Source organism: Myotis nattereri (genome assembly GCF_964212035.1).
Source record: "Myotis nattereri genome assembly, chromosome: 7".
Taxonomy (NCBI): domain Eukaryota; kingdom Metazoa; phylum Chordata; class Mammalia; order Chiroptera; family Vespertilionidae; genus Myotis; species Myotis nattereri.
The window spans coordinates 93,221,634-93,365,812 of record NC_138082.1 but is presented as its reverse complement, the minus strand read 5'-3'; the positions used below and the strand labels follow the sequence as shown (position 1 = coordinate 93,365,812).

The following is a 144,179-nucleotide window of genomic DNA, read 5'->3' as shown; positions in this document are numbered from 1 at the left end:
CACCTCTGAGGGAAGGCTGCCCTCGAGTTCCAAGTTCTGCCTGCTGCCAGACAGTTCAGTTTCTCCCCGTGTGAGTCTGGGTCCTCAGAGACTCGCCCGGAACTGGAGTTCAGGGCAGTCGGGAGCTTGAGACTCCCTCCCGATTGAAAAAGACAACTGTGTCCTCAGTTGCCAGCCCTTTCCACGTGCGCCTCCGTACCTCTGCATTTTACTTCCACAGCTCCTCTGAGTCTCAGTGTGCTTTTCTCTTTCCTTCTAGTTATAGAATTTCCACTCAGCCAGCCTTCCTGTGGTTCTGGATGATGTCTGTTTTGTCTTTTAGTTGTATTTTTGAAGTTGCTGTGCGAGGCAGCAATTTCCGGTGTTTACCTATGCCGCCATCTTGGTTTCCTTCCACAATAAATATTTTTGCAGCCCAGCCAATATAACAGTATGTAAGAAACGTTTTAATAAAAATTTCGTAACTTAATTTTTGCAATATCCTGTTGTACATAATTATTAATGATGAACTACAACTTTCGCTAATGACTGATTTCTATAATTGTGGCGCCTTACGCGCAGGTGCACCATTTCTCTCCACTAATACTAGCAGCGAATATTTCAGCAGCTGATCGCCACGTCATTAGTCTTGGACTGACTTGTTTGGTGTGCACAACAGGAAATATTTCGTATTTGGAGAACAAGAAAAACAGATTTATTTGCGTTACGCTTATTAATTTGTGCAGTTATTCAGTGTCTGGTAAGTTAATGTTCAAGGAAAAATATTAATATTTTTTAAAATGTTCTATTATTTTATGTAAACGATGATTTATTTATTTCAGCCCCTTGTATTCAGCATGTCTCTATCGAAATAAACCTCCGTTTCTATTAAAATTGAAGCTTTTGTTTTTTGCGGCCACACACACTTAACCTTGTTTATTTGGCCCTTTAGCCTGTGAGTCTGACACGCTTGGGCTAGAAGAACCAGGAATTCTGGCAGCTCCTTTTAGAGGAGAGCCTGTCTCAGGACAAGGGGGCTAGCAATCATCTCCTGTCCTTGGACTAAAACAGAACCAAGGACCCTCACTGAAGACTTTTTTGGGATCCTCTCCAGGACCCTGATGGGTTTACCAAGGAATCTGATTTAATAGTTAAAATATATGCTCTTGATATGCTGACCTGCTCCAACTGATACACCGACTGGTTTCTGAAGGCAAAGCAGCAGCATGCCTCGGCAAGGTTGGCTGGAAAACTTCTGCAGAGAACTTTTTAAAACAAAGAGAGACCAGGACATGCATGGAATTAGCCACAGGCTTCACCAAGCCACCCCCAATGTGCTTTCCCTGGAAAATAGACTACAAAAACCCAGCGACGGAGATGAAATCCTCATTGAACTCTACTTGCTTCCATTGAACGTTTTGAGAAAACTTTTAAACAATACTCAGGATCGTCTCTGGACAGTTTTAAGGATCATCACAATTACACAGGCAGTGTTCAGTCGGCATCGATGGAAGGGTTAGGTGAGGAACTTTAAGTCTGTTTGAACAACATGGATTAAACTGTCCGACCACACATGCTGATAAGCTAGAAACTCTGCTGGTCAACTATTTAAAATGATTCAAAATGAAGAAAAGGAATAAGCTACTAACATTATGAATTTTCAGCTCCAGATCTGAGCTATGAGGGCAGCCCTCCCAGAAGCCTGTCCCGTGAGGGAAGGAGGGTCTCTCTTTCTGCAGAAGCAGGTCGTCTTAGGAAAGACTGTAAAACAGAGACAGGACTTAGAAAAAGGAAGGCGGCCAGAGGACATCGGTTCTCCGGCCACGGCGCAGAAAAGCGTTCAGGGACACGCACTGGAAGGGTTTTAAGCGACTGGCGAGGTTACCGCAGGGACAGTGAAGTGCACCCGGGGAGACAGCACTGGCTGCTGGAGGGCAGCCCGGGGTCTTGGTGAAGCTTCCTCATATTTCCTTGGATTTGGGAAAGAGCAGGCTTTCTTTCAAACCATCCGATCTTTTTGCTGGACTTTCCCGGGCTTGTGCCCTGTCCCTGTTTAATCTTTCCTCGGATCTTCCCAGGCCTGTGCCCGCCCGCGTTTATGGTCACCATTATGGTTCCTACTGTGCAGGCCCTTAACACAAGGCGTTCCCTCTCTACAGTCTCTCCCGCCCCGCCCGCTAGTCAGCACACTTCCCGGGTGACCGTGACCGAAAGCCACCCTTCCTGTTTGCTCCCTTTGGCAGAAGGATGTGGGTTATCCCCCGGGGTGCCTGTAAAGCTCTTTTTTCCTACTTAATCAGGTGTCTGGTTCCATTCGCTCCCTCCTCTCTTCTTGATATCTACCTACTGCCTACTCTAGCAAAAAGAGACAGAAAGAGAGAGAGAGAGAGAAAGAGAGAGAGAGAGATAGTAAGAGAGAGAGAGAGAGAGCGCACAGGGCTGCTCCCAGGTGGTGAGGGCATCCTGACCCATACTTTAACAGTGGTTCTCAACCTTCTGGCCCTTTAAATACAGTTCCTCATGTTGTGACCCAACCATAAAATTATTTTCGTTGTTACTTCATAACTGTAATGTTGCTACTGTTATGAATCGTAATGTAAATATCTGATATACAGGATGGTCTTAGGCGACCCCTGTGAAAGGGTCGTTCTACTGCCAAAGGGGTCGCGACCCACAGGTTGAGAACCGCTGCTTTAAGAGAAACTGAAGTTACCATGGAAAGGGAAACTACTAAGGCCCTTGAAGACTCTATCTGTTCTTAATCCTACCCTCTCCCTCAGATTAAAATTTCTATATAAGTGGTAGGGATTGCTAATCAACCAACATCCAGTTTCTAATCAGAACCCATTCATTTTCAACTAGGGAATATTATAGAGCAAGGTCTATTTTTGCTCATCGAATCTGCCCCAATTCACCTGACTGGGAGGGACTTTATTGAAATCCATGATGCCACATATTCTTTTCTTAGAAGGGCAAAATGTATGTAGAACTAAATGAATTGGATGCTGAACTGATTGAAAAAGTAATGATTTTAAAGTAACCTCCAAAAAGGAAACTAATATTGAGACTGAACATTTGCTGCAGCATATTTTTTAAAATACATTTTTATTGATTTCAGAGAGGAAGGGAGAGGGAGAGAGAGACAGAAACATCAGTGATGAGGGAGAGTCATTGATCAGCTGCCTTCTGCACGGCCCCTACTAGGGATGGAGCATGTGCCCTTGACTGGAATCAAACCCGGTACCCTTTAGTCTGCAGGCTGATGCTTTATCCACTAAGCATCACTGGCCAGGGCTGTTGTGTGTTTCTAAAGAGGTCTGGGCCCTTCCCAGGACAGATATTGGAAAGATCGAGTCAGCCACTCCCATTACAATAACTATTAGAAATACTTCACCTCTACCCAATATTTGCCAATATCCTCTAAGATCTGCTGCACTAGCTGGAATGAAGCCCATTACACAAGACTAGTGGCCCAGTGAATGAATTCGTGCACATTGAATGGAAATTAATTAGAAGAAATATTTTAATATCGCTATTCACCCTTTTTCTATAATAGAAGTGTCAGCCAAAATCATGATCGACAATGACAGGTCGAAACACCTGCATGTGAGTGGCACCAGCAAGAGCTTTATACGTATTGTGCATGTGCGAGTCAACTTAGCCTTTTATAGCTATACATTAAACTTGCTTAATTAGACCTGCTTTCTGATTTGGCTAAACTTTTTCCAGCCCAGTGAAGCACCTCAACTTCTCTTTCAGGTAATTGTCAGCAACACAGCAGTAAATATCAACATGAAGCAGTTTATTATTGTAGATCATGCAGGGAGAACAAAGGGTAAAATATTTAACTGCAGCAGTGTTTGATTATATTCTGCGCAGTGAGAAAACCCGAAGTCATTTTCAAGGTCCACCATGTCTTACTTCTTTTTAGTCGGGTCAAGTTTCTAAGCTTCCTAAATCTCCGTTTTCTGACTAATGAAAATAGGATTTCACCCAGGCTCCTACCTACCTACTCTAGGACTTCTGTGAGGATCAAATGAGATGAGGCATGGGAAAACGCCTCACAGACATTTGGTTAAATGTTTCCACCTGGCTATAAAGCAAGTCGTGTTCCTGGGCTAAAGAAACTGCAAGGAGGCTAGTTGCTAGGGAGAGGAAGCCAGGCGTTGCTACGTGACATCGTCACCAGGACGGTCGGACACTTAGCATATTAGCCTTTTATATATATTGATTACTTAAAAGGGGGACTTATAATTCCATGTACAAGCCCCTGTAATTCTCCTATCCTTTCAGTAAAGAAACCAGATGGGAAAGGATGGAGATTTGTACAGGACCTCAGAGTTATAAATAGGATAGTTATTCCCAGACATCCTGTGGTTCCAAATCCACAGAAACTATTATCAGCCATGCCTGTGAACTGTCAATATTTATCAGTGATAGATTTATGCCGTGCCTTTCCCAGCATTCCTATAGAAAAAGACAGTCAATGCATTTTGCTTTCACCTTGGAAGATTGCAAATTTACTTGGACAGTAATGCCCCAAGGATATACAGAGAGCCCACCACCTATTTCTGATACTAAAGGCTGAGTTGAATGATGTTAAAATTTCCCAGCAATTCCACTCTAGTCCAGTATGTGGATGACTTACTTTTATGGTCCAGGGCAGTGGTTCTCCACCTTCCTAACACTGCGACCTTTAGTACAGTTCCTCATGTTGTGGTGACCCCCAATGTCATTGTTACAAATTGAACATAATTAAAGCATAGTGATGAATCACAAAAACAATATGTCATTATATATGTGTTTTCCGATGGTCTTAGGCGACCCCTGTGAAAGGGTCGTTTGAGCCCCAAAGGGGGCGTGACCCACAGGTTGGGAACCGCTGCTCCAGGGCATCATTAGATTCCCAAGGGCACATAATTTACCTATTACAATGGCGAGCTATGAAGGGGTATAAGGTCCCACAGGACACGCTTCAATTCTGTTTGCCTCAAGGAAAACACCTTGGTCATCTTATACCTGCAGATGGGCTACTGACTAACCCTGAAAGGCTCGGAGGAACCCTCTCCTCTCCTCTCCCAGGAACGCAGGGGAAGCTTAGAGGTTCTGTGTGGTTGACTGGATACTGTCACGACTGGGTTCCAAGTTTTCATTGATGGCTCCACCTCTATATGTCCTATTACAACCAGATCAACCTGATCCCAGCCAGTGGAACTCGGAAGGCAAACAAGCTGTGGAGCTCTAACGGAAGAGTATTGAAAGCTCCAACCATGTGGCACCCTAGTTATGGACTTACTTTCTTCCTTTTCATGCATGGGAGGAAAGGAGTTCTAACTCAGAACCATGGAGGCCATCACAGGCCTACGGGATATTATAGTCAGCAACTAGACTCAGTGGCAAAGGGCTCTCTCCCTGCATGCTATAGCCATGATATGCAACCAAACAGACGGGATAGTTGTGGGTTTTTCTTTAACCATTTAGGTTCCTCGTTCTGTTGAATCTTTGATAAAATCCCCCTATGCTCAGCATTACTCAGTCAGTGACTAGTTTCTTATAGAGTACTAGAGGCCCGGTACCCAGAGGGACCTCGGGAGGGCTCCAGGGCGTGTCTGGCCCTCTCGCCCAGTCCTCGTCTGCTGGACCCCAGCAGCAAGCTAACCTACCGGTCGGAGCGTCTGCCCCTGGTGGTCAAGTGTGCGTTGTAGTGAATGGTCGAGTAGCAGACGGATCAGTCAGACACTTAGCATTATTATGCTTTTATTATAGGGTATTCCTGCTTCCTGCACCTAATATTACTTTGACTGGATGTAACAGTCTTAACCTAGCAACTTTGTTCCCTTCTTTACAGGATGAAGACCTTTGATTGCATTTTACTTACTGACCACCTTCTTGCTCCTAGGAATGACTTACAGGAAACCCCTGTTGATAATGCTGACTTACTGTGGTTCCCAGATGGATCTGATCTGAAAGGTGAACAGGGAAATTACCGAGCTGGACATGCAGAAACTTCCATGGCAGACGTAACTGAACGTTCTTAACTACCTGAAGTAAGATCCACCCAGCAAGCTGAACAAACTAACTCAGGCTTGTCAATTGGCCAAAGATCAAGTAGCCAACATTTACACTGATGGTCACTATGCATTTGGTGTAGCTCATGACTTTGGGAGGAAACTGGTTGTAGAATTATTAGACACCACAGTAACTGAGACAATTGGCAGGTATCAAAATTCCAGAATATTCTAAAGCTGCCATCATGGAAGCAAAGGGAAGTCATTTAGTGATGCTGCAGATAAATAGGCAGAATTGAGCAATCAAATTACCCAGATCTGAGAAGGTTCTTTGCCCCTTGCTAGATCAATAGGAGACTCCCTTTACAGTGCCAGCTGCAGAAGAAGAAAAGGAGATATGCCAACAAAAAGGGGGGCCTTCGATTCCAGACAAGCAGATATATGGCTCGGACCCATTGAGAAATCAATCTTACCTATAAGGGTTCAAATGCCTATACGTCAATGTACATAAACTAACACACTGGGGTTCTAAAAAGATGATTTAGTGGAGTAAACATTACAGGAAACCTTCTCCCACTGCAGGTCGTAGAATGTACAGCAGAAGTCCTGTCTGTCCAAAGGATAGCCCTGGAAAACCACTCCCCGGATCCCAGGGACACTTTCCACCCTTTTTAGGTCCATCTGCAGTATGGCCATTGGATTTTATCCACATGCCTCACCTCAAGTATGCAAACATGCGTTAGCTATGGTGTGTCCGTCCTCTCGCTCGGTGAGGCATCCCCTTGCAGGACAGCAGTAGCCTTAATGGCAGGTAGAGTTTTATTAGAAAAAAATAATTGCCCGTTGGGGAATTCCCTGTGATTTAACTTGGGCAAATGGAAATGCAGAACTGGCCTGACCTTGGGGTAGCATGGGGCTGACAGGGCGTTAGGGGGACAAACAGGTTCGGACACTGAGGGAGCCCGAGGGAGCCCATAGGAGTGCTGCGGGGTTGGGACTGTGGAAAGCGAGGTGTCTGTGCAAATAAAAGCATGGGCTCAGGGCAGCAGCGCCTGTGGGCCGCTGGGATCCAGCAGACCTGCCGCGGAGGTATGCCCTGAATTTAGGAGCAAGAAGACGAGTTTTTGTTTTTGTTTGTTTGTGTGTTTTTTTGTAGAAATATTTATTTTTATTATTTTTATTTTTTTCCCATTTCCAAAGTCAAGTATTTTATTTATTTTATTTTTTATTAATAAATCTTTATTGTTCATATTATTACAGATGTTCCTCTTTTTTCCCCCACATGGACGAGCTTTATTTTCTACCTTGCATTAGTACTGCATGATTGTTTAAAGCACACATAGACTCTATTCGTTTTAAAGTAGCACAGATAAGGTCTACTTGTCGATTTTTTCTGTAACAATGTCTACATTTATTGTTTTCTTTTCTCCAACTGATGAACAGGGGCGATGGGGAAGGGCGGCTGTGGTGGGCTCAGCCTACAGGGCCTTGGGGCAGGGTCCGGCCGCACTCCTGAGTGACAGACCCCTCGCGCCCAGAGGGAGAGGCCTCTCCTGCTTGTCACCCGCAGTAAACAATGTGCTTTACAACATGACCTGCCATACAGACACATATTCAACTCAAACTCCACATCACCTTATTCACTCAGTATGTGTGACACATTCTATTTTCCATCCACTGCTGTTGATTTCCCGCTAGTTTGATTTCACAACATACTAACAGGCAGATCAGGACCTGCCGTTTGTAAAACACCCATTTGGGCCCATCTCCTACAAACAGGACACTCATGCGAAGGGAGGGAGTGCTCACAGTGCTGTGGCTTTCAGGATACAGTCACTTCTGACCTTAAATCAAGGCGACATTTTCATAGCGACTGGGAAGAAATGGGTCCGAATAATAAGAGATATTTTTAAGTTTTAAGAGCCGGTAGAAATTAGGCTAAGGGTCTTGAACCAGAGATCTCCTGCCCTTACTCAACAGTCCCAAATGCCTCATATGAGAGGCCTGAATAAAGTGAACCTTCTGCTTTCCCCTGTCCATCATCCACTTACTCAGAAGCACTCTAGGTGCGGCGGGCGGACGCAGGTGGAAGTGAGGTGTGCGGGCCCTGCCTGCGGGCGCTCTCCGTGTCGCCCCCAGAGGACATTGCAGTTAACAGGGCTGGGGGGGGGGGGGGGCGCCTGGGAGTGAGACCTGGGAGAGTCCTCTTCCCGAGCCTGCCAAACCGGGAAGGGCGAGGCCGGCCTCTGAGTCATGTTGCTGGGCAGCACCCAGCACAGCCAGGCAGGGCGGCCCGGGAGCGCCCGGGAGGCCGGGAGAGGGCGTGGGGGAGCGGGAAGGCCGCCAGAAGAGACCCGGGCCTGGGCTGGCGAGCAGGGCGTGATGAGAAGGACACACTCACCCTGTGGCTCCGAGGAGGAGGCCGGTCTCTGCCACCGCTAATCGGTGCCTTGGGAAGTTACCCCGCCCGGCCCTCGCTCCCTGGTCAGGCGGGCGTGTATGTAGGAAGCATGTGCTGCGAGGCTGCCTGGGCCCCGGGAGTCTCTCCCAGGGTGGTCGCATCTGCTCCGTGGCAGACCGGAGGCCGGGCCAGCGAGGGTGAGAGAGCGGCCCCGGCCACGCCGCCCGCGCCCCGGAGCCCAGCGGAGGTCTGACTCCTGCAGCCCGATTCCCCTGGGGGGCTGCCGGCCTCGGCGCCCACACAGCACGGGGAGCGCGGGCGGCACCCGCGACCTCGGGCCGCTCCCAGCCCCGGGGCGGCGCCGCGCGGCACCTACCGCTCCCCGGAGCCCCGCCTGCCCGCCTCCCCCGCCGCGGCGGCGACCCGTTGCCCAGCAACGAGACAAACATCTGCAAACACACGCAGCCCCCTGCGGGCGGGCGGCCTGCTTCTCGGGCCGCCGTTTCCCCCGCGTCTCCCCGCGGCCTCAGCTTCCCAGCTTCTCCTGGCCGCAGGGCTGCTCCTCCTGCGCCCCGAGCTCCAGGCACGGGCGGCGGGCTGGAGCCTGGCGCCCGGGCGCCGGTGCCGCGCTCCGTGGAGGTTTGGGGCCGGGAGGCAGGGCCGGGCGGGAGCTGGAGGCGTGGGGCGGCCGCTCACCGCCTGGACGTCCACCATCGGTGGGCGGGCCTCGGAGACGGAAGGGAGAAAGGCTCTGCGGAGGAGAGGACACATCCGTTCCGGGGACAGGGGGCTCCGCTGCCCGCCGGCGCTGAGGCTGCTCGGAGCCTTCTCCCCCGATGGCCTGGTCCCTCCGTGCAGCCGAGTGCGTCGCGAGGGCGCCCCTGGGTAGCCTCTGGCCTGCACGCCTGCCCTGCTCCTCCAAAGACTGTGCCATGACCACCACTCACTAAGCCAGCGGTTCTCAACCTGTGGGTCGGGACCCCTTTGGGGGTCGCACGACCCTTTCACAGGGGTCGCCTAAGACCATCGGAAAACACATGTATAATTACATATTGTTTTTGTGGTTAATCACTATGCTTTAATTATGTTCAATTTGTAACAATGCAAATACATCCTGCATATCAGATATTTACATGACGATTCATAACAGTAGCAAAATTACAGTTATGAAGTAGCAACGAGAATAATTTTATGGTTGGGGGTCACCACAGCATGAGGAACTGTATTAAAGGGTCGCGGCATTAGGAAGGTTGAGAACCGCTGCACTAAGCTGTTCCTGCAGGACCCTCTTTGTGGGCAGGCGCCGAACTTGGGGCACATGCGTATTATCCCAGTAATTCTCAAAATGACACTGATGTAGGTATCATCTTTTTATCTGCTTCATTAGGCTTAATTTACAGGCAATAAAATCACCAGTTTTAGTTGTACAATTTGATGGGTTTTGACAAAAGTATACAGTCTTCCCCGCACTGTGGGCCCCTGTGGACAGCCCTCCCTCTCCCCTAGACTTCCACACATACCATATGCAGTCATGCTATGGAGACACTCACCTGGCTTTTCAAACTCACTCTGTTATCGTGCATTTGTTACCTTCTTTGAAAACCAGTTGATAGATATTTGCGTTGTTTTCAGTATCGGGTTCTGAGGAAAGAGGCCGCCATGAACACAGGTGGTGAGTCTGTGTGCATGTGTTTTCACTTCTCCTGAGGAAACTTCTAGCAGTGGAACTGCTGCTTCCTGAAGAAGGTGTCACTCTCTCCGTTTCATTGGCGAAGGATTGACGCTTGGAGCGGCTAAGTAGCTTGCCTGAGTTCACACAGCACGGCAGGAAGTCAAAGCCAAGCTGAGCTTTATGCCAGGGGTCGCCCACAGGAGATGGGCCCTTTGGGAGTTAAAAGTCCTCTCTGGTCAGTGATGACGGCAGGGATGCGTCCACGCTGAGCCCAGCGGTGTCCAGGCCGTGGCTGCAGCAGCAGGCGGGCTGGGAGCCCAGGTGGCAGCGGCTGTGCACAGTCACTCCCGGGCAGGCAGGCGGCCGCGGGCAGCGGGTGACTTCTGGAAGCCTCAGCGCAGGCAGGCTGTAGGGTCTGTTTCCCTTTGTGAAGGTGGTGTTTGCCAGGTTTCTCCACTCCAGCAGTTCTCAACCTGTGGGTCGTGACCCCTTTGTGGGTCGAATGACCCTTTCACAGGGGTCGCACAAGACCATCGGAAAACACATATATAATTACATATTGTTTTTGTGATTAATTGCTATGCTTTAATTATGTTCAATTTGTAACAATGAAAATACATCCTGCATATCAGATATTTACATGACGATTCATAACAGGAGCAACATTACAGTTATGAAGTAGCAACGAAAATAATTTTATGGTTGGGGGTCACCACAACATGAGGAACTGTATAAAGCAGTGATGGTGAACCTATGTCACGCGTGCCAGAGGTGACACGCAAACTCATTGTTTTGGTTGATTTTTCTTTTTGTTAAATGGCATCTAAATTACTATGGTTGCAAATATCAAAAAACTTCTATATGTGACACGGCACCAGAGTTGTTAGGGTTTTTCAAAACGCTGACACGCCGAGTTCAAAGGTTCGCCATCCCTGGTATAAAGGGGCGCCGCATTAGGAAGGTTGAGAACCACTGCTCCACTCGAAAGTTTCAGTTTTCCCTTAGTGATTAGTTCTTGAGAGCAGAGACTGTTTGAATATCCGGTTCCCCATCCAGCTTCACCACTGGGCTTCCTGGTGGGGTAAATGTCCTAACCCCACCATTCATTCCTCTACTGGCATTTTCCCACCAGGGAGAGCCTTCTCCTCCTCCTTGTTTAGATCAGTGCCTCGGGGTACTTCTGAAGCACCTGGTCCTTCCTTCCGCTGGAGAGTGGGATTCAGAACCCGATCAGGCCCTCAAAGTACTCCTTGTTCCGGGTGCGTCCTGGCTTCCAGCTCCCTTAACCGACAGGGGTTTAACCCCTCGAGTGCCGGGGAGTGCGATTGCACTCCTCCCGTCTTTCGCCAAAAGTGCCGGGAGCGCTATCAAAGCTTCGAAATGGCGTCCAGTTCTAAATCTGCTTTTATTAGTGATGATGATGTTATGGGTTAGCTAAGCGAGACAGACCACTGACTCCGAATTTAAATTTTAAGAGCCTTTATTAAGCTGGCCAGCTGACTGCTAGCCGTGTGCTTCCCGTAAGAGCCCACAGCTTGCAGTGCAGACCAAGAGTACAGCAAGACCTTTTATCTGCAACACTACAAAGTATTTTTTTAAAAAAAGAAAAAACAAACTGCAAAGCGGTCCATTAGCCGTTCCTGGTACAGGCAGGGTAAAAAGTTTACATAAAATTTACGAGCAGGGTCACACCTGGCTGGGTTCAATCATAGCACATTGCTTTTCTAGCGAGGTAATTAGCAATTTTTCTCTCCCGTGGTCCCTGCCCCTCAGCCTACTCAGTAATTCTTCTTTGTCAGGCCCCTGCCCCTAGCACAATGATAATGCTAAATATGTCAATGTAGTAAAGGTTTCCTTAGGTTTTTGAATATGTAACTTCATTTACTTGCGATTCATAATTTTTTTCCTAAGCTGCTGTAAAGTCAGCAAAAATGCCTTGGCAATTTTACCATAGTTCCTAGGATATTGGTTGGCACTCAAAGGGTTAAGGGAAAGGTAAGTCCAAGACACAGAACTTGTGAGGCTCAGCAAGTGATCTTTGAAGACTGTAGAGAACTTAGAGCAAGTTTGCTGGGTGGGGGTCCTAGGCCAGGCCAACCAGGCAGTGCAGTTTCTCTGCTCAGAAGTCTCTCTACAAATTTCACAAATTCATAAAACTCCTGGGGGGTATCAATGTAAGAAAGTCCAAACCTGTAGATAATTTTAATGAGTTAATTTGAACTAAACTGATAACATATCAGAGAGCAAGATCTCAACTGCTCCAGAGAAAAACCAACCGTTTTGCAGCTTTTCTCATGCACTTGAAATTAGAGAGGACCTTCAAGGAGGTGGAAGACAGGATAGTTAGCAAGATTATGTGCTCTCATTGGGATGGTTTTCCTTTTCGAAGGTGTGTTAAGCTAGATGCACAAGGACAATGGGTAGGACTGGCTTAAAACCGTTCACTAAATAAGTTATAGGCCTGGGGCATGACCACCCACCATGAATGCATGATCAGACCACCCGTGAAGTTACTTTCCGTGGAACTCCTTCCCGTGTTTCATCCACAGGGGCAACATCTCTCAGCTCTTCTTGCTTTGATATGAATCTCTTCCAGAGCGGAGGACGGAGGGAGGCTGGTTCTCATGGACAGCGGTGGAGGGGGGAAGGAGGGGCAGGTATGGCAGGGGAAGGGTGGCCTCAGGGGCTTCAGAAGGGAGAGTGTGTCTCCATAGCAACAGAAAATTGCATGGATTTTTCCTGGCACAGATCCTGCACTGTGTTCAAGGCTGACTGGCCGGCTGGCTAACGGGAGCCTGATCATTGGAAGGAACTCCAGGAATTAAAGGTGTGACTCATAATGTGGGGCCACAATTACAGAGTTGGTTTCCCTGAAAATAACTGCCTTCCGGTCATGCTTGGGCACCTGCATTCTGAAGGGCCAGTCAGCTCTGTGGGCTTCTGGGTGGGGCAGTGCTGGGCCCCCTGCAGGCAGCAGGTGGGGACCAGCGTCATGTGTTCCCACAGGTTTCACATGCTTAGCCCACTGGTGCCCACCACAGTCCCAGGGCAGCAGGCCTTGTCTTCCAGACAAAGATGCTGAGGAGAGCGAGGCCGAGAAGGGCAGGTACCCGTCTCTGCTGACTCTAGTGCTCTCAGTCCAGCCTGGCGAGGGCGCAGGCCTTGCCATAGCAGGGCAGCCACTGTTTGAGGCACAGGCAGTCCCACTCTCTTGTTGCAGATAAGCTGCCAGGTGGCGTGGGAGAATTAATCAGCTGGGCACTCGGAGAATATTCAGAAAAGTAGCCTTTATTACAGATTGCACTAGTGCCCTGACTCAGGGGAGTCAGTCTCCAAATCCTGAGTGATGGATATGGGCAAAGCTTTCCCTTTATACCCGTCAGTTCCTTTGTCCCCCAAATATGGATCAGGCTTCTGGACCCTTAGTAGGCTTTGCAGCACCCCCACCCCCCCAACCCCCAAAACCCCTCGGGAGTTGGGATGGGGGAAGTGAGACCACACCCAGAGGCCTGCCAGCACTGGCACCAGCCCCTCCGGGGGCTGTATATGGTTCATGGTTTATGGCCTCTGTAAAATGGGAGTATTCTGGGAAACAGGTTCTTAAGGCAGGACAGGCATCACAGATAAGAATGGAGTTTATTGGCGAGCAAGGGTGTACGTCAGAAGGCAGGTTACGGGCACAGATTCAGATAGCTAGCCCCCCACATGTCTTATTTTCCCCCTTCACCCTGAGGCTGGCCTGAGCAGCCTGTGGGCTGAGGGCTCCTGGCATTGGTCCCTCACAGGGTACTGAGCCCGGCTCCGCTCACTTCAGCCAGGCTGACCTATGGGGAAGGAAGAACACCAACCCCGTGACTTGACTTCTAGAAACCACAGTAAAAGGTGCCACCTCACATCTGGTGAGGGGTAGGATGAGTCATAAGTATGAGAATGACTTAACTCTTTACTCTTCTCTGCTGGTGCCATCCCCCTGATGGCATATTGAGGGGGTTTAGGGGCTGCAAACCAGCCCTAGAGGGGGATGGGAGGGCTGGGCGTGAAGAAAGCCAGTGGTTTCAAGAAAGGTAAGCAGAGCCTCGAGGGGAGAGGCCCAGGGACTGGGGGCAGCTGGAGGGGGCAGGCAGGGAGTGGGGCCCTGGGGCCTTAGGCAGCCAGTGAGGAGATGTGGGACCTGGCGTTGGGGAGAAACCCTGAGACCTCAGGCACTAGGAGGGCCAGACCAATGGGCCCCTTCGAGGCTGCTCCACTAGGTGTCCCGGGGCCTGGCGACAGCCACCAACCTTTCTCTGCCACTTTTTCCTCTTATGCAAATGAGAATAGTAATTCTGCTGACTCATTTTTCAGGATGTTTGTGAAAACTAATGAAATATGGTAAATTAAAGAGACTGGAGATGAGGCAGAGAGAGAAGAAAAAAGAGGAACAAGAAGAGAATAAACAGACAATATAAACAGGAGAAAGATAAGACACATGACAGAAGCAAAAGGCTGACCAGCAGGGTGATGCTGCATTAGTGGGAACCACCAGGGGCCCCAAGCTAACAGCCAAGTTAAAAATATTAAAAAAATATTAGCAGTTTGATGTTTTAAAAGCATATCTTTTAGTATAAAGTCTTAGAATGCACTACCTTATATAACCCATATGATTTAAGCACCTTTGAGTCCTTTCCCCCAACCGTAATCCATAATACTCCTTCTGCATTGTATCATGAAAGTGAGAAGATCAGCCAACACTGGGACAAGCACTCCGGAAGGTGAAAGGGACTGTCATTCCCTATGTGAGTTTCACTTCTCAGATTTTAGTTAGCTTTGGTGTCTCACATGGTCATTCTAATTTTGCTGCAAACACTAAGGGCAAAAAAAATCTCTCCATTGCATCCCCCAGCACTCAGAAACTGCCATGAACTCTGTATCTGTTTTATTAATACCTTTAATAAAAAATTAGAATAAAGTTAAAATTTTAAGAATATATATAAATATTCAAATTTGTTTATAAGAGAAAATAAAGTAAAACTATTTGTTCTGTGTAAGTGAGAAAGCAGGGTGCAGAATGCATTCACAGGATGATTACAGCTGCCTAAACAAATTAAAATGCATCTAAAAGAAAAATACCAGCACAACCAAGATCTGCTAGTAGGCATACAGCAAAGAGTGGATGGAAACAGAGCTACAGAAGGGGTGAGAAGTTTCTCCACATATTCTGTTATTAATATGTGTAACATAAAGTACAATATGCAACAGACTATTTAAAAATATACATACTGGCAACTGATGAAAAAATTAGAGATGATCAAGATCATAGAAAACTCAAGATTATGAATTCTCTGTTGGAAATCTTATCATAAGGACTCTTCCCACAGGCAGAGTACTTCCTGGGCCATTTCAAACAGCAGAAATCCCAGATGTGACTTTTCTTTGATTGTGGAAGCACTTTTTATCTTTGGTTTTTGAAACAGTAAAGTGAGTTTCTACTCAACTCCCCTGGGAGTAAAAGCATAATAGATTTGCCAAAGATCATTTATACAGCCCTGTCCACCTGAGGGGTCCTGCTCTGGTTCCCCACTTCCTGCTTCTCCATGTGCTTCTCAGGGGGGTCACTCCATCCCCCATCTCCCTTGTCACCTAGCCTCAGTTTCTAGCTAGACATGGCCTGGCAGTGTGCCAACCCGGAGGCAACCTCCTGTAGGCTGAAGCCATCATGGGAACGCTAACTCCTTTTCAGGAACAGCTCCAGCCAATCAGATGCTTAGTAGTAGGTTCAGCTACCAGTAACACAGATCTACTTCTCTCTCATGTGAAAGCAGAGAGCCCTCTGGGCCAGACTAGGAAGGGGGTTGTCCCTTGTCCTCACTTTTCCAACTAGCCCGTAGGTACTTCAGGATGGTGGAAGGGATAAAAACAGAGGGGTAAAAGCAGTGGTCTCTTCAGTAAGGGTCTCTCAGGAAGGTTCCTGGATGGACACTTCTACTGATTCTCCTTTTGCCAGGACTTAGTCACATGGCCATATTTAGCTGCAAGGGAGGCTGGGAAATTAACTCATTGTTTTTTGTGGGGGGTTTTTGTTTGGTTTTGAGAGAAATCAATTTGTTGCTCTACTTATTTATGCATTTGTTGGTTGATTCTTTTATGTGCCCTGACTGGGAATTAAATCTGCAATCTTGGTGTATGGGGTTAACACTCCAATCAAGTGAGCTACCTGGCCAGAGTGGAAAATGGACTCTTTATTATGGGGAGGGGGGCTACGTGCTCAGCTAAAATTTGATTATTATGGGAAGAAGAGAATGGACTCGGGGGCACTATTAGCAGACTCTGCTGCAAAAACAAAAGGGAAGTCTGCTGAGGGCAACTTGAGACTATCCTTAATGAAAGGAGAATCCGAAGCATACCTAACCTGAGATCTTGGTTTCTAATGTCATCTATCTACTACTATATAAAACCCTAATATGCAAATTGACCAAATGGCGGAATGACTGGTGGTGGGGGGGGGGCAGGGCCGGGCCAGCCAGCAGGTGGTGCCAGGCCACCAGCCAAGGTGGGAGCCTGCGGGGGAGGGGGGGGGCCCAATTGCCCCACTCACCAGTTGCCCCACAGATCGGCACTGATCACCGACCAGGTGTAGGAACCTGACCCTATATATTTGGGAACAGTCTTAGATTTAAAAATTAAAACCTGGCAAGGCTACTCTAACACTGAAAAAACAGGATGATGCAGTGATGACATGCATGGACTCTGGCTTGTACATTTTGTGGTCAGTCCTGATTGTGACACTTCTAACTGTGTGACAAAGCCAAAAAATATGTACTACTTTTTATAATCAGGGCAAAAAATGTAGCTGCCCATACAACAGCAAGATGCCTTTCACCTGCATGAAAAGTATGGTCACTGGTGCATGCAGCATCCAGGATGGAAGAGGGATGTCCGACTGCAGGTTTAGGCCTGTAAACTGGCAGTAGGACATCCCCCAAGGGGTCTCAGATTGCGAGAGGGCACAGGCCAGGCTGAGGGACCTCCCCCCATGCAAGAATTTTGTGCACCGGGCCTCTAGTTCTCCAATAAAAGGAAGTAGGGCTCCTTGAAGAAATGGCTGATTCTAGGACTGAGGCAGGAAATATTCAAGATGAGTCTAGCACAGCCGTGGGCAAACTGCGGCCCGCGGGCCGGATCCGGCCCGTTTGAAATGAATAAAACTAAAAAAAAAAAAAAGACCGTACCCTTTTATGTAATGATGTTTACTTTGAATTTATATTAGTTCACACAAACACTCCATCCATGCTTTTGTTCCGGCCCTCCGGTCCAGTTTAAGAACCCATTGTGGCCCTCGAGTCAAAAAGTTTGCCCACCCCTGGTCTAGCACATCTGGTATTGCCAGAAAGAAAGCAAGTGCTCAAAAGTAAAAAAAAAAAAAAAAAAAAATTAATAATAAAAATAAAAAACCCACATGATAGGGTATGCCAAAGGGTCACAGGTATCAATGGAAAGAGTGCCTATGGTCAAACCTGAAAAAATTTGGACAAAAATATTAATAAGGTAGCCTTGGCCAGTGTGGCTCAGTTCATTATGTGTAACCCTGTGCACCAGGAGGTTGCTGATTTGAGTCTCAGTCAAGGGCATGTGCCTGGGTTATGGCCTCAATCCCCAGTAGGGGTTGTACAGGAGTCTGGCCATCAATACTCTGCAATTACACCAATGTTTCTCTCTCTCTCTCCCTTCCTCTCTCTCAAAAAAAATCAATAGTATTTTCTTAAACTATTCATATCCTATATAATAAAAAGCTAATATGCAAATAGACCTAACGGCAGAATGACTGGTCGCTATGACATGCACTGACCACCAGGGGGCAGATGCTCAATGCAGGAGCTCCCCTGGTGGTCAGTGCGCTCCCACAGGGGGAGCACCACTCAGCCAGAAGCTGGGCTCACAGTTGGTATGTGCAGTAGCAGTGGCGGGAGCCTCTCCCACCTCCACAGCAGCACTAAGGATGTCCGACTGACGGCGGCTCCACAGGGAGCGGGCCTAAGCCAGCAGGCAGACATCCCCCGAGGGCTCCTGGACTGTGAGAGGGCACAGGCCAGGCTGAGGGACCCCCCCCCCAAGTGTACAAATTTCATGCACTGGGTATATATATATACATATATACACATACATATACATATATATATATACACATACATATACATATATATATATATATATATATATATATATAGTATTGGATTATAACCCAAAGTATAAAATAAATATATTAATCCATTTTAATTTAAATCAATGATTGCATAATAAGTAAATGAGGGAGCCCAGATGGTGTGGCTCAGTGGTTGAACATTGACCCATGAACCAGGAGGTTGTGGTTTCATTCCTGGTCAGGGCACATGCCCAGGTTTTAGGCTTGATCCCCACTGGGGTCATGCTGGAGGCAGGTAATCAATGATTCTCTCTCATCACTGATGTTTTTATCTCTCTCTCCCTTTCCCTTCCTCTCTCTGAAATCAAGTAAAAAAAATATTAAAATACTTAAATGAGGGAGAAGAGGCAAGTCTCCCATGTAGAAGAATTCTTAGAAATTTATGTGGACATTTCTGCCGGAACCGGTTTGGCTCAGTGGATAGAGCGTCGGCCTGCGGACTGAAAGGTCCCAGGTTCGATTCCGGTCAAGGGCATGTACCTGGGTTGCGGGCACATCCCCAGTAGATGTGCAGGAGGCAGCTGATCGATGTTTCTCTCTCATCGATGTTTCTAACTCTCTATCTCTCTCCCTTCCTCTCTGTAAAAAATCAATAAAATATATTAAAAAAAAAAAGAAATTTATGTGGACATTTTTCATTCAAGAAAGTGAAGCATAACTCCCCACTCCTTAGGTGTGAGCACAGGGAGTTTTTTTGGAAAAAGTATCCTATCTAATAATAGACAAACATGGTAATTAACTGTACCTCTGACACGCTTCCCATTGGCTAATCAGGGCAATATGCAAATTAACTGCCAACCAAGATGGCGGCCGGCAGCCAGACAGCTGAAGCGAACAGGAGGCTTGCTTGTTCCAGTGATGGAGGAAGCCAAGGTTCCCCACCTGCCACTGCTGGGCTCTCAGCTTGCACTCTAAGAAACAATGTTGCAATTATAGAAGCTAAATAAACCCCAGAAACCTGCTTTCAGCCAGCCGGGCTTCAGCCAGCAGGACCGCAACAGTGTTATAATTATAGAACCCAAACAAACCCAGATCCCTGCTTTCAGCAGCCGAGGTCTCAGAGTTGCAGCCAGGTCTCAGAGCTAAAGCCTGCTCTCAGCTCCAGTGACAGCCATAAAAGGTAAATAAATCCCAGAATAGAAAAAAAAAATGAAAAAAAGGAGACGTTGGGAGCTTCAGTCACCCGCCAGCCTGAAAACAGCCCTCAGCCCCTCACCCAGACTGGCCAGGCACCCCAGTGGGGACCCCCAGCCTGAAGCAACAAGATGGTGGCTAATTTGCATATTGAAGGTGGGCAGCAGCGGGCAAGGCTGTCGGCGGTCTGGGACCTGGATCTGTGACCCTGCTGGGCGGGGGGCAGCGCGGGAGGCTGTGCACTGTCCCAGGACCCAGATCTGTGACCCTGTCGGGGGGTGGGCGTGGGAAAGCAGTGCTTGAGGCTGTCCGCGGTCCTGGGACCTGGATCCGTGACCCTTGCCGGTGGGACGGCAGCTTGCACAGGGGCAGATTGGCCGGAGGGCGGCCTGTACTCCCCACATGGCGGTGGTGACAACTGTGAGCGCACCAAGCGGAGCCTGCAGGCTGAGCTGAAGTAGCGCCTGCAGGCCATCAGCGCCCAGGAGTGGCTGCGCAAGATCCGCCTCCTGGCCCAGAAGGTGCAGGATCGCAGGGACAGCCACCATGGCAGGCCAGACTGACGTCCTCTTGGCCACACCACGGGGGTTTGCGGATCTGCAAAGCCAGAGGCCTCCGGTGTGCACATCCCCCCCTGGTGTGCGAACATCCCCCAGCACACTGTCACCCTCCCGCGCCTGCAACAGTTGCAAACCAAGGCGTGCACAAGTTCACCTCGCCTCTCCACTGCACTTCCATCAACCAAGCATGCCTAACACCCCCACAGGATGTGCACACATCCCCTCTGATGCGCTCACGTCCTTTGGAGAGTGTCTGGGTGTTCTGGGTGCTGAGGGTGGGTGTCTGTGCGATGACAGTGAGAGGGCAGAGTGGTGATGCCCTGTTCCCACGGAGGCCAGTGCAGCTACGAGATCACCTCTGGGGGGTTAATACAGGTGCTGAGGCGGGAGCAGATGCAGACAGACACACCTGGTGGGTGCGGGCGGCCATCTCTGAGGTGCCTTCGGTCAGCGTTCAAGATCAAGAACCCAGGACTGCGCCATCTTGGGTGGTTGTTGCCGGCATCCAGAGACCAGCTACTAACCTGGAAACAAGGGATCGCAAGCAGCGTGACTGCGTGAACTCAGACGAGCACTGCTTCTTCTCACGGAAAGCAGAGAGAGAACTACATAACCAAATACCTTGAGAAGAGAAATCATAGTGAAACAAAGAAACAACCCAAAAATGAAAGAAAACAGGCATCATCAGAAAAGGAAGTAAACGAAATGGAGGCAATGGAGGCAAGCAACCTGTCAGAGAAAGAATTCAGAGAAATGGCCATAAGGTGGATGAAAAGAAGACCAATTCAACAATATGAGTAGGAACCTAGAGGAAATGAAGAAGAACCAAGAGGAAATGAAGAGAAACCAAGAAGAAATGAAAAATGACATCACTGCCATAAAGAACTCAATAGAAAGCATCAACAGTAGACTAGAAGAAGCAGAGGACCACATCAGCGAGCTAGAAGACAAGGTAGAAAAAAATACCCAAACAGAACAGCTTTTAGAAAAAAAAATTAAAAAGCAGGAGGAGAGCCTAAGAGAACTCTGGGACAATGCTAAACGAAACAACATCTGAATAATAGGGGTGCCAGAAGGAGAGGAAACTGAGCAAGGAATAGAAAACTGTTTGAAAAAATAGTAACAGAAAATTTCCCTGATATAGGGAGGAAAAAATTCACACAAATCCAAGAAGCTCACAGAGTCCCAAACAAAATGAACCTGAAAAGACCGACACCAAGGCACATAATAATTAAATTGGCAAACACCAACGACAAAGCAAGAATCTTAAAAACAGCCAGAGAGAGACAGAAAGTTACCTACAAAGGATCCCCCATCAGACTAGCGACCGATTTCTCAACAGAAACACATCAGGCAAGTAGGGAATGGAATGAAATATACAAAGTCATGCAAAGGAAGGGTCTGAATCCAAGAATACTGTACCCAGCGAGGCTATCATTCAAAATTGAGGGTCAAATCAGGAGCTTCACAGACAAAAACGGTCTACGGGAGTTTATTACAACCAAACCAGCAATGCAAGCAATGCTAATGGGTCTGCTGTAAATAGAAAAAACAGGAAACAAAGAAGGAACGCAGCGGTAAAGAACAAAAATGGCAACTAACAAGTTTCTATCAATAATAACTTTAAATGTAAATGGATTAAATTCCCCAGTCAAAAGGCATAGGGTAAATGAGTGGATAAGAAAACATGACCCATATATCTGCTGTTTACAGGAAACCCACCTCAGAAAAAAAGACGCACACAGACTGATGGTGAAGGGATGGAAACAGGTTTTTTAGGCCAATGGAAGTGAAAAAAAAGCCGGGGTAGCAATACTTATATCTGACAAATTAGATCTCAAAGTGAAGGACATAAAAAGAGATGAAGAAGGCCACTTCATAATACTAAAGGGAGCAGTCCAACAAGAAGAAATAACTCTGGTAAATATATATGCACCCAATATAGGAGCACCCAAATACGTAAGAAATCTCCTGGAGGAGATCAAGGGAGAGATTGACAGCAATACAATCATAGCAGGGGACCTTAACACCCCATTATCTCCACTGGACAATTCCTCTAAACAGAAACTCAGCAAAGAAACATCAATCCTAAATGACTCACTAGATCAGATGGAATTAATTGACATCTTCAGAACATTTCACCCCAAAGCCACAGAATATACATTCTCCTCAGGTGCACATTTGTCATCTTCAAAGATAGACCATATATTGGGTCACAGACAAAGTCTCTTCAAATTCAAGAAAATTGAAATCATATCAAGCATCTTCTCAGACCACAAAGGCATAAAACTGGAAATCAACTACAACAAAAACAATCCAGAAAAATCAAACACATGGGGACTAAATAGCATGCTATTAAACAATGACTGGGTTACCAATGAGATCAAAGAAGAAATAAAAAACATCATGGCAACAAATGACAATGAAAACACAACAATCCAAAACCTATGGGACACAGCAAAAGCAGTCTTGAGAGGGAAGTTCATAGCTCTACAAGCCTACTGCAAGAAACAAGAAACAATGAGAATAAATGACCTAACTCTACAACTCGAAGAGTTAGAAAGAGAGCAACAAAAAAAGCCCACTGTAAGCAGAAGGAAGGAAATAACAAAGATCAGAGCGGAGATAAATGACATAGAGACCAAAAAAAACAATACAAAAGATCAACAAAACCAAGAGCTGGTTCTTTGAAAGGATAAACAAGATTGATACACCTCTAGCCAGGCTCACCAAGAAACAAAGAGAGAGGACCCAAATAAACAAAATCAGAAATGAAAGAGGAGAAATAACAACAGACCCTATAGAAATACAAAGGACTGTTAGAAAATACTATGAACAACTCTACTCCAACACACTAGACAACCTGGAGGAAATGGACATATTCCTAGAAAAATACAACCTTCCAAAACTTAACCAGGAAGAATCTAAAAATCTCAATAGGCCAATAACTATGGAGGAAATCGAAGCAGTAATCAAAAAGCTTCCAGCAAACAAAAGCCCGGGGCCAGATGGCTTCACAGGGGAGTTTTACCAAACATTCAAGGAAGACCTAAAACCTGTCCTCCTCAGACTATGTCAAAAGATCCAAGAGGAAGGAACACTTCCCAGCTCATTCTATGAAGCCAACATCACCCTAATCCCAAAACCAGATAAAGACAATATAATGAAAGAGAATTATAGGCCAATATCCCTCATGAACATAGATGCCAAAATCCTCAACAAAATCCTAGCAAATTGGATCCAGCAGTACATCAGAAAGATCATACACCATGACCAAGTAGGATTTATCCCAGGGATGCAAGGATGGTACAATATCCGCAAATCAATAAACGTGATACATCACATAAACAAATTGAGAGAAAAAAACCCACATAGGCATATCAATTGATGTGGAAAAAGCATTTGACAAAATCCAACACCCTTTCTTGATAAAAACTCTCAACAAGATAGGAATTGAGGGATCATACCTCAACATAATAAAAGTCATATATGACAAACCCACAGCCAACATCATAATCAATGGGCAAAAACTAAAACCATTCCCCCTAAAAACAGGAACAAGATAGGGATGCCCCCTCTCACCACTCCTGTTCAACATAGTACTGGAAGTACTAGCCGTTGCGATCAGACACAAAGAAGAAATAAAAGGCATCCAGATTGGAAAAGAAGAAGTAAAACTGTCCTTATTTGCAGATGACATGATACTGTATATACAGAACCCTAAAGACTCCATCAAAAATTATTAGACTTAATAAATGAATTCGGCCATGTAGCAGGATACAAAATTAATGCTAAGAAATCCATGGCATTTCTTTACACCAATAGTGAACTTACAGAAAGTGAAACTACAGAAGCAATCCCATTTACCATTGCACCAAAAAAATTAAAATACCTAGGAATAAACTTAACTAAGGAGGTAAAAGACTTATATGCTGAAAACTACAGGACACTGAAAAGAGAGATAGAGGAAGACATAAACAGATGGAAGAATATACCGTGTTCATGGATTGGTAGAATCAACATCATCAAAATGTCCATACTACCCAAAGCAATTTATAGATTCAATGCAATCCCCATTAAATTACCAACGGCATATTTCACAAACCTAGAACGAACGTTACAAAAATTCATCTGGAATAAAAAAAGACCCCGAATAGCTGCAGCAATCCTGAGAAAGAACAAAGTAGGTGGGATCTCAATACCAGATGTCAAACTGTATTACAAAGCCACTGTTCTTAAAACAGCTTGGTACTGGCACAAGAACAGACATATAGATCAATGGAATAGAATAGAGACCCCAGAAATCGACCCAAAACCACTATGCCCTATTAACATTCAACAAAGGAGGCAAGAGCATACAATGGAGTCAAGACAGTCTTTTCAATAAATGGTGTTGGGAAAATTGGACAGATACATGCAAAAGGATGAAACTAGATCACCAACTCACACCATACACAAAAATAAACTCAAAATTGATAAAAGACTTAAACGTAAGACGGGAAACCATAAAAATACTAGAGTAATCCACAGGCAGCGAAATCGCAAACATATGCCAAAGAAATTTCTTCTCTGATAATGCTCCTAGGGCAATGGAAACGAAAGAGAAAATAAACAAATGGGACTACATCAAAATAAAAAGCTTTTGCACAGCAAAGGAAACCATCAACAAAACAACAAGAAGACCCACTACATGGGAGAACATATTTGCCAATGATACCACCGATAAGGGTTTAATTTCCAACATTTACAGGGATCTCATGAAACTTAACAAAAGGAAGATAAACAATTCAATAAAAAAATGGGCAACGGACCTAGATAGACACTTTTCGAAAGAGGACATACAGAAGGCCCAAAGACATATGAAAACCTGCTCAAAGTCACTAATTATACGAGAGATGCAAATCAAAACGACAATGCGTTATCATCTCACACCTGTCAGAATGGCTATCATTAACAAATCAACAAACAACAAGTGTTGGAGAGGATGTGGAGAAAAAGGAACCCTTCTGCACTGCTGGTGGGAATGCAGACGGGTGCAGCCACTGTGGAGAACAGTATGGAGCTACCTCAGAAGACTAAAAGTGGAACTCCCATTTGACCCAGTGATCCCACTACTAGGAATATATCCCAAGAAACCAGAAACGCCAATCAGAAAGGATATATGCACCCCTATGTTCATAGCAGCACAATTCACCATAGCTAAGATTTGGAAACAGCCTAAGTGCCCATCAGCAGATGAGTGGATTAGAAAACTGTGGTACATCTACACAATGGAATACTATGCTGCGGTAAAAAAAAAAAAAGAGAACTCTTGCCTTTTGCAACAGCATGGATGGAACTGGAGAGCATTATGCTAAGTGAAATAAGCCAGTCAGAGAAAGATAAATACCACATGATCTCACTCATTTGTGGATTATAGAGAACAACATAGACTGATGAAAAGGGACAGACCCGAAGACTGAGAAACAGCAATCAGGCTATCAATCCCCAGAAGGAAAGTAGGGGAGGGCGGGGGTAAGGGGAAGAGATCAACCGAAGGACTTGTATACATGTATATAAGCCAAACCAATGGACATGGACAACAGGGGGATGGGAGCATGAGTGTGTGTGTTGGGGGGAGGTTGGGGGTTAATGGGGGGGGATGAGGACACATTTGTAAAACCTTAACTAATAATAATTAAAAAAAAAAAAAGATCAAGAACCCAGAGGCGGAGAGGAATTCCGTCCTCTCAGTGAAACAGTGGGATAGTCGGGGCGACTGTAGAGGAGGAATGTGCACTTTGGGTGCCAGCACCCATGAGCGAAGGCTGCCCTGACTGAGCCTCACTTGCTTGGGGCCTAGCGCACTCCTGCTGGGCAGCGGGTGACAGGACGTGCTTTTCCGAATTAATGAGAGAAAACATTGATTCTCCTGCTGCCCACGAAGGTGGAAAGTGAAGTGGGGAGACATGTGGGGAGTGAGCAAGGTTCCTTGTCTGGGGGTTCCAAATCTGCTGTTGGTTTCTTTCACCGCTGACTAGAGATATACAGGGTGTCCCCCCAAAACGTATACACACTTTGAATACCTACTAATTCCAATGGTTTTAAGCATAAGAAAGAAACAACAATGGAGCTGTTATCTGTTAAAAGTGTGGGCACAGACAGGTAGTTGGACATTCCCTGAGGGGTCTCAGATTGGAGAGGGTGAAGGCCAGACTGAGAAGCCCCATCCCCCTGCCCCAGTGCATGAATTTCATGCACCGGGCTACTAGTAGTACAGAAAAGGGGGGGAAAGACTGGAAAACCCTGAAAAACAATACCTCAAACAGGCAATGAAGGTCAACCTCAACAGTCCTAAACCATGTTGCTAGAATGTACCCTTGAATGGCACTTTACCTCTGTGCTCTTCATCCTCCATACTCATAACTCTAGTCTAATCATGAGAACAACATCAGACAAGCAACAATAGAGGAATATTCTACCAAGCACTTGACTAGTACTCCTCACTGTCAGGTCTCCAATCAAGATGGCAGCATAAATTTGGTACTCAGAACCTCCAACAAACACAGCAAAATCACAGCAAACTACAGAACAACCATCATTCAGAATGTCCTGAAATCTAGCTGAACACAAGTCCTATAGTTTTCTACTGAAGAAGCCACATTGAGACCGAGAGCAGAGGCTGAGATGTGAACTGGCCTGGCCCCACACCCATGAGTGGCAGATAGAAATGGGGAGAAATATCTTGGCTGCAGAGGTCTCTCCTGAGGAGCAAAGAATCCCAGCCCCACACCAGCAACCCCAGCCCAGGGTTCCAGTGCCAGGAAAAGAAGTCCCCATAACTTCTGCAGTAAAGACCAGGGGGATTGTGGCTGAGTGACATGGAGGCTGCTGGAGACCCAGACTTTCCTCTTAAAGGGCCAGTGCACAGTGTCACCAGGGACATATGGGGAGATGAATTGTTTGGCAGCAGGGCAAGAGCTGGAGGGGCAGCTTTCTCACAGACAGAAGTGCTGGTGGAAACCATTGTTCCTTTTCTGAGCTCTCCATCCACAGAGCAGGCAGGCAGGCACCATATCTGAATCTGGCTTACTGTTTGCACCTTCCTTACACTGTTTCAGGCCCATGCAAGCCATTTCCAGTGTTTTTGTGCGGGTTTTTTTTTTCATATAAATTGCCTGTCTTGGCTCATGCTTTTCACTTTTCTAAAATCTTTAAAACAAGCAGCATCCGGCATCTGCATACCCCTACCTCTTGCTAAATGGCCATGGGCCAGCACTAGTGGCATCAGGCCTTTGTTCTAAGCTTGGCCTCTCTCGGGCATTTCCAATCCCAGCACAAGTTGCAGCCATCTGCAGATTACTGTGTAGCTCATGCTGGCTGACCCTGGGCAAAGCACAGGCAGCAGTTGACCTTGGTCTGTACCTCCCAGGAGGCCCCGGAGACAGCGTACTCTTTGGACAGCTACGTACCACACTGAAACACCTCCCAACCACCTCCACAAGTGACACACTCAAGGTGTGGACTTGTCAGGTACATGAGCCATGCTGAAGTGAGTGCTGCTCCATGGGGTCAGCTCCTGATAGAAGATCCTCCACTGTCATCATGGCCAGTCCTCGCAGTTGATTGGCCTGGGATTAAATCTCTCCCATGAATGTGCCAGCATCAACCAAGGCTCAACTAGAACAAGAAGGTGCACACAGCCCACATAGGGGGTGCACCTGGAGTTCCCAGCTGTACCGGGAGGTGATCAGGAGGCTGTACAGGGCACTACTACTTTAGGCCACTCTACCACATCCAGGAGATATAGCAGTTCTGTGTAATACACAGAAACAAACACCAAGAAGGCAGCCAAAATGAGGAGACAAAGAAACAAGTCCCAGAAAAAAGAACAGAACAAAACTCCAGAAAAAGAACTAAACTAAATGGAGATAATCAATCTACCATATGCAGACTTCAAAACACTGGTTATAAGGATGCTCAATGAACTTAGGGGAAGAATATAGAAACAGTGAGAATTTCAACAAAGAAGTAGGAAACAAAAATGGAGATAGAAAACATAAAAAGAACCAGTCAGAAATGAAGAATACAATATCTGAAATGAAGCACACATTACACAGAATCAATAGTAGAATAGGTAAAGCAGAGGTTCAAATGAGCATTTTGGAAGATAAGGAAGTAGAATACACCTAATCAGAACAGCACAAAGAACTCCCCCTCCCAAATGAGGATAGTGTAAGGAGCCTATGGTATAACTTTAAGTGTACCAACTTTCACACCATGGGGGTGCCTGAAGGAGAAGAAAGAGAGCAAGAAATTGGAAACCAATGTGAAAAAATGATGACCAAAAACTTCTCTAACATGGTGAAGTAAATAGACATACAAGTCCAGGAAGCTCAAAGTCTCAAACACAACCAACCCAAAGAGGCCCACACCAAGACACATCCTAATTAAAATACCAAAGGTTAAAGACAAAGAGAAAATCTTTTAGAAGTAGAAAAAGACCAAAACTATGAATTAAAAACGGCAATAAATACATACTAGTATCTGTCAACAATTATTTTAAATGCAAATGGATTAAATGGTCAAATCAAAGGACATATGGTGGCTGAAGGGATGATAAAACAAGATCCTTACATATGCTGTCTATAAGAGACCCACTTCAGATTGAAAGACACGTACAGACTGAAAGTAAAGGAATGGAAAAATATACCTAATGAAAATGAAAAAAATGGAAACAGAAGGCCAACTGGTGTGGCTCAGGGGTTGACTAATATCTCTCTCTCCCTCTCCCTTTCTCTCTGAAATCAATAAAAACATATATTTTAAAAAATGGAGCCTGTTGGGGCATGGCTCAGTGATTGAGCATCAACCTATGAACCAGAAGGTCACTGTTTGATACCCAGTCAGGGCACATACCTGGGTGGTGGATTTGTTCCCTGGTAGGGGACATGCAGGAGGCAGCCATCAATGATTCTCTCTCATCATTGATGTTTCTTATCTCTCCCTCTCCCTTCCTCTCTGAAATCAATTTTAAAAAATGGAAACAGGAAAAAAAAAGGCTGAGATAGTCATACCTCTACCAGACAAAAGAGATTTTAAAACAAAGACTATAACAATGAAGAAGGACCCAGCAACTCCATTTCTGGGTATTTATCCGAAGAAACCCAAAACATTAAATAGAAAAAAACATACATCTAAATGTTTATTACAGCATTATTTACAATAGCCAAGAATGAAAGTAACCTAAGTGTCCATCAATAGATGAATTTATAAAGAAAAAGTGGTGCATATATACAGTGGAATAGGACTCAGACATAAAAAAGAATGAAATCTTGCATCTGTAACAGCATGGATAGACCTAGAGGGTATTGTGCTGAGTGAAAGAAGTCAGACAGAGAAAGACAAATGACAGATGATTTCACTTATATGTGGAATCTATAAAACAAAATACATGAATAAGCAGAACGGAAACACAGAGAACATTTTGACAGTTGCCAGATTGAAGGGGTGTTGAGGGGGGATGGATGAAAAAATTGAAGGGATTAAGTACAAATTGGTAGTTACAAAATAGTCATGGGGATATAAAGTACAGCACAGGGAATATATAGTCTATAATCCTCTATAATAAAAGGCTAATATGCAAATCGACTGAACAGCAGAACAACTGGTCACTATGATGTGTACTGACCACTAGGGGCAGATGCTCAATGCAGGAGCTGCCCCCTGGTGGTCAGTGTGCTCCCACAGGGGGAGCGCCGCTCAGCCAGAAGCCCTGAGCCGGCTCACAGCTGGCTAGTGCAGTGGCGGTGGCAGGAGCCTCTCCCACCTCTGGGGCAGCGCCAAGGATGTCTGACTCCCTTAGGGAGCGGGCCTAAGCAGTCCGTTTGACATCCCCTGAAAGCTCCCGGACTATTAGAGGGCACAGGTAGGGCTGAGGGACGCCCTTCCCTCACCCCCGGGTGCACGAATTTCGTGCACTGGGCCTCTAGTATTGTAATAAATGTATGGTGTCAGATGGTTACTAGATTTATCATGGTGATAACTTAGTAAGTATATAAACGTCTAATAATGGCGTTGTACACCTGAAACTAATATAATATTGCATGTCAACTCTAATTTAAAAATAAAAATATTCTGAAAAAGAACTGTCAAGGTCATCAAAAACAAGGAAAGTCTGCCCTGGAGGGGTTGCTCAGTTAGTTAGAGTGTTACCCTAATGTGCCAAGGTTGTGGGTTCAATCTCTGGTCAGGGCACATACAAGAAGCAACCAATGAATTCATAAATAAGTGGAACAACAAATCTATGTTTTTCTCTCTAAAAATTAATAAGTAAAACAAAACAACAATAATAAGAAACAACAGGGGAATTCACAGCCAAGAGAAGCCTAAGGAGACACGATGACTAAATATAATATGATATCATGGATGGGATTCTGAAACAGAAAAAGGACATTAGGTTAAAATAAGAAAATTTGAATAAGGTATGGACTTTAGTTAATGACTATGAATCAATATTGGTTCCCTAATTATGACAAATGTACCATGCTAATGTAGAATGTTAATAAATAGGGGAAACTAGGTATGAAGTATATAGGAACTTTCTGTACTAGCTTCTCAATTTTTTTAATAAACCTAAAACTCGTCAAAAATTAAAAGTTTGGAAGAGGGAGATGGAGAGGGAGAATGAGAATGAATGAATCCTTCCCCTTTCCTGTGTGGGAGGTCATAATGTTCAGAGCTGAGGTAGCCATCTTCTGACTGCAGAGATAACAATTCACAACCCTTACCAATTTTAAATTCATGTGCTGGATTTTTGTTATTTGTGAAAATAAAGTTCAGTTTAAGCTGTTTGGGGCCAGGGGACTTATTCCTTGCAGCTGAATGCATCTCAACCAACACTCCTTATATACAGTGGGGCCTTGACATACGAGTTTAATTCGTTCCGTGACGGAGTTCGTAACTCAAATTACTCGTATGTCAAATCAATTGTGAACGAGCGAGACATGTGATGCTGGGCTGATGTGGCGTTCACTGTGATGTTTGCTACACCAACTAGCGGTGGGGTATCTGAAGCTGGCTCGTAAACCGAATTTTAGCTCGCACGTCAAGCAAAAAATCAGCTGAGAGACGGCTTGTGTCTCGAAAAACTCGTTAGTCGGGACACTCGTAAGTCAAGGCCCCACTGTATATCAATTTCATGGCCAGTATGGTTGTGTAGACCTTCATTTCTTAACCATGCTCTTTAACCTACTCCAACACTCCCTTCATCCGAATCTGGCTGCTGTCTTCCTTCTCTGGCTTTACCCACTGCCTGCATTTCTCCAGCTACCTGGAGGTCAGCAACTCTTATTACTTCCAGGACAGGGCATGTTCTCTCACACTTCCAAGCTTGTGCATACTTGATTCCCTCTTCTTGGATGTCCACTCCTCTATCCTTATTTCTCTCAGCAAATAACTAGCCCTGAATCAAGTTTCAGCTTACCATGTGTGGTATGCAGGATTCTCATTTCCCTGGAGATCCCTGCCCACTGTTGAACATAGCCTGCATAACTGTAGGTACTGTAAATATAGTAAACTAGAGGCCTCGTGCACTGGTGGGGGGGGGGGGAGCATGGCCTGCAGGGATCAGCCTGTTGTGGGAGCGCACTGATACCAGAGGGCAGCTCCTGCGTTGAGTGTCTGCCCCTGGTGGTCAGTGCATGTCATAGCGACTGGTCAACTGGTTGTTCTGCTGTTGGGTCACTGGGCTTTTATTATATAGGATGGTACTCAATAATTATATTATGTAGCACAACACAGTTGACTTTAAGAACAGATTATCTGTGCAGGCCTGATTTAATCATGTGAACTATTTAAACCTTACGAGGGGTTCTCAACCTGTGGGTCACGACCCCTTTGGGGGTCGAACGACCCTTTCACAGGGGTTGCCCAAGACCATCGGAAAACACATATATAATTACATATTGTTTCTGTGATTAATCTCTATGCTTTAATTATGTTCAATTTGTAACAATGCAAATACATCCTGTATATCAGATATTTACATTACGATTCATAACAGTAGCAAAATTACAGTTATGAAGTAGCAACGAGAATAATTTTATAGTTGGGGGTCACCACCACATGAGGAACTGTATTAAAAGGGTCGTGGCATTAGGAAGGTTGAGAACCACTGCTTTAAAAGCAGAGGGTAGACCTAATTGGTTTGGCTCAGTGAGCGTCAGCCTGTGGACTGAAAGGTCCCAGGTTCGATTCTGGTCAAGGGCATGTACCTTGGTTGCGGGCACATCCCCAGTAGGAGATGTGTAGGAGGCAGCTGATCGATGTTTCTCTCTCATTGATGTTTCTAACTATCTCTCTCCCTTCCTCTCTGTAAAAAAATCAATAAAATATATTAAAAAAAAAAAAAAAGCAGAGGGTAGCCCTGGCTGGTGTGATCAGTGGTTAGAGTGGCGGCCTGTGCAACCAAGGGTCTCGGGTTCGATTCCTGGTTAAGGGCACACACCTGGGTTGCAGGTTTGATCCCCAGCCCCAGTTAAGGCTCATGCAGGAGGTAACCAATCAATGTCTCTCTCTGACATTAGTGTCTCTCTCTCTCTCTCTCTCTCTCTCTCTCTCTCTCTCTAAAAATCAATGGAAAAAAATATCCTCAGGTGAGGATTAACAACAACAAAAAATAATAAAAGTAAAAGCAGAGTATTCTCCAACTGGTAGTAAAAGAGTAAGTCAGAAATTCAGTGTGTGAGAGGGATTTGAAGTAGAAGAAATTATCTGTTGCCGGCTTTGGAGATGGTGGGTCTCGAAGTCAACAGCTGACTGCCCACAAGAAAATGGGCATCTCCACCCAACCACAGAAACTGGATTCTGGCAACAACAAAAATAGGCTGGGAGCAGATCTTTCCTAGGGCCTCCAGGTGAGAACTCAGCCCACTGACACCCTGACTATGAGCTAGCAAGGAGGTGCTGTTTTAGGCACCGAGCCGGTGGCAGTTTGGCGTGCAGCCTGGAAAACGAATGCAGCGGCCTCTCCGAGGTCTCCCCTCTGTCCCCAGGCACGCCTGTGGCATCTCCTCACCCCTTCCACGCACCCGCTGCGCGAGGCATGGCACCCATCCGCTCACCAGCCTCCTGTGCGCTCTGCGCCCCGGGGGCAGCCGCACTACCATGTTGTCACTGCCACGCCAGGCACAGAGCCGGAAGGCAAAACATACCGACTGAGAGTTTCATCAAGAAAAAAGCACCCAAGATCACTAATTTGTAGTCACATATACTAAAATAGCCAAGGACGCTGGGGATTTAATGTCTAACGAAGAGGCAAACTCACCCAAGGAAAAAGGGAATGAAAAGGAGAGGCTATTTTAAATACACACGACGGGAGGGGAGTTTCTCAGGAGCCAGTGGTGGGAGTCCGGGTTGGGGAGGGGGAACCCCTGGAGGTCACTCAGCCAGCAACTGTGGACCCGCCGGCCGGCCGGCGGGGGCGTGGGAGCGGGGGGCTCAGTGGGAACCCCACCCGTTTCGGGCCTAGAATGGTGGGGCCCAGAGGCATCTTCAGGACCTTGATTCTGAGTCCAGAATCTGAACAGGTGGGTTTCTATTGAGCTCTGCAGTTACGAGGCCGCGGGATTGGCACCTGCCCGCCTCTGCGCTGCCGTTTCCGGCGGAGCAGCCCGCCAGCGGGTCCGACAGTCCCGGAGCTGCGCGCGGGCTTTCCCGGCGACGAGCACCGGCCCGCGCCTCCGCCGCTTCCGACGCGAGGCCTGCAACAAACCCAGGAAGGAGGCCCGGCCCGGCCCCGCGAGGCCGCCCCGCCTCCGCCTCCCGTTGGGGCTGCGAGCGGACGGGGCTGGAGCGGGCAGGATGGGGTGGGTCCAAGTGCGCGCTGAGCGAGGGAACCGAGGCCACGGGGAGACGCCGGGGGCGGGGAAGGTGCTTTAGTTTAGGGGTGAGAGGGGATGGGGCGCCGGCACAGAGGCCTCCAGCCGGCGACGGGCGAGCTCCGCCACCAGCCCGGGGGCGCCCCCTCTGGGCCGAGGCCACCCCATCGACCCCTCCCGCCGGCGCCGGGCTCCCCGCGACGCCCGCGCCCCACGCGGAAGCTCCCCGGGACTGGCTGCGAGGCGGGGCGCCGGCCAGGCCGCGGCCCGGCGGACTCCGGCCGAAAAGGCTGCCGGGAGCGGCGGGCGGGCGGGCGCGGCGCGCTCCCCGCGGCCGGTCGTGACGTGGGCCGCGCTACGCCGACGTCACGGGTGCGTGTGTAGCGGCGGCCGGGCTGCCCTCCGCGGCGGCGCCTGGCTGGGCGGTGTGGCCGCGGACTGCGCGTTCGGGGGCGCCCGGCGACCACGAGGACGGGGACCCGGAGGCCCGGCGCCCACGGCCGAGGAGCGGACCCTCCCGCCCCTCTCCGCTTCCGGCGGCGCGCGGCCCGCGGCTTCCTGCTTTCCGGCCCCCTTCCCGCGGGCCGAGGGGCGCCGAGCGGCCCGGATCTCCGCGCGCCCGCCGCCCGGCTCAGCCCGGACTCCATGTGAAGGAGAGACGGCCCGGCCCCCCGGCCCGCGCCCGGCTCCTCGCGCGCCTCTCCTGCCCCGGCCCGCGGCCTCCCCGACGGGGGCGCGGTGACAGGCCGCACGGGGCCGAGGGGCGGGTGCAGAGGCCGGCGGAGCCAGTCTTCGGGCCTGCGGCTCCCCACGTCCCGCGGAGCGGCCGGTACGTGCCTGTGTGTGAGTGTGTACGTGTGTGTGAGTGTGTACGTGTGTGTGTGTGTGTACGTGTGTGTGAGCGCGCGCGCGCCCGCGAGAAGCGGGCTGCTGGTCTGTGCTCTGCGGGGTCCCTGGGAGGAACGGGGAGCGGGGTCCCTGGGAGGAGCCGGGACGTCCCTGCAGTGAGCGAAGGTCCTGTCTTTGCGCCCCACTTTGTGGTCACCCCTAGAGCAGGGTTGAGGCCGCCTTCTCTTTGCGGAGCGTTCAGCCGGCGCCCAGCCTCCCCGGCGCTGGGAGCTGGGAGCTGTCGTGCAGCGTCTCCCCAGTCTTCTCTGCCGGGGAGGTGGGTACGTGTTTCCCGTTTTACAGATAAACAGCTTGAGGCTTAGACCCAGGCATTGGACCGAGGTCATGCAGCTGGTAATCTGGGAAGCCTTGATTGGAATACGATGACTTTTCTGCAGAACTGTATTTATGCGTCTTGCAAAAATAAATATATAGCTGGAGAGTTTCTACCTGGGAGTAAATTCTTAATATATAGGTAGATGTAGCTTATTTGCCCCATCATAGACTGTTTGATGTGTTTTGCTGCAGCCCAGACAAGTCATTTTTCTTGGCTTGGGAAAAAAAAATACTATGTCCGGGCCGGTGTGGCTCAAGTTCATTGGAGCGTCATCCCGTGCACGGTGAGGGTCGCGGGCTCGATTTCAGTCCTGGGCATGTGCCTGGGTTGCGGTTCGCTCTCCATGCAGTAGGCAACCAGTCGATGTCTCTCTCACATCGCTATGTCTCCCCTCTCCCCCCCCTCCCACTTCACTCTCTCTGAATAGCAATGGGGGAAAATCCTATATGAGGATTAACAAAAAGAAAAGTTACAATTGTAGTTGTGCAGTTTATTATTGAAGCATGCAGGGAACTTGCAGATGGGTTATTTGCTTGATATTTCCTTATTGCAAAATTTGTTGCTGGGTTATGTGGCAATGGCGACACACTTGTCATTTGTGTAGTCTTATGCAATATTTCTGAGTTGAGTGTCAAAAATTTACAGTATAGATAGAATATTGAAGAAAGTTACATTTTAATGGCGTGATTTTTTTCTTTCATTTGTGTGTGGCCACCAGTCCGTGTTTATAAACTACCAATTCTCATTTTGGCATTGGCCTGTATTATTTCTTTGATTATGGTTAGTGAAAAAGTAAAGAGCCTTTTCTTTTTATAGAAAAAAGTGTTAATAAATTTCTTTCAGTAATTGAAGCTTTCTGCATAGTTGCAAATGCTTAATCTATGAATGCACAATTATAGTTCTGTATAATTTTCTCTAGTGTATTACCAGATTTGAGAAAATTTGTAGTTGAATGGAATATCAAATTATAAAGTTAACAAGTGGATGGCTCACAGATTAACTTGTTGTTTGATTAAAATATAAACATGTTGAGCCTTGTTAAATTTTGTTGAATATGATACCATTAAAGAATGGTTTTCTGGTCATGCGCTCCATGTGTCTTTTGAGAGAACTAGCAGTTAAAGGTTTATCTCAAATAATTGGATTACATTGTAGACTCAATCTTTTAAGCAATGTTTTAGGTGGAGCTTTCATTCCTTGTTAACCTTATTGCTACCAAAGGGATAAACTGTATTTAACAGATGCTAAAAATGAAGTCATGTTTGGCTCTTCACAGTTCCCACAGCTTTGGTTTCAGGATTTTTCCTTCTTTTTTCCCTTTATAAAATTGGCACTCTTTAGCCTCCCCCTTTTATTATGAAACAATTTCAGGCATACAGAAAATTGGTTACAGTGAACATCCATATATGATGACCCTCTAGATTAAGTATTTTTTGACATCTTGCCATATTTGCTGCATCTATAAAGATGTGTATATTATTTTTGACTGAATTATTTGAAACATTTCTTACATATACAAAATACCATTATGTTAATTTTCTTAGTTAATATTATTGACTAGAGGCCCAATGCATGAAATTCATGCAAGGGGCTTGGCCCTCGCAGCCCCTGCTGCCTTGGGACCCTCCCCCCCACTGGTGGTTCCAGAAGGTCGTTCCAGAAGGTCTAATTAGCATATTAGCTCTTTATTGTATAGGATAGTTAATAGTCTCTTATTGCTAATTCCTTAATGTAATCTAATATTCATCCATATTTAAATCTCCCCATTTGTACTAAAAGGTCTATTATGGCTTTTTACACCCAACCCCACCAAACCAGGATTTGTTAAATCTCTGTTCTCTTCTAATCTAGAATGAATCACATTCTTGATTTGTCTGATTTTTTTTCCTCCTTCATGGTATCACTTAGAGCAGTGGTTCTCAAACTTCCTAATGCCGCGACCCTTTAATACAATTCTTCATGTTGTGGTGACCCCCAACCATAAAATTATTTTCGTTGCTACTTCATAACTGTAATTTTGCTACTGTTATGAATCGTAATGTAAATATCTGATATACAGGATGTATTTGCATTGTTACAAATTGAACATAATTAAAACATAGTGATTAATCACAAAAACAATATGTAATTATATATATGTTTTCCGATGGTCTTGGGCGACCCCTGTGAAAGGGTCATTTGATCCCAAAGGGGTCGCGACCCACAGGTTGAGAACCACTGACTTACAGTGTTCCTCTCTTTCCTTCTTTATTAGCTAACTGTAAGCTAGGTTTAAAGGGTTGATTATTTTCAAATAAAGTATTTTTGGACAAGAATAACTACTAAGTGATGCTGTGTACTTCATATTACTTCCCATCAGGAGACATAAACTATCAAGTCCTATTATTTGTAATGCTGAGTTTGATCACTTGGCTATTGGAGTAAGGTATTTTTTCTTTATTGCAATTAGCACGAAATCTGTGGCATAATAAATTAGCACTGTAGTCTCTTCTCCATTAATCTTTCACCTAATAGTTGTAGCATTTCCTGCTGGTCTTTGTACAGCTAGCTTTTGAATTTCAGTGTTAACAATCATTTGTTGGTCTATAGATAGAAACAAAATGACAGGATTTCGTAAAATATCCAGTGCAGCTATATGTAATAAGAACATCCTGATTTTGTGGATTTTAAATTAGGAATTTAAGGTGTTTCCTGTTATACATAAATTTTTACAAAACTGGCTTGAGAAAAATGGGAAAAATTAAATGCAGTTATTTTCCTCAAGGAGTGTGTTTCTTTTAAGTTTTTCTTAGGCATTATTTGTTGCACAGGAATAGCCAAAAATACAATAAAGGAAGAGTGGATTTACTAAAAAGCATTTTGAGAAAATGCTCCATTTTCTGGTGTAATGGAAGGAGCACAAGATTAAGAGTTAGAAGATCTAAATTGTCCTAATTCTACCACTATGTGAAGTTAAAGATTTATAAGTTCTTTTAAACTTCACTCTGTTCTCATTTCATAATGGTTAAATTAGTAAACATGTCAGAATTATCATTATCAGAATTTCTGATAATGAAATGTGTGGATTACATTAAGAGGTGAATCTCATTTTAATTAAGCCAGATAGAAGTAAATCAAATACATGTAATATAAAGTTGAATTTATTTTCCAACTAATTAACTGACATTTGGTAGGTGATGGTTTTAAAGAAGGGTTTATAATAGGGTTTACTTAACTAACATGTTCTCTCATTAATAATGTGATTTTAAAAAAAATTTTATTAAATTTTATTGTTCAGATTATTACAGTTGTTCCTCTTTTTTCCCCCCATAGCTTCCCTCCACTCGGTTCCCACCCCACCTTTTGCCCTTACCCCTCCCCGACTGTCCTCGTCCATAGGTGTATGATTTTTGTCCAGTCTCTTCCCGCATCCCCCTCACCCCTTTCCCCCACAAGAATAGTCCGTCCACTCCGTTTCTATGCCCCTGATTCTATTATATTCACCAGTTTATTCTGTTCATCAGATTGTTTACTCACTTGATTTTTAGATTCACTTGTTGATGTGTATTTGTTGTTCATAATTTGTATCTTTACCTTTTTCTTCTTCTTCCTCTTCTTAAAGGATACCTTTCAGCATTTCATATAATACTGGTTTGGTGGTGATGAACTCCTTTAGCTTTTTCTTATCTGGGAAGCTCTTTATCTGACCTACAATTCTGAATTATAGCTTTGCTGGGTAAAGTAATCTTGGTTGTAGGTTCTTGGCATTCATCACTTTGAATATTTCTTGCCACTCCCTTCTGCCCTGCAAAGTTTCTGTTGAGAAATCAGCTGACAGTTGTATGGGTACTCCCTTGTAGGTAACTGACTGTTTTTCTCTTGCTGCTTTTAAGATTCTCTCTTTGTCTTTTGCTCTTGGCATTTTAATTATGATGTGTCTTGGTGTGGTCCTCTTTGGATTCCTTTTGTTTGGGGTTCTCTGTGCTTCCTGAACTTGTAAGTCTATTTCTTTCACCAGGTAGAGGAAGTTTTCTGTCATTGTTTCTTCAGATAGGTTTTTAATATCTTGCTCTCTCTCTTCTTTTGGCACCCCCATAATTCGGATGTTGGTATGCTTGAAGTTGTCCCAGAAACTCCCTACACTATCTTCATATTTTTGGATTCTTTTTTCTTTTTCTGGTTGGGTTTTTTTTGCTTCTTCATATTTCAAATCTTTGGCTTGATTCTTGCGATCCTCTAGTCTGCTGTTGGAACTCTGTATAATATTCTTTATTTCAGTCAGTGTATGCTTAATTTCTAATTGGTCCTTTTTCATAACCTTGAGGGTCTCACTAGATTTCTTGAGGGTCTCACTAAATTTATCGACGGTTTCTAGAAAATTCTTGAAAAACCTTATAAGTGTGGTTTTGAACTTTATATCTTGTAGTTTGCTTTCCTCCATTTCTGTCATTTGTGACCTGTTTCTTTGTCTCCGCATTTTTTATGCTTCTCTGTGTTGATAGAGTGGCTTTCTGTACTAGGTGTCCTATAGGGCCCAGTGGCTCAGCCTCCCCAATTACCTGAGGTGGACACTCTTGGTGCACCCCTTTGTGGGCTGTGTGCACAGTCTTGTTGTAGTTAAGCCTTGATTGCTGTTGTAAGCACTGGGGGGGAATTGACCTCCAGACCAATTGGCTGTGAGGACCAGTTGTGTCTACAATGGAAGAACTGCTGTGCTGGAAACACCCTTCTGGGGCAAGACTTGCTTCAGTGGGGCTTTGGTGCTCACTGAGTCTGCCCCCTGAATGTGTCCCTTATGGATATGAGGAGTTGTAATCTGGATGGTCCCACTCTGACCACTGGGTACACTGGCTCTTGGATCTCTAAGGAGGTGCTAATTTAGCCCCTGCCTAAGGCTACCCAGCAGGAGCTACGGAGAGATCTGCAGATTCCTCTTCTTTGTTTGGGGTTTGGAAGTGCCCAGATGAGGCCCAGCTGTGAAGCAATGCATGTTGCTGTGGGGCCTTGGACTTTCTTTTGGAAGTTCTGGGTCTCTCTGACCCAGCTGCAGTTTGTTAGGTAATTTTCAGATTGCAAAGGGCCAGGCCTTTCATATGCAAAAGCCTCTGCACACAGCTTGGGGGGAATGGGGTTCAGGGAATCAATAGGGCAGAGCAAACAGCTATGGCTGATCCTCAGCCCTGCCCTAAGAGGCCCCGGGTCTCAGTGTCCCGGTAATCGCTGCAAGCACCTCTGAGAGAAAGCCACCCTAGAGTTCCGACCGATGCCAGACAGTCCAGTTTCTCCCCGTATGAGTCTTGGTCCCCAGAGACTCGCCTGGAACTGGAGTTCAGAGCAGTCGGGAGCTTAAGACTCCCTCCCAATTGAAAAAGACAACCACATCCTCAGTTGCCAGCCCTTTCCATGTTCACCTCCGTACCTCTGCACTTTACTTCTGCACCTCCTCTGAGTCTCAGTGTGCTTTTCTCTTTCCTTCTAGTTGTAGAATTTCCACTGAGCCAGCCTTCCTGTGGTTCTGGATGATGTCCGTTTTGTCTTTTAGTTGTATTTTTGAAGTGGTTGTGTGAGGCACCAATTTCCGGTGTTTACCTATGCCGCCATCTTGGTTTCTCAAATAATGTGATTTAATTAATGAACCAGTTCACATGAATTTTTCATACATCTTTTTAAATCAGGATGAACTGTCTATTTGGAGATAGAAAACCTTCTTTCTTATCCTGAAGTGTTGTGTGAGGTATATCTCTATATACACCCACACAGTTAGAAGAAATGTGTCTGTATAACTTGATCTTTTGTTTTGGATATTCCTGAGATTTGTTGGGAATATTGGTTGACTTCCTTTCTTGTGGTTGTTAAAATTACATGATTCCTTTATAACATCTTGAATTGTTGCCTTGGTTGTTACTTGACTCTTAGGTTGTTTCTTAATTTTTTGGTTATATTTTGCCTTCCCAATTGACAGGAGGATAGAAATAGAATCTTTGGAGTCCCTCCTATAACTAGCACATTGCCTTTCTTAAACATGCTCAAGAGTGTTTTGTTTGAGATTCATAGGGCCATAAATTTAAAAATCACTGTGTGGTTTGTAAACATTAGAAGTTTCTTCTAAAGGTATTTTTTGTCCTGTTTATGCAGGTAATCACTTGGTGTGGACTTTAATAATGACAAATCAAAAAATAGTTTAAGGCGTGATTTTATTAGTGTTCTTTTGACAATTTCCACATTAGGACCCCTGATGGCCATCACGTCAGGCCAAATGCTCCTGGGGCGCTGACTCTGCCTCTCGGATTGTTCTCACCACATTGCACTCTGTATCATCTTTGTGTCCTCCACGAAGAAGTTGGCTCTTCAAGGACAGAGGCAGTGTTTGGTTAATGCTGGTCCCCCAACACCGAGATCAGTGCTTGGAGCCAAATGTTTATTAAATGGAGTATTGCAAACAGAAGAGATCATCCTTTACAGTGTTTCAAGGTTCTTAAAAGGTACCTAATGAACAAAATAAACTGATGAACAAAAGAGACCCAGAGACATAGAAGCATGGAACAGACTGACGAATCTTAGAGGGAAGGTGGCGGGTTGGGGAGATGAACCAGGGGAATGTATATGCATAGCCTATGGACACAGGTGAAAGTGTAGTGAAGGCCTGGGAGGGGTAGGTGTGGGGTGGGGGGGCCAATGGGGAAATAAAGGGGACATCTGTAGTACTTTCAACAATAAAGATAATTTTTTTAAAAAAGTGATGCCTACCAAATCAACTGATGATTTACAAAAGTTTTTTTTTTTTTTAATTTACTGGTTTTCTTTGTTCTCTCTCAGTAGTATTCATTTTATTTAGCAAACGTAGAACAATTTCTACATTCTAGACACTGTTTTAAGTACTACTTTAAAGATATTCGTTTAATCCTTGTCAGCAACCCAGTGAATTATTACGTCATTGTTGCTGTTACTACACCCATATTACAGAAGAGGGAACTGAGACACTGAGGCAGGAAGTCACTTAGCCATGCTCACACTGCTTGTGTGTGATGGAGCTGCGACTTGAAGGCAAGCAGTCCGGCTCCAGAATCTAGGTTCTGAGCAGTTGTACCATGCTGTATCAAGGCAACCAAAAACTGGATTTGCTTTACCAAAGTAATGATATCATGCATGGAGTACCTACTGTGTACTCAAGTGGAAAGAACACTTTCAGAAGGCCTTGAAGATGAAACTAGAGTTGAACTAAATTAGCAAACATATTAAATGATTGTGATTATAATATTTATTGAAAAAACACACCTTAAATAGAGAAAAGAGAGGGAAGAAAATAAAAGTAATAAGCAGTTAAGAGTATGAACTTGGGATTCAAATCTGAATGTGAGTCCCAGCTCTACTGTTTAACCTCTCTAAGCCTCACTTTCCTTATCTGTAAAATAGAGATAATAGTACCAAACTCATAGACTTCTATGAGTTTTAAATGAGATAATATGGCTGTGGCCAGCAGCTCAGTGGTTAGAGCATCAGCCTGCTCACAGGAGGGTTGAGGATTCAATTTCTGGTGAAGGGCACATTCCTGGACTGCAGCTCAGATTTCTCCCCTCCACCCTCACCCCATCCCTGTCAGGCACATGTGGGAGGCAACCAATTGATGTGTCTGTCACACTGATGTTTCTCTCTCTCTCTCTCCCTCCCTCCCTTCCACTCTCTTTAGAACCAATGGGAAAAATATCTTCAACTTCTCAGGTGAGGATTCAAAAAAAAAAAGAAAGAAAATGAGATATGTTTAATATGTGCCTAGTATATAATAAGAGTTCAACAACCATTATTAGTTATTGTAGAACTCTCCTATAGTTTGTCTACACAGATGTAAACCAAAATTAATTTTAGACTGTAATGAAAATAAGAAGCACTTATTTGAACAAAAGGATCTGCAGCCTGGAATACAATTTGAGGTAGCAACCTGAATTGTGTTCCACCAAGACAAAGGGGAGACCACCTCTTGTAGTGAAAGTTCCTGCCAAGGTTCCCAGATAGGTCTATTTTATGTAAATGAGGCACCAAATTGTGCAGGTCTGATTGGACGGGACAAGTCTCAGTCCCTTGGTAGAAAGATGAAACCAGGGTCTCCCTGCAGTGGTTGTTGACTCAGGTGATAATAAACAAATGGAGCATTTTGTGGGTAGCTGAGGATTTCGTCTGAGGTTCTCCCAGTTATAGAGTATGTGAGAAGCCCGTCAGCAAATGGCTCTTACAAAATGTGGGTCCTCTGTTGACCATGGAGAATTCATCTCAGCAGATCAGTTCCTTCTTGGGATCCACATCAGATGAATCTTCCTGGGATCCATATTCCCCCTTTCTGTAGAAATCCGTTGGCAGATAGTATTGATAGCCTATCATGTTTGTTTGTCTGAGGTGTGTGTTGTGCCATTTTGGTACTGGAATGGTTTGCCTACCTGCTGTTGATTTATCTCCATTGGTGATACTCCCAAGATTGGGCTAGCCCAGGGGTGGGCAAACTTTTTGACTCGAGGGCCACAATGGGTTCTTAAACTGGACCGGAGGGCCAGAACAAAAGCATGGATGGAGTGTTTGTGTGAACTAATATAAATTCAAAGTAAACATCATTACATAAAAGGGTACGGTTTTTTTTTTCAATAGTTTTATTCATTTCAAACGGGCCGGATATGGCCCGCGGGCCGTAGTTTGCCCATGGCTGGGCTAGCCAATTGAGCAACTAGGGCCACCTACCTTTAAGAGGTTCATCAGGTACCTGTTAAACCTGGAAGGTTTTTGAGGCAGATTTTGCCATGAGGTATTGAATTAGTGAGGCTTTAGCCAGACCTTTCATCATTGTCCTGTAATCTCTGGAATCCTATATAATAAAAGAGGAACATGCAAATTAACCATCACTCCATCACTCTGCCACTCCACTACATCCACCAGCCAATCAGAGCGACTATGCAAATTAACCCAACAAAGATGGTGGTTAATTTGCATACGCAGGCGCGGGAGCGAAGACTGAAGACAACTGAAGATGGCGGCGGTCACAGAGCTGGAGCGAGCAGGAGGCTTGGGTTGCTCCTGGCGACGGAGGAAGCCAAGCTTCCCGCAGGCCCTGGGCTCCGCTCAAGGAGTGGCTGGGGGCCTGGGTCGCAGGTGGCAACCTAGGCTTCCAGTCTGTCCTGGCCTCCACTGGAGGAGCTGGGGGAGGGAAAAAAAAGGAGGGGCTGTGAGAAGCTGAAGTGGAGGAGCCAAGTCTCGCTGCTGTGGCCGGACCAAAGGCCTGGGTCCCGGGGGCCGGAGGAAAACTGGTGCCGGCAGCCAGGGGAAGGAAGGCCTATTGCGCGGATCTTCATGCGACGACCACTAGTAAATAGTGTAAGAAGGAGTTGAAAAATAGGTACAGGCATTAATTCTGCAAACATTGGGTAAATCAATTGGCAAAAGACAATTATACTTCTGAGTCTAGTTAGCCTGTATCTTTCTTTTGCCCCCTCACCCAAGTATATGTTTATTGATGAGAGAGAGAGAGAGAGAGAGAGAGAGAGAAGAGGTGAGAGAGAAACATCACTCGGTTGCCTCTTGTACGCTACTTACTGGGGATTGAACCTGCAACCTAGGTATGTGCCTTGACCCGGAATCAAACCCACAACCTTTTTGGTACACAGGATGACACTCCAACCAACTGAGTCACCTGGTCGGGGCTAGCCTGTATCTTCTTGATCCAGATATATATTCAAGCAACTTACTTATAGCAGGAAAAGAGTTCAAACCATTCTAAATTAAAGGAGGTAGTGACTTGGTATATCATTTTTATTCTTAGTGCAACCATCAACTTGAGTCTTTATAGGGGGTTTTATTCACCTGGTGATACAGAACAACAGCTTGACAATGAGGTACATTAAACAAATTGGGACAATGGTGAATAGTACACTTTGCAATCCAGACTTTAAAATAAAGTGGGCTCCCCAATTGCTGTGAGGCTCTGGAGGGATTTTTCAAGCAGGAAAATGCTTTCTTGAGGTTTTATAGTAACTGCTGCAGCTGTGGCCCTTCAACATGGGGATGCTCTACCCAGTGAGAATACATGCAAACCATCACCAGTCCATTGTTCTCCTTGAAAAGGGGGCAATTGGATTAAAACCCACTTTCCAAATCACAAATAAGCCATTAGTTTCATCTTCCCCTTTTGTAAAGAGATTCCCTTACTTTAGTTATCCGTTTAATTGTTCCAGAAATTTAAATGGTTAGAAGCAAAATTTAGCTCTTAAAATTAAGGTTTACCTAAGCAATAAAAGACTGGATGATGCTGAGCAAAGGAAATAATTTTAGTAAGTCATAGCACCTCTTTTTAATAGTTTCTTATTTAGAGCATACTAATAGTACAGGAAAACTGTCATTTTAACACAGAGAGAAAGAACCAAACTCTAAGTTTGCATCAGCTTTTGATATTTTAATTCATTTTAATCATATTTTGCTGACCGCACATGTTAGAAAGAAGACGAGCCCCAAACCAGGGGTCCTGGTAGAATGCAAAGGATACTCGGGAGCCAGACAGCAAGGCAAATATCTTTACTTCTGCAGAGGGTGCATAGCCCCCACAGGGTCTGGGCAAGCATGCACGCACACTGAGTAGGGGTCTGCTTGAGGTTTTATTTCTGACTCTTGATTGGCCAGAGTTTAGGTTCTCATTCTTGTGTGATTGGCTAATTTAAAGGAAAAAGGGAGAGGCTGACCTTTGCAGTTTCAAAATGGCAGTTGCCTAAACTCCCTACTCTGGCAGAAAATATTACTTCGTTTATTTTCACAACACATAAACTTTTTTCTCCAGATTTCTTTTCCTGCCTTGGCCAGTAGCTCAGTTGGTTAGAGTGTTGTCTTAATATACCAAGGTTGCAGGTTTGATCTCTAGTAAGGGCACATAAAAAAATTAAACAATGAATGCATAAATAAGCAGAACAACAAATCTCTCTCTCTCTCTCTCTCTCTCTCTCTCTCTCTCTCTCTCTCTCACACACACACACACACACACACACCACACACACTTTCTCTCCCCCGCTTCTGTCCCCCTACCCCCATTTCTTAAAAAAAAAAAGGAATAAAGAAAAGATTTTTTCCCACAAAACTTACAACTTTTCTTGTCTCTTCCTTTTTTTATAATATATATATTTTTTATTTCAGAGAGGAGGGAGAGGGAGAGAGAGAGAGATATATCAATGATGAGAGAGAATCATTGATCGACTGCCTCCTGCATGCCCCCTACTGATGATCGCGTGCGCAACCCAGGCATGTGCCCTTGACCAGAATCGAACCCAGGACTCTTCAGTCCACAGGCCGACACTCTGAGCCAAACCAGCTAGGGTGACTTTGTCTCTTCTTACTTATTTGGAAATAACCAACTTAATTAGGATAAACCATTTTCTTTGAATTCTTTCAAAAATGCATTTCCGTGCCTTATACCTTCTTTTACTGAAAGCACATATTATTTCCTGCCATATTAATTAGAATATTTAAACCTTAGAAACCTTAATTTCTAATGATAACCAAAAAGCAAGCAGTCATCATTCTTAGATTGACAAATTTATGAATACATTTCATAGCCTCTAGAAATATAGGTTCTTTTACAGGCAAATATATTTATACTTTTTTAGAAACATGCTTTTCCAATAAAGTACAAAATGTTTTCTATAACAGAGCCAAATTTATCTTTCAATTTTTCTGTAAGAAGTCAAAGTAGAACTATTAACAAGTAATGTTTTAGTATTTTACCTTTTTGGAAATAATTTATTCAATGAATTTAACTTGACTCCTTTTTAAAAAAGAATTTATCTTCATTGTTGAAAGTATTACAGATGTCCCCCCCCCCCCATTAATTCCCTACATCCCACTTCTGCCCCCTCCCCAGGCTGTCCCCACCCTATTATCTGTCCATGGACTATGCACATATGCATATAAGTTCATTGGTTAATCTCTTTCTGCCCCCTCCTTCCCCTTCCTCTAAAATACTTGTCTGTTGCATGCTTCAATGTCTCTGGATTTTTTGTTGTTGTTGTTCATCAGTATATTTTGTTCATTAGATTCTACAGATAAATGAGATCATGTGGTACTTGTCTTTTCTCTGACTGGCTTGTTTTGCTTAGTATGATACTCTCCAGGTCCCTCCATGCTGTCTCAAATGGTAAAAGATCCTTCTTTTTTTTTTTTTACTGCTGCATGGTACTCTATGGTATAAATGTACCACAGTTTTTTAATCCATTCACCTACTGATGGGCTCTTGGGTTGTTTCCAGATCTTAGCTATTATAAATAATGTTGCAATGGACACAGGGATGCATATATTCTTTCTGATTGGTGTTTCTAGCTTCTTAGGATGTATTCCTAGAGGTGGGATCCCTGGATCAAATGGCAGTTCCATTTTTAATTTTTTTCAGGAAACTTCACACTTTTCCACAGTGGCTGCACTAGTCTGCATTCCTATCAGCGGTGTACTAGGGTCCCCTTTTCTCCACATCCTCACCAGCACTTGTTTGTTGATTTATTGTTAACTAGACGCCCGGTGCATGAAATTCGTGCACAGAGAGGGGGGTTTCCCTCAGCCCAGCACCCTCTCCAACTGGACATCCCTCTCGCAATCCGGGACTGCTGGCTCCTAACTGCTCACCTGTCTGCCTGCCTGCCTGCCTGATCACCCCTAACTGCCTATGCCTGCCTGCCTGCCTGATCACTCCTAACTGCCCTCCCCTGCCAGCCTGGTTGCCCCCAATGGCCCTCTCCTGCCAGCCTGATCTCGCCTCCAACTGCCCTCCTCTGCTGGCCAATTTGGTTCTGATTGGTCAGTTTCTATCAAAGTGTCATAAGCTCCACCTGCTAGGCAGCCATTGGCTCCCCACAGCACCCACATTTGGTTCTGATTGATCAGTTCCTATGCCAGTCAGTGTCAAAAGCTCCACCTCCTTGCCCTAACCGGTTTGGCTCAGTGGATAGAGCATCAACCTGCGGACTGAAGGGTCCCAGGTTTTATTCTGGTCAGGGGGATGTACCTTGATTGTGGGCACATCCCTAGTAGGGGATGTGCAGGAGGCAGCTGATCAATGTTTCTCTCATCAATGTTTCTAACTTTCTATCCCTCTCCCTTCCTTGCTGTAAAAAATCAATAATATGTATATATATATATATATATATATATATATATATATATATATATATTTTAAAAAGCTCCTCCTCCTAGACAGCCATTGGTTCTTCACAGCACCCACATTTGGTTCTGATTGGTTGGTTCCTATGCCAGTCAGCATCTCCAGGCTTATCTCTGGGCCTGATCAGAGAGGCAGGGCTGAAGAAAGCCACTGCATAGGCCGGGAGAGAAGGAAAGGCCCGGCTGCTGGTGAAGCTCCGTAAGAAAGAGGGAGCGAAAGAAACAGGCAAGTACTGATCAATAGCTGCCACTGAGGCTGTGGATCAGACCCTGCCTCTGTCTCTGGGTCTCAGCCCCCTGGGCAGTCAGTGCTGGGTCGCCAGACTGCAGCAGGGCAGTCAGGGCTGGGTCGCCGCAACCCAGTGCTGACTGAAGGATCTCCGGGTTGGTCAGCCTTTGTTCATGATCGGTTGTTACAACCCTGGCCTTTTATATATTAGGATAGCCATCTGGCAGATGTGAGGTGGTACCTCATTGTCGTTTTAATTTGCAACTCTATGATGATAAGTGATGTTGAGCACTTTTTCATATCTGTCTTGACCATTTGTATGTCCTCTTTGGAGAAGTGGCTATTTAGGTCTTATGCCCATTTTTTAATTGGGTTGTTTGTCTTTCTTTTGTTGAGTTGTATGTGTACTTCGTATATTTTGGAAATCAACCCCTTATCAGATATATCATTGCCAAATATGTTCTCCTCTCTTTTCATTTTCTTGACGGTTTCTTTTGCTGTGCAGAAGCTTTTTATTTTGATATAGTCCTATTTCTTTATTTTTTCCTTTGTTTCTCTTGCTCTTGTATCGGTGACAATTCTGCTCTGTGAGATGTCCAATATTTTGCTGCCTACGTTTTCTTCTAGGATATTATGGTTTCATGACTTACATTTAAGTCTTTTATCCATTTTTAGTTTATTCTTGTGTGTGGCCTAAGTTGGTGGTCTAGTTTCTTTTTTTGCATGTACCTATCCAATTAACATGTTAAGTGCCAAGCCTTTTTGTCTCAGTCACCGGTAACTGACATGGCGCTTAACGTGTTAAACCAACGCATTTATTGAAGAGACTGTCTTTACTCCATTGTATGCTCTTGCCTCCTTTTTCAAATATTAATTGAGCATAATGGCTTGGGTCGATTTCTGGGCTCTCTGTTCTGTTCTTGATCTATATGCCTGTTCTTGTGCGAGTTACCAGGCTGTTTTGAGCACAGTGGCTTTGTAGTATAACTTAATATTTGGTATTGTGGTCCCTCCAACTTTGTTCTTCTTTCTCAAGGTTGCTATTTGGGGACTTTTTATTTTTTTATCCATATAAATTTTTGGAGTATTTGTTCTAGGTCTGTGAAATATGCCATTGGTTTTTTGATAGGGATTGCATTGAATCTATAGATTGCTTTGGGTAGTATGAACATTTTAATTATATTAATACTACCAATCCATGAATACAATATACTCTTCCACTTGTTTATGTCTTCTGTCTCTTTTTTCAATGTCCTGTAGTTTTCAGAGTCCAGGTCTTTTACCTCCTTGGTTAAGTTTATTCCTAAGTATCTTTTTTTAAATATATATTTTATTAATTTTTTACAGAGAGGAAGGGAGAGGGAGGGATAGAGAGCTAGAAACATCGATGAGAGAGAAACATCGATCAGCTGCCTCCTGCACACTCCCCGCTGGGGATGTGCCCGCAACCAAGGTACATGCCCTTGACCGGAATCGAACCTGGGACCCTTGAATCCGCAGGCTGACGCTCTATCCACTGAGCCAAACCGGTTAGGGCTATTCCTAAGTATCTTAATTTGTTTGTTACAATGGTAAATGGAATTGTTTGTTTAGTTTCTCTTTCAGAGAGTTCACTATTGGTATAGGAAAATGCCATGGATTTCTGGGTGTTAATTTTGTATACTGCTACATTGCCAAATTATTAAACCTAGTAGTTTTTTGGTGGAGTCTTTAGGGTTTTCTATGTACAATATCATGTCATCTGTGAATAACAACAGTTTTACTTTCCCCTTTCCAATTTGGATGCCTTTTATTTCTTCTTCTTGTCTGATCGCTGTGGCTAGTACTTCCACTAATATATTGAATAAAAGTGATGAAAGCAGACAACCCTGTCTTGTTCCTGTTTTCAGGGGAAAGGGTATTAGTTTTTGCCCAGTGAGTATGATGTTGACTGTAGGTTGTCATACATGGCCTTCATTATGTTGAGGTCTGATCCCTCTATTCCCATTTTGCTGAGAGATTTTATCAAAAAAGGGTGTTGGATTTTGTCAAATACTTTTTCTGCATCAATTGATATGATCTTATGATTTTTGTCTTTCAATTTGTTTATGTAATGTATCATGTTTATTGATTTGCAAATAATGTACCAACTTTGCATCCCCAGAATAAATCCCACTTGGTCATAGGGATTTGATCTTTTTAATATATTGCTGGATCCGATTGGCTAATATTTTGTTGAGATTTTATCATCTGTTTCATCAGAGATATTGGCCTGTAATTCTTTTTTCTTTGTAGTGTCTTTATCTGGTTTTAGAATTAGGGTAATGCTGGCCTTATGAAAAGAGCTTGGACATGTTCCTTCCTCTTGGGTCTTTTGGAATAGTCTGAGGAGTGTAGGTGTTAGTTCTTTGAATGTTTGATAAAACTCCCATGTGAAGCCATCCAGACCAGGGCTTTTGTTTTCTGGGAGTTTAGTTTTGTTTTGTTTCGTTTTCTGCTTCAGTTTCATCAATTGTTATCGGCCTGTTGAGGTTTTTTTTTTTTTTTTTTTCTGCTTCTTCCTGATTCAGTTTTGGAAGATTGTATTTTTCTAGCTATTTCTCTGTTTTGTCCAGCTTGTCAGCTTAGAGTTGCTCATGGTGTGTGTTTTTTTACAGTCCTTTGTATTTCTGTGCTGTTAGTTGTTATTTCACCTCTATCATTTCTGATTTTGCTTATTTGGATCCTGTTTCTTTATTTCTTGATGAGTCTAGCTAGAGGTTCATCAATCTTGTTTATCTTTTCAGAGAACCAGCTCTTGGTTTCATTGATCTTTTGTATTATTATTATTTTTTTTTAGTCTCTATGCCATTTATTTTTGCTCTGATCTTTATTATTTCCTTCCTTCTGTTTACTCTGGGCTTTTCTTGTTGTTCTCTTTCTAGTTATTTAAATTGTAGGATTAGATTGTTCATTAGAAATTTTTTCTTATTTGTTGAGGTAGGCCTGTAGTGCTGTGAACTTCCCTCTCAGGGCTGCTTTTGCTATGTCCCATAGATTTGGGGTTGTTGTGTGTTCATTTTCATTTGTTTCCAAGATGTTTTTTATTTCTTCCTTGATCTCATTGGTAAACCCATTTATTGTTTAATAACATGCTTTTTAGCCTCCATAGGTTTGTAAGTTCTGGGGCGTTTTTGTGGTTAATTTCTAGTTTTATGCCATTGTGGTTTGAGAAGATGCTTTATATGATTTCAATCTTGATTTTGTAGAGAGTTTGTGTCCTAACATGTGGTCTGTGTGTGAGACTATCCCATGTGCACTTGAGAGGAATGTATATTTTGCAGCTTTGGGGTGAAATATTCTGTGAATGTCAATTAAATCCATTTGTTGTTTAGTATTGCAATTTCCTTGTTGATTTTTTTGTCTAGAAGATGTCTCTAGTGATGTCAGTGGGGTGGTAAAGTCCATACTATGATTATATTGCTGTCAATCTCTCCCTTAAAATCTTCCAGAAGATTTTTTACATATTTGGGTGCTCCTTTGTTGGGTGCATATATCTTTATCAGGGATATATCCTCATGTTGTATCAATCAGTTTAGCACAGCAGTTCTCAACCTGTGGGACTTTGTATACTTCATGCCAGTCCCTTCTGGCCTGCATAGCTTCTGTTGAGAAATCAGCTGACAATCTTATGGATATTCCCTTGTAGGTAACTAACTGTTTTTCTCTTGCTGCTTTTAAGATTCTCTCTTTGTCTTTTGCTCTTGGCATTTTAATTATAATGTGTCTTGGTGTGGTCCTCTTTGGATTCCTTTTTTAGGGAGTTCTCTGTGCTTCCTGGACTTGTAAGTCTATTTCTTTCACTAGGTAGGGGAAGTTTTCTGTCATTATTTCTTCAAATAGGTTTTCAATGTCTTGCTCTCTCTCTTCTTTTGGCACCCCCATAATTCGGATGTTGGTATGCTTGAAGTTGTCCCAGAGGCTCCTTACACTATCTCATATTTTTGGATTCTTTTTTTCTTTTTGCTTTTCCAGTGGGTGTTTTTTGCTTCTTCGTGTTTCAAATCTTTGACTTGATTCTTGGGATCCTGTAGTCTGCTGTTGGATCTCTGTATATTATTCTTTATTTCAGTCAGTGTATCCTTAATTTCTAATTGGTCCTTTTTCATAACCTTGAGGGTCTCACTAAATTTTTTGGAGGTTTCTAGAAGATTCTTGAGTAACGTTATAACTATGGTTTTGAACTCTATATCCAGTAGTTTGCTTTCCTCCATTTCTTTCATTTATGACATGTTTCTTTGTCTCCGCATTTTTTATGCTTCCCTGTGTTGATAGAGTGGCTTTTTGTGCTAGGTGTCCTGTAGGGCCCAGTGTCTCAGCCTCCCCAGTCACCTGAGGTGGATGCTCTTGGTGTACACCTTTGTGGGCTGTGTGCACAGTTATGTTGTAGTTAAGCCTTGATTGCTGTTGTAAGCACTGGGGGGGAATTGACCTCCAGACCAATTGGCTGTGAGGACCAGTTGTGTCTACAATGGAAGAACTGCTGTGCTGGAAACACCCTTCTGGGGCAAGGCTTGCTTCAGTGGGGCTTTGGTGCTCACTGAGTCTGCCCCCTGAGTGTGTCTTTTATGGATCTGAAGAGTTGTAATCTGGCATGGTCTCACTTTGACCACTGGGTACACTGGCTCTTGGATCTCCAAGGAGGTGTAAAGTCCGCCACTGCCTGAGTCCACCCAGCAGGAGCTACAGAGAGATCTGCAGATTCCTCCTCTTTGTTTGGGGTTTGGAGGTACCCACATGAAGTGCAGCTGTGAAGCAAGACAGGCTGCTAACAAGCCTTAGGCCTTCTTTTGGAAGCTCTGGGGTTTTTTGACCTAGCTGCAGGTTGTTATGTTAGGTTGCAAAAGGCAAGGCCATTCATATGCAAAAGCCTCTGCACACAGCTTGGGTGGGGTTGTAAAATGGGTGGGGCGTGGTCTCAGGGAATCGAGGGGTGGTGCAAACAGCAATGGTTGCCTGTCAGCCCTGCCCTGATAAGTCCCTGGGGTTCTGTGCCCCGCGGCCCCATGCAGGAACAATGAACGCTGCAAGCACCTCTGAGAGAAAGCCACCCTCGTGTTCTGGCCCAATGCCAGATAGTCCAGTTTCTCTCCGTATGAGTCTAGGTCCCCAGAGTCTCGCCCAGAGCTGGAGTTGAGAGCAGTCGGTAGTGTGTATCTCCCTCCCGATTGAAAAAGACCACAGTGTACCCAGTTGCCAGCCTGTTTTGCGTACCTCCGTACCTCCGCTCTTTCGCACCTCTGCACCTCCTACCGGTTTCAGTGCGCTTTTCTCTTTCCCTCTAGTTGTCAAACTTCCACTCAGCCAGCCTTCCCATGGTTATGGATGATATCCGTTTTGTCTTTTAGTTGTAGTTTTGATGTCGTAGTGGGAGGCAGCAAGTACAGGCGTTTACCTATGCTGCCATCTTGGTTCTCCCTTAGCACATCATTTTTTTTCTCTTTTCGTTTTCTTGATGGTTTCTTTTGCTGTGCAGAGCTTTTCAATTTTGATTTAGTCCCATTTGTTTATTTTCTCCTTAGTTTCTTTTGCTTTAGGAGATGTATCTATAAACATATTACTATGAGAGATGTCTAAGGTTTTGCTGCTTATGGTTTCTTCTAGGAATTTTATGGTTTCACGACTTACATTTAAGTCTTTTATCCATTTTGGGTTTATTTTTGTGTATGGTGTCTTTGAATATGTGGACGTGTGTATTAAACAAGTATTTAAATGAAGGAGTCAAAGTAACATGGTCATAATATCTTAATTTTATTTTAGCTCCTTCAGTTTTTTTGGAGTGTGTGCCTTTGTTTTTTCTTTATATTCTGGTTACTTGGCAGTGTGTGTTGTTTTTACATTGGCTCTCCATTCTCCATCCTTCATACTTGTCATTGTCTCTTAACACATTTCGTACCGCTCAGGAGTTTTCTCGTGTTTCGCGCGCCATCTGTTAAGGACCACTCACGAGTGTTCTCATTTTTCACACCCATGGAAAAAGGAGCGAATCTAGATACTTATGTAAATTTTATTTGGTCCCTCTTCATAGTGGAAAATGTTTTACGCAGTACCATACGTTAAAAAAGTACTAGGAACTTTAATTGTTTAATTGTTTTTGTAAATAAAAATGTTATAATTATTGAAAAACAACACCTAAAGTGCATTATGATGATTTAAATAACGTGCAGTTTGCCCAAAAATGTGCGGTCCCTGGCGTGTGTCTTAGAGATTTCTATGCTTGTACGCAATGTGTTTTAATATTTCTATCTCTTTTTACTTTGCATTCTAGGCGAGCTTCTTGGGTTTGATCTTCATAGCCACTTGACAGTTCTGTTTTCTGTGTCCTCCAATATGCATTACAAAATTTTTCATCTCATGAGTATTTAATTCTGCAGTTGAATCTTTATGATCTTGGCAATCCTTGATCTCTCCCATTTCCTTTTTCCTCTCATCTTGTTTTGCATCTTGGATTAGTGTTTCTCTTAGCTTTCCATTTTTATTTCATAAAGGCATGTCTTCTGCATTGAGGATGTCACACAATGTTCTATGAACTTCAGTCTATCTTGGAAAGAAGAAGTAATATTTGTCTATTATGTGCCAGAAACTTTACACGTTAACTTCACAGTAACTATGGTAGGTCATATGGATTATCCTAATTTTACAGATGAGGAAACTGAGGCTCCCAGGTATTAAAACTTTTGCTCAAGCCCTGGCCAGTGTGGCTCAGTTGGTTGATGCCGGGAGCCGGTCCATCCTTGCTGTTTCAAGGGACCTGGCATATATGGCATACTGTTCTTAATATGTTTGCTCACCTTCTTGGCACTATGTGTTTTAACCAAGGTCTCTGAGAAAGGTTGTTTCCCCAGGCAGGGATTTTCCCCTGAAGTTAGGGAGGGAATAAAACCTCTTAACTAAGTGCCAGGCGGGTAATTAATCACTTTAACTACGAACAATCATGCTTAAGCTACATAATCTTTACTCCCTGGAATGGAGATAAGAAACGCCCTAACCTTTGTAATAGAGATTGATAGGATTGAATCAACTGGTATAAATACAGATGTAACAAGACAGCAAGAGACAGAACTAAGAAGACGGAACCAGGAGGCACAGAACCTACACAGAACATTCTCTAGAGACAGAAGAACTTCGCTGGAGAGAACATGGCAAAAGATCCTGGACTGAACCTGACTACAGAAATTGGCAAGAGAACCTGACTAGAACCTGGTGACTGAACCTGGCTGGAGAACCTGGACAGAACCTGGCTGGAGAACCTAGCGAGGGAACATGGCTACAGAACCTGGCTGGAGAACCTGGAGAACCTGGCTGGAGAACCTAACAAGAGAACATGGACACAGAACCTGGCTGGAGATCCTAACCAGAACTTCGCTGGAGATCCAGACCAGAACTTGGCTGGAGATCCTGGCTAGGCTGCTGATCAACTGAACACTGTCTCCATGTCCTTCCTTCTTCGCCGACTCCGTCCACACCTTTGGGGACCCCTGGACCTGCTGGGGTTGGACCCCGGCAGGTTGAGTGTCATCCCATACACCAAAAGGTCACCAGTTCAGTCCCCATTAAGGGCACATGCCCAGGTTGTGGGTTCGATCCCCAGTAGGAAGTGTGCAGGAGAAAGCTGATCAATGTTTCTCTCACACATCGATGCTCTCTCTCTCTCCCTCTCCCTTCCTCTGACTCTAAAATCAATAAAAACATTTTTTTTAAAAAAAGACTCTTGCTCAAAGTCACATAGTAAAATTGGGGATTTTGTGTGGCTCTTCTAGTTAGAGCAAGGGTTCCCTATATGCTCTCATTCCATGTAGCCTTCTCCAAGGGAGTATATGCACTGGAATCTTGTGGGGATAGGGCCAACATGATGTAAAAACACACTCAAAGTCAGATATAATCGCTAAGTCAAAGAGTTCTGAGAAATACTTGGGTAAACCTGAATGATTTCTTTACTTGTATTTATGTACACTTTTCAGTGGGGTGAGAATATACTGAGAATACATTTAAAATAAGTGGTATGGGCCCTAGCCAGTTTAGCTCAGTGGATAGAGTGTCAGCCTGTGGACTGAAGGATCCCAAAGTTCGGTTATGATCAAGGGTACATGCCCAGGTTGCGATCTCAATCCCCAGTAGGGGCGTGCAGGAGGCTGCCAATCAATGATTCTCTCTCATGATTGATGTCTCTCTCTCTCTCTCTCTCTCTCTCTCTCTCTCTCTCTCTCTCTCTCTTTTCCCTTCCTCTCTGAAGTCAATAAAAATATATTTTAAAAAATGGTATGGGCAGTGTCTTTTTTTCTGATATCTAGGAGAAGTAGTGTAGGAGAGTTTAGTGTACTTCAGAGAATTGACATTTTTTTGAAATGAACAGAATGAGCATTAGAAATTTTCAGTGTGATTTTAAATTAAGTTTCAACCTATATCATTCTGAATAGTCTTTGAACAATACTCCCCAAATCTCCATGGCTTAAAACTAGAAAGGTTGATTGTTTTGTTTTGTTCATTCTGTGTGTTCATTGAGGATCACTGTGAGAGTTTCCACTCAGTATTGTCTTTTTTACTTTGGATCTTCACTTTGGGCCCTCACTTGGGAGCAGCCACTATCTGGAACAACTGATTGCCAGGTATAAAGAAAAATAAATGTTTTTATACTGCACTGAATACTTCTCATTCTTTGGGTCACCAAATGTGTGTGTGGGGGGGAGGGGGCGGCGGGGGTTCCACACACAAGGAATTCTGCAACACCAGCGAGGTGTGGCAAAGTTTAACTCAATTCTTACTCTGTCCACCTGGAGACTATCAGACCACACAGGTTACGTCTTACAAGAATTCCATTTCCTTTCTGACCCAGTTGTAAGGCCAGGTAATTGGAAGCTCCTATCACTCCCTTCTTGGGCTCAATTAATTTGGTAGAATTGCTCACGGAATTCAGGAAACACTTTCCTTACTAGTTTTCCAGTTTATTGTAAAAGGATATAACTGAGGGATGACCAGATGGCAAGATACGGGGAAGTGAGAAGGGGAGCTCCTTGCCTTCTTTGAGTGTGCCCTTCTTTCAGCACCTCCAGTTGTCTGCCAGCCTGGAAGCTTTCTACTAGTAAACCCATCCTTTTGGGTTAAAAAGCCCCCTTGAGCCCTGGCCAGCGTGGCTCACTTGGCTGGAGCGTTGTCCCATACACCAAAAGGTTTTGGGTTCAACCCCCAGTTGGGGTGGGTATGGGCGGCAACCAATTGATGTTTCTCTTTCTCTCTCTCTTGAAAAAAAGAAAAAAATCCCCATTGAAATAGAGGCTTCATTACCTAGGCATGATTGATTAAATCATTAGCCTTTTGCACTTGAACTTAATTTCCAGTCTCTCTTTCCCAGAGGCTAGGGAATGGGGTTCTAGCCATCTAATCACCTGGTCGGTTCCCCTAGCTACCAGCCTCCTTCTCTAGTGCTTGTCAGCAGTCATGTCATTATTATAAACTCAGGTATGGTCTAAAGGGATATGTTTTGAATATCAAAAGACACCTATATTGCCCTAGCTGGTTTGGTTCAGTGGATAGATCGTTGGCCTGCGGATTGAAGGGTCCCAGGTTCGATTCCAGTCAAGGGCACATGCCCGGGTTGCGGGCTCGATCCCCAGTGTGGGGCGTGCAGGAGGCAGCTGATCAATGATTCTCTCTCATCACTAATGTTTCTATCTCTCTCTCCCTCTCCCTTCCTCTCAGAAATCAATAAAAATAAATAAATAGCAAAATTTTTAAAAATGTGTGTTTTTTTAAAGACACCTATATTGTTACAGCTTAGGAACTTTTAAGTGTTTTAGGCGCTCTTGTGCCTGAAATGGGGACAAAAACAAAATATATGTTTCTTTTAAAAAATATATATTTTTATTGATTTTAGAGAGATTAAGGGAGGAGATAGATAGAAACATCAATATGACTGGGAATGGAACCGTGACCTCCTGGTTCACAGGCCGTGCCGTCACTGAGCCACACCGGCTGGGCTCCATATTTCTTATGCATCAGTGTCACACCAGATCAGAGGGAAAGAGTAACATGTGTCAAAGCACACTGTGGCCTTTCCCAGTAAAGCTTTTACCTGGAAGAAACATTCACTACATTCACCCACATGGATTGGCCAACGGAAGTCTATGGGCTCTATCTGAGTTGAACAGGGTGGGGAAGTTCAATATGTCCATGTGCTCAGAAGGAGAAAAGTATGTACAGTTGACTCTTGAACAACAAACCCCATTAGTGGACCTGCACAGTTCAAATCCATGTTGTTCAAGGGCCAGCCCTACCACAGAGGCAGTGCTGTAGAAAAGTTTTTCAAAATTATTCTTGAAAGCTAATCGGAGCCAGTGGTGAAAATGTGAGTTGATAGTGATTATTTAATAAGCCTTTGAGAACACATCTGCAGTCCAAGATAAAGTCAGTTTTTAATAGTTTCTGTCTTGTTATAAAATGTTCCCAAGTTGTATTTTATTTTAGATTTGTGACTTAAAGTTGTTTCATTATCATTATTTGATAACTTTAGCAGACTTGGCTACATTTTAATGGTATTGTGGAGGTGTTTTTTTTTGTTTTGTTTTAAATTTTGTTTTATTGCTTAAAGTATTACAAGGAGTATTATATATGTCTCCTTTTTCCCCCCTTCTTGTATTGTAGAGTTTTAATTCAAAATATTTTGTTCATTTTAATATAAGGAAATGAGACCAATGTCTTTTGATTTAATTTAAGGAGAGATTTATATGGTGGCTTTTTAATGTATTTTAAAATCAGTTTAGGTATTTTTAAGTAGCCTATTGACGGCTTTTTGAAATTAGTAATTTTATTATATAACTAGAGGCCCGGTGCACGAAATTCATGCACTCAGGGGGGCGAGGTCCTCAGCCTGACCTGTGCCCTCTCACAGTCCAGGAGCCCTTGGTGGATGTCCAACTGATGGCTTAGGCCTGCTCCCCATGGGAGAGGCTCCTGCCACCACCACTGCACTTGCCAGCAGTGAGCCTGGCTCAGGGCTTCTGGCTGAGTGGCGTTCCCCCTGTGGGAGTGCACTGACCACCAGGGGCAGCTCCTGCTTTTGAGCATCTGCCCCCTGGTGGTCAGTGCATGTCATAGCGATAGGTCGTTCTGCCGCTTGGTCGATTTGCATATTAGCCTTTTATTATATAGGATTACATATTACTTTAATGTCTCCCAATATATGATAGTCACTTTTTAAAAGTATGTTTAGGCTGCCTGGCTGCTGTTTCTCAATGGTTGAGTTTCAACCTATGAACCAAGAAGTCACAGTTCAATTCCTGGTCAGGGCACATGCCTGAGTTGCAGGCTAGATCCCCAGTGTGGGGTATGCAGGAGGAAGTCGATCGATGATTCTCTCTCATCATTGATGTTTCTATCTTCCTCTCCCTCTCCCTTCCTCTCTAAAATTAACAATAAAAATATATTAAAGTATGTTTAGGCTAAAAATTTACAGTCTTGTGGTATTACCCAACAATTTAAATATTTGAAGGAAATGTAAAAACCTACTTTTTCAATAGTTTATCAGTATTAGTACTGAGTCCACAAACTATGAGAATAACAAAAGACCTACTCTTTTACTTGCTCTTAAATTCCAGTTATTGAATCATAAATGCTACTCCATTTGAGATGATATTTTATGCAGAATATTTGGTGAATTATATTGAATTGTTAATATGATTTCTTCAGAGTTTTTAATCAGGATAAATTAATTCTTCAGGGTTCCTGAGCTGTAAAATTAGATCTTGATGTCACTATTTATCTTCAGATGGTAATATGACATAATGGAGATTAGCATGGACTCTGAAAGTTGAGGAACCCAAGCTCAAATAACAAGCAACTTTCAGTGCTAGGAAACACTTACATTTAACTCCACCTGTGCATGAAACGTAAATGTAGAGAACAAACTTGTTTACATATGTAACACCCAGCATAAGATGTAGAATCTTTTTCAAGATTTTAGAAGTTTCTTTCATCCCCCTTTCTGACTACTACCCTCAGAATTTCTTAATTTTCTGACCTTTATAATCATTGATAGTACTATCAGTTCATGAAATTCATATCAGTGGATTTATATGATGTATTCTCATTTATGTCTCACTTCTTTTGCTCAACATAAAATCTATGAAATTAACTCATATTGTTCTTCATATCAGGATTTTATTCTTTTTTGTAGGTGTGTCGTATTCTATTATTTGAATTTACTACCACTCTTCCATTTTCCTGTAGGCAGATTTGTAAGTTGTTTCTAATTTAAAAATATTATGAATAAAGGTATGCTAAACATCCTTTCACATATGATTTTGAGGATCTAAATGCTCATGTCTTTTGGATATATAAAAGCAGTAAATTTAATAACTCACGCTGTAGGCATATGTTTAGATACAGTTTTGCATCCTTTTATCCAAGTTATACAACCACCTGCAGTGAATTAGAGTTCCATATCCTGCAGATACTTGCAAATAATTAATATTAGAAACCCATTTAATTTTAGCTACCCTGGTAAGTAAGTAATGGAAGAATAAATTTGAGTTTACCTGGAGAGATGATATTGAATATATTTCATCTATTTTTTGAGATTTGGACATTATTCTTTATCAATTTTTGTTTACATTTGTGTTTTCTCTTTCCTGAGGTGCTGTGATTTTCCTCATATTGCTGAAGGATATTTTCACTGGAAATAGGACTCTGTTGACAGTTCTTTTATTTTTAGACTTTATAGTTTATAATGGAAAACCTATTGTCAGGAGAATTACTTTTTCCTTATAGTATTATTTGTCATTCAGGACTTTCAAGATTTTTTCTTTGTTTTTATTTTTCAGAAGTTTGACTATGATGTGGGTGTTGCTATCTTTGGGTTTATCTCATTTTTTATTTCCTCACCTTCTTAAAATTGAGGATTTTTGTCTTTTGACCAATTGGAAGAATTTTCAGCCATTATTTCTTCAAGCACTCTTTCAGCTCCATCTCCTTTCTTTTTTTCTTTTTTTAAATATATTTTTTAATTGATTTTTTACAGAGAGGAAAGGAGAGGGACAGAGAGCCAGAAACATAGATGAGAGAGAAACATCGATAAGCTGCCTCCTGCACACTCCCCACCGGGGATGTGCCCGCAACCAAGGTACATGCCCCTGACCGGAATTGAACCTGGGACCCTTCAGTCCAAAGGCCAATGCTCTATCCACTGAGCCAAACCAGTTAGGGCAGCTCCATCTCTTTTAATTTCTTCCTGGACTCCAAATGTTACAGTTTTATTTATTTATTTTTGTTGTTGTTATGATTCCACTGGTTCCTGTGGTTCTGATCTTTTTCTGTTGTTGTTTTCAAGCCCATGTTCTCCCTATTCTCATTGGATATTTTTATTGTTATATTTTCTAGTTCCCTGAGTGTTTCCTTTGTTCCATCCATTCTGCTTTGAGCCTATTCACTGAGTTATTTGTTATTATATTGTTCTGTACTATAATTTTCATTTGGTTCTTCTTTATAGCTTCATTTTCTTTGCTGAGACTTTCTATTCACTTGCCATAACTTTCTTTTTTTCCCATTTAAGCGACTTTCAGTGATTTAAGGATGTTCAAAATCACTCATGTAAAGATTGTTTTGATGGCTACTTTAAACTTATCATCAAATAACTGTCATTTCTACTATGTCAGTGTTAGTATCTATTATCTTTTTTATTCAGTTTTAGATCATTCTGCTTTTTTATGAATAATTTGATAATTGAAACCTAGAAATTTTGAGCATTATGAAACTCTGGGTCTTTTTCAAACCTGTGTTATCTGGCTTTGCTTTGATACTGCTCTGGTAAGGGAAGGGTGAGATGCCACCTCATTACTTCAGGAAGAGAGTAGAAGTCCAGGTTCCCCACTTGGCCCAAGGTTTGTAGGTGTGTGTGTCAGGGGAGGGGGAGAGGTATTCATTATTGTTGTGAGATGGTGGGAGTTCTCGCTCCCTGCTCTTCTGCCAATGTCTCCCCATGTGGAGGGATAGGTCTGCCTTGTTTCTATTTCTTACGGTTTCCACTTACAGGACCCAGGACTGACTCCCGCCCGGCATGGCCGGACCCGGGACTGGCTTGATGTTTCTCTCTCTATCCCTCTACCCTCTCCCTTCGTTCCACTCTCTCTAAAAAATCAATGGGAAAAATATCCTTGGATGAGGATTAACCAACAAAATGAGAGAGAGAGAGAGAGAGAGAGAGAGAGAGAGAGAGAGAGAGAGAGAGAGAGAAATAAATACACCGTGACAGAGTGACTTCAACATTTCTGAATTTGAGAAGTTGCTGTAGGTGATTTCTTAAAGAACTGTCTCGCCTGTGATTCTGTGTTACCCACCACTTAATAGAAAATAATAGAGTCAAAAGAGATTTAAGTTTTCTTGCTTGGGATGTTGTTAAAATGATAGTAGTCCAGGGAAGATCTGTAATAGGGGAGCATTTGAAAGATAAATAGCTCTGTTTAAATATGATTAATTTGTCAGGATGAGATCTCTTACTTAATAAAGATATTTTACAACCAGACACCTTGCACTGAACTGTGTTTGACAAATAGTAGGCTGTCAGTAAATACTAGCTCAAAGAGTGAATGAGTGATGTGAGAGAAATCAGAATCATCAGGGGACAGTTTAAGGATAAAATCCAGGATAGTAGGCATTGAGCTTTAGAAAGTACAGAGAACTGAATTATTCTCAGAGTATGAAAGAGGACCCAAGACTAGTGAAATATGTGGTTTGAAATACTTTAGCTAAAAAGGGAGGAAGATCTTTCTGGAAAAGAAATTACTGGAAAAATTGTACCTGCAGTCTTTTATGCCCACTAGGAAATTTTAAAATAACGTAGGGCTATTCTTGGATAAGCCCACAATGATTACATTAAAAGAAGCTTCCCAATGAAAACATATTTGGGATAAACCACATATTAACACGTTTTTCTGTTCCTTGTTTTTTTCTCCATCTTCACATCTCTAACCATTGCATAGAAGTAACATAACCTAGTGTTCTTAGCTTATTTCATTCTTAGTTAATAAGTTGGTATTACTATTGGTTGATCTGATACCCACTCTAGTGTGTGTATTTTTAATTTAAATCTTGCTTTTTTGTGCAAATGGGAGATTCAAGTAGAGAGAGATATGGCTTCTTTAGAATGAGAGCTATTTCAGCCTGTGTGGAAGCAAAGATGGGTAGTGTAGAACTGGTCAAGGCATAGCTAGAAGCTATGAATTGACCCAAGTACAGTGGGGCCTTGACTTACGAGTGTCCCGACTAACGAGTTTTCGAGATATGAGCCGTCTTTCGGCCGATTTTTTGCTTTGAGTTGCGAGCTAAAATTCGGGTTACGAGCCAGCTTCAGATACCCCACCGCTAGTTGGCGCAGCGAACGTCACCGTGAACGCCACATCAGCCCAGCATCACGTGTCTCACTCGTTCACTTTAAGCGGTTGTGCTCACATTTGTGCTTGCAGTTATTTTGCAAAACTTCGTCTTTTCAACCATGGATCTGAAGAAAGTAAGTGTGAAGGACAGTGCTGAGAAGAAGAAGCGGATGATGTGCATTGAATTAAAGAAAGAAATTATCGAGAAATATGACCAAGGTGTGCGTGTAATCGACTTGGCGAAGCAGTGCGAGCGTAGCACTTCTTCGATCTGCACCATACTGAGGCAGGAGGAGTCCATACAGGCTACAACTCCAGCCAAGGGCGTTAAAATAATCTCTAAACAGCGGACATCTATCCATGAAAATATGGAGAAGCTGCTAATGGTGTGGTTAACGGAGAAGCAGCTCGCTGCAGGAGATACAGTGACGAAGGCTATTATCTGCGAGAAGGCACGAGCTATTTACGCTGATTTGCTGCAGCAGACCCCAGGCACTTCAGTGGACGAGGCATCGGGTGAGCCGTTTAGAGCCAGTCGGGCTGGTTCGAAAATTTTAAAAAGAGGACCGGCATTCACTCCGTTGTCAGACATGGTGAGGCAGCGAGCGCGGATATAAAGGAAGGTGACATCAACGAGCTCATCGAGGAGCACTCCGAGGAACTGGCAACGCAGGAGCTAAAGGAGCTACAGACGGAGCAGCACACGGAGGTTTTGCAGGAAATAGATGACACAGAGGAGGAGGAGGAGGTTATCGCTATAAGTGAGATAAAGGAAATGTTGGGAATGTGGGAGAAACTTCCAGACTTGATTCAAAAGAAACACCCAGAAAAAATTGCAACTGGGCGTGCGATGGAGCTATTTAATGACACTTACCTAACTCATTTCAGAAATATTCTGAAAGGGAGGATGAAACAGATCTCATTGGACAGGTTTTTATCGAAAACTCCTGTAGATGAAAGTGATGAAAGCGTGGCGAAAGGGCAAAAATCAGCAAATAAGATTCAGTTATTCAGTTCAGCCTTTCTCCTCCAACTCCATCAGCATCTTTAACTTGTTTGATCTCCAAGGTCAATGCTGTACATTAAACTTAATAAAACAAGTTTATTGCACTACATTCTATTGTTCAGTATTGTGTTTTTATACAATATTCGTTATTTTTAAATACATTTTTCTTACTTAAAAACATTTAACAAAACAATTGCGGTGTTTTTTGAGTGTCCGGAATGGATTAATGGCATTTCAATTCATTGTAATGGTGAAAATTGATTTGACATACGAGTAATTTGAGTTACGAGCTCCGTCACAGAACGAATTAAACTCGTAAGTCAAGGCCCCACTATAGTTTGAATTTACCCAAGTTGAGTACAGTACAAACTGCCACAGCAAATAAAGGTGGGGATGGGGAATCACTGTGGGAGATGTGATGGTTATGGTGTCAACGTGGTATTTTATTTATTTGTAAGATATTTTAATTTTTTTCAGAGAGGAAGGAGATGGAGAGATAGAAACATCATTGATGAGAGAGAATCATTGATTGGATGCCTCCTGCATGACCCCTACTGGGGATTGAGCCCTGACCAGGAATCGAACTGGTGATCTCTTGGTTCCTGGGTCGATGCTCAACCATTGAGCCACGTCCTGCTGGGCAACAGTGATATTTTATAGAGGTAGGTTCATCCTACTGTGATAAAGCAAGTTCTTTGAATTCTCCAAACCTCCTTCCTCCTATGAAATGGGGAGATCATATCTACCTTATGGGATTGTTGTGAGGATTAAACAAAAGGATTGTAAAGCAGTTAGAGTGCCAGCAATTCGCAAACTATTACAAATATTAGCTTTTATTATAGTAGTAATTGTAATCATAATGAGAAGGGTTGGTAGAAAGTGTGTGCTTTGAAAGGGGAGGGGATAAGTGGAGGGAAGAGAGAAGGTGGATGGAGATAAGATAAAGTAGAAGATACAGTTCCTGTGTCTGAGGATATTGTAGTCTAGCTGCAGAGAACATATGTAAACGTGTAGCATAGTTAGTGAGGAAGCTGTTACATGAGTTCATATCCTTAAGAAAGATGACTCTGCCATGAAGAGTGGAAAGACAGCAAGTGCTGTCATTCCAGTGCAGCCAAGGTCAGGTGGTGATATATATGAAGTGCCTAGCACACGGACAGTCCTCAGAGGATAATTATTTTCCACTTATGTCATTTGTAGAGGAAAAGCTGACTAGCTGAGGGGGATAGGGAAGGCATAAGCTGGGTCCATAAGAGGTGGTTTGGACACGTAGAAAAAAGGGAAGAAGTGTTTCAGACAGACAGCAGAAGTAAAAGGTGGGTATCAGCAAGGCATGCAGCTCTTCATTGGTACACTCAATATCTGTTGACTCCTACTCTTGCCTTTTAGTAATCTATTTGTAATTTTTAGAGATTATCCGTGTTTGCTCCTGCTTGAGTCACTTGCCCACCTCTGGGCCATCAGTAAGTTATGGCCTAGGGTCTGGGACCACACTTTGCTAATTTGGTGACACTTGGTAATCAAGTGGGTGGTTGAAGGTGGTGGTAGAGGGATAACTAAAATCTGCAGTTTACATTAGGGTTCATTCTTTGTGTTGAACTTCTATGGGTCTTGACAAATGCACCATTAGTCTAGTATCGGACAGAACAGTTTCATTGTCCTAAAGATCCCCTGTGGCCCACCTATTCATGCTTCCCTGCTCTGAACCCCTGGCAGCCAGTGTGACCTTTTCACTGCCCCCATAGTTTTGCCTTTTACAAAATGTCATATACTTGGAATCATACAGTATATAGCTTTTTTAGATTAGGTTCTTTCTCTTAGAAATATGCATTTAAGGTTCCTCCAGGTCTTTTTGTGGCTTGATAGCTGAATATTTTCCCCCACTGAATAATATTTCATCATCTAGATGTCCCTCAGTTTCTTTTTTTTAAATATATTTTGTTGATTTTTTACAAAGAGGAAGAGAGAAGGATAGAGAGTTCAGAAACATCAATGAGCGAGAAACATCGACCAGCTGCCTCCCGCACACCCCCCACTGGGGATGTGCCCACAACCAAGGTACATGCCCTTGACCGGAATCGAACCTGGGACCCTTCAGTCCGCAGTCCGACGCTCCATCCACTGAGCCAAACCGGTCAGGGCAAGTCCCTCAGTTTCTTTACTCATTTCCCTATTGAAGGACATCTTGCTTGCTTCCAAGTTTTGGCAATACTATATAATAAAACCCCCTCCGGCCTGATTGCCCCTAACTGCCCTCCCCTGCCGGCCTGATTGTGCATCCAAGTGCCCTCCCCTGCTGGCCTGGTCACCCCCAACTGCCCTCTCCTGCCGACCTGATCTCACCCCCGCCAGTCTGATCTCGCCCCCAACTGCCCTCCCTGCCGGCCTGATAGCCCCTAACTGCCTCTGCCTTGGCCCCCACCACCATGGCTTTGTCTGAAGGAAGTTGGATGTCTGGAAGATGCCCAGTCGACCTGGTCTAATTAGCATAATACCCTTTTATTAGTATAGATAGATTATATAGGATAGGATTACTTAAATGGGGGGGAGCCTTTTTCAGCAGGAGGAGATGCTCTTGGCAGACAAAAATACATAATCCCTATATCTGGACTGATAGCCAGCCATATGCACTATACTGCCAAACCGGTCATTAAAAAATTGAACTGCTTTCTTACACCTTACACCAAACAGTTGTTGCCCTTAAAATCCCTCCTCAGCTCCCACTTTAGGTTCTGCCTTCACAGTTCACCCAGATTAGGTTCTGATTGGTCGGTTTCTAGGTTCTGATTGGTCGGTTTCTATGCCAGTCAGCGTCAAAAGCTCTGCCTCCTAGGCAGCCATTGGCTCCTCGCAGTTCGCCCAGATTTGGTTCTGATTGGTCGGTTTCTATGCCAGTCAGCGTCAAAAGCTCCACCTCCTAGGCAGTCATTGGCTCCTCACAATTTCTATGCCAGTCAGTGTCTCCGGGCCTATCTCTGGGCCTGATCAGAGAGGTGGGGCGTATCAGCAGCTGCCCCAGGCTGCTGGCCTCTTGGAGAGCGAGAGAGGCGTGGCTGCTGGTGAGGCCTGGAAAGAGAGAGAGGCAAGGGCTGATCAGCAGCTGCCACGGAGTCTGCGGATCAGCCCCTGCTTCTCTCTCTGGGCCTTGCCAGCAGCCACGGCAGCTCCTGACCAGCCCCGCCTCTCTCTATCTCCAAGAAGTCAGCAGTTCAGTCTGCTCGCCAGTCCCTGCCCACCCGAGCCTGCTGTGCATACAGCCTGGCATTTGGTCATCCCTTTGTTTGTTTTGGATGTTACAGACTCTTTATAAATATGTAGATATTTTACCAGTTGCAGTGTATAATTCTGGTAGTTTTAAATAATATTTATAGAGTTATGCAACCATCATTGCAGTCAATTTTAGAACATTTTCGTTATATCAGAAAGATGCCTTGAACCCTTTGCCATCAGCCCCAAATTCTCCCATCTCTCTCCTTTCTCCACCCACCCCCCCATCCTTCTATCTTCCCATCCCTGGGTGATCCCTAGTTTACTTTCAATGGTTCTTTTTTTTTTCTTTATTGTTAAGGGTATTACAGATGTCCTCCTGTTTCCCCCCCATTGTCTCTCCCCACCTGGCTCCTGCCCTGCCCCATAGGTAATGCCTATCCTATATAATAAAGAGCTAATATGCTAATTAGACCGAACAGCAGAACAGCCGTCTGGATGACTTTCCGGACCAAGCTGGGGCTGTGAGGGCCGAGCCCCTTGCACAAGTTTTGTGCATCGGTCCTCTAGTATGCATATAAGATCTTTGGATAATCTCTCCCCATCCTCCTTCCCCCCTTCCCTCTGAGATTCATCAGTCTGTTCCATGTTTCCATGCCTCTGGTTCTATTGTATTAATCAGTTTATTTTGTTCATTAGATTCCTTGTTTGTTTATTTTGATACAGTGGGGCCTTGACTTAGGAGTGTCCCAACTAACGAGTTTTTCGAGATATGAGCCATCTCTTGGCCGATTTTGTGCTTTGAGTTGTGAGCTACAGTTCGGGTTACGAGCCAGCTTCAGATACCCCACCGCTAGTTGGCGCAGCGAACGTCACAGTGAACGCCACAACATCAGCCCAGCATCACGTGTCTCATTCGTTCACTTGAAGATTTGACATATGAGTAATTTGAGTTACGAGCTCTGTCACAGAATGAATTAAACTCATAAGTCAGGGCCCCACTGTATTTAGATTTAGTTGTTGATAGATATGTATTTATTGCCATTTTATTGTTCATATTTTTATCTTCTTAAAGAAGACCTTTTAACACTTCATGTCATACCAATTTGGTGGTGATGAACTCCTTTAGCTTTCTCTGGTCTGTGAAGCTCTTTATCTGACTCTCAATTCTAAATGATAGCTTTGCTGGGTAGAGTAATCTTGGGTATAGGTCCTTGCTCTCCATCACGTTGACTATTTCTTGCCACTCCCTTCTGGCCTGTAGAGTTTTTGTTGAGAAATCAGCTGACAGTTGTATGGGCACTCCCTTGTAGGCAACTAACTGCTTTTCTCTTGCTGCTTTTAAGATTCTCTCTTTGTCTTTAACCTTTGGAATTTAATTATGATGTGTCTTGGTGTGGTCCTCTTTAGGTTCTCTTGTTTGGGTCTGTGCTTCCTGGACTTGTAAATCTATTTCTTTCACCAGGTAGGGAAAGTTTACTGTCATTATTTTTTCAACTAGGTTTTCAGTTTCTTGTTCCCTCTCTTCTTCTTATGGCACCTCTATGATGCAAATGTTGGTACATTTGAAGTTCTCCCAGAGGCTCCTTACACTGTTTATTTTTTAAAATACTTTTTTTTAAATTGATTTCCGAGAGGAAGGGAGAGGTAGAGAGAGATAGGAACATCAATGATGAAAGAGAATCATTGATTGGCTGCCTCCTGCATGTCCCACACTAGGGATCAAGCCTGCAACCTGGGCATGTGACCTTGACTAGAATTGAACCCGGGACCCTTCAGTCCTCAGGCCAATGCTCTATCCACTGTGCCAAATTAGCTAGGGCTATATTCATATTTTTTTATTCTTTTTGCTGTTCTGATTTGGTGTTTTTTGCTTCCTCATATTTCAAATTACTGATTTGATTCTCTGTGTCCTCTATCTACTGTTGATTCTCTATAAATTATTCTTCATTTAAATTAGTGTATCCTCCATTTCTGTCTGGTCCTTTTTTATGTCGTTGATATTCTAAGTTCCTTGAAGTTGTCACTAACTTCCTTAAATATTTCATTAAGTTTCTTGAACATCCTTGTAACCATTGTTTTGAAGTCTGTATCTGGTAGTTTGTTTGCTTCCATTTCATTTAGTTATTTTTCTGGAGATTTCTTCCGTTCTTTCATTTGTGACATGTTTCTTTGTGTATGCATTTTGGCTGCTTTCCTTTGGTTGTTCCTTTGTATTAGGTAGAGCTGCTATAGCTCCTGGAATTGGTGGAATGGCCTTGTGTTGTAGGTGTACTGTAGGGTCCAGTTGCTCAGCTTCCCCTGTCACCTGTGCTGGGCACTCTAGGTGCACCCATATGTGGCCTCTATGCACTGTCCTGTTGTATTTGAGCCTTGCTTGTTATTGGCATCACTGGGAGGGATTGACCTCAGATCAATTGGCTGTGTGGTTCAGCTATGACTATAGGGGAAGAGCTGCTGTGCAGGAGACACCACTATGGGGCAGGACTTGCTTCAGTGGGGCTTTGGTGCTCTCCAAGTCTTCCCCTTGAGTGTGTTTCTTGTGGATATGGTAGGTTTGTAATCTGGCATGGTCTGAAGCTGACCACTGGGTGCACTGGCTCTGTGACCTCCAGGGTGGTGCAAAGTCAGCTACTGCTTGTGCCCTCCCTGGGGCCACCCGGCACAAGCTACAGAGTGATCTGCAGATGGCTGCTACTTGTGTTGGGTTTGGAGGTGCCCAGGAGAGGCCAAGCTGTGAACTAAGGCAAGCTGCTAGTACCGGGCCTGGGGCATCTTAATGAGAGGTATGGGGCGTGCTGAGGTCAGCTGTTGCTTGTTTGAAAGATTTTAGATGAGCCAGGACAGTCTATTCAAATGGAAAGGCCACTGCAAACAGCTTGGGTGGTGTTTAAAATTGGATGGGTCTGGGTCTCAGGGAGTCACCAGGACCAGGTGAACAGTGTCAGCCAGGCTAATGGAAACTCAGATATGGCGCCTGTCAGTCAGCTCTGTGGTGGGGGAGGTCTCAACATAGGAACAATGACCTCTACTTTCACTTTTGTCTAGGAGGAAGCTGTCACCCTCCCACCCCTGATGCCAGACAATTTAGTTCCTCCCCATGTGTCCCTGGATCCTTTCAAGCCTCAGCCCCAGCTCTGGAGCCCAGAGGGATTGAGTCCAAGTAAGTCCATGTGCCAGCCCTTTAAGAGGAACTGCCTGGATCTCCAGCAGCCTACATGTCACTCAGCCACAATCTCCACTTCTTTTTACAACCCAAAGTTATGGGGACTTTCTTCCTGGAACTGGAACCTGGGTTGAAGGGTCTGATGTAGGGTTGGGACCCCTCACTGCTCACATGGACCTCCACAACCAAGATATGCCTCCCAATTAAAAAAACCACACTATATCTGGGTATCAAACCAGCCCATTTCGTGCCTCCACCCCTCCTACTTGTCAGTGTGGCTTCTTTAATTCTCTAGTTGTAGGACTTTTGTTCAGCCAGATTTCAGGCAGCTCTGAATGATGGTTATTTTGTGGTTTAACTGTAATTTTGATGTGGTTGATGGAGAGTGTGAATGCTTCTTTACCTATGCTGCCATCATTTTTTTTTTTAATGTCTTCCCTCTGAGGTTCTACAGTCTGTTCTGTGCTTCTGTGTCTCTGGATCTATTTTTTTTTCCATCAATTTATTTCACTAGATTCCACATATGAATGCGATCATGTTATACTTACCTTTCTCTGGGTTATTTCGCTTAGCATAATGCTCTTCAGGTAAATCCATGTTGTTGCAAATAGTAAGAGTTTCTTTCTTTTTTATAGCTGCATAATATTCCATCGTGTAAATGTACCACAGGTGTTTTATCCTCTCATTTGTTGATGGACACTTGGGCTGTTTCCAGATCTTAGCTATTGTATGTTGTGGTGCTATGAACATAGGAGTGCATATGTTCATTCTGATTGATGTTTCAGGTTTCTTAGGATATATTCCTAGAAGTGGGATAATTGGGTCAAATGGGAGGTCCATTTTTAATTTTTTGAGAAAACTCCATACTGTTTTCCACAGTGGCTGCACCAGTCTGCATTCCCACCAGCGGTGTATGAGGGTGCCTTTTTATCCACATCCTCGCCAGCACTTGTCGTTTGTTGATGATAGCCATTCTGACAGGTGTGAGGTGATACCTTACTGTCTATTTGATTTGCATCTCTTGGATGATTAGTGACTTTGGGCATTTTTTCATATGTCTCTTGGCTTTCTGAATGTCCACCTTGGAGAAGTGTCTCTTTAGGTCCTTTGTCTATTTTTAAATCAGATTGTCTTTTGTTACGTTGTATGAATTCCTTATATATTTTGGATGTATCATTGGCAAATATGTTCTCCCATGCATTGGGCTCTATTGTCCGTTCTGTTCCATTGATCGATATGCCTGTTCTTGTGCCAGCACCAGGCTGTTTGAGTTTAGTGGCTTTGTAGCATAATTTGATACCTGGTATTGTGATCCCCCCAACTTTGTTCTTCTTTATCAAGATTGCTGCAGCTATTCAGTGTCTTTTTTGGTTTCATAAAAATTTTAGGAGTTTTTGTTCTAGATCTTTGAAATATCCTTTGGTATTTTATTTTTTTAATATATATTTTATTGATTTTTTACAGAGAGGAAGGGAGAGGGATAGAGAGTTAGAAACATCGATGAGAGAGAAACATCGATCAGCTGCCTCCTGCACACTCCCCACTGGGGATATGCCTGCAACCAAGGTACATGCCCTTGACTGGAATTGAACCTGGGATCCTTGAGTCTGCAGGCCGATGCTCTATCCACTGAGCCAAACCAGTTAGGGCGCTTTTGGTATTTTAATAGTGATTCCATTAAATCTATAGATTGCTTTGGGTAGTGTGGACGTTTTATGATGTTGATTCTAAAAACCCATGAACACAGTATATTCTTCTGTTTATTTATATCTTCCTGTATCTCTTTTTTCAACATCCTATAGTTTTTCGAGTATAGGTCTTTTACCTCCTTGGTTAAGTTTATTCCTAAGTATCATAATTTTTTTGTTACAATGGCAGATGGGATTATTTGTTTAGTTTCTTTTTCTGAGAATTCATTATTGGTGTATAAAAATGCCATAGATTTCTGGCTGTTAATTTTGTATACTGCTGTGTTCCTGAATTCATTTATTAAATATAGTATATTTTTTATGGAATCTTTAGGGTTTTCTGTGTACAGTATCTTGTCATCTGCAAATAATGAGTTTTACTTCCTCCTTTCCAATTTGGATTCCTTTTATTTTTTCTTGTCTGATTGCTGTGGCTAGGACTTCCAGGACTATGTTGAACAAGAGTGGTGAAAGTGGGCATCTCTGTCTTGTTCTTGTTCTTAGGGGAAATGGTTTTAGTTTTTGCCCATTGAGTATGATGTTAGCTGTAAGTTTGTCTCATATGGCTTTTGTTATGTTGAGATATGATCCCTCTATTTCCACTTTGCTGAGAGTTTCTATTTTTTATTTATTTTTTTATTTTATTTTTAAAAATATATTTTATTGATTTTTTTACAGAGAGTAAGGGAGAGGGATAGAGAGTTAGAAACATCGATCAGCTGCCTCCTGGACACCCCCTCCTGGGGATGTGCCTGCAACCAAGGTACATGCCCTTGACTGGAATCGAACCTGGGATCCTTCAGTCCGCAGGCCGACGCTCTATACACTGAGCCAAACCGGTTAGGGTGAGAGTTTTTATTTTTTTAAAAAAGGTGGTGTTGGATGAGGGCTTTTGTTTTATGGGAAGTTTTTTTTTTTATTACTGCTTTAATTTCATCAATTGTTATTAGCCTGTTCAGGTTTTCTGATTCTTCCTTTTTCAGTTTCAGGAGATTGTATTTTTCTAGGAATTGGTGCATTTCATCCACATTGTCCAGCTTTTTGGCAGATAGTGGTTCATAGTATTTTCTTATGATCTTTTGTATTTCTGTGGTGAAAGTTGTTACCTCACCTCTTTTGTTTCTGAATTTAATTACTGTGTCTTCTCTCTTTGTTTCTTGATGAGTCTGGCTAATGGTTTATCAATCTTATTTATCTTTTCAAAGAACCAGCTCTTGGTGTCATAAATTTTTTTGTATTTTTTCTTAGTCCTATGACCACATCAAAATTACAATTAAATTATAGAACAATCAACCTAGATTAATCATTTGAAGACTTATTGAACAGAAGTCCTATAACTAAAAATATAAAGAAGCCATGTTGAGATTGATAGGAGGAGCAGAGATGTGAAATGGGCTGGTCCCACGCCCATAGGTGGTGGTTAAGAAATTGGAGGGATATTTCAGCTGCAGAGGTTGCCCTGAGGAGTGAGCATGTCTAGCTAGCCCCACGCTGGGCTCCCCAGCTCAGAACACCAGTGCCAGGAAGAGGAGCCCACATGACTTCTAGCTATGAAAATTAGTGGTGCTTCTGTTTGTCCTGGTAAGACTAAACGCCAGATGTCTTTATATATATATATATTTTATTGATTTCAAAGAGGAAGGGAGAGGGAGAGAGAGAGATAGAAACATCAATGATGAGACTCACTGATTGGCTGCCTCCCACACTCCACACTGGGGATTGAGCCTGCATCCTGGGCATGTGCCCTGACCAGGAATCAAACACTGACCTCCTGGTTCATAGGTCAACGCTCAACCACTGAGCCACACCAGCCAAGCCCAGGTGTTCTTTTAAAGGACTCGCATATAAATTCTCACTTGCAGGCAGTCAGTAGACGACAGTGACTTGGGGTCACCAGAGACATACAGGGAGAAATTGCTCTGTGTGGCTTCAGAACAAGGGCTGGAGGGATGGCCAGCATTGGCTTTCTTCCTGCACGGCTGACAGGTACCATCTTTTTTGTGTTGAGCCTCCCCCACACATAGCCAAATCTGGATCTGCATTAGCCTAGTGAATTCTACTAGCTCCACCCTGGTGACTCCCTTATATCTTGCCCTACCCAACCCAGCATGAAGTTCTTTTGGTAACAGCCAGCTTGGGCCCATGTTACAGTCTTTCTTTAAAAATTCTAGATGGATTTTGTCAAGCTCAGGTAGGGGAGGAGTGCCAGAGACATACAGGGAGAAACTGAGTTGTTTGGCTTCAGGGCAAGGGGTAGAGGGATCTACCAGATAGAGTTCACCATATTCCCTGTGTTGAGCCCTCCCCGCAAGAGACCAAATTTGAATCTACATTATCTTGGTGAACTCTACTAGCTTTAGCCTGATGACTCCCTAAGAGGCCACCCCACTGCAAAGTTCCACAGGCAACAGGCGGATGTTGGGGAGCACACGAGACTTGGTTGGAAAGTTTGTAAGGAGGATATTCTGAGAAAAGGAAAGTGTGTGGAAGGCCACCTGCCCTGTTTATAGGAATTCTGACTTCGGGGAGTGTCGAAGGCGGCACCCCTAATTATTCCTTGAACTTTCCAACCAAGTCTCATGTGCTCCCCAACAGGTGGATGGCTGTCAGCCTCGGTGTACCCTGAGACTTTTGTGAAGTGGCCTCATGCCCAGCACTGGTGCCAAATCTGAATCTGGATTAACCTGGTGATACCACTCATTCTACTCTTTAGACTCTCTAAGACCTGCCTAACCCAACTTGCATACTGCATGAGGCTCTGTCAGCAGCTGACCCTTATGGGCAGCCAGCAGGTGGCAGCGGATCTCAGGTGCCTTGGCCTTCTGCTGACCTTCCCGAGGCCCAGTGATAGTGGCAGCCAGCCTCAGTTCTCAGTATGGCCCTTGTCATGAGTGTCTGTGCCCAGCACAGTCAGCTACCAACAGCAGAACACTTTGTAGCTAAGAACAGGTAGCCCCAGGCCAGTAAAGGTAGCATCTTAACATTGACCTGCAACAAAGACCCTCCCGAGAGGCCCCAGAACCAACACGCCTAGTGGTCAGCTTCAGACAACAGAGCACCACCGATTAGCTTCACAAGTGGCACACCCAAAGGGTTGATCTCAGTAGACACCAGATTCCACTGGAATGAATCCTGCTTCATGGGGCCAGCCCCTGCAGAGCAGCTCATATTCTCTGCTTGTGGACCCACCCAGCCAGCCTTAGGGTCAGTCTCTCCCACTGATGTGCCAACAGCAATCAGGGCTCAACTAAAACATGAGAGCACACACAATCCATACAAAGGACACTTCTGGAACACCCAAATCAGGTGATCAGGGAGACTGCATCACTGGGCCCCACAGGACAGCTACTACGTAATGCCACTCTTCCAAGACTGGCAGACATAACAGATCTAATAAATAGAAACAAACACTGAGAGACAGCCAAATTGGGGAGACAGAGAAACATGCCCAAATGAGAAATTTCCAGACAAAGAACTAAATAAAATGTTGGCAAGCAATCTACCAGAGACAGAGTTCAAAATACCGGTAGTAAGGGTATTCAAAGAATTTAAGGGAAGAATAGATGAACTCAGTGAGAACTTCAAGGTAGTAAGCATAAGAAACCATAAAAAAGAACCAGTCAGAAATGAAGAATAAAAGAATTGAAATGAATACTCTGGGGGGAATCAACATTACATTAGATGAAGCAGAGGATTGAATCAGTGATTTGGAAGACAAGGTAGCAGAAAACACCCAACCAGAGAGCAAAAAGCAAATATTTTAAAAAATGGGGATAATTTTAGGGACCTCTGGGACATAAACATAACATTCACATCAGAGGAGTAACAGAAGGAGAAGAGAAGAGAACAAAGGATTGTGAACCTATTTGAAGAAATAATGACTGAAAACTTCCTTAACCTGGTTAAGGAAAAACACAAGTCCAGGAATCACAGTGAGTCTCAAACAGTTTGAACCTCAAAAGGCCCCAAGACACATCATAATTGCCCTGGCTTGTTAGAGCATGGGCCCATGCACTGAAGCGTCATCACGGGTTCAGTTCTCGGTCGAGGGCATATGCCTTGGTTCCCAGCAACAAGTTGTGTCTCTCTTACATTGATGTTTCTCTCTTTTTCTTCCTTTCTCTTTCTTCCTCTCTTTCTCCTCTCCTCTCCTCCCCTCCCCTCCCCTCCCCTCCCCTCCCCTCCCCTCCCCTCCCCTCCCCTCCCCTCCCCTCCCCTCCCCTCCCCTCTCCTCTCCTCTCCTTCTCCCTCTCTCTCCTTCTCCCTCTCTCTCTCTCCCTACTTTCCCCTCTTCTCTCTTCTTCCATTCTCTCTGAAAATCAGTGGAAAAATATCCTTGGTTGGGGGTTAAAATTAATTAAATTAAAATAAATTTTAAAAATAAATAAAAATGGCAAAGGTTAAAGACAAAATGAGAACCTTATAAGCAGCAAGAGTAAGACATTTCCCTACAAGGAATCTCCCATAAGACTGTCAGCTGATTTCTCAACAGAAACATTTCAGGCCAGAAGAGATTGGAAATAAATGTCAAAAGTGATGAAAATAAAGGTCCTATAATCAAAACTACTTGACGATAAAGGCTGCCATGTAAAAGTGAAAGAGAAGTAAAGCTTCCAGACAAGAAAAGACTAAAGAAGTTCATAACCACCAAATCAGTATTACAGAAATGTTAAAGGGACTTCTTTAAGAAGAAGTAAAAGGAAAGGAACATAAATCTATATATATAAAAGTCCAGCAACTGAATGGTGGAATGACTAGATCAACCAGTCGCTATGATGCACACTGACCAGCAGGGGGCATATGCTCAACGCAGGAGCTTCCCCTTGGTGGACAGTGCACTCCCACAGTGGCCGCTAGTAGGCCCAGGGTGAGGCTGAGTCTCTGCACCTATCAAATACCTGAGACAATCAGACTCTGGCCTGACCACACCAGCTGATGCAGGCCCTCTAAGGTGTGTTCTAGAAAGAGCTCAGGGAGCTGGCATAAGCAGATGGCAAGAGAGGATGTGACTGTGGACCCCCAGGGAGGCTGTCCTGATGGCTGAGGATCCTGGAGCATGGTTGCCCTGAACATCCCCGATGGTGTCATTGACCTGGCATCACACATCAAGGACATTCACCAAGTGGCTTTGGGGTGCAAAGCCCTCTGCCAGGTTCCTCCAGGACACACAACACACCTTTACCCAAGATATTACCCCCAAAATATCAGCTCAGACTAATTTTCTCATTCAGCATGAGTGGTGCTCCCACAGTGGGCTAATCCCCTCAGGCCATGCCTCTAGTATCCTAATAAAGAGGCAATATGCAAATTGACCCAACACACAAGATGGCCACCACAAGATGGCCGGCAGGGGAGGGCAGTTGTGGGCGATCAGGCCTGCAAGGGAGGGCAGTTAGGGGTGACTGGGCCGCCAGAGGAGAGCAGTTGGGGGCGACCAGGCCTGCAGCGGAGGGCAGTTGGGGGCAACCAGGCCTGCAGGGGAGGACAGTTGGGGGCGATCAGGCCAGCAGGGAATGGTAGTTAGGGGTGACCAGGCCAGTAAGGGAGGGCAGTTGGGGGCAATCAGGCTGGCAGGGGAGCAGTTAGGTGTCGATCAGGCTGGCAGGGGAGTGGTTAGGGGTGATCAGGCTGGCAGGCAGGCAAGTGGTTGGGAACCAGCAGTCCTGGATTGTGAGAGGGGTCCCAGATTGGAGAGGGTGCAGGCTGGGCTGAGGGACACCCCCCCCCCCCCGCATGAATTTTGTGCACCAGGCCTCTAGTCAATAATAAAATGGCAATAACTACATTCTATCAATAATCACTTTAAATGTAAATGGATTAAGTATAGTCAAAATATGTAGAGTAGGCCAGTGTGGCTTAGTGAGTGAGCTTCAACCTATGAACCAGGAGGTTAGGGTTTAATATCTGGTCAGGCACATGCCCTGGTTGCAGGCTTGATCCCCAGTAGGGGACATGCAAGAGGCAGCTGATCAATGATTTTCATCATTGATGTTTCTATCTCTTCCTCTCCTTTCCTCTCTGGAATCAATAAAAATATTTTTTAAAAAATATGTAGGGTAGCTGAATGGATAAGAAAACAAGACCCATGTATATGTTGTCTATAAGAGACCTACCTCAGAATGAAAGGCACACAAATTGAAAGTAAAGAGATGTTAAAGTATATGTCATGCAAATGCAAACAAACATAAAACCTTGGGTAGGAAAACTTATATCAGACAAAGTAGACTTTATAACAAAGGCTACAATGGGAGACAAAGAAGGTCACTACATAATGGCAAAAGGATGAGTTTAACAAGCAAATGCATAATTGTAAGCATTTGCATTTGATATAGTACAGTGGTTCTCAACCTGTGGGTCATGACCCCCTTGGGGGTTGAACGACCCTTTCACAGGGGTCGCCTACGACTATCGGAAAACACATATATAATTACATATTGTTTTTGTGATTAATCACTATGCTTTAATTATGTTCGATTTGTAACAATGAAATTGGGGGTCACCACAACATGAGGAACTGTATTAAAGGGTCGCGGCATTAGGAAGGTTGAGAACCACTGATATAGGAGCACCTAAATCTATAAAGCTAATATTGATGGAGATAATACAATCATAGAAGGGGATTTTATTATTTTTAATTGAGTTTGTTGGCATGATAGCCTATATAATAAAGAGGTTATATGCAAATTAACCTTCATGCCCTCACAAAGATGGCTGCCTATGACCAGGCTGGCAGGTACTTAGTGAGGGACGACCAAACGACTAAACAGCAGGCTACATGGGGTGACCAGGTTGGCAGGGGGTTAGTGAGGGATGACCAAACAACTGAACAGCAGGCTGTGTGGGGCAACCAGGCCAGCAGGGGGGCCGTGAGGGCAACCAGGATGGGGGGGGGGGCAGTTGGTGGCAACCAGGCCGGCAGAGGGGGGCAGTTGGGGGCAACCAGGCCAGCAGGGGGGACAGTAAGAGGCAACCAAGTCGTGGGGGCGGGGGAGGGTAGTAGTTAAGGGTGACCAAGCTGGCGGGGGGATGCAGTTGGGAGTGACCAGGCCTGCAGGGGGAGCAGTTTGGGGCGATTAGGCTGGCAAAGGGGGCAGTGAGGGGTGGCTAGGCCAGCAGGGGAGGCATTTGGGTGTTGGGGTCCAATCCCAGCAGGTCCAGGGGTTCCCAGAGGTGTGGACGGAGTCGGCATTCAGTTGATCAGCAGCCTAACCAGGTTCTCCAGCCAGGTTCTCTCTTTATTCTCCCGTTACATCTGTATTTATACCAGTTGATTTTAATCCTATCCATTCTATTCAAAAGGTTGGGGCGTTTGTTATCTCCATTCCAAGATCACTACTCTTGTTCTGTTAAGCTACAAGGAAGTAACTGAAGGAGATTATCCTAAGTAAATATTATGTAGCTTAAGCGTGATTGTTCATAGTTAAAGTGATTAACTACCCGCCTGGCACTTAGTTAAGGGGTTTTATTGATTTATTCCCTTCCTTAGTCCTGTTAATCCCTATAACTCCAGGGGAAAATCTCCACCTGGGGAAACAACCTTTCTCAGAGAGGTGACCTTGATTAAAACACATAGCGCTAAGAAGGGGAGCAAACATATTAAGAACAGTATGCCATATACACCAGGTCCCTTGAAACATATGCTGTGCAGATATTTCTTCCCTGCAGCGACTGTGTCAAGCAGCAAGGATGGACCGGCTTCCGGCAGTTGGGGGTGACCAGGCCGGCAGGGGGCGGGGGGCAATTAGGGGTGACCAGGCTGGCAGAGGGGGGCAGTTGTGGACAACCAGGCCAGCAAGGGGGTAGGGGAGTAAGGGGTGACCAGGCCGGCGGGGTGGGGGGGGGAGTTAGGAGCAATCAGGCCGGCAGGGAGGGTGCAGTTAGGGGCTACCAGGCCAGCAGGAGGGGCAGTTAGGGGTGATCAGGTTGGCACGCAGAGGCAGTGAGGGGTGATCAGGCCAGCCAGGAGGTATTTAGGGGCCACCAGTCAGGCAGGCAGGTGAGCGATTAGGAGCCAGCGGTCCAGGATTGTGAGAGGGATGTCCAACTGCTGGTTTGTGCACCGGGCCTCTAGTTAGTTATTAAAATTATATAGGTTTCAGATGTATAGTTCTTAATACATTATCTGTATATTGTATGTTCACCATCCCAAGTCAAGTTTCCTTTCATCACGATTTAACCTCCCATTACCTTCCTCTACCTCCCCTACCCCTCATAGAAGGGGACTTTAACACTGCATTGACATCAGTGGATAGCTTTTTTCAGATAGAAAATTAGCAAGGAAACAGTGGCCTTAAATTACACATTAGAGCAGATGGACTTAATTGATATGTTTAGAACCTTTTACCTCAAAGCAGCAAAAGACACATTTTTTTTCAAGTGCACATGGAACATTTTCCAGGATTGACTACATTAGGCCACAAGACAAGTCTCAATAAATTTTAGAAGATTGAAATCATATCTAGCATCTTTTCTGACCACAATGGTATAAAACTAGAAATCAATTATAGCCTTCACCACTATAACAAAAAACAATGGGAAAATACACAAATACATGGAGGGAAAATAAAAGGTTAGTAAACAATGAATGAGTTGGCAGTGTGATCAAGGAAGAAATCAAAGGATACTTTGATACAAATGAAAATGAGAACACTATGACCTCAAATATATGGGATACAACTAAAGTAGTCCTAAGAGGGAAATTCATCGCAATAGAAGCCTACCTCAGGAAACAAGAAAAATCTTAAGCTATCTAATCTTACAACCATAGGGACAAAGGAAATAGCAGAATGCTAGGTATCAATAAAGTACAATGTTGGTTCTGTGCTCTCAGGTGAGTGGAATGCTGACAGAATAATTGAACAGGTACTGCAGTGAGTTTCAAAGTATGATATACCCACATGTGTAACTGTTACTAGTTTACCCACAGACAATTGGCAAAATAGTTAAAATATTTTGTGGATAAGACCTTTCAGATACAGATATGATTCACCTTTGCTTAGGTTTTTTTTTCCTATTAAACACTTAATTTTGTAATTTTTTTCATGTTTTGCCAATTTTACCCTCACAGTTGGTTAAAAAAACACACAACATAGCTGTTTACAAAATGCAATGTTGAGCTCTTTTTCATTAGATTCATTCTTTGAGTTAACAGTTGTGGTTTGGGGAATTTCTATTGCTTTTCCTGAAAGAGATGTTATTGATTTGTTTAACTGAAAAATATTTTCATTTTCACAGTGCTTCATTTCTTAGGTTAGTCAAGATTTGTCTTAACCATTTTAGATTAAAAGCCTGAAAAGTTCAGTTGAAACCTTAAATTTGTAGAAAGAGAATGCACTCAATAAAACTTCATCAACCACTTTGTGGTGTGCTTTATGTGTTTATGTATGGTTGGAGAATTCCCCATGCTAGCCGTTTTCCCAGAAGATGAACTTGAGTGACATATACAGTATTATGGAAAGTTTGCTTGTGTGAACAATAAGAAATGGATAATCGGGACCTAACTTGCCCAACTTTATGGCCTTAAGGTTTCTCATCTATAAAATAGGGTGCTTAAACTAAATTTTTGTTTCTCAACTATTTAAAATTTATTAATCTTTGATTAAAAAGCCCTAATACCTGAAGTAGCTTAGTGGTACCCTTTAGATATGCTATAGATAGGGTGACAAAAGGAGGATTTTCATGTTTTATGTTATATTCCATGTATTAATATATTTAAAAATGTTTCATTGATATTTCTTTAATGTTGTTATTCTTTTTTTAATATATTTTTATTGATTTCAGAGAGGAAGGAAGAGGGAGAGAGAGAGAGAAGAATCAATGATGAGAGAGAATCATTGATCAGCTGCCTCCTACACGCCCCCTACTGGGGATCGAGCCCGCAACCCAGGCATGTGCCCTTGACTGGAATCAAACCTGGGATCCTTCAGTCTGCAGGCCTATGCTCTGTTCACTGAGCCAAACCGGCTAGGGATCTTTAATGTTATTTGACATCCTATATAATAACAGCCTAATATGCTAAGTGTCTGACCATTCGTTTGACCCTATGACCAGTTGCTATGACGTGCACTGACCACCAGGGGGCAGATGCTTCAACCCATAGGATAACTTGCTGCTGGGGTCTGGCCAATGGAGACTGGGCGAGATGGGTTGGACACACCCTGGAGCCCTCTCGCGACCCCTCCCTGGCCCAGATCGTGCACCGGTGGAGTCCCTGGGCCTGGCCTGTGCCCTCTCACAATCCCGGATCCCTCAGGGGATGTCAGAGAGCTGGTTTTGGCCCGATCCCCACAGGCCAGGCTGAGGGACCCCACCAGTGCACAAATCCGTGCACTGGGCCTCTAGTTTCAAAATAATTATACAACTAAAAAGAAATTCAAGCAGTTGTAATGTTGAAGTTTTTACTTTTGTTGTTGTTAATCCTCATCGAAGGATATTTTTCATTGATTTTTAGGGAGAGTGGAAGGGAGGAGGAAAGACAGAGAGAGAGAGATAGAGAGAGAAAGAATAAGTTTTAAAATTAGGAAGTATGAATTTTCCAACTTTTCCCCCCTCCAATATTGTTTTGGCTTTTCAGGGTCCCTTGTATTTCCATGTATATTAAGGATCAGCTTTTCCATTTTTGCAAAAAAAAAAAAAAAAAGGCCATTGGAATTTTGATATTGTATTGAATCTGTAGATCACTTTGAGAGTATTTTCATCTTTAAAATATTGTCTTTCAGCCCTAACTGGTTTGGCTTAGTGGATAGAGCGTCAGCCTGCGGACTAAAAGGTCCCAGGTTCGATTCCGGTCAAGGGCATGTACCTTGGTTGTGGGCACATCCCCAGTAGGAGGTGTGCAGGAGGCAGCTGATCAATGTTTCTCTCTCATTGATGTTTCTAATTCTCTATCCATCTCCCTTCCTCTCTGTAAAAAATCAATAAAATATATTTTAAAAAAATAAAAATACAAAAAAAATAAAGTGTTGTAGGTGGCATATAGTTGGACCATGCTTTTTAAAATCTATTCTGCTGATGTCTGCCTTTTTAATGGTTTGTTCATTCCATGTGTATTCAATGTAATTACATATAAGGTAGGATTATACCTGCCATTTTATATTTGTGTCTTACGTGTATTATGTTTCTTTTTGTCCCTCATTTCTTTTTTTAAAAATTAAATCTTTATTGTTCAGATTATTAGAGTTCCTCTTTTTTCACCCCATAGCTCCCCTCACCCGGTTCCCACCCCACCCTCCGCCTTCACCACCCCCACTGTCCTCATCCATAGGTACATGATTTTTGTTCAGTCTCTTCCCACATCCCCCACACCCCTTTCCCCCCCAAGAATAGTCAGTCCTCTCCTTTTCTATGCCCCTGATTCTGTTATAATCACCAGTTCATTCTGTTCATCAGATTATTCACTTGATTTTTAGATTCACTTGTTGATAGATGCGTATTTGTTGTTCATAATTTGTATCTTTACCTTCTTCTTCTTCTCTCTCTTCTTAAAGGATACCTTTCAGCATTTCATATAATACTGGTTTAGTGGTGATGAACTCCTTTAGCTTTTCCTTATCTGTGAAGCTCTTTATCTGACCTTCAATTCTGAATGATAGCTTTGCTGGATAAAGTAATCTTGGTTGTAGGTTTTTGGCATTCATCACTTTGAATATTTCTTGCCATTCCCTTCTGGCTTGCAAAGTTTCTGTTGAGAAATCAGCTGACAGTCGTATGGGTATTCCCTTGTAGGTAACTGACTATTTTTCTCTTGCTGCTTTTAAGATTCTCTCTTTGTCTTTTGCCCTTGGCATTTTAATTCTGATGTGTCTTGGTGTGGTCCTCTTTGGATTCCTTTTGTTTGGGGTTCTCTGTGCTTCCTGGACTTGTAAGTCTATTTCTTTCACCAGGTAGAGGAAGTTTTCTGTCATTATTTCTTCAAATAGGTTTTCAATATCTTGCTCTCTCTCTTCTTCTGGCACCCCTATAATTCGGATATTGGTACACTTGAAGCTGTCCCAGAGGCTCCTTACACTATCTTTGTATTTTTGGATTCTTTTTTCATTTTGCTTTTCCGGTTGGGTGTTTTTTGCTTCTTCGTTTTTCAAATCTTTGACTTGATTCTTGCGATCCTCTAGTCTGCTGTTGGAACTCTGCATAATATCCTTTATTTCAGTCAGTGTATGCTTAATTTCTAGTGGGTCCTTTTTCATAACCTCGAGGGTCTCACCAGACTTTTTGAGGGTCTTACTAAATTTATCAGTGGTTTCCAGAAAATACTTGAAAAACCTTATAACCGTGGTTTTGAACTCTATATCCAGTAGTTTGCTTTCCTCCATTTCTGTCATTTGTGACCTGTTTCTTTGTCTCCACATTTTGGCTGCTTCCCTGTGTTGGTAGAGTGGCTTTGTGTGCTAGGTGTCCTCTAGGGCCCAGTGGCTTGGCTTCCCCAATGACCTGAGGTGGACACTCTTGGTGCACCCCCTGTGGGCTTTGTGCCCAGTCTTGTTGTAGTTAAGCCTTGATTGTTGTAGGTATCACAGGGAGGAATTGACCTCCAGGCCAATTGGCTGTGAGAACAGCTGTTTCTGCAGTGGTAGAACTTCTGTGCTGGAGACACTTCTCTGGGGCAAGACTTGCTTCAGTGGGGCTTTGGTGCTCACTGAGTCTGCCCCCTGAATGTGTCCTTTATGGATCCGAGGAGCTGCAATCTGGATAGTCCCACTCTGACCACCAGGCACACTGGCTTCTGGATCTCTAAGGAGGTGCTAATCTAGCCTCCGCCTGAGGCTACTACCCAGCAGGAGCTCACCTGTGAAGCAATATGAGTTGCCTTGGGGCCTTCGGCCAGCTGTAGTTTGTTAGGTAATTTTCAGATTGCAAAGGGCCAGGCCAGGCCTTTCATATGCAAAAGCCAGCGCACAGCTTGGGCGGGGTGGGGGTGCCAGGGGATCAACAGGGCGAAGCAAGCAGCTCTGGCTGCCCTCAGAGGCCCCGCTTCTCAGTGTCCCGGCAGTGCTGCCAGCTCCTCCGAGAGAAAGCTGCCCTCGAGTTCCAACTGATGCCAGACAGTCCAGTTTCTCCCGTATGAGTCTGGGTCCCCAGAGACTCGCCCGGAACTGGAGCTCAGAGTTTGAGACTCCCTCCCAATTGAAAAAGACAACCACATCCTCAGTTGCCAGCCCTTTCCACGTGCGCCTCCGTACCTCTGTACTTTACTTCCGCACCAGACCTCCACTGAGTCTCGGTATGCTCTTCTCTTTCCTTCTAGTTGTAGAATTTCCCCTCAGCCAGCCTTCCTGTGGTTCTGGATGATGTCCGTCCGTCTTTTAGTTGTATTTTTGAAGTGGTTGTTCGAGGCAGCAATCTCCAGTGTTTACCTATGCCGCCATCTTGGTTTCTCCTCCCAGCTCCTTTTATCGAAGTTGTTCCTCATTTCTTTATCGCTACCTTCTTCTGTGTTAGATCTTTTAAAATATATTTTTATTGATTTCAGAGAGGAAGAGAGAGGAAGAGAAAGATAGAAACATCAATGATGAGAGAGAATCATGGATTGGCTGCCTCCTGCATGCCCCCTACTGGGGATCAAGCCCACAACCCGGGCATGTGTCCTGACTGGAATCATGTACTCTAACCGAGAATTGAGCTGTGATCTCCTGGTCAATGCCCAACCACTGAGCCATGCCAGCTGGGTTAGATATTTTTAGTGTGCTATTTTAATTCTCTTGTTTCTTTTACTACTTTTTACATTTAGTTTTTAATGTTTGAACCTTGTAATTAAAATTAACATCTCAATTAAAACAGTGTAGATTGAATTAATATCAACTTAATTGCAGTGGTATACAAACATGTTTAATAAAACTTCATCTTTTCCCTTTTCTTGGTGTTGCTTTTATACAAATTATATTTTTATATATTGTATATCCAGTAACACACTTACAATTATTCCTTTATGCAGTTTCTTTAAATTTGTGTGCGTATTAGTTTCCTGTTGCTGCTAGTGTAGGAAGGAGTTAACATAGCAGGCCTCACTGCTTATCGTTAGAAAGAACTGCTTATGTCCACCCGTGGCTGACATCTGAGAACTTAAATTTCAGAAGGGTTCCCACCTGCCTAACTAATAAGGTTTACTATGCCTAAGTTGCTTACAAACAATATAGTTTATGCTGAACACCTGCTGTTATTCTGGGAATCGGAAATTTTGGTATGTGCAAGGTAGATCATGTGTCTGTATGATCAGCCCTAACATTGTTGAATCCTGTGAGTCCCTCTAGCAATTCATTGAAACTGGGGTGGCCTTTTTAAAAAATCTTTATTGTTGAAAGTTCTACATATGTCCCCTTTTTTCCCCCATCGACCCCCTCCAAACTACCCCTGATCTCACCGCTCCACTCTCTGTGCCCATGGGTTATACATGTATGAATACAAGGTCTTTGGTTGATTGCCCCCCACGTTCTCTCTGAGATGCTTCCATGTCTCTGGATCCACTCCATCCATCAGTTTATTTTGTTCATTAGATTCCACATATGAGTGAGATCATGTGATAACTTGTCTTTCTCTGACTGACTTATTTCACTTAGCATAGCACTCTCCAGGCCCCTCCATGCTGTCTCAAAGGGTAAGAGATTCTTCTTTTTTACTGCTGCGTAGTACTCCATGGTATAAATGTACCACAGCTTCTTTATTCACTCTTCTACTGATGGACAACTTGGACTGTTTCCAGATTTTAGCTATTGTAAATTGTGCTGCTGTAAACACAGGGGTGCAAACATTCTTTCTGATTGGTGTTTCGGATTTCTTAGGGTATATTCCTAGAAGTGGGATCACTGGGTTAAATGGCTGTTCCACATTTAATTTTTTGAGGAAACTCCATACTGTTTTCCATAATGGCTGCCCCAGTCTGCATTCCTACCGGCAGTGCACTAGGGTTCCCTTTCCTCCACATCCTCTCCAGCACTTATCATTTATTGATTTGTTGATTGTAGGAAACTGAGGTGGTCTTAAATACTCCCTACATACTGCTATAACAGAATCCCACAAATTTGGTGGCTTAAAACAACTTCAGTTTATTATCTTACAGTTTTGGAAGTAAAAATCTGTAATTAGTTTCTCTGGGCTAAAATCAAAGTGTCAGCATTGCTGTGTTCCTTCTGAAGGTTCTAGAGGAGAATCCATTTTCTTGCCTTTTCCACTTTCTAGAAGCTTCCTGCATCCATCCACTCCATGGAATTATCACCCCCCCCCTCCCCGCCCCCCCATTCCATGTTGCTGCTTTTCCTGTCATTTTTAAGGACCACTGTGGTTATGTGGAGTCCAACCAAATAATCTTCCCATTTAAAGTTTCTTAATTTATCATATTTTAAAAGTCCCCTTTGTCATGTAAAGTGATTATATGCAGAAATTCTAGGAATTGGTGCTTGGAAATCTTTAGGGTGGATCAGTTTTGTACTTACCACAGTCAGGAGAAATGAAGAGTTAGAAACAAAAGGTATGCTGATTTTGCCCTTTATCTTTACTTATATAATTATCCTTACTGGTGTTCTTTTTGCCTGTGGATTGGATTTTCTGCCTAGTGGCCTTGCATTACAGCCTGAAGGGCTTCTTTTATATTTCTTGTAAGGCAAGTCTGGTTGTAATGAATTCTCTGTGCTTGTTTATCTTGGAATGTCTTAATATTGGCTTCAGTTTTGCAGATGGTGTTGCTGTACACAGAATTCTTGTTTCACAGTCTTTTTCTTTAGCGCTTCAAATGTCATTTTCTTGCCTTCTGGTCTCCTAGGTTACCAGTGAGAAATCAGTTGAGTATCTCTTGTACATGATGAGTTTCTTTTCTGTTGCTGCTCTTAAGATTCTTTGTCTTTCAGCAGTGTGATTATGACATTTCTAGGTGTGAATCACTTTGATTTTTTTTCCTACTTGGAGTTTGTTGAGTTTTTGGGATGTACACATTGTTTTTCATAAAATTTGGGGGTTTTGGCTATTATTTCTTAAAATACTCTATCTGCCCCCTTCTTTTCCTCCTCTCCTTCTGGGATTCCTATTATGCATTTGTTGGCATGCTTGATGGTTTTAGTTATTGTACTTTCTAACTGCAAAATTTCTATCTGGTTCCTTTTGTATAATTTTTGTTTCTTTGTTGATATTCTGTTTGATGAGAAATCATTCTCAGACATCCTTAGCTCCTTAGACATGGCTTCCTTAGTTCTTTGAACATACTTAAAATAGTTGATTTAATGTCTTTGTTTTGTTAGTCTAACTCTAACTTAGGTTTCCTAAGGGTCATTTTCTGTTGATGTCTTTTTTTCCTGTATATGCTGTCCTTATATGTCTCATGATTTTTTCTTGAACACTAATTATTTAAAATATTGTAGTGTGCCACCTCTGGAAATCAGATTCTCTTTCCTCTCCGTTTCTTTGTTTGTTTGCTTATTCTTATTTATTCATTTAGTGACTTTTAAGAACTAATTAAAAAATATATTTGTATTGATTTCAGAGAGGAAGGGAGAGGAAGAGGAAGATAGAAACATCAAAGATGAGAGAGAGTTACTGATCGGTTGCCTCCTGCACACCCGCTACTGGGGATCGAGCCCACAACCTGGGCCTGGGCCCTGACTGGGAAATGAGCCCTGACCTCCTGGTTCATAGGTTGACACTCAACCACTGGGCCACACCGCTGGGCAAGAACTAATTTTTTAAAGTCCATATTCTTTGTTGTGTGTGGTGACTGAAGACTGCTCAGTCACTTCCTTAGATGCCTGGAACCAATACGTTTGACAACGTTTTTGAGAAGCTCTCTGTTGTGTGTATTGAAGCTGGCCTTCAGCACTCTCTACACCTCCACCTTGGTCAGAGGCCTGTCTTCAGCATGCCGCAGCCTTGGGCATTGGTGTGACTTCTAGACTCCCAGGAACCTGTTGGAGCTTCTCAAAGCTTTCTATTGACAATTTGTTCCTCAGCTTTTCTTTTAAAGAACTTTATTTTTCTTAACTACTGGTTTGCCCACAACTGTTTTCCCTTTCACAGACCGTTAAAATAATGCACTAATTGCCTCATTGATTAGAACAGGCACCCTAAGCTTTTGTGCATTGAAAGAGCTCGGAGTCAGGTTACATAGACAGCCTTCCAGTGGTGCTCACATCCGGCCACTAGGAGGTCACGTAATGACATTGGGGGGGAATCGGACTTCGAAGGCACTCCTCCCCATTCTGTCCTCTCCTGGGGCTTACAGGCGGAAGGGCTGTCGGTGTACATTGCTGCTTTGGCACTGGAGTAGAGGGTAGGGAGATAGGAGTAGGGAGGGTCAGAACACCACAAGGTGGTCTCTTGCATGCTTGCTCTGAAGGAGGGAGGGAGAGAGGGAGGGAGAGTGCACGCGATTTGTTGTTCCATTTATTTATGTGCTCACTGATTGTTTCTTGTATGTGTCCTGACCAGGGACCAAACCCTCAACCTTGGTGCCTCAGAACGATGCTCCAACACACTGAGCTATCCAGCCAGCGCCATCTCTCTCTTTTTATTGAGATACTTGATTGCTGCCTAGATTGCTGCAAGCCTTTGGTTAATTTCAGAGTTCTGAAAAAGTTGATCCTGACAATGTTTTCTTTTACGCAAGAGAGAATTTTTGTAGGCCTTTACTGTGTTTGTTGATGTCCTCGCTTTTGGTTCTCTTCGTCTCTAAGCATGACCCGTTTTACTCATCTTCATGCCTGCCATTGTCCTGTAGGAATTTGAGTTTATTAGATTATCTCTTTAAGATAATTTTTGATTCTCAAAAATTCTGGGTTTTGTTTTTAGCTTAAAAAGCCAGGAGCCTGAAAAATACTGAGTTAAACTTAATTAAAAATAATGATTTTTTGTTCTCAATAATTGTCTAGGAAAAATAAAGGACCTTGTTCTCAGCAAAATGTATAAAGTATTAATATTGTATGTTTCTCATTAGTGGTTTTAATACTGGTATTTTTGTGTGTGTGTGTCTGCCTCTTCTGTTTCTTATTATTAATGTTTGTCTTTTACCTCCTAAGGCAATAAAGAATTCTGATGGGAGAACCATTTCCCTAATTTTCAGATTGTTGAGCTGGTTGTCATGATGGGTAAGTTCAAACTAAAGAATTTTTTGTCTACAATTGAAAGTTAAAATAGGGGAGAAATTTTTTTTTTTTCTGTATTCATGATAAACTTGTAGCCACTATGGATAACAATATGGAGGTTTCTCTCTGTAACCATGAGTGCAGTGCCATCGTGTGGTCCAAATTCTCCAGTTTTGTCAGCTTTAAATTGGATATCCTTTTTCTGAACTCCTATTAACTTTTCATTTTGGTTGGTCATACTTGCAGTCTGGGCTTTGTGTTAATCAAATTGATTTCTACCTTCTCAAATAATACTATACTATAGAAAACAACAAAACAAAGAACAGCCATTGCTTAAGAACATATACCAAAGTAGTCATAGAAAAACATGAATATTTTAAAGTATGATTCACAGATATTTGAATTTTTTATTGAGGATATTCTCCTATAATTATTTTAAGTATAATGAATAAGCATATAAGGTATCTAATTAAACATGCCTAATAAAATATTTTACTTGAAATGATTTCCCAAATATATTCTGGTTTTGTGCTCAACTAAATGTCCTTTCAACATGTGTCAGAAACCCACTGCTTCATCTGTGTGACTGTCGGTCAACCGTGGGGCCCTCTGGCTATCCTTACTGCCTATTGATCAACTCATGATCTTTATGACAGTTACAGCCTGTCTTATCTGTCTAGTACTAATCACCACCACAGAGGTTCTTGAGGAAAACAGTCTAAGAATTGTTAGAAAAGTGCTCGTGGTGTATTTCTGCTCACGCTTTGCTTGATCTTTTGTGGATTTGTTAGGTTACATCTTGTCAGCTTCCTCAAAGTAAGTTGCCTATCAGGTATTTATCTACCATGTGATTCTTCTTCAAGCCAGAAAAAGAAGGAACTCGATTAAGTTGCTCTTTATTAGTATGTCATCTCTCTAAGACAGCGGTTCTCAACCTCTGGGTCGCAACCCCTTTGGGGGTCAAATGACCCTTTCACAGGGGTCGCCTCAGACGATCAGAAAACACATATATAATTACATATTGTTTTTGTGATTAATCACTATGCTTTAATTATGTTCAATGTGTAACAATGAAAATACCTCCTGCATATCAGATATTTACATTACGATTCATAACAGGAGCAAAATTACAGTTATGAAGTAGCAACGAAAATAATTTTATGGTTGGGGGTCACCACAACATGAGGAACTGTATTAAAGGGTCCCAGCATTAGGAAGGTTGAGAACCACTGCTCTAAGAAGTTACTTATATTCAAATGGCCCTCTTTATTTTTGTACACGTATGATAGAAAACAGTACTTTTTAAAAAACAAAACCAGGAAATTAGTGTATGTAAATGTGATAAGAGATTTAAGCCAAAGCCTCCCCAGCCACTTGTTTATTTTGATATTATGATATGAAACATGTAAAAATACCTAAATTCGAGTGTTTAAGTTTTTTTCTAATGAAGAAAGTAATTAAGACATAGATATGTTTTAAGTATTAGAATTCCCCTCACCCAGTACAGAATTAAGGATCTTACCTTTCTCAAGAAGGTTATATCATATAATTTCATTTCAGTTGAGATCATTCTCAGCTAATTTTTTTCTAAGGAAAGGTTTATTTTTATCAATAAATGACATAGTCTGGCTTGGACCTATGGACAGTACACATGTTGTGATTATATTATACCCATAGGCTCAGTTACTCTTGGGCTAAGCTAACATTTTGATGAGATTTTATTTTACAAAGGTTACTTATAAAATTTTCTCTAAACCTGGAATTTATTAATAAAACCCTTGGAGCCATTAATTTTCATTTTAATGTGCAAATATTTTCGATACAAAACAATATATTGAATGTTACAAAAATTAACGCATTAAAGAAGTCAGGTATTTGTGTGTTTGAAAGACGATAAAGCCATTGAATTGCCACATTCATTTAAATGATTTTTCATTACAAGATAAAGCATGTTTTAATTATTACTATTTTGGAACATAAATTATTACTCACCAAAATGGTTACTTTTTAAAAAATATATTTGTATTGATTTCAGAGAGAAAGGGAGAGGGAGGGAGAGATAGAAACATCAGTGATGAAAGAGAGTCATAGATTGGCTGCCTCTTGCATGCTCCCTAATAGGAATTGAGCCCGCAACCCAGGCATGTGCCCTGACTGGGAACCCAACTGTGACCTCCTGGTTCACAGGTCAATGCTCAACCACTGAGCCACACTGGCCAGGCCAAAATGGTTACATTTTAAAATGTAAGCTGTAAAGTCTCTGAATTCCTTTTTTTTTTTTTTTTTTTAACCAATTGCTGGTTATTATTAGTGGAATTCATTTACTAGTGAAAATCAATTATATTGTCCCTGAAGTTTCCCAGATTATATAATTGGCATTTCTAGGAGGCTCATGCTCATAGTCTTATGAAGAAATCTTTGATCTGTTTGGAAAAAAATTAAAAATTTATGGTTCATGATTCTTCCACTCAGTTTTATGAGTTTAGTGTTTTTTTTCCCTTGGGAATGGATTTTTCTTGTATTGTTACCTTTTGAATTGTTCCAGGTTGAGATCATTAAAGAGTCTTTAAATGTTTGTAGTCTTATTGAACCTTATGGAGAAGAAGTTCAAGAAAACACTTCATAAAATCAGTAGGCAAAGCTTTTGTTATTTCTGACTTGAAGTCTGATGAAAGAGAAAAACTCTAAAAGGAATTCTGTACTTTGAACAGAAATGCTAAGTAATGATGGTATTTATAGAAAGTTCCTCCCACACACACTTGCTTTATTTAAGATTTTAGATATCTTGTGATGTTTTGTTTAGGTGTCATAGAAAAGAACCTGTCATAATAAAGCTGTTTCGACCCGTATTCTAGGATGTTACATCATTAGAAGAATCAGAATGACTTTATTTTGCCTGTAAAAATCTCATGTATGGACACCCAGTGTGATGCTAGTGCTCATGTCCAGTGCTATTCTAACATTACTGCTCTTCAGTTTCTAAATGGAAATTTTATTTCACCAAAATAACAAGCATAGGCATTGAAAATGTTCTAGATTTTTGCATTAAATTTTATTATAAATTTTGTGTTTGATGTCAGTAGTAAATACATATTGAAATTACAAGTCTGACTATGTTATTTTAAAAATACCTAGATGATCAGCAAGCTTTGAACTCAATCATGCAAGATTTGGCTGTTCTTCATAAAGCCAGCCGACCAGCATTGTCCTTACAAGAAAACAGAAAAACAAAATCTTTATCACCAAAAAAACAGGTATTTGTTTCAATAATATTTTGATAAATTTATATTGTTCTGTGAATTATTTTTCTTGAATATCTTGATCTTATAGAGGTTTTGCTTAAAGTATTTAGCTTTTATACTTTTGAATCAAATATTTTGTTAAACATTTTTTATAAGTGTATGTTTAAAAAATGGTAGAATTACATTTAATATGGTACTGCTCTCTGAAGTTGTTTCATCCATCCTTTTTTTGTTTTCCTTTTTTTAAATATATATATATTTTTTTACAGAGAGAGATGGAGAGAGATAGAGAGTTAGAAACATCGATGAGAGAGAAACATCGATCAGCTGCCTCCTGCACAGCCCCTACTGGGGATGTGCCCGCAACCAAGGTACATGCCCTTGACCAGAATCAAACCTGGGACCCTTCAGTCCGCAGGCCGACACTCTAACCACTGAGCCAAACCGGTTAGGCATGTTTCATCCATTCTTAAAGCACATAAGATAAGCATTTTTTTTTAATTTAAAGTCATCTATTCTGTATATTTACAAATGAGGATCATTTTGATTCTTTTGTTAATCCTCAACAGAGAATATTTTTTTCATTGCTTTTCAGAGTGGAAGGGAGGGAGAAAGGAGCGGGAGAGAGAGATTGATGTGAGAGAGACACATCCCCAGTTGCCTTTCGCATGTGCCCTGACCAGGGGATGGGGATCGAACCCACAACCCAGCTATGTGCTCTTGACCAGGAATCAAATCCGAAACCCTTGGGGCCAAGGCTCTAACCATTCAGCACCACCAGCCAGGGCCATTTTGATTCTTATAGATAAAATTTCTTTGGGATGTTGCCCTAAAAAATAGAAATACATTATGCTAAATTTCCCTCTAACAGGATTAGCAAATGTCTCATGCCTATGATGCTACATAACAGATCCTGTTGATCATCCCTCTTGACCCCAAATTCAGCAACATAATTCTCAACCTGGCTTTTTGGCAGACCCTATCAATTTATTGGAGTTGATACTGAAATGAAACCTTCCCCGTCAGCTCTGGGTTTTATTATTATTATTATTATTATTATTATTATTATTATTGATTTTTAGACAGTAGAGGAAGGGCGTGGGATAGAGAGATAGAAACATTTATGAGAGAGGAACATCATCGATTGACTGCCTCCTGCATGGCCCCTCCTGGGGATTGAGCCTGCAAACGAGGTACATGCCCTTGACCAGAATCGAACCTGGGGCCCTTTAGTCTGCAGGCCAATGCTCTATCCACTGAGCAAAACCAGCTAGGGCCCCTCTGCTCTGTTTTAAATGCATGACTAAGAAAAAAAAAAGTTTTATTTGATTTCTGAAATGATTTATCATTTCATTACAGAATGATGTCCGAGTCAAATTTGAACATAGAGGAGAAAAAAGGTAAGGAAAAAAACATTACAGTTCAGATTATCAATTTAATTAAATGCGTGTTCTAGTTAAAGTCATTAAAGGTTCTTTCTATATTTTAATGAAGGCTTGTGGCTTACAAATTGAGAATGGAATAGTCCTTGATAACGTGTAACATGTATTTAAACTTAAGATAGAAACTATCAAAATTCAGGCTAAACATTAGAAAGATAAATGTTTTTACTTTGCAATATTCGGAAGTAAATAAGATCATTACATAATGCAGCCTTTGAATATTACCATTTTCTTTTATTTTTACTTATCATAATCATAGCCTTATAAATCTCCTTATCATATTATACTCTACAGAATTATGTATGTGGACTTAACATTCACAATTTAAAAAAAATTTATATTTTTTATTGATTTCAGAGAGAAAGGGAGAGGGACAGAGAGAGAGAGAGAGAAACATCAATGATGAGAGAGTACCATTGATCGCCTGCCTCCTGCACACCCCACCCTGGGGATCAAGCCCGCAACCCGATCATGTGCCCAAACTGGGAATCGAGCCGTGACCTCTTGGTTCATAGGTCGACACTCAACCACTGAGCCACGCCAGCTGGCAACATTCACAATTTTGATTATTCTCAACATATAGCATGCACTTCAATAGTGCCACTGAGGGGAATGAGCTGGAATGGTGGCTGTGAATTACTCAGGAGGGGTCAGCCTAGTCTTCTTCCGGGTCTGTATCTCCTTACAGTGGCAGAGTGGGTGGTGATGGTTAACAGAATTATTAACAAGACGATTTGGAGTTGGAGAATATGGGATTTCATGTTTGTTATTTGTGTCTCATTACTTTAATGAAAGATCTATCCATTTTAAAGACTTTAAAAAGGCTCATAAATCATATAACCTGAGATGTAAAATGTTTTACACAGAGATATAGTTTTTAAAAATGCGATATGCTAGATATACTCTATCAGTGTCGTCCATTCTGCTTTTTCTACTTACAGTTCTTTTATGGGTATTTTCAGTGTGTTTTTTTTCCTTCATGGGGCACTATTTATTGAGTGCTTGTTATCTCCTGGGCCCTGAGGGACCAGTCAGTGAGCAGATGGTCCCTGCCTGACAGAGCTTACAGGCTACTAGAGTGGTTTCCAGGCTTAGGCGCATGTTCCCGGGAGCAGCATAGGCCAATCCATTGCGACATAGGAAGAAATACTAGAATTAATTTTTTTTAATTCTTTAAAAATATTTATATTTAAATGTTTAGTTGATAAGGGTATGAGAAATCAAAATTTGAATCCCCAAAGAATGACTTTATTCTTTTTAACAGTTTTCTTCCATTTCATAGTATGGATATCACATAGTTAAGTTTAATTATTTTCTTCAGCGAACATTTTACATTTCCCTTTAATACTCAGAACAGTTTCAGTGCAAATTACAAACTGCAGAGCTTTGTGAGGTTTTCCTGTTTATAATTTGTATTAGAATAGAACAGACTTCAGAGTTTTTGAACTTTGTGTTGAGAATTAGTGCACTTGATCCAAAACAAGCCATTGTGGTGCTCATGTACAGTGGGCGTTTATATCTTTATTAATTTCAGTTTATTCGAAAGGTAACTGGTGAGGCATGCTAACTCTTCCTAAGAAAATAAGATGTTTTAAAATTCCATTTACACAGAATCCTTCAGTTCCCCAGACCAGTGAGACTGGAACATCTGAGGTCGAAAGCTAAAACTGCCTTTGGACAGTCCATGGAGCTCCATTACACCAATAACGAGGTAAATGGAAAGTTTCACTTTAAGTTGTTCTTGTTTTGGAAAGTAGTGTATTCGTTTCAGAGATTGTTTTAGGACTGTTGTGTTTTTATTCAGGGATTGATGCAGATATGGTATGTTAGAGGAATGATAGAGCACAAATTTGTAAATTTAATTAAAATGGATTTTTCCATTGTCTAAAATATTAAAAGGTACTACTGTGAGAATAATAGAATGAGAATCTATTAAAGGAGGAAATATATATAATTTAAACATTTGCTGCTTATTTATATTTTATTTTTACTCTGTGTACTTTATTGATAAATTATCTTTTCTCATGCTCTATACTTCCTAAGAGACAGTAGAGCTTTGGTAGTGAGTTTAGTTAAAACTTAGAGGATTATTTTCATGGTGGTTAAGACATGATTAGATCATGTTTACATTTGGGAGTGGTACATGATCTTAAGGGCTTGCTGTGGCCCTGAGGAGCTCTGTGTTCTGGGGAACCCCCTTTGAAACTTCTGTAAAATTTGGATTCGATTTGATGATCTCTGAGGTTTCTTTCAGGTCCTATGAAGAGATCTCAAGATCTTGAGACCTTAAAATTTTCAGGGACAATATAGTTAACCGGTTAATTTGTACTTTTATATTTTTTTTGTTTACCACCTCAGAAAATACTTGTTGAATTTGCCAGGCATAATGCTATGAGTTAGGAATTACAGCCCCTTATGGAATTTATAGACTTACAGTAGGAGAAGCAGACAGTTAATAAATGAACTGTTTAAATATGTTAAGTTCTTTGAAGGGAATGCATAAAATATTGTGACAAAGAATAAAGGCAAGGGCAGTAGGTATTCTATTTAGATAGTACTAAGGAAGACCTGACTGAGGTGCTAATGTTTAATTACTGAAAATTGAGGTAGGAAAAGACAACCCTGCAAAGAGTTTGAGAGAAAGAACATTCTTGGTAGAGAAAGCAGTTTGTGAGCAGTGGGAGACCCTAACATGGAAAAGACTTCTGCGCTCCAGGTCTAGAAGTCCCAGTGGGAATGGAGTGACAGGGGAGGGGTTGAGTCCGAGTCCCTAGGCCAGGGACTGGACCTCCTTGGATGTCAGGTATCGGATGGAAAAGATATGAGCAGTCATAGGCGTATAAGAGAGACTTTATTGTAGACCCAGTAACCCTTGCTAATAGAGTAGCAAACACAGGAGCCATTGCTAACAAAGTAGCTTGACCAAGCCGCCGCACACCGACTGGTCAGTAATACATCTTTGCTATAACGCAGCCCTGTACTGCCTGGTCAGAGCAACTTATATACAGCTTAAATAAGCTCAAACAAAAGAGGCTTTATACCAAATAGTGACCTCAGTATCTGGGTTACAGACAGGCACGCCTGCGCAGTGTATAGCTTGCTGCGTCCTTTTGCACCTGCTTATAGTAAGTTAGCCTTGAACACCCTGATTAGGATTCCCACGCTCAGAGTGGCCTTGAACATCCGGTGTACTCGGGACAGGGTTCCTACAGGGAGCTTAGTAAAAATTAATTTTAGAAAACATATGAAACATTCTGCAAATAAAAACATTTGAAAATATGTTTTCAAATGAATTAATTTAAAGCAAAAGAATATGCTCATATAATGTTTCTAACGAAACAACTGAAAACAAAGTATTTTGATTAAAAAATCCCTTTTCAAAGAAGTAATATACCTGAACAAAATGATGAGCACTACAATATTTGAACACCTTAAATTTTTATTTTTCAGATACTTTTTGGCTTTTTATTAGCCATGAACACCTTGTTACCTTGCCCTGTCTTGGCACTTATTTCTGTTTGTGCTGGCCTGATGTCCTGCTGCCAGGCCCTGGGACTGCGAGCTTTTCAGGGGCATGGCGATAGGTCTAGGCCAGCCGTGGGCAAACTACAGCCCACAGGCCGGATCCGGCCCGTTTGAAATGAATAAAACTAAAAAAAAAAAAAAAAAGAGACCGTACCCTTTTATGTAATGATGTTTACTTTGAATTTATATTAGTTCACACAGACACTCCATCCATGCTTTTGTTCTGGCCCTCCGGTCCAGTTTAAAAACCCATTGTGGGCCTCAAGCCAAAAAGTTTGCCCACCCCTGTTCTAGGGGAACCTAGATGCATCTTTGTTTTTGTTTTGCTCTAAAATGTTTCATGGGAAATTTTCAGATGTCAAGTACATTAAAACTACAGTATTGTCTTGATCTACCAGGCAAGTAGGTCTATCAAGAAAAATGATGTTAGTTTGGCATTATTTTTTCATATTGTACCTGTTCTTGTTTCTAGAATTACTGTTTCTTTTCTGAGTTCTCCAAATTTGTTTATGTATAAATTTTTGTATGGTTTTCTTGAGGACTGACATCAAGCTAATTGATCTGTTGTTTTAGGAACCTTCTTCCATGTTCTAAAAATAGAAAAACTTCCCCCCTCATGCTTTCTGAAGGATTTTTGGGAGTGGTTCTGCCATTATCTCAGGGTGGAATGTGGTAGAGAAGGCATTAGGATGAGATTACATTGTTTAAAATTTTCTTGCAGCTCAGATTCTGTGAGAATCTGTGATTCTGTAATTAGCCATGTCATAATTTACATCATGACCAACTCAGTGCCCCTCCTTGAACATTGAGGGCACTAGGAAAGAACTTAAAAGGAATATTAGTTTTGTTGGCCTGTGGATAAGCAAAAACCCATTTATTTATACGGTTGTTATTTTAGTTCTATAAATATTTTTTTTCTAGTGCAATATAAATTTTTTTCCAAAAGGGCCATTATTCTATAAACTTCTAGCTTGCCAGAATCGAAACAACCAGTAACTTTAAGCCAATGATTGCGTTTATTAGTTGGGCTCCTGCGTATGTCAAATGTGTCAGGTGTCTCTGTGTGCTTTGCTTTGGGGGTAAATGTGGGGTGTGCATTGAAATAAAGTAAGTGGATATTCTGCCCTGGCTAGTTGGCTCAGTTGGTTGGAGCGTTGTCCTCTCCTGTACACCAAAAGGTTGGGGGTTCGATTGCTGGTTTGATCCCTGATCAGGACAGTACAGGAAGCAACCGATCAATGTTTCTCTTTCACATCAAGGTTTCTCTCTCCCCCCGTTCCTCTCTCTCTGAAAATCAATAAAAATATATCTTAAGGTGAGGATTAAAAGAGGAGGAAAAAAGAAAGCAAATGGATTTTTAAGATCATTTCCATTTGGAAACCTTTATTATGGACTGTTTTCATGTTTCACTATGTAAAGTCAGGAAAATAATTCACTTCTTTCAAATTTAGTTTCTATTTAGTGGGTTTTTAAGCTCAGTTTTTAGTTTCCTTTCCAGAAGCGTTTAATATTAACACACAACTGGTTTATCAATAATAAGCAAGAAGGAAATAGATTTCATAAATGAGCCTAAATTGAATTCATGAAGCAGGAAAATATTGGGTGATTTGTTTAATATAATTTAGACAAGCAGAGACTTATAAAATTTGTAACAGGTGGCCTTAGAACATATAAGGAACCCATCAGAACTACAGGCAGCAGTCCAGGCTTCACTCCAGGCAGCCGCTCCAGAATGTCCACATCTCACGTTTGTAAACAGAGAAGAGCAAAATCACTTTCTTAATATTTTGGTACTGTAATTTAAACCAGTGTTTTCCCTCAAAGCAACAATATCATGGAGAAGTAAATAATTCCAATTATAATTAAATGTATAGTAAAATTAAATGTTCAGGTTTTCCTCTCAAATGAAAAATTGCCAAAACAATCTTCATCATTTCTTTAAAATGTTTTCTAGTGCTTAAAATATAATAAAAAAAGAATATTAAAGATAGGAACAAGATGTACCAATATGGTTCATAATTGATAGATAATGAAAATAATTTAAGGAGATTAGGCTTGTTCTATAATACCAAACAGTTAATTTTTTATTATTATTAGAAAAAATTTCTCATAGAAAAAAAAAGGGTCAGGCTAGTTGATAAGTTGTAATGTATAAAATTAGCTACACACAGAAATTGGGAATATAATTTCAAGCACAGATTAAGTAAACAAACAGATTGAATGATGGAATTCTTTTCTTTTTAAAAAATATTTTTATTGATTTTGGAGAGGAAGGGAGAGGGAAAGAGAGAGATAGAAACAGCAGTGATGAGAGAGAATCATCGATTGGCTGCCTCCTGCAGGGTCCCCCACTGGGGATCGAGCCCTCAAGTCAGGCATGAGCCCTGACTGGGAGTGGAACCATGACCTCCTGGTTCACAGGCTGACGCTCAGCCACTGAGCCATGCCGGCCTGGTGAATTCTTTCTTATCAGTCCAGTGAGTCCTCACTTAGTAGCATCGACAGGCTCTGTGACTTTAAGCAAAACAACTTACAATGAAACCAGTTTTACCGCATGCTAATGGATATAAACAAGAGTTACAGTCCTGCACATCAGGACCTGTGAATTTGTGTCTGGCAGCCTTTCTTTTCTTTCTTTCTTTCTTTCTTTTTTTTTTTTTTTAAATATATTTTATTGCTTTTTTACAGAGAAGAAGGGAGAGGGATAGAGAGAAACATCGATGAGAGAGATCAATCAGCTGCTTCCTGCACGCCCCCCACTGGGGATGTGCTCGCAACCAAGGTACATGCCCTTGACCGGAATTGAACCGGGACCCCTCAGTCCGCAGGCAGATGCTCTATCCACTGAGCCAAACCGGTTAGGGCGGCAGCCTTTCTTAAAACAAGGAATTTTTTTCATAAATCTGTAGAGAATGAATGCACACCATATCAGCTAGTGGGTTTGGGTGCAGATGAAGCTTTCACTCTGTGATACTTATTAAACAACACTTAGCAAGTGTTTGCTCTCTTCTGTGTGCTCCATGTTAACTGGCAGTGTGTGTGTTTGGGGGTGGGGGGCGGAGCGGCATCCCTGTCTTCAAGGAATTTATACTGTACTAGAGGCCTGGTGCACAAAATTCATGCAGAGGTAGGGTCCTTAGGCCTGGCCAGTGATCAGGGCCGATCTGTGGGGTGACTGGCGGGGCGATCGGGGGGGCTGCCGCTAGCACCTGCCTTAGAGGTGACAGGCAGGGCGATCGGGGGGGCAGTGCCAGCCTGCTTGCCGGCCGGCCCCACCCCCGATCGTCCTGCCGCTGCCACAGGTCGCCTCCCACAGGTGAGACAATCGGAGGGCGGTGCCAGCCGGCTTGCCGGCCGGCCCCACCCACTCACCCGCCGGCCCTGTCCCCTGCCACCGCCACCTTCCCCCTCTGCGGGGTGACCAGCGGTGCGATTCGGCGGGGGGGGGGGGCGGGGGGGGATGGGGAGGGGCTGGCACCTGCCTTGGCTGGCCTGTGGGCTGGGGGCAGCTCCTGAGTTGAGCCCCCTGGTGGTCAGTGTGTGTCATAGCAACCGGTTGTTCTGCCATTCGGTCAATTTGCATATTAGGCTTTTATTATATAGGCTAGGACCCAAAATTAACTAGGACTTTACATTTGAGTAGCTTATGTACTGTGCTAGTTAAAGCAGGCTAAGTGTGGGATATGTTCACAGTTTTTATTCTGTCCTTTTAATGAAATGGGATATACTTTGAAGGTTATTGAAAGAGTCATCTTATGCTAAGTTTGCAATGTGTTTTAAAAAGAAAAAGGTATTTTGATTTTGTTTAATTGTATCATGCTTGTTCTCAGATACTCCCCAGGGGCTTTTGTCTCGTATAATGTCCAATCCAGTAGGAGACCAATGAAAGCCGATTTCCACATTCAGGATTCACTATTTAGCTTACATTTGTTTAGAGCAGCAGTTCTCAATCTGTGGGTTGCAACCCCTTTGGGGCTCAAACCCTTTTCGCAGGGGTCGCCTAAGACCATTGGAAAACACATATATAATTACATATTGTTTTTGTGATTAATCACTATGCTTTAATTATGTTCAATTTGTAACAATGAAATTGGGGGTCACCACAACATGAGGAACTGTATTAAAGGATCGCAGCATTAGGAAGGTTGAGAACCACTGGTTTAGAGTGTAGTGTTCAAGTCTCCAGGGTTAGAGAGATGAGCCCCTCCATTGCAGCTGTCACAGATAGATACTCTTTGTGTTGTGATGTAGATAAGCACAGCCAGTGAGAATGCAAATCCATCATTCCTATTAAAAAAAAATAACTAGCCGAAACCGGTTTGGCTCAGTGGATAGAGCGTTGGCCTGTGGACTGAAAGGTCCCAGGTTCGATTCCTGTCAAGGGCATGTACCTGGGTTGCAGGCATATCCCCAGTAGGAGATGTGCAGGAGGCAGCTGATCGATGTTTCTCTCTCATCGATGTTTCTAACTCTCTATCGCTCTCCCTTCCTCTCTGTAAAAAATCAATAAAATATATTTAAAAAAATAAAAAAAACTAAAAGTTTCATCAGTGAAAGATAATAGTACCTTTTATTTTATACTAGAGGCCCAATGCACGAAATGCGTGCAAGGGGCTCAGCCCTCGCAACCTCAGCCAGCCCTCGCAGCCCCTCACAGCCTTGGCCGGCCCTCGCAGCCCCTTGCAGCCCTTTGCAGCCCAGAAGGTCATCTGGCCGTTTGGTCTAATTAGCATATTAGCTCTTTATTATGTAGGACTAAAGGCCCAGTGCATGAAATTCGTGCTTTGGAGGGAAGGGGGTGGTCCCTCAGCCCCGCATGCGTCCTCTCGCAGTCCGGGACCCCTCGGGGATGTTGGGCCTAAACTGGCAATCGGACATCCCTCTTGCAATCTGGGACACTGCATGCACCAGTGACCATACTTTTCATACAGGTGAAAGGCATCTTGCTGTTGTATGGGCAGCTACAATTTTTGCCCTGATTATAAAAAGTAGTGCATAACATGATCCTTCTGAGGCAGTAGTACCATTTTCCCCATCTTATGGGTGGAAAAACTGAAGCAGAGAGAAGTTAAGTAATTGTCTTTGTCACACAGTTATAAGTGTCAGAATCAGGGCTGGCCACAAAATGTGCAAGCCAGAGTCCATGCATGTCATTGCTGCATCATCCTGTTTTTTTTTTTCAGTGTTAGAGTAGCCTTGCCAGGTTTTAATTTTCAAATCTAAGAGACTGTTCCCAATATATAAGGTAGGGTCCCTAGGCCTGGCCAGTGATCAGGGCCAATCTGTGTGGTGACCGGCGGGCAGGGAGATGGGGGGGCGCCACTGGCACCTGCCTTGGCTGGGGGCCTGGTACAGTCTGCTGGCCAGCCCCACCCCCTGATCACTGCCGCTGGTTGCCTTGCTCTGTGGAGGCGACCGTCAGGGCGCTCGCTGGACAGCCCACTCCACCGCCAGTCACCTCCCTCTCGGGGGGCAGACCCTCAACACCGGAGCTGCCCTGTTCCACCGTTTGGTCAATTTGCATATTAGGATTTTATTATATAGGATAGTTTTTGTGTGTACTCTTTTTTTTATTTTATTTATTTATTTATTTTCTTTAATATATTTTTTTATTGATTAAGATATTACATATGTGTCCTTGTCCCCACGTTACCCTCTACCCCTCCCCCCCTCCCCTCCCCCCCCCCCCCCCCCCCGCTCATGCCCTCACTCCCCCGTTGTCCGTGTCCATTGGTTAGGCCTATATGCTTGCATATAAGTCCTTTGGTTGATCTTTCCCCCTTACCCCTCCCCTCCCCTACCTTCCCTCCAAGGCCCGACAGTCCAATCAATGCCTCTCCGTCTCTGGATCAGTCCTTCTTCATCAGTTTATGTTGTTCATTATATTCCACAAATGAGTGAGATCCTGTGGTATTTATCCGCTCTCCAGTTCCATCCATGCTGTGGCAAATGGTAAGAGTTCCTTTTTCTTCTTCCTCTTCTTAAAGAATACCTTTCAGCATTTCATATAATGCTGGTTTGGTGGTGATGAACTCCTTTAGCTTTTTCTTATCCGTGAAGCTCTTTATCTGACCTTCTATTCTGAATGATAGCTTTGCTGGATAAAGTAATCTTGGTTGCAGGTTCTTGCTATTCATCACTTTGAATATTTCTTGCCACTCTCTTCTGGCCTGCATGGTTTCTGTTGAGAAATCAGCTGACAGTCGTATGGGTACTCCCTTGTAGGTAACTGACTTTCTTTCTCTTGCTGCTTTTAAGATTCTCTCTTTGTCTTTTGCTCTTGGCATTTTAATTATGATGTGTCTTGGTGTGGTCCTCTTTGGATTCCTTTTGTTTGGGGTTCTCTGCGCTTCCTGGACTTGTAAGTCCATTTCTTTCACCAGGTAGGGGAAGTTTTCTGTCATTATTTCTTCAAAAAGGTTTTCAATATCTTGCCCTCTCTCTCCTTCTGGTACCCCTATAATTCTGATGTTGGTACGCTTGAAGTTGTCCCAGAGGTTCCTTACACTATCTTCATATTTTTGGAATCTCTTTTCTTTTTTCTTTTCGGTTGGGTATTTTTTGTTTCTTTGTATTTCAAATCTTTGACTTGATTCTTGGGATCCTCTTGTCTGCCGTTGGATCTCTGTAAATTATTCTTTATTTCAGTCAGTGTATGCTTAATTTCTAGTTGGTCCTTTTTCATGTCCTCCATGGCCTCACTATACTTATTGAGGGATTCATTAAATTTATCGGCGGTTTCCATAAAATTCTTTAAAAACCTTATAAACGTGGCCTTGAACTCTATATCCAGTCGTTTGCTTTCCTCCATTTCTGCCATTTGTGACCTGTTTCTTTGTCTCCGCATTTTGGCTGCTTCCCTGTGTTGATAGAGTGGCCCTGTGCGCCAGGTGTCCTGTAGGGCCCAGTGGCTCAGCCTCCCCAGTTACCTGGGGTGGACACTCTTGGTGCCTTGGTTGTTGTAGGATCACTGGGAGGAATTGACCGCCAGGCCAATTGGCTGTGAGAATCAGCTGTGTCTGAAGTGGGAGAACTTGTGTGCTGAAGACACCCTTCTGGGGCAAGACTTGCTTCAGTGGGGCTTTGGTGCTCACTGAGTCTGCCCCCTGAGTGTGTCCCTTATGGATCTGAGGAGTTGCAATCTGGATGGTCCCCCTCTGACCACTGGGTACAGTGGCTCCTGGATCTAAGGAGGTGCTAATTCAGCCTCTGCCTGAGGCCACACAGCAGGAGCCACGAAGAGGCTCAGCTGTGAAGCAATGCAAGCCACTGCGGGGCCTTGGGCCTTCTCTTGGAAGTTCCGGGTCTGCCTGGCTCAGCTGTAGTTAGGTACATTCACATGCAAAAGCCTCTGCCGCAGCCTGGGTGGGATGGGGTCTCAGGGAATCAAAGGGCGGAGCAAGCAGCTATGGCTGATTCTACGCCCAGCCCTAAGGAGTCCCACGTCTCAGTGACCCGATAATTGCTGCAAGCACCTCTTAGGGAAAGCCGCCCTCAAGTTCGCCCGCTGCCCGACAGACCAGCTTCTCCCCATATGAGTCCTGGGTCCCCAGAGACTTGCCGGAACCAGAGTTCAGAGCCGTCGGGAGCTTGTGATTCAAAAAAACAGCCGCGTCCTCAGGTGCCACCCCCTTTCCGCGTGCGCGAGCCGCCGTACCTCTGCAATTCACCTCCGCAGCTCCCCTGGCTCTCAGCGTGCTTTTCTTTCCTTCTAGTTGTAGAGTTTACACTCAGCCAGGCTTCCTGTTGTTCTGGGTGATGTCTCTCTGTCCTTTGCGGTGTTTTTCAGTGGTTGTGGGAGGCGGCCGTTTCCCGGTGTGTATCTGTGCCGCCATCTTGGTTCCTCCTGTGTGTACTCTTTAATGCTGTTTTGGAGTGAAGGTACTGTAACTTAAGTTTAGCAATATTATGGAAATACCCTAGATAATTAATTTTAAATGTGTTTCTAGAATAATTTAATGATTCATAAAGCAAAAAAAGTGTTTATATTTATTCTGTGATTTTAGTGGTGGTAGGATTGGAAGAGCAAAGCAGTCTGGATACATGTATTCATTCGGAATTCCATTATATTGACAAATCAAAGAGGCAGGTATTCTGAGAGCTCTGAGTTATAATCCCATAGGAATAAGATGGTCCTGGAAGGACTTGATGGCTGCTTGATTCCTGATGTTCCTTTTTGTGTAGTTGGTGATCCCATTAACTACTCAAGATGACTTGGACAAAGCTGTGGAGCTCCTGGATCGCAGTGTTCATATGAAGAGCCTCAAGATATTACTTGTGGTAAATGGAAGTACACAGGTACGAGTCGGGATTGTTTGTCAGTAAGGACTATAGGATTTGTGCCTGTGAAAATTAATATATGAAACATAGTTACAGTCTATAATTATTGATATATTTTCAATGTGATTAAAAGAAAACGTACACATTATAACTGCTATCGTTTAATGTCTTTACTTCTCAAAACTCTATAGCCAACATTACAAGTGTAATATATTGTACATATGAAACTAGCAGAAACTGAGAACTTGGGAAGAATTATGTTAAAATGTTAAAGAGTAGATTTGATAAGACCCACAAACAATGTAGAATATCTAGGATTCTGTTTAAGCCTTAAAGGGGAAGAATCGCATTAATCACCCTTTTTCCTCTGTAGGCTACTAATGTAGAACCATTGCCATCACTAGATGATTTGGATAACACAGTATTTGAAGCAGAGAGGAAAAAACGGCTTTCTGTAATAGGTAAGAGAGCTAGTATCTGAATCGTGAAATGGGTGATTTCTCAGTTTTTTCCTCTAACCTTTTATATATCCTAAACATAACCCTGATAAATAGCAGGCTATCTCTAATTCTCTGTAATTTATCTAAGTTAACTATGTTTTAGTATCTGATATTTCTTGAAAAATTATGTCAAGTATTTCAGGATTAGCAGTCTCCCATTTACACATTTTTTTCTTTATATACCCCCAGGGTATTTTAATGTTGAACAGATTCAAATTACTCAAAGAAATTTTAACTATACAAATAAACTGGAGGGAAAAATTAAAAGGAGTATTTTCATATATTAAAATTAATAGATGGCCCGTCCAGAGGGGCTCACTTGGTTGAGGATCGTCCCTGCACCGAAAGGTTGCTGGTTCGATTCCCTGTCAGGGCACATTCCTGGTTGTGGGTTTGGTCCCCCATCGGGGAGCATGCGGAAGGCACCTGATCAATGTTTCTCTCTCACTTTGATCTTTCTCTTCTCTCTCTCTCTCTCTCTCTCTCTCTCTCTCTCTCTTCCTCCCCTCCTCTTCCCTTCCCTTCCCCTCCCCTCCCCTTTCTTTCCCCTCCCCTCCCCTTCCCTTCCCTTCCCTTCCCTCTTTCTCATCCTCATCCTCTACTTCTCCTCCCTCCCTCCCTCCCTTCTTCTCTAAAAGCATGACCTTGTGTGAGGATTAAAAAATAAAATTAATGGATGGACTACGTTCATAAGCCTTTCTCTGAGTTTTAGTTAATGTCAAGAATGTTATCAAAATAAAGAGTTTCTAGATTATGCTTTATTATTACTTTACTGGAGGCCCAATGCATGAAATTTGTGCAAGGGGCTTGGCCCTTGCAGCCCCGGCTGCCTCGGCTTCCTCTGGAGGGTCCTTCTGCTGTTTGGTCTAATTAGCATATTAGCCCTTTATTATATAGGAGTAGTATTCAGTTTATATTTCTCAGTAATGATATACTGTTACAATTAAGCTGTGGTGCAAAGAGAAATGGATGCTGTGTGCCGTGTTTTACAGGAGGCCTGTTAGCGGGGCATGGGGTGGGCAGAGGTGTTCAGAGCGCCCCAGTCTTCTCTTTGTATGGAACACTGATAAGCTGCGTTTTTATATTGTAGGAGCATACATTGCTCAGAAACCACTGGTGTAAATGTGTTTAGCAGATTGGGCAGTGGCTGGTCATTAAAGATAGCACGAAAACATATTTGAGCGAAGGTTTTGAAGGGAAGTAGAAGAGGAGGAAAAACATGAATATGGAGGAAGCAGGAGAGTATGACAAAATAAGAGATGTGATTGGGAATCTAAGACTGGTAACAGAAGACATTTGTTAATAACAAGAGAAGAGATTAAATTAGCATGTGAATCACCAAAAATAGCGGTTACTTATCTTCTGTTTTGGTCCTTCTGAGTATCATCTTACATAAATTCTACTGTTTAGAAATGCTGAAATGTGAGCAACAAAGAAAATACACAAGTAAAATAAAAATGGTTCGTCTTCATTTGGCTATATTTTTATATAATTTAAAAGTCTGTTGAAAGAACATTAGGGATACCTGCATTTCAGTTCCATTTCTCTGATTAATCTGAGATTGGTAACTTTGTCCACTTTAAATTATGGGATTGTTATAGCAGTAAATTGAGAGAGCACCTTTCAAGTACATTTTGCTTTTCAAACTAGGAAGCATGACTATTAGTAATTATACATTTCTTTCTTTATTCCCTTTCCTTATCACATTTTAGTACCTATCATATTAAAGTAAAATATTCCCAATTTATTTTTATTTATAATTATTTTTTTAATTGATTTTAGGGGGAGAGAGAGAAATATTGATGTGAGAGAAACATAAATCGGTTGCCTGCTATACGCACCCTGACCAGGGATCGAACCCACAACCTGGGCATGTGTCCTGACCAGGATTGAACCTGCTATCTTTTGGTGTACAGGATGAAGCTCCAACCAACTGAGCTGTGCCAGCCAGGGCAAACATTGCCAATTTATTTTAGTTGCATTAGACAGAACAAGCTAAATGCATTAGTTAATTTGACATTTTCAATTCATTTTTAATTAAAATTGTACTGAATGTCTCACTGTTGTTCTTGTAATAAACATTCTTGTTTGATTTCATTGCTAGATAAGAAATTGTAAATTACAAATTAAAAAATTACTGGTCTTCCATTTGCTACTTCTTTAAACTCAGAATGGCTATGATAGATATGACCATTATCTTCTTTCCTTATTTACTAACAATTATTCTCTTTAATTATTTTCATAAAAGCTAGCTAGAGGAAAAACTTCCTTTGGGATGGAATTCTATACCGGTGTGGAGGTCTTGACCACGATTGCATTGGCACACCCATTACTAACAAAAGTTAAGAAAAATGGGTTATTAAGTAAGGAGATGAAGCCACTTTTACAGTCTTTTTTTCTTCCCCGTCTCCTTTTAGTAACGAGTATATTGGTCTTCTTCTATAATCAAGGGCATATGGAAGGCATAAGAACATTAGGGGCAATGTGATCATAGTGGTTACAAAGCCTAAGTCAGCCTCTGGCTTAGAGGTGAGTCCCTACTCATTTTAGAGTCCAGTTTAGAAAATTATCTCTTTTGTGCACATCTCTTGGTAATCATTTCACACTCGTTTCCCGGGTCTCATCACCAACAAATACTGGCATATACTCACAATGACCCCTGTATGTAAGGTAAAACCTATTTTGTTTTTCAATCTGACCAGAGCTTTTAATACTCATATAACTTCCCCATATGTTTTTTTAAAGTTTAAGTTCAAAAAAATTAGGAGCAGCCAAACCGGTTTGGCTCAGTGGATAGAGCGTCAGCCTGTGGACTGGAAGGTCCCAGGTTCAATTCCGGTCAAGGGCATGTACCTTGGTTGCGGGCACATCCCCAGTGGGGGGCGTGCAGGAGGCAGCTGGTCGATGTTTCTCTCTCATCGATGTTTCTAACTCTCTATCCCTCTCCCTTCCTCTCTGTAAAAAGTCAATAAAATATATTTTTAAAAAAAAATTAGGAGCAGAGAGAAACTGTGTTAATAAACATGACATTGTGTCTGTACATCCAGGTAAAAATAAAGTGGATTATTGTCTAATAAGAAATTAAGTGATTAATTAGATAAACTATATTAGATTCTCCAGTTTTCTAAATTATAAAGAAATGTACATTTCAGGAACATGGCTTGCCACAAAAACAACAGCCTAATTTTAAGTCCCCAATAATAAAATTCAGGACTCCAAATTGAAAACATACAAGCTGAATGGTTAAGAAGTCATCTCATTTTCAGTTTCTAAAGATTAAAGAGAGGGAATGGAAGGAAAACTGTGGAGCCAAATGTGCAGGCATATGCTCATTATGAATGATTTTATAGTCACAGTACTCTTGCAGAGAAGGGATTTAGTCCCATGTTTGCCAGTGAGGAACAGGTTTCTGGGGATTGGGTCACTTTCCCAAAGACACAGAGCTGACAAATAGCTGGGATTTAACTGGGATTTAAACTGTTGTAGAAAAACCAAGCAATGCTTAGAGAAATGGAGTTACACAGCTTTGTTATGCCGACAGACTCAGAGGAGGTTGCCTCTCAAATTCTGAGCAAACCAATATGGTGGAATCCCCTATTTTATTCCCTTTTGGTGTCTTGGTCCCCCAAATATGGATTATAGGTCCGGACCTTTCGTGGGCTTTGCAAAAAGCCCCAGGTGTTGGGGGTCTTGAGACCATACCTAAGGGCCTGGCCTGGCGCCAGCGCTGATAACCCCCCTCTGGGGGCTGTGTGCTGTTCATGATTTATGGCCTCAGGTCTTGCAAGACCAGATTCTGGGAAAGGGGCAATGAGTTAACACATTGCGTACCGCATAGAAATCTGTGAGACATACGCCAGGGACCGCACGTTTTTAGGCAAACTGCACGTTATTTAAATCATCATAATGCACTTTAGGTGTTGTTTTTCAATAATTATAACATTTTTATTTACAAAAACAATTAAACAATTAAAGTTCCTAGTACTTTTTTAACGTTTGCTACTGCGTAAAACATTTTCCTCTATGAAGAGGGACCAAACAAAATTTACATAAGTATCTAGATTCGCTCCTTTTTCCATGGGCGTGAAAAAACGAGAACACTCGTGAGCGGTCCTTAACAGATGGCGCGCGAAACACGAGAAAACTGAGCGGTACGAAATGTGTTAATTACAGGTTATCAAGAATGTACATTAGGTTCCTGGCACAAGTTCAGAGTGCTATCCCACCCCCCAAAAAAAGTCTTATTTTCCTCCATCAAAACGAGGTCTGACTGAAGCCATGTTCTCTCCACTACATCAGGGTGCCTTCCATGCATTATGGGGGGAGCACCTGGGCACAGTGGCCTCGGAGTCTGGGAGCAGTGGCACTCATCTAGAAAGCTTTCTTGTATTAGCGACCCCACAGTGCTTTGTCAGCAGCCAGAAGAATGCACCAGCTAATAAGTGTGAATGAATATTACAGTGAGGCAATAATTACAGCAGGGTGGGAGTTAGAAAGGTATAAAAATATTGGAAGTTTTACAGACAGGAATGTTTTGATAAGCTTTAATAAAAACTGGGTTTCAATTGCTAACATTATTGGTAATATAGACCAGAAGTTCTATGTATATTTAATTAAAACAAAAATTGATTCCATGCTGATCTTTATAAAATCCTATAATTTTCTTCTTTGAGGTTCCACTAGTAGAGATCAAAGCTCCCCTCCCCCAGGATACATTCCAGATGAACTGCATCAGGTTGCCAGGAACGGGTCCTTCACCAGCATCCACAGTGAAGGGGAGTTCATCCCAGAGAGCATGGACCAAGTAAGCAGGAGTTGGATGTGGTTTCTTATTTTATTAAAGGGATATTGCCTAGGTCAGTGTGGTTTGGCAGGTGTGTGTGTGTGTGTGTGTATTACACCTCTTAATCCCATATCTTCCTTAAGTGAACAAAATGGTAAAAAGTGTAGGAAAATGCCTAATTTCCCTACACTATGTGTGCCCGTGTGCATTCATGCATAAAAAATGTTACGATAAGGTGGATTATTTTATATTGCCCATCCATAAATAAATGATTGCAGTATTTGTAATCCTGGGGTTAATATTCAGATTTTTAAATTAATATTTAAAAGATATAGTCAAAACGGCAAACGTTTAACTTTGTGAAGATGAGGTTTATCAACTTTCTAAAACATTTTTAAATGTTTCTAAATGCTGCTGGGCTGCTGTAGCTCAGTTGATCATCAGCCTATGAACCAGGAGGTCATGGTTTAATTCCTGGTCAAGGTACATGCCTGGGTTTCTGTCTCGATCCCTGGAAAGGGGTGTGTAGGAGGCAGCCAATCAATGATTCTCTCTCATCATTGATGTTTCTCTCCCTTCCCTTCTTCTCTGAAAGCAATAAAAATATATCTTTTTAAAAAAGCACATGTAAAAAAAAAGTTATTAAGTGCTCACTCCAGCAGTACATACCTATAAATGAACCATACAGAGAAGATTAGCATGTCCCCTGCTCAAGGATGACACCCAAACTCGTGGGGCGTTCCATATTTTTGTGGAATGTAATGAACAAAATAGAAAAAATGTTATGAAAAGTTGTGTAGTACTGAAATATTTCTGTGGAGTTCCTGCAGTTTCTGTAAGTTACATTGGCTGCTTCTATTGCAGTTTCATTTTCTAATAATGCATCACTCACGGTGTTTAGTCTCATTTGGGTGGGGCCTTTGTTCAGTTTACAGTAAGAAAAATTATGTGAAATCTTTTAGCTTTTCACTATTTAGTCCATAGATAAACAACATTTTTCTCTTAGGATATTTTGAATTTGTAGCGTACCTATAAGGGACAACTACATTTTAAACACTTAAAAATTAGTAGCTCTGAGGGTGACTGCTATTGGGTAGGTTTCTTTTTTAAGTACTGACAGTGTTCTGAGATTGTCAGGAGGTCTCACAACTTTCAGTATACTTGCTAAAAACCATTTAATTGTACACTTGAAATGAGTGAATTTTATGTTACATGACTTATATCTCAATAAAGCTGTTCCTTAAAAAACAGTAACTTCTGGTTATTTCACATCAAATGGTGGAACTCTATTTTTCTAGATGCTGGACCCATTATTTTTAAGCAGCCCTGAAAATTCTGGCTCAGGAAGTTGTCCGTCACTTGATAGTCCTTTGGATGGGTAATGTTGATTGTATTTTTTGTTTTTTAACATGTGGGTAAATATGCATATATATACATATACGTACATATACAGTATGTTGAGTTATCAATGCTTTTGTGCTACATTCAGAGGAACATAATTGATACTGTTTATACATACTTATGGCAAATTAATTTTTTTATAGTGTAGACAAATCCCTTAACCTCATGGGACTCAGTATCATTATTCGTTAAAACTGACACCTTATTATAATATTTTGAGTATTCCTGCTTGCCAAAATAGTGTTTTGAAGTTAAATGCAAACTTAGAATTTATGTACGTTTACTTTTAAAACTGTATTGGCAAAACTGCTATCAAATTTTGTATTAATCCTTTGGAGATTTTGTGAGTTGTTTCACCTGTTTAGAATTATGTTTGTTCTGGCACCAAATTATAAATAACTTAACAGTCTTGGTAGTTGTGGCCCAGTGTGTTGATTGTGATGTAAAATTGAAGTCCTATTGTTTTGTAAAATAGCTGTTCAAGAATATAAGGTGGATCAAGTGAATTTTTTGTTACAAGTGCTCCCTCTCTCCTGGTTTCAATTAGGACACACAGAGTCAGTGTCTTTCTTAAAATCTTTATTGTAAAAATATAACTAATATTGTAAGGGAACAGACATTTAATTTTCTGTTACCTGTGTACATGAAGCCTTCGTCTTTGCTTGCATCTACATCAAGACAGCCATTTAAAACATTTAAGAAATTTAGGGAAATAGTAATGTAAAATATATATACTTGATAAGTTAGAAATTACTTCCTTTTTTTTTTTAATGAGGTGTCTATGGCGTGGTTTATTTTTTGGGTTTTTTTTTTTAATTGATTTTTTACAGAGAGGAAGGGAGAGGGATAGAGAGTTAGAAACATCAATGAGAGAGAAACATCGATCAGCTGCCTCCTGCACACCTCCTACTGGGGATGTGCCCGCAACCAAGGTACATGCCCTTGACTGGAATCGAACCTGGGACCCTTCAGTCTGCAGGCTGACGCTCTATCCACTGAGCCAAACCGGTTAGGGCATATTACCTCTTTTTTTATAGATGTGACAACAATCTCAGAAAGGTGATTCCAAGGTTACAACAGCTAGTGAAGTGACAGAGCGAGGATAAAGCACAGGCATCCCCAAGCACCTGTGATTCCTAAGCACATCATCTGATCACTGAACTCCATGGGTTCATCTTTAAAGCCACACTTCGTGTCTGCATGGACCAAATAAGAGTTTAAGAAGAAGTTTCTCTTTTTTGAGTTATGTTAACATTTCAGAATGAGCTTCTTTATATGTACACTAGGGGCCCAGTGCATGAATTCGTGCACCTTGAAAGGAACTGTGGGCCGTGAGGCTGCGGTGGGCACAGGGGCAGGTCTCGGCTCATCCTCCACGCCCCTACCTGGCCCCTCCTGCCGTGGCCCCGGTCCCCTATCTGCCAGCAATCCCGCTCCCACCACCGCTGTTCCCATGCACTGATGGCGCCAGCCCCGCTTGCACCCGCTGATGGTGTGGAGCAATTAGGGCCAACGCCAGCAGCGGGTGCGAGTAGCGGCTGCTGCCCCGTTCGCCCCTCAGGAGCAGAGGGAGGTGAAGAAGCACTGAGGGGCGATCGGGGCTGGGAGCCACCACTCACACCCGCTGACAGCGCCAAGCAATTGGGACTGGCGCCAGTCACCAGCAGCGGATGCAAGTGGTGGCTCCAGCACTGGCAGCAGGTGCAAGTGGGGCTGAGGCCGGCGCTGGCAGCAGGTGTGAGCGCCAGGTGGGACTGCGGTGCGTGGGAGCAAAGAATTTTCAGGTATCACCAGAGGCTCGCCCTGATGACAGCAACTGGGGCCCTGCCTTGGTCTGGCTCCCCTGATTATCTGCTCCACTATCCCGCCTGCTGCTGATGCCTGCCATGTTCCCTGCGTGTCCCCTGATGGTCAGCACACGTCATAGCGACTGGTTATTCGGTTCCGCCATTTGGTCTATTTGCATATTCAGGTTTTATATACATATAGATATGGTCTCCACACATACGTACAGATATTGGTATTGCATACAGTTTTTTTAATGTTTTATTTACATTCTCTCAATTTAATGTGACATTTTCTACTTTTAGAGACAGCTATCCAAAATCACGAATGCCTAGGGCACAGAGCTACCCAGATAATCATCAGGAATTTTCAGGTTAGATTATCCACATTCTAAATGTTTAATGTTTATGCTATTAAGTAATGGTTTAGCGGGAAAGGTGAGGGGAATTTTTAAAAAAATCAAAACATGTAAATATGTTTTTCATTATTTGAAAGAAGTACTTGGCTTTCTTAATAACATAAGTTTCTTATGTGTCTCAATAGACTACGATAACCCTATCTTTGAGAAATTTGGAAAAGGAGGAACCTATCCAAGGAGGTATCATGTTTCATATCACCATCAAGACTATAATGATGGTAAGTTGCTGGCATTCAGATAAGAACAGTTTGTGAAAATTCTCAAAAATAATAAAAATAAAAATTTCATATTTAAGTAATACTATTATAAATAAACTTGTTTCTCAATCATTTAGCTTTCTGCCTAAAAAATTTTTAAATTGGGTCATAACTAAAATTATAATACCATCTTAGTTTTATGCCAACTTACCTCATAATATTTATCTTTCCCTTAGAAGGAAGGGAATAAAAAAAAATATTATTCAAAAAGTTACTCCTTCATAAAATTCATACTTGCATGGCCCTTTTAAGGGAAAAAAATATTGCTACCTTTAACTTTCCAATTTTTTTAATATTTTAAATTGTGATTAGAAATGAGACTAAATTATATTTTTTCTACTTTTTACCCCAAAGTGAGAGTTCTATGATTTTTATGAATGTGTGTATATATGTGTTAACAGAGATTATTTGAATTTGTATTCAGATCCTGTTTGTTTTTCTCCTACTTTTCATTTCTGCTTTCACCTTTTTTCCTTGTATTTTTGTTTTTGATTTTATGATTTACTGTTAACAAGGATTTTTCCTTGAACTCTTTAAAAAATACTAACCTTAGGTTTAAAACATATAATTAAATAATCATTGCTATTTCAGTTTCTTAGCCTAGTCATGGGACAAATTTCTGTTCCTTACATTACAAATTTTAAAAACATTCAATTACAACATATTAATAAAAGTTTTAAGGTGATTATATTTTTGTTTTGTAGGTCGTAAAACTTTTCCAAGAGCTAGAAGGACCCAGGGGACCAGCTTCCGGTCTCCTGTGAATTTCAGTCCCACTGACCACTCCTTAAGCACTAGTAGTGGAAGCAGTATCTTTACCCCAGAGTATGATGATAGTCGAATAAGAAGAAGGGGAAGTGACATAGATAACCCTACTTTAACTGTAATGGACATCAGCCCACCTAGCCGCTGTAAGTAATAGTCATTGGCATAGTGAAATGTATACTAGAACCTTTGCAGAATTTTATAGTATTAAAAGGAATAAATATCAAGCCAGTCCTCAAGAGTGAGACCAACTTCTCAACAAAGTTGTATTTCTAAAGGTGATTGGAATGGCAGGTAAAGCATGTTATTGCTGCTGAATTACTTTAGATGATTCTGTCCTCTTTCATTGGGAGAAGTGTCATCGATTAGTCATCCGTTCATTCATTTCACATTTCTGTATTGGGTTCCTGCACTGAGATTTCAAATACACCCTCTCAGTGATAGCCTAATAGGGAGAATGGTATCTGGAGCAGTAATCATAGGCTAACATTTAGTCCGGATCTTACGTGTGAGTGAGAATTCACCAGGAAGGAGGTGACAGGAGCAAAGGCCAGGGCATATTCTGAATGTGTGGAAGAGTTTGTTTTTGGCCGAGGTGGAGGATATCTTACTTGGAAGAGTAGGAATAGGACTAGAATGGTGACTCCGGCCAGATGGTGAAGTATCTGAACTTTATCATGTAATCGGGGCATACAAAGATGCACGCTCAAAGATTGCAGTAATATTTGCATTCTCTGAATTCCTCCCTTTTGTGCTAGTGTCATCATGTTTTACTTTTACATCTTGCCCTCACACTACATTTGCCTTAGACAGCTGTCTTTTAAAGGATTAAAAAATAAGAGAAAAAAAGCCTTTTATCTATACCTTCAGTTTATTTATGTAGATCTTTATGTAGATCCAAGATTCTGTCAGGTATTAAATTTCTTCTGCTTGAATAATTACTTTAACCTTTCTTCTAATACAAGTCTGCTGGTAATAAGTTCTTTCAGCTTTTGTTTTTTTGAAAAAGGTCTTTGTTTCTCCTTTCTTTTTGAAAGATTTTATTTTCTGGATGTAGAATTCTAAGCAGGTTTTTTTCCCTTTCAGCACTTTAAAAATATTTCTCCCTAGTTTTTTGGCTTTTATATTTTCTGAGGAGAAGTGTTCTGTAGTTTGTGTCTTTGTTCGTTTCCCTGTAGTTTGCTTTTTTCCCTCGGGCTGTTTTCAAGATTTTCTTTTGTTAGAATTAGAGTAGGGCTCTTTCCAGCTTTCTATATCATAGGCAGACGGAAAACTGACTAAATATTGCTGCAGTAAAGATCACAAGTAGTCTGTCTTACAAGCAGTGGCATCTCAGATTGAGTGAAATAATACTATTACATGTATAACCAAGAAAGAAAATAATCTCATTGCATTGGAAAAAATGAGTTATGGGATTATGAACCTTGTTTGGGTTTAGAACTCTTAGAAAATTGACTGAAGAGGCAGTTTTTCAAAGCCGGTGATCATGCGCTGGCCTGTGTGGCTCAGTTGGTTGAGTGTTGTCTTGTGCACTGAAAGGTCATTGATTCAATTCCTGGTCAAGACACATTCCCAGGTAGGGGTGTGCAGGAGGTGGCCAACCGACATTTCTCTCTCTCTCTAAAAATCAGTAAAGAAAATGTTTAAAAAACCCAAACCATGATGATCATTATGAACTTGGATGACCATGATTTTTCCTCACACCCAAGCATATTCAATCAAGAATGTTACTAATGCAGCATACTCATTTAGTCCTTAACCGTTTTTGTGCCATCTAGATATTCCATTTTAAGAAAGTGTTCTTTTTTAGCACCTCGTGCTCCAATAAACTGGAGATTGGGCAAACTGCTTGGCCAGGGAGCCTTTGGCAGGGTCTACCTCTGTTACGATGTCGATACAGGAAGAGAGTTGGCTGTTAAGCAAGTTCAGTTTGACCCCGAGAGACCTGAGACCAGCAAGGTAAGACTTGCACACAGAAAACACGTGTTTTTAATAAAATAAATGTAACACATGATAGAATGTTTATTTTTCCTAACACAAATTATTTGCAAAATAAATCAATAATTAGATATGTTTATCTACTTTGTACTGTGGATTTTTCTCTTTTAATGCTCAGTTACATTTTGATTTAGTGTTGCTTTAGCATACCTTCAAGGAACAGTTATTATTTACAGACTTAAAAATGTTTATTCCTTAGGAAGTAAAAATTTCAGAATTAAATCACCTTGGTGGTCAATGAAATTCTAATCTTTTACCTTTACTAACAATGCTGTAAAGATTTAACAATGAGTTCTGTCTTTCAGGAAGTAAATGCACTTGAGTGTGAAATTCAGTTGTTGAAAAATTTACTACATGAACGAATCGTTCAATATTATGGCTGTTTGAGGGATCTTCAGGAAAAAAAACTTTCCATATTTATGGAATATATGCCAGGGGTAAGTTAGTATATCCTTTGAAAATAGCATACTTTCGGCCAGCGTTGCTCAGTGGTTGAGCATTGACCCATGAACCAGGACATCATGGTTAGATTCCTGATCAGGGCATGTGCCCAGATTGTGGACTTGATCCCCAGTAGGGGACTTGCAGGAGGTAGCTGATCAATGATGATTCTTATCATTGATGTTTTTATCTCTCTCTCCCTCTCCCTTCCTCCCTCTGAAATCAATAAAAACATATGAAAAAAATAGACATTTTATTTAAAGATTTAGTTGAGGAAGGAAAAATAAAACATTTTGATTTATAAAATGTTATACCTAGTTAATGAAATTTTGGAAGAGTTTTAAATTAGTAAAATAATTTTCTTTATTTTTTTTAATTTGTTTATTGTTTAAAGTATTACATATGTCTCCTTTTTCCTCCATTGACCTCTCCTCGGCTGCTCCCACCCCCAGCACTTGCCCTCCCCCCCCTATTGTCTGTGTCCATTGGTTATGCTTATATGAATGCATACAAGTCCTTTGGTTGATCTCTTACCCCCACCACCACCCCCGCCTTCCCTCTGAGGTTTGACAGTCTGATCGATGCTTCTCTGTCTCTGGATCTATTTTTGTTCATCAGCTTACGTTGTTCATTATATTCCACAAATGAGTGTGATCCTATTTATCTTTCTCTGACTGGCTTATTTCGCTTAGCATATTGCTCTCCAATTTTATTTTCTATCTTCTTCATCTATCTTTGTATTTTTAACTCATTTTAAAAATTCTAATATATACTAAAATAGGTTACAAGCATCATAGTCCATACTGAGATTTCTCTAAGAGCCTTAAAAATATTCATAATAGCTGGTTTGTACAAACCAGGATCCAGTTCAGGACCACATAGTACATTTAGCTGCTGTATCCCTTACTCCTCCTTTATTTTTATTTTTAATAAGTTTTTATTGATTTCAGAGAGGGAGGGGGGAGAGAGAGAGAGAGAGAGAGAGAGAGAGAGAGAGAGACAGAGACAGAGAGACAGAGACAGAGAGAGAGAGAGAGAAGCATTCAATAATGAGAGAGAATCATTGATTGGCTGCCTCCTGCTCACCCCACACTGGGGATCAAGCCCACAACCTGGGCATGTGCCCTGACCAGGAATCAAACCGAGACTTCCTGGTTCATAGGTCGGTGCTCAACCACTGAGCCATGCTGACCGGGCACTCCTCTTTTAATCCAGAGCAGTTTTATGTGACATAGATTTGACAGGCTATTGTTCTGTTGACAGTCTCACCTCATGGCGTTTTATAATTTGTTCCTTTATCCCCTTATTTTCTATAAACTCCAGGTTAGATCTAAAGTCTAAGTTAGATTAGATTTAACATTTTTTATTAGAATGCACCATAGATCATGCTGTATACTTTATGTTGCATCCCATTAGATACAGTTTTGGGTTGTTTCATTGTTAGTGATGCTAAGATTAATGGCTAGATTAGGGTGCTTGATACCCTGATTCTTCCATTGTCAAGTTTTGTTTTTTCCTGAAGACACAGTTCCTTTTCAGCCATCACCTAATGTTTATAACACAGTTTGATAATAATTGTCTCAGTAAATAATTTCATTGGGAGCTGCAAAACGTGATTCATAGAGTCATCCCTCTATGTTATTTTTATAATATGTAGAGTACATTCTAATACTAATGATTTTCAAGATGGTGTGTTTACGCATTTAAAAATACATGCAATCCAGCCAGTGTTGCTCAGTGGTTGAACATTGATCGACCTATCAACCAGTAGGTCATGGTTTTACTCCTGGCCAGGGCACATGCTTGGGTTGGGGACTCAATCCCCAGTAGGGGGATGCAGGAGGCAGCCAATCAGTGCTGCTCTTCATTGCTGTATCTATCTCTCTCCCTCTCACTTCCTCTCTGAAATCAATAAAAAATTATTTTAAAAATACATGCATTTTCATAGTTTAATAAGTCATATATGATAGAAGGTTTGATTTATGGGTCTTTAAGGGAATAGTTAGTTAGAATTATATGTAGAATGTACAAGGTTGCAGGGTAAGCTTATGGATCATAAAATTGGACCAGATTCTGATAGTAGTGGTCTTAATCATACTCAGTCTCACAAGGGCATCTCACAGAAATTTATTCTACAGAAGTAATCCAAAAGAAGGAAAAAGCTGCATATATTTATTTTAGTATGATCTGTGATGGAAAAAATGGAAATTCATTGCCCATGGTGGAAGTAAATTATGATGGCATTGTCTAAGAGAATAATGTTAAAAATTAAACTTGTGGCAAAGTTGAAGGAAGTACTTACATAAGGAAGAAAAAAATAATATAAAGTGCTTTTAAATAATGATTATGATATTTTAAAAGTATCTGTATTTGGACAAGGACAGAGAAACTTAGAAAAACGAGTTATGTTGGGATTGTGATTTGTCTTTTTTCTTTTATTCAGATTTTCATTACTGTTTGTGTAATATTTAAATTAAGATAGAAATAATTATGAATAACAGTGAATAGAGACTCAGATTGTTGAAGATACGATTAATTAAAATGATTAATTGGTTAAAACTGATTTATATCACAAATAGAGATGGATAATCTTTATATAGTTAGCAATCGTAGGATAAACCAGGACTATTCAGGAAGAGGTGTTAGATCATGTAAAAGCAGCTGTCTTATCAAAGTATAGATTTCAGTTCCTTAAATTTGAAAAGCTCATTACCAAATTAGTTATAGTTAATTGACAATCTGAATGAATTGTAAATATGGTAAGCCCACGGCATCAATGGGTTGGACATATGGTACATGTTCCTAGACTTTCCTGAATCTCCAAGTTTGTGAATGATGCTATATAATTTTTCTCAGTAAATTAAGCATGCTGGATTCAAGATTTGCCAAAATTGTCATCTCTTCTTCCATTTTCTCAAGCACAGCACCCCATTCCTTAGTGTATCTACAACTGCTTTCAGACTAGAACTATAACTACCTTTATTTTCAGTACCTGGACTAGCAGTCATTTTTAATCTCTGTTAATTTTACATACACACATGCAATTTTTTAAATATATTTTATTGATTTTTTACAGAGAGGAAGGGAGAGAAATAGAGAGTTAGAAACATCGATGAGAGAGAAACATCGATCAGCTGCCTCCTGCACACCTCCTACTGGGGATGTGCCCTCAACCAAGGTACATGCCCTTGACCAGAATTGAACCTGGGACCCTTCAGTCCGCAGGCCGACGCTCTATCCACTGAGCCAAACCGGTTAGGGATACACACATGCAATTTTTAGCTGGCACAGTGCTTCCCAACCCATTCCAGTTGTTCCTACTGAAGAAGGTACACAAAGATAAAACAGCTACACCAATGGATCGTTAGTGCCGTTGGCACAATAAATCTTAGAAGATCTGTCCCTCAGGAAGCATTTTCTTTCTATCTTTTAAAGTGTTTGTTATTCATCAGATTTGCACATTAGAACCAGTAGGGCAGCTTTTGTAAAATTTATGTGTCTGTCTCACCTCAGACTGACTCAGCATTCTCCAGGATGGCACCTTGTCCTGCGTTAAAAACACTTACGACAATTTGAAATTCCTCTTTAATATGTTTTCTCATGTTTTGAACTAGCATGTTGAGTATATAAAGGAAAAACTTGAAAATGTAATGTGTTCTGATTTTCTAATCATACCCATTCTTTCTCCTGAGAAATAAATTGGCAGATATCAATAAAACGCTTCTAAATAAAATAATAATAAAATGCTTCTAAAAACAGAGAAGAAAAAAATAAATAATTAAGTAGGACATATATAGAAGAACAAGTAGGAAAAGCAAGAATATATTCTGGGCAAAACGATATGAAAGTACAAGAGAATTTTTAGAAACACAGTTGCAAGGAATATGAGACAGAACCAAGATAGTAATACAAACAAGGATCAAGAATCCTTGTAAAGGCTTCCTTTAGTGGTGACCCATGCTCTTCCACAGCTCTTGTCAGGGAATACTAGTATATAATTGAATTGTATGTAAATGAGATGGCATATACACTCTTCCTGAGAATTCCCATGCTTTCCCACTCAGCTAGGATTCTTTAAAAAATAAAGATGTAATATAGTGGTTCATTTCAAACCATACCATAGTTTTCTTTTGTTTTCATTTAGGGTTCAATTAAGGACCAATTAAAAGCATATGGAGCTCTTACTGAGAATGTGACTAGGAAATACACCCGTCAGATTCTGGAAGGCGTCTACTATTTACATAGTAATATGATTGTTCATAGAGACATCAAAGGTAAGGAATGAGGTCTTTTCATTTTAAATACACAGTTTTCTTTGTGTGTGAATAAGAAGAGTAATACGCTTAAGAAATACAACGTTTAAATCAGTACAGCTGCCTTTAAAATACTGTAGGACTCAGTCATATTCCGGCAAGTTCTGGTGTCCAGGTCTCCACGGTAGGCCACTCCCTTACGGGCTTCACAGAATTAGTAAAGTTCAAATGACCATAAAGAGTGACCATGTTTCATGTTAGGGCATAGGCATTAGAATATAATGGTTCAGAGAAGTCTCTGGCACTAGATTGTTGGCTTTGTTCAAATTCAGGCTTTGTCCGTGATTAATCGCGTGACCTTGCAAACACGCACAGTCCCTCTATGCCTCCATGCCTCGTGTTTAGCGAGGGTGCTAATGTCCAACTCATAAGGTTCCTGTAAGGATTAAATGAGATGACCCATAGAATATGCTTAAAACCGTGTCTGGTGTCTAGAAAGCATTCAGATAGCTATGGTGATGATGTACTTCATGTTGAGATCATATTAATTTAAGCCTTTGGAGTGGGTGTTATTATCTAGGGAGGAAATAAGAAGGAGGAAGGGAGCCTGAGATTGAGCTCGGATGAACTTCAACTCAGTTAAGCTATTTTTAAAATTCAGCTGTTTTCAGGGATCAGGTATGTAAGGTAAATGCATGAAGTGAGATAAAAGTGAGTGGAGGAGATATGTAAAATTTGAGAGTGCTTAAATTCTGTACTGCAAAGCATACCTGCAGATGTGAGTCTATAAAAACTGAAGCTTGGTTCTAGAAAAATTGGGTTGTGACCGCAAATTAAAAGATGACTATTAAGTGAACCAATCTATACTAATAATAGAGGAATATGCAAATTGTCCAGGACGCCGTCACAGTAACAGTAATGACCAGCAGGCTGCCTGGGGCAACAAGGCCGACAGGTGGGTTAGTGAGGGACGACCAAACGACTGAACAGCAGGTTGCATGGGGTGACCAGGCCGGCAGGGGGTTTAGTGAGGGACGACCAAACGACTGAACAGCAGGCTGTGTGGGGCGACCAGGCCGGCAGGGGGGTTAGTGAGGGACGACCAAACGACTGAACAGCAGGCTGTGTGGGGCGACCAGGCCGGCAGGGGGGTTAGTGAGGGACGACCAAACGACTGAACAGCAGGCTGTGTGGGGCGACCAGGCCGGCAGGGGGGTTAGTGAGGGACGACCAAACGACTGAACAGCAGGCTGTGTGGGGCGACCAGGCCGGCAGGGGGGTTAGTGAGGGACGACCAAACGACTGAACAGCAGGCTGTGTGGGGCGACCAGGCCGGCAGGGGGGTTAGTGAGGGACGACCAAACGACTGAACAGCAGGCTGTGTGGGGCGACCAGGCCGGCAGGGGGGTTAGTGAGGGACGACCAAATGACTGAACAGCAGGCTGCGTGGGTCGACCAGGCCGGCAGGGGGGTTAGTGAGGGACGACCAAACAACTGACCAGCAGGTTGCATGGGGCGACCAGGCCGGCAGGGGGGTTAGTGAGGGACAACCAAATGACTGAACAGCAGGCTGCATGGGGTGACCAAGCCAGCGGGGGCAGGGGGGCAGTTAGGGGTGACCAGGCTGTCAGAAGGGGGCAGTTGGGGGTGACCAGGCGGGCAGAGGGGGGGCAGTTAGGGGCAATAAAGCAGGTAGGCAGGAGAGCGGTTAGGAGCCAACGGTCCCGGATTGTGAGAGGGATGTCCCTGATTGGAGAGGGTGCAGGTCGGGCTGAGGGACACCCCCCCCCCCCCCGCCCCACCTCGTGCACAAATTTCTTGCACCAGGCCTCTAGTCTATAATAATAAAAGTGCAATATGCTAATTAGACCAGACTTCCTTTTGACGACCTTCCGGATGAAGCCAGGGCCAGTGGCCGGAGGGAAGCCCAGGTCCCGGGTGCTAGAGGGAAGCTAGTGCCGGCAGCCAGGGAAAGGAAGGCCTACTCTTGCACAGATTTCGTGCATCAGGCCTCTAGTATATGAATAAAAATAAAAAATACATTTTTTATTGGTCTTACTGAGGGGTTATGCTACCCAGGTATTTACTGCCTTCCTGTGGTGAGCCACATCCCAAATGTGGCCATATTCAGGCTAAAGAAAGCGCTGCTAACCAGTGTCTAGTGATATAGTGGACTCTGCTACAGAACATTGAGCCAGACCATTGCACCAGAATGAAGCATACAAGAGAAGGAGGGTGTGGCTCATGACCTGAGGAGAGAGGAGCCTGTCTTTCATGTCAAGATCTGCCCAGCTTAGGCAGGCCTCAGGTGTCAAGGACAGCTGATAGCTTGAAGAACCACACTGGGGAATTATTCTTTTAGGAATGATCTCTATTCAAGCTGGTTTCTCTTTAGCGCTCATAGTGAGACGAGGTACAGGGACCAAGGGGAGCTACCCCAGATGGGCCTTACCAGGAGTGATGAGGCTGGAAGCAAGCTGACTTAAAATCCTGATAGGACAAATACAGGGATAGGAGGAAAGTAAGGTGTAAGTGAGAGATGCAATACCGTCTGTAAAGTGAGAGTATGGCCTAGAAGAAAAGTGTTCCTATGATTGACAGTGGTTACTTCCAAATGGCAGGATGAGTGATAGTTGTTTGCTTTGACACAGTTTTTACTTTCTCTATATTTCCCAAACTTTATGGTGAGAAATTTTTAAACTGTGAGGGAAAAACAACGATAGTTGATGACTTTTTAATGAAACCTGGGATAAAAACTAATTGATCATTGTTGCTAGGCAATCAACTCATTATTTCATAACAGGGTCCCTTTATTCTGCCTTTCTTTTACTGACTGTACCATTGAGGACCACATAATGGTTGAAAGAGAACTTGTCTTTATAGCAATATTTTGACTAACAAATGAAGAAGGAATTATGGAATAGTGCCATTTTACAACCACTAATGAATTAATAGGTATAAGCATTAAAGATTAACAGGTGTTGACATCTAAAACAGAGACAGTTGAGCATGACATACTTCCTATCTTTAGATTACATCATCATATCTATGAAGTAGTTTTGCAAAAAGTAATAATAATAATAATCTGAGTCTGATCAAGCCTTTAGATTCAGCTACCAAATTTTAGAATTGTAGAGTATACATTTCAGCAGATGAACGTGGCCAATAGGATGCCTTGGGATGGAGTCCAAAGACCTAGTCACTAGGAAAGCCACGGGCAGACAACTCAGGTTCCTCCTAAAGTGCCATGGAAAAGATCACAGAGACCTTTAGATCAGTAAAGGCTTAAAATATGAATCATTGAGTCTCAATGTATGGACTTTATTTGGATTCTGTTTTTTATAAAAATGTAAAAACCACTGAGTATATATTTAACATTATTAAGGAGCTATTGTCCATCCTGTTTGATGTAATAAGAGCCATTATCTTTTAAAGCTATGAACTATCGATCATGAAGTCTTGCCTTTGTTTCAAATAATATGAGGGGGGAAGAGGGAGAAGCTGGCAGCATAGGTGGGGCTGGGGCATGGATACATATACTATTCTACCTGCTTTTTTTTCTGCTTTTTTTTTTTATTAAAGCTTTACTGTTCATATTATTACAGTTGTTCCTCTTTTTTCCCCCCATAACTCCCCTCCACCCAGTTCCCACCCCACCCTCCTCCCTCACTCCCCACCTACTGTCCCTATCCATAGGTGCACGATTTTTGTCCAGTCTCTTCCCGCATCCCCCTCACCCCTTCCCCCCCCCCCCCAAGAATAGCCAGTCCACTCCCTTTGTATGCCCCTGATTCTATTATAATCACCAGCTCATTCTGTTCATCAGACTATTCACTTGATTTTCAGGTTCACTTGTTGATAGATGTGTATTTGTTGTTCATAATTTGTATCTTTACCTTCTTCTTCTTCTTCCTCCTTTTCTTAAAGGATACCTTTCAGCATTTCATATAATACTGGTTTGGTGGTGATGAACTCCTTTAGCGTTTTCTTATCTGTGAAGCTCTTTATCTGACCTTCAATTCTGAATGATAGCTTTGCTGGATAAAGTAATCTTGGTTGTAGGTTCTTGGTATTCATCACTTTGAATATTTCTTGCCACTCCCTTCTGGCCTGTAAAGTTTCTGTTGAGAAATCAGCTGACAGTCGTATGGGTATTCCCTTGTAGGTAACTGAGTTTCTTTCTCTTGCTGCTTTTAGGATTCTCTCTTTGTCTTTTGCCCTTGGCATTTTAATTCTGATGTGTCTTGGTGTGGTCCTCTTTGGATTCCTTTTGTTTGGGGTTGTCTGCACTTCCTGGACTTGTAAGTCTATTTCTTTCAGTGTCCTCTAGGGCTCAGTGGTTCAGCCTCACCAATTACCTGAGGAGGACACTCTTGGTGCACCCCCTTGTGGTCTTTGTGCACAGTCTTGTTGTAGTTAAGCCTTGATTGTTGTAGGCATCACTGAGAGGAATTGGCCTCCAGGCCAATTGGCTGTGAGAATCAGCTGTGTCTACAGTGGGAGAACTTCTGTGCTGGAGACACCCCTCCAGGGCAAGACTTGCTTCAATGGGGCTTTGGTGCTCACTGAGTCTGCCCCCTGAGTGTGTCCTTTATAGTTCCACGGAGCTGCAAACTGGATGGTCCCACTCTGTCCTCTGGGTTTCCTGGCTCTTGGGTCTCTAGGGAGGTGCTAATCTAGCCTTTGCCTGAGGCTGTCCAGCAAAAGCCTCCCTGCAGGGCTTGGGCGGGGTGGGTCCCACAGGATCAACAGGCTACAAGCCCCTCCAAGAGAAAGCTGCCCTCGAGTTCCGACTGATGCCAGACAGTCCCACTTCTCCCGTATGAGTCTGGGTCCCTAGAGACTCTCCCAGAACTGGAGCTCAGAGCCTGAGACTCCCTCCCGATTGAAAACAACAACTGCGCCCTCAGCCGCCAGCCCTCTCCGCATGCACCTCCGCACCTTAGTATTTTACTTCCGCACTGTACCTCCTCTGAGTCTCGGTATGCTTTTCTCTTTCCTTCTAGTTGTAGAATTTCCACTCAGCCAGCCTTCCTGTGGTTCTGGATTATGTTCGTTCCGTCTTTTAGTTGTATTTTTGAAGTGGTTGTGCGAGACAGCAAACTCCGGTCTTTACCTATACCACCATCTTGGTTTCTCTATTTTACCTGCTTTTATATTTGTTTGAAAAATCTCCTTCATAGTTTGCTTTTAAGGTATCCAAAGTAAGGTGAAAACGTAGGAGTCTATATTTGGAACCTGGTTACACATTTTTTACTCAGCCCTTCGTATGGATGGGCATTGATGCCACAGTGGTGATTCCTCCCCATAGTTAGCTCTGCCTGTCTGGGGTATGCCTGGGACTGAGCCTCCCTGCTGTGGCCAGTAGAATCTGGCTTGTTTTTGCCCTCCCCTGGCTAAATATTTTAGAGACAGTGGCTTTTTTTTTTACAGAGTCCTTTTTGCGTGATGAACAGGGAGATGTTGAACAGGGTAGACAGTGCTGTTCTGCCGGACTGCTGGTGTGTGCCTCCCTCAGGCCTGTGGCTCGCTGGGAGGGCATCTGGTACTGGCAGAGCTGCGGAGAGCCACCACCACCACGCTGGGGTTTGCTGGGAAAACAAGTACAGAAGTTCACAGTGGGACTGGACAGTATGCATTCTCTCCCGTCTATAATGTAGCTTTTCTCCACTACTCACTCTCCTTAGAGGCCATTAAAAAAAAAAAAAAAAAAAAGGAAGAAAAGGATTTTTTTTTTAAATGTTATCATTTTTTTTATGTATTTTATTGATTTTTTACAGAGAGGAAGGGAGAGGGATAGAGAGCCAGAAACATCGATGAGAGAGAAACATCGATCAGCTGCCTCCTGCACACTCCCACTGGGGATGTGCCCGCAACCAAGGTACATGCCCTTGACCAGAATCGAACCTGGGACCCTTCAATCCGCAGGCCGACGCTCTATCCACTGAGCCAAACCGGTTCGGCAAGAAAAGGATTTTTAAAAATATAAAATACTAGAGGCCTGGTGCACAGATTGGTGCACCAGTGGGGTCCCTCGGCCTGTCCTGTGGGGATCAGTGGACCTCCAACTGATCGATGTTTCTCTCTCCCTCTCTCCTCTCTCTAAAATCAAAAAGAAAATATTTAAAAGACCTTTCATCATTTTCCCCCCCACTTAAAAAAATATGTGGTTATGGTTATAGAAGACTTAAAAAGAACAAAGTAGCCCTGGCCACTGTGGCTCAGTTGATTGTTGCCCAGTGCACCAAAGGGTTGCTGGTTCAATTCCTGGTCAGGGCACATGCCCAGGTTGCAGGCTCGGAGGGCATGCAGGAGGCAGCCAATCCGTGTTCTGCTCTCACATCGATGTTTTTCTTTCTCCCTCTCCCTTCCTCTCATTCAAAATCAATAAAAATATTTTTTAAAAATAACAGTTTCAAAATTGGATAAGTCAAAATACATTGCTTATTTAAAAACTGGTAGTTTATAGGTAAAGCTAAAAATGAGAATAGAAATAGTTTACATAAGACAGAAACAAGACTTGTAATTCCAGAAGAAAAGGTTGAGTTTTAAAATGATAAATAAATAAAGGGGAAAATAGAGAATAACAAATAAATGAACCTAGCCCCTGGATCTTGGTTTCTGATACCATTAAAAGTAACTAGGGCCCAGTCGGTGTGGCTCAATGGTTGAGCATTGACCTATGAACCAGGAAGTCACAGTTAGATTCCCGCTTAGGGTACATGCCCGGGTTGTGAGCTCGATCCCCAGGGTGGGGTGTGCAGGAGGCACCTGATCGATGATTCTGTCATCATTGATGTTTCTCTCTCCCTCTCCCTTCCTCTTTGAAACAATAAAAATAAATTAAAAAAAAATAAAAGTAACTAGGGCTCTTTGGAGAGAGGGCTGATTCTAGGCCTTGAGCATCTCATAGTGCCCGAAAGTAAGAAGATGCTAAAAACCAACCCCAAACCAAAAACAGGAACACAATGATGGGGTTATGACAAAGGGACACAGGAGCCGAGAGAAAGAGTTTCCACTGGCCAAAGCTGGAACAATGTGAGCAACGAAAAAGGCACATTAGTTATGACCCAAAGTATAAAATAAATATCCTTGTGTTCATAGTGATACAAACAAATGGGCGAAGAAGCCGGTGGGAGAGGAGACCAGCTCCTGTGCAGAGTGATTCCCAGTAATTCTGTCTCCGCTCCGCCTGGAGCGCAGCCGACTCCTTCATGGGCTGTGTGCCAGCCTCTCAGGGGACAGCGTGGCGAGGGAGAGGGGCACTTCACCGTACAGAATTCAACCACCTCAAGCTAGGCAATCAAAGTCAGTTTATAATAAGTTTATTATAAAAGTTGCCGAACCGGTTTGGCTCAATGGATAGAGCATCGGCCTGCGGACTGAAGGGTCCCAGGTTTGATTCCGGTCAAGGGCATGTGCCTTGGTTGCGGGCACATCCCCTGTGGGGGGCGTGCAGGAGGCAGCTGATCGATTTCTCTCATTGATGTTTCTAACTCTCTGTCCCTCTCCCTTCTTCTCTGTAAAAAATCAATAAAATATATTAAAAAAAAAAAAGTAAATGAAATTTAAAAACAAAGCTGGAAGCTTGCATAGAAGAGATTTTAAATATGTAGGAATTGAGAAGAAACATCAATATAAAGCAAAACCCAATATTTAGAGAAACTATAAAATAACTAATACTAAGTTAGAGCAGGAGAGGAAAGTGCTAGAAGTTTTGATGATGAGGGTCCCCCAGGACATCCCTCCTCAGGGAAATGAGCTTTAGCTGTAGCCTCTTGCTTTAAGACAGACACACTGGGCCCAGAGCCTGCTGTGCTGCCCTTCCTCCACCCTCCCTGTCCTCGCATGGCCTTCACGCACTCCCTGGTTCTGAATCTTCAGTGTGTGAGTGAGCCCTTCGTGGGCACTGTCCTGATTGGCGGTGTGAGCAGCAGTTTGGAGACAGATTGAAGAGTCTGCTCCGTTTACTTCTCTGCTGTTGTCCTTTTATACGCTCCAAACTGCCGACAGGAAGAGTGCAAGGAGGATGTTTCTTATTTTTAGGTGCAAATATCCTGCGAGATTCAACAGGCAACGTCAAGCTAGGAGATTTCGGGGCCAGCAAACGGCTTCAAACAATCTGCCTTTCGGGGACAGGAATGAAGTCTGTCACGGGCACGCCCTACTGGATGAGCCCCGAGGTGATTAGCGGGGAAGGCTACGGCCGCAAAGCGGACATCTGGTAGGTTTGCGGTGGGCTGGCCCGCGGCCTGTCTCCGCGGGTACAAATGCCTGGCCAGGTGTCAGGAGTCTTTCATGCTTTTGAAATAGGATGTCAGAGTTGCAAGGGTGAATATTTTAATTATGCCTCATTGAAGCTTAATCATTGACTTCCATTCTTGACGAAGGGTTTTATCTTAAGCATCTTCAGCACTAGAAAACTATATTTCATTTCCCTAAGAACTTAGAAGTAATCAATTTTTACTGTTCGTCTCTTATAATTCAGCTATTCTTAAAGTAATATTTTGTGCTTAACCATTTGAGTCAGTCCTTAAATTGTGGTTTATTTTCACTGATTTTTATCTTTAAACTATGTTACATAGTGTTACAACCTTTTAATGAAACTAAACTTGAAATCAATCACACTTAATGTATATTGACTTCACTCCTGTTTCTCATTTTGTAGTAACTATCCTTCTTTATGATGATCTTGTTTGTGTAAATGTAACTTTTAAATTCCTTTTCAGGAGTGTGGGCTGTACTGTGGTAGAAATGCTAACTGAAAAGCCTCCGTGGGCGGAATATGAAGCAATGGCTGCCATCTTTAAAATCGCCACTCAGCCCACAAACCCCAAGCTGCCCCCTCATGTCTCCGACTACACCCGGGATTTCCTCCAGCGCATCTTCACGGAGGCCAAGCTGAGGCCATCGGCGGAGGAGCTGCTGAGGCACCTGTTCGTGCACTGTCACTAGCAGCCAGCCCCCTGCCCCTGGCGCCCATCTGCCTGCACCTCCTCTCTGACTGCACTTTTCTTTTTTATAAAAAAGAGAGATGGGAGAAAAAGACAAGAGGGAAAGTGTTTCTCTTGATTCTTGGTTAAATTTGTTTAATAATAGTAACCTAAATTTTTTATATTTAATCGTTTTTTCCCTTACAAGAACTTGAAACTTTTTTTTAAAATTTTTATAGTGTACTGATGTGGTTCAGACATATAAAGCACTTTAGTACGTGGTCACTCTTTCTAGTACAAACAGATCATTTGGAATACCTGGGACTAGAGGGTCTTTCTCTGAGCTACCGGCAAATCGGTGGTGATAGAGAGACATGGAAACGAGAAGAAAATGATATCTGCTTTGTAGTTTTTAATGACAGTACTTAAAATAGATCCTCATTTGTGGGTTTGAGCCCTAAACTTGAGTCTAGAGTGGGTACTCAACTTAAAGAATATAGGTTCCTCCTTATATCTGTATTCTTTAGATCCTAACCTCTGTATACCAAGCTTCTTGCTCAGTAGGAATCATGATAGAAAATATGAATCTCTAAGAACTATGTTTATTTGTTAATCCTAACCAGTATAATAAGCAAATACACTATAGAAGATCCATGTTACTGGGATCTAAAAACCTTGTGGGATAGTTTTCTGGTTTGTTTTTTTAAAAAAGATACTATTTTATTTTAAAACAGATATGGAAGTCAATGAGCAAATCCAAATTAAAAGACAAAAGGAGGTTGCTTTAATTAATGTGTGCACAGTAGAAGAGACCACGTTTACCAATCAAGAGAAGTAATGAGAAGCAGAAGTATGTGTTGTTTAGTGTATTTTAAAGTGTGATCTTTACCTGAGGGAGAAAGTCCCAAAATTAAGAGAAAGAAGAAATAATCAAAATAATGTATATTCTATCTTCCTATTTCTAGCTCCTGATTCCCCATAGGGTAACATTTCTTAGGAACTAAGAGTTTCACCTGGAGTTTCCATGCAGCTAGTGTCGGGAGATGAACCCTTGTTCTTGGGATCACAGAATACTGAGCCACCTCAAACATAGTAAGATAGTGGCTCTCCAGGGGCAGGGCTGTTTCTCTTGGCATCTGCGAGGCCTGGAGACAGCTTTGGCTTCACAGCTTAGGAGGATGCCGGTGGCATCTAGTGAGTCGAGGCCAGGGATGCTGCTAAACAGACCACAGTCTATAAGGACCACACCTGCTCCCGACAGAACCATCCTGCTCAAAATGTCCAAAGTGCCAAAGTTCAGGAGCCCTGTGGTAAAGACCAGCCCGTTACAGACTGCTGGCAGCCATTTACGGAGAGGTTCCTTGCAAACAGTAATTTCAGAGAGAAAGTGATAGGATGCATAGAGAGTGTTTTACAAGAGCAAGTACCACTGCTTCAAGTCAGGGTGAATGACCTCAACACCAGTAGCAGCCCATTCCTTCCCAGCTGCACATCGCACCCAAAGCAGGAACTCCCTGCTAGAGACGGAATGGCTTCAAACACAGAGCTCATTGAACTCCGCTGTCTGCGTATATTCTTTCCTCAACTCAGCTTAGAGTCGTGGGAAAAGCAAAGCATATGAAACAAGGTTTAACTACTTTATAGGAAAGTTAAAACCGCCAGGTATTTCTAGTACAATGTATCCACTAAGAGCAAAGACTTTGAATGGAAGGAGACACCTAGGAGAAGCCATGATCCCTGATGGACTGGCGCTACTGAAAAATATGAATGATATCAGTGATGTGGCCACTTGCAATATTTCCCAGTTTATTAAAGCAAGTGCGACGTGCTTTATGTTTAAAAGATCTAGAACATAGTAGTCTTCCTGGAGGCCCTATATGTGATGCCTTTTATAGGATTCATCGGGGATGCAGATATTTCATTTTCTGCTAAAAAGTATGATCTTTAGGGACTCAGCTGTTTCTGAAGTTCATTAGATTGTGGTTTATTGTATCAGGTCCTATCTGTCATTCCCTGTAGGAAATTTGAAGTTCTATTAGCTAGTCTGAGAAGAAGTCAAAACACCAAGATTCTTGTACCCTGTAATCCACGGAAGCGGCTCACCAGGAAGAATATGAATCAGTGGTCTCCCTGGAGGTCAGCGGCACCCTGTGCTGGGAGCCATCCCCAAGGACAAGGAGCTGTCCCGTTTCTCATGTTCTCACGGGTGAAGGCATCACTTATGCTGGAGCGAGACCACGGTGTCTGGGCCAAGGGGCTTTTCCTTTGTTCTTTGTCTTTGTGGCTGTGATTTCCTTCTGACTCTTGGTCTGTCAGGGTAACCAGTGGTGCCGAATCTGAGACCAACACTCTTTAGAGAGAGATCCTGGGAGACTCTGACACCCAAAGCAAAATTGTTTGCTTTTTTCAGTCTCCCTTTTACTTTTAAATGCATAGAAAACAAATCACCTGAAAGAAACTGCTACTTTAACACTGCTGCAGAAGACCTTTGTTTTATAGGAAAAATATTATTAGCTATGGGAGAGTACTGTTCTTTATGTAAAGATTTAAAAATAGACTAATAGTTTACAGAGTTATTATATAAAATGTGATGTGAATTTATTTTAAATAAATTGTAAAGGTACCAAAACCACAAGAAAAGTTAATATATATAAAAGCTACTAGAACAAAAAAGCTTGAAGTGGGATGATGTAGGGAAGAGCAAAAGTAAATTTTAAAAAGAAATTTTTGAGATAAAACACCTTTATCAGGGGCAATTAGATATAACACTCCACCCCCTTTTTTTTCTAATAATGGTATGGATCAACAAATGAAATTTGAACTTTTTAAGATGACTCTAAATGTGTTCTGTTTTTTACCTGCACAACTCATTCTTCTATAGGTAGTGCTGCTTTGCTGAGGCTGGAAAGGGTCAGACTGCTGACTGTGCCTTCACGATGCCGCGCTCAGGCTGTGGCGGACTCTGGTGCTGGAGAGGTCCCCGGGCAGTCTGACCGTGCTTCTCAGGAAGTGTCTTTCCACTTGGGCCTTGCGGGAGTCACGATGGCAGGACCTAGGTTTTGGCCAAGTAGAAGATTTTACATCGCAAACGAAATGCATTGAGTAAAAGGGTTGAAAAATAGAATGACTAATGGAAATTTAGTAATGGTTAGTAATTCTTTCAAATGTATTTGAAATTTTCTGTATGAATATCTTAACATTTTTTCCATTTTCCTCATTTATAAAACATGTTTCTAACTTGAAAAAATGGTTAAAGACTGTTGCCTTAGAAAGTTTTCAGAGGCATCGTCAACCTCCCATATTTATATGAAATTGAAACGCACAGGTTGAATGAGCTACAAAAAAATTAAAGCTTATTTTAGAGTAAATTGAATTGGCTTTCACTTGAGATTCTATCTTATTCTTTAGAAACTATGTTAAAAAGGAAAATTATTTGTTTAGAGCAGCTTTCTGCTACTTTACCTCTTACATGTGTCAGGTCTGATCTCTAGTATTTCTGAGATGGAGTTGGGATAAGATATGTGAAGTCATTAAGAAAATCAAATCTGAATAGTTTATAGGGACGACCACGCTTGGGCTCAAAAGCCAAGATGTTTGCCACATGCCAACTCTTTGGCCCATGGCAGCGTTCCGAGACAGGGGTTTCATTTGGGGTCTAGGGACCAATAGCTTGGATATAAAATCATCTGGTGTCAGTCAAGTATAGTAATCTATCAGTTTTTTTTTAATAAGGTGAATCTTTTTTTATTTGCTCACTCAGTAGTTGTGGCTACTGTGTCAGTACTAATTCACTTACCCTTAAGGAGATCCCAGCCTAGGAGGAGACATGGACAAACAGTACCCTTACTCTGAGAGCTCAGCAATGATGTTTTAAAGTCTTACGGTTTCTTGTGATGTAAGGAAATAGCAATTTTGGGTAATTATTGGCTGTTACAAACCAAAATGTCATTAACAACATGAATTAAAAGTAGCTCCAAATTAGAGGGACCTCCGTTGTTCAGCAGCCGCTCTCTCTCAGGACTCCCTCCCACAACCCAGCCTCTGCTCAGACAGTTCGGTCATAAAGGGCATTTATCCCATAAATAGTGCTTTTTCCTTCTGTTTCTTTTAAAGAAAAAAACAACTTTATTTTGGTCTAAATTGTCTAGAAATGTTATAGGAATTGAATTCTGTCAACAGTGTTATTTATACTAAAATCCAAACAATTTCTTAAAACCTTCCTGTTTTATATTGGGTTTGACCTTTGTTACGAATGTAATGTTCATATTTATTTGAATTTTAAGATCGGTTAAATGTTAATGAAAAGCAATTTAACTGTTCATTTTTGGTAGTGCCTTTTTCTCTGTATGCCTTAATTTTATTTTATATGAATAATTCATGTTACCCTCCAAAATGAAGTTTTTTTTCCAAAATCAGTAGTTTCAAGAATTGATTTGGCCTTAGACTGTGTATTAGCCCTTAAATATTTCTTACTTCCTGCTTCTTCCTCCTACCCTTTTCTACCTCTTCTTTTTAATGTTAGAAGACAAACATCAGCATTAATCTGCACAGACACAGCACAGTCTCCGCAACACGTGGACTGCTGAGATAGGCGAGAGTGTCCTCCTTCTAAAGGCAGGCGGGAAGGTGTCTTCCGGTGGGCGCTTGATTTTCAGTCAGATGGACACTGTCCAGAGTCTTTGTATATCATGGTTCAGTTGTGATGATCATAGCAGAGGTAGAATGGTTGTTTTTGCCCTAACGAGGTTGTTGAAATGGTTTACAAATGTTCAGGCAAGGAGACGTAGGGCAATGAGCAAGAAATCTAGAGATAGCAAATTTCTAATCTAACATTGTAATGAAAACTCTAACTTACATTTCTGTGAAGTGTGTGTGTGTCTGTGTGTGTGTGTGTAGTGGAGCAGGGATGGAAAGAGAGGAAAGATATGAATGTTCAGTTAGATTAGTTTCTGTTCTTGGAGGAACAACTCAAATGTGTATGACCTACTGATGATGGATGAGTAATTATCCTTGGGTAGGAATACCAGCATTCTCCACAAGTAACTAGTACAAATGAGTATTTAATACAGGTATTTATTGTAAATTGCCACGCTCTTGGTTGCTAAAAGTAGATTAAAATTAAATTCGTATGTGTGTATAATAGCTTATACTTAACCCTTAAATAGAAAGTAATTGATTTTGCATAGTTCTTCATGAACTCTTTGGGATAGAAATTCTGCCAGACATTATCAAAACCAGCTTCCTTAGTTTATGAAACATTCGAAAGGAAATTCTCTTACACCTCCTCCTGGTTGGCTAGGGAACGCATGCTGTGGAGCCACTGGCCCTGCTTCACAGGGTCTCCGGTGTGCTTGACCTTGCCCATCTGAGCAGGATGCCACAGCAGGCGGAGGAAGGTCAGCGCCAGCAGTGCCCACGCTCGCCTCATGCGCTCAGGAGAGTCTGGAGACTCCTCTCAGTGATAGCGAGAGTGGACGTGAGTCATGTGAGTACAGGGAGGAGTCAGCTAGAGAAAAGAGTAGAATCTTACCTGTTGCCTGCACCCAGTCTTTTATGTAGTTCTTCATGTTTTTCATAATTCTCCATTTTAATTGACAGTAATATATGTTTGATAAAACAGCAAAGGCATTAAATTAGTGAGTCCTGTTATTCCCTATGCCTGATTACTCTTGTTTGCATTCACAATCTGCAATATCAGAATCACTCTAAACCAAAGCTTTTATATTCCCTGCACACATTGCCAAAATGATTAGCACCATTACTTCTGCCCACCTGTAAGCTAATGGGATAAAAATGATAAAGTAGATACTAGTAGAATCTGCATCTCAGTCTATCATCAGGTAAAAGGAGAGGCGCTCAGTGTTTGCACTTAGGCAGCAGAATTTACTTCAGCTATTACGGAACTACAGGCATTGCAGACCTGAGCCTGTACACCTGCCGAGCTCCTTAACATTGGCTGGCCATAGATACTTTGACTAGCGATGCCTGAGGTTGGAAGTGCACTTTCTTTTAGTGTCTTAACATTTAGGAACTTATGATTGACTTGGGAGACATACAAGGAAAGCTGTAAAGACATGCAAATTATAGTCCGATGTCTGCTTTGTGCCATAGACACTTTGGAACATAAAGAGTCTGCATTCCAGTTTACATGCGGCATTTGTCCGCAAATAAGGATATCTGAGTCCTTTAGTGACAGCTGAGAACAGTAAAGTTTGTGATTGCAGTGAAAGCACTTTTATGTTCATTTATTTTTTTAGAATTTAAATTTTTTTTTTTTTTTTTTTTTAGAATTTAAATTTTAAAAGCATATGAACCAGTGGTGATTTTAGCATTAGCATTACTTAGAGGAGAGAGATAAGTAACAAAATTACATCTTAAACTCTAGTAGATACTTAGACTCCAAAAGGCATCTGACATATTCTAATTTTTCCAAAGACTTTTCCCCCCACCTGGAATAAGAAGGGAAACACTGAGATGAAAAGGCTTATGGGCGAAAGGAAGTGGGAAAGTGGGCCAAACCTTGCAATATACCCTATTCAAGCAAAAGCACCGTGTCTAAGGGTAAGAATGCTTCTTTAAAAACATGATTGTTTTTAATACAATGTTAATTAGTAAAAGGTTTACATTTTTTCTATTGCTGTTGGTTTTAAAATTTGCTACTCTGCATTCAGAAATATTATAAAATAGTTAATACCAAGAATACTTTTAATGTCTGACATCTCTTACATTTCACATGGTTCTTTTTATTCAAATATCATCATAAATAAAAGTAAACTTGGATAAGTTTGAGAATAAACTTTGTTACAAACTATGATTATCAATTTGTAATTTACCTTTTGGCCTAATGTACATTTTTTAATGTAGCCATTAAATTCTTTATATTTAACCTATTAGTTTCTCTCTGTAAAAAATTTTAATCTCAGTTGAATGCTGGACAGTTTATAATAATGTACAAATAATAATGTTTTTTCCTATCAAGGTTGACTTTGCACATTTTTGGAAGTTTTTAATTTGTACACTGATGTACTGCTTTGACCAATAATTGTTGATGTGTGTATGAGCATCATGAATGTGTGCATTGAACTACTGTCTGTGTCTCTGTTTTAACTTCTTTCAACATGTGGCCATCAGTAACTGCACTGCTGTCACAGACCTACACGGACCTTACTGCTTTTACAGCGTATGCTCATCTTGGTTCTCTCTTTGTCGAAGAACTCAGGAGTTCAACTCACTTTCTGATTTTATATGTATCTTAAAATCCATGACTAAGTTGAAAGTATGCTTGCAACTCCATGTATCAGGGGATGTTGTGTGTGGAGATGTCTGTCTGTCTGTCTGTAGGCACATTTATATATTCCAGTAATTTCTTGTTTTCATTTGTTTCTACATTTTTATGAACTTGTTTTTTATAAGGGTACTGTTTAGTTAGAATTAAATATATGTAAAAACTTTCTGAGAGATTATTTACTATATGAATATATTTTCAGCTGGCTGATCTAAAATATTTTTAAAATTTTGTTTTTAACCATTCACAACACGTTTGTATTTCCAGAATTAGACACAAGTTTACTTAGATGTAAGTAAAGTACTCCTGGGAGGAAGAGCTTCGGTTCTCTTTTGAGAATTCTCTGAAGTGCAAATTCAGAGGAGAAAGGAGGTCGTAAGCAGTAGCAAAAACACACTGCCCACTAAAATGGCCTTTGAGTCCTCAGAGCTATGAAAAAACTGAGAACTGACTCGTCTTGAAAAGATGCGGAGACTTTTCTGTCTCCAGGCTCTCTTGGCTGGTCCTACTGTTGTTGACTGTTTCCTTTATCCTACCCTAAAGATGTTAACAGTTAGGTTTTTTCCTCACTGGGCAAGGCAAGACCTCATCTATGATTCTCTGCAATTGACTATAAATCGGTCTAGAAATGTCCAAACATACATTGAATGTCTTTGTACTGTACTCTGTATGCTAAGTAACTGGCAGAAAAAGAATTGGAAATTAAATTTCCAATCTGACAATGTTATTGTACTTAAGGAAATCCTTGTTTTTAATATGCGGTACCATGTAAAATTACTTGTGTTAGGAATACAGTCCACTGTTGAAGTTGAATGTCACTAAGCTTATTATGTTACAAGAGCCAGTATGATTAAAACCTCCCAGAAGCCAGATACAGCGTGGTATGTGCCACATTTCATGCATATTTTGACTTTGTGTTGTTCATTGAAATTTGTGCTTGTAAAAATGTATAAAATTTCAGAGTTTTTATGTATTTGTTTTTCTTGCTGATAAATAGCTTTTTAAAAATCTAATGTGAAAGAAACCATGTTTATATTTTGTTAGTGATCAGTGACTTTGTTTATATGGAAATTTGTATATTGTTGGCACACATTTTTTTTTTAGATTTATCATGCATGAAGGCTGCAATAATTAGCACAATGAAAATTGCTTTTTTTTTAACATGTTAATTCATTTGAAAGATTGTGGTGCAAAGGGTTACTCTGAGTAGCCTGGGTTATGGACTATAAGTGAATGGCACTCTGAGTGTTAATAAAGCTAATATTTATTTCCACTGTGCTTGGTTGGTCCAGATCTGTTCCTGGATGCAGTGTGTTCCCTCTTACTCCTTCTTTGCCTGAGTTGGTCACTTTCTAGGAGGCCAAGCACAGACTAACCTAGAAACATTGCAACTAAATCTTGCCAGGATATACATCTGTGAAGTCCTACCCACCAGGCGCTGGCATATCTTTTTCTGGACACTTTGATTACCCAAGTCAGAAATTAACAGTGATGAAGCACAGCATAAACACTGCCTTTGAAACTCACAGGTCTTGGGCATAGCTTCACAGCCAAGCAACAGTGTAGAGTCTAAGGCAGCTGTGGGCAAACTACGGCCCGCGGGCCGGATCTGGCCCCTTTGAAATGAATAAAACTAAAAAAAAAAAGACCGTACCCTTTTATGTAATGATGTTTACTTTGAATTTATATTAGTTCACACAAACACTCCATCCATGCTTTTGTTCCGGCCCTCCGGTCCAGTGTAAGACCCCATTGTGGCCCTCGAGTCAAAAAGTTTGCCCACCCCTGGTCTAAGGGCTTGTTATAAGGGCTCTTCAGCACTCAGCTGAACTGCTCTTTTAAAAACAAGGTACACTTTTTAAAAATAGCATGAACAAAGCCTACTTAGTCAAAATGTAAGGAATGGGTGTTCCCACAGTATTGGAGATCATTTAAATTATTCTTTTTATATTTATTTACTAAATTGATGGGGTGACATTGGTCAACATAAACATTTAGGTTTTAGGTGTGGGTTTCTGTGTTACAAGATCTGTATATTACACCGTGTGCCCACCACCCAAAATTAAATATTCTGTTACCAAGAGATCATTTAAATTAATACTTTCATATAGAGGGCAACTTAGCAATGCAAGACAAAAGCCTCAGAATCTTGTATATTTTCTGACCCAGCAATTCTGTATCCATGAATTCTGTGGCAATGATTGCAATTGTGCTTAAGATATAGCTAAAATATATAAAAGCCTAAGCGACTGGCTGGCCAGTATCTATGACATGCACTGACCACCAGGGGGCAGATGCTCAACGCAGGAGCAGAAACCACAAGCATGGAAACATGGAACAGACTGATGGATCTCAGAGGGAAGGGGGGAGGGGAAGGCAGGAAGAGATTAACCAAAGATCTTATATGCATACTAGAGGCCCAGTGCATTGATTCATGAACTGGTGGGGTCCCTCAGCCTGGCCTGCACCCTCTCACAATCTGGGACCCCTCGGGGGATGTCGGAGAGCCGGTTTTGGCCCGATCCCCGCAAGCCAGGCCAAGGGACCCCACCAGTGCACAACTTCATGCCCCGGGCCTCTAGTATAGCTATAAAAGCCCCAAATTGAGGTTATGTTCAACAATGGGGGTTATGTAACAAAGTACCACAGTTGGGCTAGTAGCTTATAACATCAAATTTGTCAACTTTGGAGGCTAGAAGTTCAAAATCAAGATGTCTGCAGGGCCATGTTCCTGTGAAAGCGCAGGGAAGTCTCCACTCCTTCCAGCTCTCGGTGGCCCCAGATTGTCTCTGGCTCGTGCTGACAGCTGCATTCTCTGCCTTCTGTCTTCGCATGGTGTCCCCCCCCTCTTTGTGTCTACCCCTCTGTGTGTGTGTCCCATCTTTATAAGGACACCAGAGTCATATTGGATTAGGGCACACCCTGATGACCTCATTTTAACTTGCTTACGTTGAAAAACCCTGTTTCCAAATAAGGTCACATTCCAAGGTACCAGACGTTAGGACTTCAAAATCTCTCATTTGGTGGAAAGGCAAATCCATTGCAGTCAGTTCTGTGGCTCCTAAAAATTCTATTTTCACATGCAAAATATCACCCCATCCCACCATATACCAGTCAATAATTCCAGCATCCACACGAAGGCCAATATTCATCTAAACAACTCAAAATCATCTAACTCATTCAAATCAATTACTGGTTAGACTTGGTGTATGGTTCATGCTGGAGCAAAAGTCCTTTTCATCTGTGAACCTATCAAACCAGACTACTCTGCTTTCAGGTGGGACAGATGGAGGGTAGACAGTTCTACTTTGGAAGGGAGAAAGCAGAAGGAAAGGGCCTAGGTCCCAAGCAAGTCAAACGTAACAGGGCCAAAAGACTTCATTCGATGGTAAGACTTGAGGAAAACCCTCATAGGCCCCTTGCTCTGTCCTGAGTGGTGGCATTGCTCCCTCAGGACCAAGGAGGTGCCCCAAAGGCACTGGCCCACCCCCGTGCCTGTGCCTCCCATCCCGTGAAAGCAGCTGCCTGCTGGCCTTTGAACTGCCTTCCAGTCACTCTTCCCTTTCCTTAAAGTAGAACATGTTTGCAGCCGCACAGCTCCACCAGTCCCTTTCCTCCCACAGATGTCCAGGCCTGGCAGCCTTCCTTCCTTTAGTCCCTTCTCTCTGGAAGCTGGCGGGGTTTCTGCTGCCATCGTTGCGTGTACCCGCCTGTAAACCACAAGCCTGATTTTATTTTTTTACTTTTTCTCTTAAATCCCCTTGGTCCAAGTAATCTTTTTTTTTTAATTTTGTTTTATTGCTTAAAGTATTACAAAGAGTATTACATATGTCTTTTTTTTCCCCCTTGACATTCCCCCGGCCTCCACTACCCCCCAGTGTCTTATGTCCATTGGTTATGCTTATATGCATGCATACAAGTCCTTTGGTTAATCTCTTACCCCCCCCCCCCCCCGCCCCGCCCCTCAACC

At 42.4% G+C, this 144,179-nt stretch overlaps 1 protein-coding gene across 2 annotated transcripts; it reads left to right on the top strand.

Annotated features, from left to right (window-relative positions):
* The first annotated feature begins 34,154 nt into the window (after positions 1 to 34,154).
* On the top strand, positions 34,155 to 133,209 carry MAP3K2 (mitogen-activated protein kinase kinase kinase 2). Of its 2 annotated transcripts, XM_081096414.1 has the most exons (18): positions 34,155 to 34,621; positions 71,037 to 71,151; positions 90,836 to 90,904; positions 94,037 to 94,155; positions 95,503 to 95,543; positions 97,197 to 97,296; positions 107,295 to 107,408; positions 107,764 to 107,851; positions 112,564 to 112,694; positions 113,972 to 114,051; positions 116,165 to 116,232; positions 116,403 to 116,495; positions 117,239 to 117,445; positions 119,110 to 119,258; positions 119,603 to 119,734; positions 123,883 to 124,012; positions 132,038 to 132,215; positions 132,721 to 133,209. In XM_081096414.1, exons 3-18 carry the CDS (start codon positions 90,898 to 90,900, stop codon positions 132,944 to 132,946), a joined length of 1,863 nt encoding a protein of 620 aa, XP_080952540.1. In that variant the 5' UTR covers positions 34,155 to 34,621; positions 71,037 to 71,151; positions 90,836 to 90,897; the 3' UTR covers positions 132,947 to 133,209. The 2 variants fall into 2 exon arrangements, with proteins under 2 accessions (XP_080952540.1, XP_080952541.1); XM_081096415.1 differs by lacking the exon at positions 71,037 to 71,151.
* Positions 133,210 to 144,179: the final 10,970 nt, after the last annotated feature.

What these genes read in the sequence shown, in the direction of transcription:
- MAP3K2 (XM_081096415.1), top strand. An exon ending in CATCAGCCCACCTAGCCGCT is followed by an intron (nt 117,446 to 119,109) that starts GTAAGTAATAGT and finishes GTTCTTTTTTAG; the next exon opens with CACCTCGTGCTCCAATAAAC. An exon ending in AGAGACCTGAGACCAGCAAG is followed by an intron (nt 119,259 to 119,602) that starts GTAAGACTTGCA and finishes TCTGTCTTTCAG; the next exon opens with GAAGTAAATGCACTTGAGTG.